This window comes from Leptinotarsa decemlineata, unplaced genomic scaffold, assembly GCF_025532065.1.
Source record: "Leptinotarsa decemlineata unplaced genomic scaffold, Ldec_3_MD MMD2_tig00003798_RagTag_RagTag, whole genome shotgun sequence".
Taxonomy (NCBI): domain Eukaryota; kingdom Metazoa; phylum Arthropoda; class Insecta; order Coleoptera; family Chrysomelidae; genus Leptinotarsa; species Leptinotarsa decemlineata.
The window spans coordinates 3,517,947-3,622,095 of NW_027412596.1; the positions used below are offsets into that span (position 1 = coordinate 3,517,947).

Consider the following 104,149-nt stretch of genomic DNA (forward strand, 5'->3'; position numbering starts at 1 on the left):
CGCATATCATCCTGCGGCCATTCAGCTATCGGCACGATTCCTTACACTTTCGCTTAGGTGAGCTCGTCCATGGTTGCATGTTTCGTAAAGGCTTTTGGAGAATTTCGGTTCCCCTCACCCTACTTATTTCTGCCACTGACCAGAAGTCCTGCGACCCCGTCCGTGAGGCCAACATTGGCTTCCCGGACAGGGCTCCTAGTCCACTGGCCATTCCCCTATCCGCCACCTGAGGAGGCGCCAGATAGGTTACCCAACCCATGGGGAGACAGGTGAATATTACACCCCATATTTTTTCTATTCTGCGTTCTACTTCAACCAATAATGGCCCGAAGTGTTTAATTGCTGAGTAGATGAATGGTTTCACATTTGGACTGATCTGACTAGTGATAGTTGTCCCATTACTGGTCTCATATATAGGGTACTTCAAGAAATGCAAAACTGAAACTATTTTTCCACTCCAGAAATTCAACTCCACAAAAAATGTACTTATCCCCGATGTAAAAAAAACTGAAATTATTTGTCTACTCTAGAAATTCAATTTAAAAAAAAATAAGTACTGGTCTTCGTAAAATTATACCACTTCTAGTCTTCACGTCAACGATTCTAATTTTTCCTTATTTGATAGGAATCACATTGTTGACAATGTGACACAAAGAAATGTGTGACACATGTCACACATTTCTTTGTTCTCATTAGGCTTGATATTTGGATCCATCTTCTCCAGAAAAGGCAATTCTTTGAGCAACTCGCCATTTTGTCTGCAACAACGAGTTCAGTCTCAATCAAAAGTCGAATACATGAAATTGTAGAATATGGTAATGCAGGTGATTAGAAGTCAATGGTTCCAAATCATGGTAAACCAATAAAACGTGTGTCAAAAGCTTGGAATTCAGAACTATTTCACATTCACTGGGAAAGGTTCAAAGAATCGCGATTTCGAAACTTCCTTGAGAACATTTCAAATTTTGTAAGATGCGTTTCTAATAGCCTTTCATATGAGGGGCAAGTAATGTGTTTGAAAAATCATTCGTTTTTTTTATGCAATAAAACATTATTAGCTCATCCCGATTGATATTATTCAAATAACTTCTTTTCCTCTTTCGCTTTTTATGTTTTATTAGGAAAACCTAGAAATTGTCGAAAATAGTTCATAATACAATTGAAACTCTATATGACTTTCAATTTCGAAATATCCGATTGTGATACATATATGTAAATACATATCCTTCTTTGGACTTTTCTCCACATTCACTTCTTGGAGGCCCGAAATACTCTATTCCCGTTTATGTCAGAGGATATGTGGTTACTTTTATCCTACAATTCGATAGTTGTCTCATTGATTCTACAGTTCTGCATGGCAACTATTCCAGGATCCAAAAATTCTGCTTTAGAATATTCACGAGTATTTCTTGTTCGTGACAATCAATTATGATGTTATTTGGTATTGTCGAGAATAATGGAACTTTTCGTGGCATCAATCAGGCTATTTGAATGATCAAATCTACTTATGTAACGTAGGAATCCATCTGCGTCTCAATATCTGCATGAAAGAGAGTGAAGTCGTTTGTTCGATATTGAATTTTATTTCTTCTCAGATTTAGTCCATCTGAATTTTTGGAATGACAATATTTCAGCTTATCGTCCTAAGACTTTCGATGAATCGTTACAAAATTGCTGTTGTACATGAAAACTTGACCACTTGGAAAATCTACTTGAATGAGAAACTTCTATTAATAAAAACACAAATTTTGTTAAATGTTCCTTCCAGAATATCAGTGTTCAAAATTATGAATGTTTTTTTGTTGATTACTTGTCTTTGAGCATCATCAAAAATTTTGGTATTGTGATCGATCTATCATCACAAAATCTAAAATTTCTGCCCCTCTTCGTTGCTTCATCGTCCACGTTTTTTTCAGAACTGAAATATTCTAAGTCAAAAACATTGGCCAAGGTTTGTATTGTCCCAATATGTTGGGCCACAAAAATTTTAAAACTTCTATTTTTAGACAGTATTCAGTATAAGATGGATTCTGGAACATTTCAGTGAAAAACTGAGTATATTTTCAATGCAAAATTTTCCTTAAAATGATGTTCTAATCTGACACCCATGAGAGCACATTGAAATCGACCAATTCCATCAGTTCATTGTTATGTTTCACTTGAGTCTAATATTGCAACATCACCACTCTTACTTTATTTTAGATAGGTTGATAATAGTTCAGCACTGTTCAAACGTGTACGTAAATCGCACGTACAAAAGTAACACCTACCTTCCTTCCAACTCATATAAATCTAAAGAAGATTTCGGAAAGTTGATTATCATGAATTCAATCCAACAAACAACTAGAGTAACCGAAAAAATTCAATCACTCACTATTTCCAAGAATGTAGGTATGTTCGGCATTTAAACTTTTTCAAAAATATTCTCCTTATATCAAGAATAATTCGGTATTGAGCTATTGCATTGTTTTTATTGGTAAGTCTGCCAAAAATATATTAATTTTCGGCTGCAGATTATGATTCTATTGATGATCCGATGATGATTCAAATTGATGTTAATGAAGTCAATTTTCAAGTTATTTTCTAAAGTTTATGTTTTAGCAAACATTTCATCCGAGAAGCTGGAATTACTTAATAAAAAAAACAATATATATTTATCTCTAGGAAAGTTTGGAAATAAAAAACTAATTTACCTTGAAATCATAAGTATGAGTCCACTAAAGTCTGGTTGGAAATAACTGAATTGATAAAATAATAATCCGACAATTAGTTGAAATGACTGTTATTTTCCAAATGATGAAATTATTTCCAAAAGCCAATTTGCGTATCATAAAGGTTCATCTTTTATCCGTGTGATTTGAACTCTAATATGAAGACAAAATCATTCGTAGGTATGAGCGCGAAAGAATGGTTCATTGAGCGAGGTTTGAGTGAATTTCTATGAAATTTTCGGCTATACGAATTGATGTTCTTCTTCATGAGGATGAGGACTGAAAACTGGTTTTTCTCTCCCTCATATTGAACTTAAATTCTTTGCTGTCATCCTTTAAGAGCTAGTGAAAAATTCAGGACAGGTATCTATTTCAAGCCAATTAACATGAAAATATTACTTTTTTGATAAGCCCAGAATCTAGAGGGTAAATGGATATAAAAAATGTTTTCAGATACCTTGAAATCATTTTCATCATTCAATCATTTTCAAACATAAAATTCAGAAATGAAAATCTCAGACAGTGTGGACAATATTTCGAAATATTCGCAAGAAATATATCCATATATTAAAGTAATTTTTTACCAATTCTGAAGACAAATTTCAGCCTTGTAAACATTAAGATAAATATCTGTATAATCTGTAATATTTTTATTCGTGAATAATACTTCGAATTTGAGCTTTTGAAAATTATTCATCATAAATTTAAATTTTATCAGATATTAGTGAAAGGTGAAAATACCCAAAAAAGTTCGATGAGAAATATCAGTTGGACTGAAAAGTTCGTAGGCTAACATAGAAAAAAAATTTTATCATTTAATATAGTTACCTCCGAAGTCAACACAATGATTTTAGCGGTCATACAATTTTTCGATACCATTTTTATAACACGATTTGTCTTTAGCCTCATATTAAGCCTCAGTTTCGACGATAACCTCTTCATCGGCGCTAAATTTCTTTCTAGCAAGCATTCTCTTGAGGTCTGAGAACAGGAATGAATCGCTGGGTGCCAAATCTGGAGAATATGGGGGATGCGGAAACAATTCGAAGTCCAATTCATGCAATTTTGCCATCGTTTTCATTGATTTGTGACACGGTGCACTGTCTTGAGGGATAGTACTTTCTTTTTCTTCAAGACAGTCGATGAATATTATACCATGCGCATTCTAAAATACGGATACCTTTACAATACCAGCCGACTCTTGTGTCTTTGCACGCTTTGGAGTCGGTTCACCACGTGCAGTCTACTCAGATGGAAATCGTTTTGATTCTGGTGTGGAATGATGAAGCCATGTTTCATCCATTGTCACATATCGACATATGAATTTGGGTTTATTAATGGTGGAACAGCTTAAAACACTGCTCAAAATAATCAATTTTTTGTTGTTTTTGGTCGATTGTGAGGGCGCGCATCACCCACTGTGAATAGAGCATTCGCATACCCAAATATTCATGCAGGATATGTCCATATTCCTTTGATACCTTCAGAGCCTCAGCTAACTCGTTCAACTTTAGTTTTTGATCTTTCAAAATTATTTTGTGGATTTTTTAAATGTTTTCGTCGGTAACAGTCTCTTTGAAGTGTCCACTGCTTGTATCGTCCTCGGTACTCACTTCACCCCGTTCAAACTCAGCGAACTACTTCTCAACGATTGATTTTCCTCGTACAAAGTCCGAATAATGTTTATGACATTAAGCCTTGGCTTCAACAGTATTTTTTTTTTCGAAAAAAAACAATATTTTATTAACACACGAAATTCCTTTTTTTCATGAAAAATGAGAAATGAAACTTCTTATGTTTTGAAACCACTTTATATTCGTAACTAGCGTTACTGCAGTTTCGTCCTACAAGGATATTTTCGAACAAAACTGCTGTGATGTTAGTTACAAATACAATGCGGTACCTATAAAAACATAAAAAAAAATTAATTCTTATATTTCGTGATGAACTCCTAGCACATAATAACGGCTTGATCCATCGATTAATTCTTTTTTATCTATTTTCTTCAAACTAACAGAAGTTGGTTCACTCAAAATGTACTAAAGAAACTAATCAATACAGTTTATTGAATGATTTTCACTATGAAGGGTTCTACAAAAACCCTTTATAGTGAAAACCATATTTATAATAAACTGTATTGATTAGTTTTTTAATATGGATTTTCAGCAAGTATCGCCCAGTTATATTCAACTACAAAATGTTCTATCCCACAAACTTAAAGTCCTACAACTTTTAAATTTATACAAGTGTCTCTTGAAGGTTAGGGTTAACTGAAAATCATGTTGCGCCATCTGTGTGTTAGCTTTCGAACTTCTCAGGGCACCTAATATATCCACTTTTGGCATTCGAACTATTTTTGATAGGTTTATTGATTGATAACTGAAAATATGTGCAGAAAACCTGACGATTACTAGTGTTTCCAAGTCGCTATCAATCACTGATTACTGTTTCGAAAGAATTAAGGCTTCGATGCCCTTCTTGTTGTGCATTTTGTTCTCAACTTTTTCATTTGTATTTGTATTATTTTTTTTATTGAGCTAATTTTCTTCTTGATTCCATTCCTTGGCTGGTGAAATGAATCTCTAGTGCCCTTCAAATATTGGCACTTATTAGGCATAATCCTCGAAAATATTTTTCATCTGCAAAAAAAACATTCATGCTTGATTATTATTGCTTAGGCAAATTATTTTTCCTACACTGAACCAAATAGGTACGTAATAAAAATGAAAAAAACATTGTATTCATGACTGCTGAACATTGATTTTCATCCGATGAAAGGTTTCATAAATATAATGTTACTTTTTTCATTACTTCATATCTTAGTTCATTAAAAAATAATCGATTATTGTACTAACAAACAAGAATCTTTGGCTCAACGAACATGATTACATTGACTCATTGATCTTCTTCATGGAAGCACTGAACATTTTTCACAAATCTCCTAGTCTATTTCATTGCATCAATGAAACAGTACATCATTTTAACGAACATGAGTGCGTTAATTCATTATGATTCGATGAAAAATCCATGGACTGGATTCGTCGTAGTGATGAATATATTGATTGAATGAATGAACATTTTGATCGTAATATCAGTGTACTTTGTTCATAAAACTGATGAATGTGTTTATACAGTAATTAACGTGTTCACTGAATAGATGAACTTTGAACTAAGTCTTAACGTAATACCTAGTATATTGTACTGATGAAAGTATTCATTAAATCAAGGATTGTGTTCAATGGATCTATATACTTTCCCATATTATTTTCTTAATTAGCTCCACTGGAACCTTTATTTCATACCACTATGTAATATAGATATTTTTGACTTGTTAGAAGGGTTGAAATTATCACTTCATAAGCTTTCTGCAAAAAATTGGAAGGTGACATAAGATCTGTTTCTTCCGACCCTGATCGATTTAATTGCTGCTATCAGTATTGAAACGCCGTCACCGACGTTTGTTCGTTTTCCACTAAATTTTGATATTTTTAGTTGGAAATAAAATAATATACATTTTTCTTTGATTTTTTTCTATAATGGGCTTGGGGTTGTCTTCGGCGCTTCGCCCTCATCAATCATCCTTTCTCTTGCAGTTTCTTACAGTTTCCTCCTCAATACGTAATAAATATACCATTAAACTAAGGTAAGGTGATGTGATATTTTAAGTAAAACTGTAAAAATCAAAGAAGTACGAATTTATTGATAATTCATTATTGTTGGTAACAATACTATGATTTTTATAATTATTGATGTTCATAAAATACTTAAGCCTGATTAATCCTTATCAGTTTCCTGATTTTCCTTCAAATATATATATATATATATATATATATATATATATATATATATATATATATATATATATATATATATAAATGGATAAGTACTCTTTGATCATTCCCATATTGATTTCAATTTAAGAGCCACCGGTATACAACTGTTTCAGCCTATTGGGCATCGTCAGTACCGGGCAGGCGGTCCTCGATTGAAGACAAAATGAGAAAAAACCAAGAAAGTACTTGATAAAAATAGCTGCGTAAACGCAAGCGAAACATAAGTGGAACCACCTATTGGTGTGACACCCAAGTCAACTTGCCAAGTTTTTATGTCAGTGTTGGTGGTTTGACCAATCAACCGACAACTGCGGTAGCAGAAATTTGGGAAGCTAACCTGAAATGCCATCGGAAAACGAATCCACATGTTTCTAGAAATGATATGAAATCTAGAAAGGTTAATGCAGTCAAGCTGCTGGAAAATAATTCCATGAAAATCAAAAAATAAATGGATAAGTACTCTTTGATCATTCCCATATTGATTTCAATTTAAGAGCCACCGGTATACAACTGTTTCAGCCTATTGGGCATCGTCAGTACCGTCAGTAATAGGCTGAAACAGTTGTATACCGGTGGCTCTTAAATTGGAATCAATATGGGAATGATCAAAGAGTACTTATCCATTTATTTTTTGATTTTCATGGAATTATTTTCCAGCAGCTTGACTGCATTAACCTTTCTAGATTTCATATCATTTCTAGAAACATGTGGATTCGTTTTCCGATGGCATTTCAGGTTAGCTTCCCAAATTTCTGCTACCGCAGTTGTCGGTTGATTGGTCAAACCACCAACACTGACATAAAAACTTGGCAAGTTGACTTGGGTGTCACACCAATAGGTGGTTCCACTTATGTTTCGCTTGCGTTTACGCAGCTATTTTTATCAAGTACTTTCTTGGTTTTTTCTCATTTTGTCTTCAATCGAGGACCGCCTGCCCGGTACTGACGATGCCCAATAGGCTGAAACAGTTGTATACCGGTGGCTCTTAAATTGAAATCAATATGGGAATGATCAAAGAGTACTTATCCATTTATTTTTTGATTTTCATGGAATTATTTTCCAGCAGCTTGACTGCATTAACCTTTCTAGATTTTATATATATATATATATATATATATATATATATATATATATATATATATATATATATATATATATATATATATATATATATATGCGAGACACTTTATTTCCTTATTGTATTGCAGTAAGTAGATTATACTCACTTTCATTGACTTTGTCATCCTGTAATTTTTCTAATAACATTTTGACAGACTTATCCTTTACATTTGCTTGTAGAAATGTCACAATCCTTGGGAAATAATGTTTCCAGTTTCTCAGCAAAGCATTATGTTCCTGGTGAGGAAAGGCGACATTGAAGTCTATATCACTCTGAAAAGTATAGGTAGTCAGTCCTATAGTTTTTATAGTCGAAAATATCAAGGTATTTGCATATACCAAACGATATCCAGAAAGTTGCTTGTAAAAATTCCATTTCACAAATATTTCTGTTGGATTTTGTGCATTCTTGATATAGCTCAACCGATATTGCGTGCAGATGTGGTCAAATTGATCTGTTGTTACATTATTGTACTTCAAAGATGTCAAACAATCTACGGCGTCTTCTTCAGGGCCTAAAAATGATATGAGATGTATTCTTTTACCGAATTATATTAGCCTTCCAATTCTATACTGTTTGACACAAAATCATGATACGCCCCACTTTTCTCCTTTGTGTCTCTAGTTGTACCTATTTATGAAATTTGGAACGTGGAATATGTTCTCTAGGCGTAAATTTTCTATTCATGTGTTTTTTGAAACTACTAATATTTTGAAAAACTTGACTACAATCATTCTCACAACATCTAATGACAGAATTTGTCTCCAAATTGTGTCTTCGTTTGAAATGTTTAATTAATAACGAAAAGGCACCGATATTTTGACTGCAGATAAAACACTTCATTGTCTTACGTAAATGAAAATAAGTAATAACGAATAAAACAAAATGAGCATATCTAATACGTACCTTTAATAAACTGTAGATTCAAATTCCTAGGTACTTATTCAACTTGTGTGCCGATCTCGTGAATATTCCTGATAACTGCACACTGTATCAATAGGTACCAACGAAATCACGAACTACAATAGCACCTTCGCGTCTTGTTTTGGTTATTGAGATCTTTATGATGTCAATAACGTCCTTTTAGCCAATAAGATTATGGAATTTCAACGTAGGAATTTGCGCTGTAACGAACTTTGTGCATCGATGCTAGGGATGATCATTGTTTTATGACTGAATTTCTGAATACGTACGTGGAAACCATGTATTATTTCATCATTCTACGAATATTGTACAGTAAACAAACGTAAGGGTTCATGATTTCGGGCATGCTTTGATGTATTTTCTTACGCATTTAATATTAATAACGAAGACCTTTCGCTGAAACAAAGTATACATATGGTTATTTATTTTATGTATCAGTTCATTGATTTATTGACCTGGGTTAACGATTCATGAATTCTTTCGTTCAATCGAAAAAACCATACATGGATTTAGGTTACTTATTTATTGTTTGAATACTAATGAACATTGAAATAATGTTCAGTATTCCTCAACTGCATTTTCGTGAGCTGAAGTAAATATTCCTTGAAACAGTGTAACAATAATCAAATTAATGAAATATTTTCATCTGAAGGGTGAATACGTTTATTGAATTATGGAAATTGTTCCTAGCTTTTCAATGAAAATGATTTTATTGATGATACGAACGCGTATATCGAATGATGACTAACTATTCCTGATACTGAAGAATTTTTCAGTGAATTGACGTAAACAATTGTGATGAACGGGGTTTATTGATAATATGTATAGGAGTTTTTTCAGTGTAAATGACAGTTTTGAAGGTGACAAAAATTCAATTGCGAATGGTTGTAATGGTTCATCTCCACTGAGTGGTGACATATTGTGACAGTATAAACATATATATGGTGTTGTCTAAATGTAATGATCGAAAGTACTTTCCGAAACAGCACAGCAAGGTCACAAAGAGTTATTATCTACAATGACTACTTGTTTCATTTGAAACCATTTCAAAAAAAGTTAAATTAATAATAGTTCTGTTTTTTTCTCGCTTACACAAAATATAACACAATCTACCTAGTGATTTCTTTCACACAATTCATCCCGAAAAACTGAAGTCGTTATGGCGACTAAGGAAGCTGATACTCGGAATTTAAAATGAAAAATAATTAGAATAGATTTTCAGATATGAGCGAAGTACTTATTATATTGTCTACTCACCTTTGAGCTAGAAACTACAACTAACGTGAGGCCGTTATTGAACTTTCCTACGAATTATTTTATCTTAACATTAAGGCGAAAAGCTGGATTTATAGATTAGTAACACAAGGTGTTCAGTAAAACCATAAAGTATCAAATTAATATGCATTTATTTATAAATATCAATCCTAAAATTAAACAGTAACGTAAGAGATGGTTATGTTTCATCTCTTGTGAAATTTTCCTTAAGGACAACCAAAATTGAAATAATATTAAAAGTTATCTTGTTTTGATTATTCGTTACGGAGCATGATCTATGAAATAAAATCTGATTTTTTTGCGTATATGCCACTGTTATTGTATGTCTCACATTGTATTACGTAATTTATAAATCTAGCTTTAGACTTTTAGACCTTTTTCGGACACTGTCAAGATCACTAGACACCTATTCATTTTTTCAACTAGAGGTCTGTTTCACTTTTACTTTTGATTTTATAAAATTGTACTATTCTTCATAGATGTGTTTCTCTAGATAGGTGGTATTACCCCCAAGCTGATGCTGTCCAATTTGGTTGATATTCAAAATGTATTTCACATAGAGAATGTTACAATGCTCAAAATATGTGAACAACTTACGATAGAGTAATATTGAGAAGGAAAGAAAGTTCTGATTCTCAAACTAATACAATAAACTAAACATTTTAGTTTAGTTTATTGTATTAGTTTGAGAATGTTTGGCTGCTGCATAATGTTCTTGAGAAAAACGGTTGATTGGTTATCATTGTTCAGCATTGGGGATACCCTTACATCGTTGTTTTACAAATGGAATAGGCGAGGCCAAGTTTCGGTACAATTTAATTTCGTCATTTACAGACAATTTCTTCATTTCAGAAAGAGAATTAAAAAAAAATTGAGAGATAATCAGAAAACCCAACTGAGGATTCCAATATATTCATTTAATTGGCTGGGTTTTCGAAGAAAACACATAGTTTCAACATAAAATATATTTGTTTCAATAACATTTAACTGCATAAAAATATCAAATAAAATATGGTTATATATAAATAATGAAAAAATACATATGGATGTATTGTTTTTCATGATTATTGTTACCACTTTGGTGATGATCTTCCAAGAAAAATGGAAGGTTAAGAAAGTGGGTGCGGAGTAAGTAGTACTTGAGAGTCAGCACATCATTTTTACTATTATTGAACACACATTCTGTCAACACTGGTATCATCATTCGTTTAAGTTGTTTTCTTTCTTTCAATATAAATTTTTTTTATTCAATACCTTCTGATTTTAGGGATATATATGAAAAATAATCTTTCTTTTCGAAAATCCAAAACTGACTGGCCAAATATTGGATTGAATCGAAATTCGTTAGAGTATCATGGGAGAATATGAACTAAAAATTGAATTTTTTGATTCACTATCATTGTTGATTCAGATTTTGATGAAACAAAATATGAAAATGAATATTCACAAAATAAAATTCAATAGTTTTGAATGATGTTTCTGTCGCATATGAATATTTTCTCTTGTTGAATGGAATAATACTATTTGCGATAAAACATAAAGTATCTTTCTGCCTATATGGGTTTTGTGTCCCATTTTGAAATTGCACCTAGAAGAAATCAGACGATATTACTTATTTATGGTTGGTACACAAAAATGTGTCCTATTATTCAAGATGAAAGCAAGATATTCAAACACATTAATGTAATAATCACATAGGTATGTCTTGAGAAATTCATCCGAAGTAAGAAAGCTTAAGATTGATGCCATATAATGAAACCATCGGAGTGTTATTATAGTCCAATCCAAATTGTCGGAATATGTACCTACCAGATTGAGATTGCGCCAAAAAAGTATCCTTCTCACATAATAATCTATCAAACAATTTTGGACAAGATTAACAGCCATGATAACGCTATTATTAATTTCACTAATGATAAAAATTAAATTATAAAGTAGTACCAAATATGTGCTTCTATTAATACCAAGAAACAATTTTGTTTTCATTTTTAATGTCACGTGAAAAACATGCTGTTTGATTGATTAATAAAATACGTTGACAATGATCTCAGAAAGTATCTAGAACAGTAGAATATCAACGATACTACTATTTCATCGGAAAATAAGTGTTTTGGCTTCCTACTTCACCATCTTCAAACAAAAAATGCAGGGAATATCCGAAAAAAAAATGATTTTAAAACATAGTCTCTGTATGTATAGAGCATTTACAGATATATCGTTCATTTGAATACTGTGAAAAAGAACCCGTTTGGAACAAGTACTTTCACAAGAATATTCGAATACAAGAAATTAAAGTATTTTCGACACACCTGTTTTCATATAAACATTTTGAATCACACGTTTGCCCATTCAGTTTTTACTCCAAACATTCGTTGTGGAATCTAAACAGATAGCATTCCACGATATACCTATAAGAAATAAACAGTTGAAAGTAACTGAGCAAACCATATTATATGTTTGAAATATTGTCTAAGGATTCCCATTGAATTTCTTGGAATTCAATTCGGACACAGCAGAATAAATATTTCTGAAGTATTCTTTAACAGATTCTCCCTTATTACTGAGCTGAAGAGCGATTGGAAAATAGCTCATGATAATCATACATATTTTGGCATTCAACAACGAGAGCTTTCTTCTTCTTCTTCAATTCATACAAGTGGATGAAACAGAAAAACAATATCTGTACAATATTATATTTCCAACTTTTTTACCTAAAAGCTAATGTGAAACTCAAATGCTTGATTGAAACATTTAGCTGGTGAGAATGTATCAAACAGTTAGGTTTCTGTTCAAATAGTACTTCATTGTGAGATTTCAACCTTTTGCTCCAACGCGGAGCAAAATATCAAGTAGTACCCTTTTTCGCGGGATGATATTTATATATGTATTAAATATATACATAGATATAGGTATACATAGATATAATCATAATTTCAACATAACTTCAGTTTAAAATTTTTGTTTATTTTTAATATAGTTCAAAGTGTAATATGGACAGTTTATCTTAAAATAATTCACCTCAGGATTTCAATCTAGATTCTTGGTCCAATAACCAATACTCGTACAGCAAACAATTTATCCTCAAATAGAAAATTTGATGATAATATGGAAGTATCGATTTTTTGTCACATGGCAAGAAACAAAATTCACTCATTGTATATAAGAATTGTCATTCAATAGACGAAAATTATGATAGAATTGAATTCTCATTTATATAATCTATGTTATGACCACTAATTGTACCAGTTTTGAAATGAGAGCATCAAGAAATGAACCGTGTTGAAATTATCGCTTGCATGATAATGTGAATGATAGGAACATCGGCGTTTTATTATGAAGTTCCAATCTATGATTTGCATAACATGCATGCATGCCCCATGCTTTAAATTTATGTAGATGAGAAGTAATTTTTGTGCACATGAGAATTTCAATGAAAAACCATGTTTGAATGATTGATAATTGAATGAAACTCAGTTTTCTTTTCGTAACTGTATTCTTAAGAAGATTTGCATTGAAGTAATAATATTTTCATCAGAATCAGGAATTATTGTTTGTGTTGACAGGCCAAGGCCCCCTGTCTTTGGTATACTGAACCAAATATGAAGTTGAACGAAGTAGCATTATTCGAAAAGACCTCGTTTGAACAGAATGGGAAAACTCCACATTTACCACATAATTGAGGAAAAAGTATGGAAACTCCGGAAAATTTCTCGAATTTGCTAATATCATAAAAAACAAAAGATTACATCCTAGGTCAATTTCAACGAGGAATCTAAGGGTTCAATTGGATTTGACCGTAAACCTCAAGGTCAACTTTTTATTTAAAAATGAAAACAATTTTTTTATTACTTAGAACTGAAGGTCCAAGATTAAAGGAGCCCAAAATAGAAATTACGTTGTAGTGAATGATCCATAAAGTGTTTTTCAAGTTATCACTACACTCACGAAATTTCTAGGTATTTCCTAATTGATAGATTAGCTACAACTCTCAAATGGAAAGGTGGGAAGTGCAGTGGCATTTTCAAGGTCTCCCAATTTTCTTTCCGATGATATCTCCATTAATTATTCTTCGATAAGAAGATTCTCAAAGTAGCTGATTCAATTTCAATTGTCGTTTACTTCTGCCTGTGAGAGAGGTAGTCAACTGCATATCCAAAATTTGAAGGAATTTGATTTTCAATTATCGGAAATCATCGACTTTATGTTGATGATAGACACTACTTTGCACTGACGAGTGGCCTAACAGCCCGAAAACGGTCTGCAAGTGTGTTCCAATAATTGAAAATCTATTGCGGCAGTCGTATCGCTAACAGCATATGCAGGAATAACTTCAGTGAAAAATCCTGCACTGACACCTGACGGATATAATCCAACGCCCTTCGCGGTGTTAGCCAGGGAAGTAGTTTCTGATAGGTGTCAGTCCATTAACCCACAGTGTAGGGAGTTGAAACTGGCCTGAATAATTGTTCCTTCAGATGATTTGGTAACTTGACATGTTTCAAAATATCGATCTTCTGATACCCCGTGCTAGGAATCACACGTTAAAAGGTAAGACCTCGTTAGTCCTCAGTTCACACAAATCTCAACTCCTGAGAGTTGTCATTCGTAGGGGGCGATAGCTGGTTAACGGAAAACATATTTAAACACATATACAAACTCAAATCAGTGCAAATAGTAATTTAGTTTCGCAAAAAGATGTCTTACATTATTAGCAAGACCTAACTCCACTTCATCATTTACTTAACTTCAATATTTTCGAATTACATGAAGTAGTGAGTAAAATTATTCTGAACCATAATAAAATATCATTCAACAGTTGAGAAATGTTGTCATTACTCTTTAGGCGAACATCATAAATTATTCGAGTAAGTGATGATAATTTGATATCATACTCTTTCTATAACTTATATCCGGAATATTACGAAAAATAATATTCATTTCGGGGGAATATCTCAAGAGAGATGTCATTATGTATCAAAAAAGACACCCCAGTGGAATTTGAAACCAGACACTCCACTCCACAAGTCCCGTGTTCTACCAACTGCGCCACAATCTTTAACACAAGTCAGTGCTACATAAAATTATTTGATGAACTTTCGAAATATATCATTTTCAACACATTACAAATTTCTGGTGGTGTCATTTTCATTTCTCAAGTTTATTTTTTATTCTTGTTTTCGGTTAGGAACTAGATATTTCAATACTTGTGTTTGATGTTCGTGGGCAAATTTTGAATTGGGGAATTTTTTTAAATGCGACTGAAATAAGACTGTCAAGTTATGAATTTGCTCATCTGTGATTAGCCTCGAAGGTAGTGAATTATGAATCTGGTCAGCTAGAATCGGTGAATATGAGTTATAAGATTATCGTCTACTCACCCTACAAAAAACGGTCATATAATTGATGTTTTTTTTTCAAAAGTCCTAGAAAAAGTAAGATATCAGAGTGACCAACAAGGAGAAAATAAAGCGACTTTCTTTCTATTATTACTACTGGAACAATCAACTCGAACCAAGGAAATTCTGAACAATAATTTGTAACAACCTGAATTAATTATGGAAATCCAAGTTATTTCTAATCAGGTACCACTTCTTATTCAAGATTCTGGAGTTGACACTAACCCTTTGTGGGATACACAAATAAAGTTCTAGAAATGAAGAATATAGCAGGCAAAATTGATTCTGTATAAACTCAAGTTCCAAAGGCTTCATTACGTTGCAGTTCAATTATTATTATACTTATTTTCCACAAACTATGATGAAAAACGAGGATCATGAGCAGAAGATTTTTACCATAATCCAACGACTCTCATGAAGTTTTTCTCATTCCTTACTCTTGTCAATAGTGGTATTCAACTTCCAGTTATCACATATTTGAAATGATGAAAATAGACATAGTGTTCTCATATTCTCATGAATGTTAACTCTGAAGTTCGGCACTGCTGAGTAACATAACATTTACTTCTATGGAAAAATTAACCATTTTGTTGATATTGGAGTATCAAAAGTGTTATTAATGAATAGTATTTCTTTCCACCAAGGACACCAATGAATAATGCAAAGCTGAATCTAAATATGGACACCGTGAATGAAATGACCTGGAATGTATCACTTCTTCTATCAGTTTCAGTCGTAGATAAAATTATCAATGGCAGACGGTTTTATTTCATCCAGTTAAAAAATTGTTCAATCGTCTAAATTTTTCCTTTGTTATTCTCCAAATACTTTTTTCAACCGACTTCACCATTTTTACCTGAAAGAAGAAGTTTTCGAGACATTAATGAATATGATGAACAATGCTAAAATAAAAATCTATGGCTATTCAATGAGTTTCTCAAAAATTAATTGATTATCGCTGTGGAGTTGAGCAGGAACTATCATGTGAAATTGTGTTTTCAAACTCAATAATGATTTTGAAATAGTTTCACCTTGAAGAAATATAAAACTTCTTATAAATGACTATAGAAAATGATTATTATTGATTCGGTTGTGGTTTGCTATTTTCTCAAAAAAACATCTCATTATTCAGTGATTTAGACAATATAATAATGTACATCAGAAGTTATCCAACTCTCATTTCATGTCATAATGGGATATTTCACTTATGAATACCTCATAATGAATTGACCTGTTTCACACAATATATCAAAATATCTTTCATAGTCAAAAATATCCCAACATTTGAGTGTCACAGGCAAAATAAGTAGAAATAAATGTAAGAGAGATGATGAATATATTTTTTTTTCGATTTCGGTTCCTGCAATGCAGAATGTGTGAAAATCGAGTGATTTTTTAGGTTGTCGAAATCAAACCCTACATATCAATTCATTATGAACATGAAACAACATGTGGCTATTATATTTATCGTTTCTTTTATCAGCTAAAAAACAAACAAAAACCATTCATTCGCACTCGATACAATGCACACTTTCTCTGTATATTGTTTGGTTCAAAAGGCGAATTCACCTCGGGCGTAAATCATATTACATAATACCAAGTACGAGGTATTATGATTTACGCCTGATGCTATCTATATATCTATCAAAATTCTTAAAAAATTCACAATATTCTTCGAACACTCAAAGGTATCAAGAAATTATTTGAAAGATGTGTTGATGACCGAAAGCTACGGAAACTATCTTTCATATTGCTATGTTTAAATTGACCCATTTCAAACTAATCGTTCATTTCCAGATGACTATCAGATTGTTTTAGTCCTTCATGATTAGTTTATCAGTTCCAAAACTTTGGATCGGTTACATTTCTGAGAATCAATTTTGTTTTAAAACACTAAAAAATAATTATGACCAGGATGAGCAATTCAGTAGTAGCTACAGTTTTTTGACATATGTTCTGAGCGGTGTATGATCTCTGTTTCTTGAAAATGACAAGTGATGATATTTTTATTGATTTGCGAAAGCAGAAAGATCAAGTGAATCACAGGTTTCGTTCAGAAAATCTTCTCCAATTGAATTATGCTCCACCCCATTATGACCTACAAACTAGATGGTATTTAGGTCGATACATCAATAAAAATTGCTTGATCTTAGAGAAGCAGTTGAATTGCCACCGCGATTACCGAATTTGATACCACTGGATCTCACCATATTGGACCATATCAAGGCAGTCGTTTGTGAAAAGAAACCGATGAATGTACAAGAATAATAGTAACAAATGACCAATCAAAGTGAGACTACAACTTTAATTAATCAAATGAAAATATTTCACCACATTTTATTTTTTAAGTTGAACTGAATGGAAGTATAAATCATAGAAGTTGTGTTTTCAGATTCTGAGGTTGAAATAGTGAACACACTGAACTGTTTTTTTCCTTGATTTTACGGAAATGATTGTTATTTTTTTTCTACAAAACAAATTTCAATTCTCAGAGCTATAACCACTACCAACAGTTATGAAAATTGACACACTCTTTATATACAATTTAGTATGTGGGCCGAAAACATCATTATTACATATCAAAAACTGAACCTGCATTAGATTTCATTCATGGTTGTTGTCATCGTTATTCTAAAAGCTTAATGACAAGCTAAAAACCAATCTCTACATATTATTACCAATACATGATCATCTAAAGCGATATTTATGTATATGCCCAACTACAATAATTATAAAATAATGCCACCCAAGCAAATGATGAAAAAGTAAAAATGGGTTATAAACAAATAAACAAAATCATTGTACCTACAAGTGACTGGCAAGTTCAAATTTTGACCAGAAAAAAATATTCTGAGGCTTCTTACGACTCAGTTATCAAAGAGGCCTAGCGATATTTCTGAGTACAACTTCAGCAATTTCCGCCCCTGTCTCTACAACCCTATCTCCCAAAGCTCCAATACCCCTAACCAGATTTCCAACAATATTAGTACCTAAACTTACCGTAGCTTCTATACCAGCTCCGATGTTAGCCAGAGGCCTGAAACGATTTGGAGAGCTATGAAAATTAGTGAATGTATTGCTTGCTATGGGAGCGTTAGTAGTGACCTTATTGACCAAGGTGACTGATTTTGTGGAAGTGATGATCTTTTTGGTAGATGAAGTGGGTTTTGCACTTTTATTATTGATTTTTTTTTGGGACACAATAGTTTTTCCAGTGGTAACAGAAGCGAATGTACTTGTGCCGCTTGTACTAGTACTAGTACTTGTTTTTTTCATCGAAAGTGTGTTATTGTCTATTGTTTCTTCAATAATGCCACCAAGTTTGTTCAACATTTTCAGGGAAACCACTGGTGCTGGTATCGATTCTCGGCTACCATAAGTCGCAATAAATTTTGCTGTTAGACTGCCATCTGGATCCCATTCTTTCTGTAGTTGTGCCCATATCTTGGGGTACTCTTTCATAAGGCGCTTTATACTTCTCAGTGTGACTGTCTTTTGTTTTTCCGTGCACTTCTTACAGTTAGTTCTAATGGCCTCGGGTAGGATCCCTGCAAAAAATTATGAAATGATTAACTGCTAATTGAAGAACTCGGTACAATTATTATGGTTATAATTCATGAATATTCAAATTGTTCAATTTCATTTTATCGCATAATCGATAACTAGGTCTGAATCATTCTCTGTGTGGATTTTAAACAGAGAATGGAATGTTAATAGCTATATAGGTTGTTTACTATTTGCCAATATGGCCTTCATTCAATCAATGTCCCACTATTAGTTTTGTAATATTCTTTCAAAAAAATACGTGTATTTGTTCACAATGATTACTCTCATAAAGTATGTTGAATTAATTACATTGAAAGTTTCACCGGTTGAACGTGAGGGATTTTTTGAAATATGCAACCGGCTTGTGTTTGATTCGAATATATTTTACAATTTCTGTGAATGGTCAACAATGTGTCACAAAAAAATATTCTGCTATTCTGCTATTCGGATGGATAATAGTTGAAATTTGAACCAAGATATATCTAGTTTATTGATATTCATATCAATGAAACATGTTGTGATATATTTTTCAAAATAATGTTTGTGAAGATCAAATCGTGATGTGTAGTTTTTGAAATTTCTATGGATCTTCATCATGTAACGGCCGAATCAATCAGAAAATTCGATTTTTTGTTCGCAAAAACATCAACCACATAAATCAGCCATATCGTAGAAAAATACTTTGACTTTTCTTTGGTTTCCATTTCGAATTTGCTCATGAATAGGTTTGTTAGGTAGGAGGATAAGTCGTTACCCATAGCCGTTTCCTCCTGTTGTTCATAAAAGCAATCTACTACCTGGAAACGGTTTTGTTTCATACAAAAATTAGTGAGAGAAACGAATTTATCAATCAAAGGAAACCAAAAGCTCACCTTCTTGTTTTTTGTATGTTATATGAACCCTAAGGAGTTTTTGATACAGAAACCTGGTTCCGCTATAGGCAAGATTTCAAACTTCCCAGTGATCCATTTTTCTCAGTAGGGTGTTTGTAGGTAGGTGATTCAATAGCTGACACGATGGGGCGCGCTTATTTTTCCGGTTTGTGGATTTTTGGGAGGCAATATAGTTTTGACACCTTTGGGTTAGAAACCTCAAATTCCGTTTCAGTTGAGGGGTAAGTATGTTGTCGCATTTCTTGAGGACGTCTTCTACTTCGGCAATCATCTTTGGTAACGGGTTCCTGGACAATTTCGCATACGGCCCATTAGTGATGAGAGTATTGACACTCTCGTAGTAGTCCAATTCATTTAGAATTACTATTTTGTTACTTTTGTCTTTGTCTTTCAATCGCTTGATAAGTTTTTTCGGATTTTATCGTCGTTTATCAAATGTTCCGGTTTATTTGTTATCATGTTCCTGGAAACTAGATTCCTGACTTTTTCTCGAACTTGTCCCTTCGATGAATCAGGCATATATTGAATCAAACTTTCAACACTAGCAACCATTCCATAGACTGTAGTTCATTAAGATTAGTTAGACAAGCTGACAACAACAAGCATCTAGATACCAAAGAGGGTGTAGAAATGAGAAAACATAATAATATTTTGAATAACAATGATGAACCAATACCTATTAGTATACTATATAGCTTGTTGATATAATATTTTGATCATGAGATTTATCTGACTATTACGTAAGGCCACATTGTAAAGTTAATTTAAGACTACTAGATAAGGCAATATTGTACAATTAATTCAAGACAATTGAGATAGCAGAGGTATCTATGGCATATATCAGGATTACTGTATGTATATTTAGTTACAATTTCCTCTTGAAGATGATCACTTGGTGATCGAAACACGTGTCGAGGTGTTGAAATAACGGTTTGGTTTTGGGATGAAACTCCATATCATCATATCAAGTTGAATTTAGTTGGTAACTATTATGAAATGAATTCACAAAAATTCAGCATCCTGTCCGTTTATATGACTGAGTAAGGTCGATGACATCTCGCCTTACGAAGACGCCATCTATGGGATCGACAGAGAACTCAATCTTCGAATAACAAAGTTGAACGAGGCTCCCCAAGGCGATCAGTTGCAAAGCCAAGTTTCGACATCGACAAGCCTGAGTAAGTCCTCGTTTAGCTTTCATATTCGAAGATTCAGTTGTCTGTCGATCCCATGGGAGAGATGTCATTGACCTCACATAATCAGGTTTGTCCTTTGAGGGCAGTTGAGTTGAGCATCGCAATTGTGGTTCAGCCTCGCTTGACTTTGCAAGCTATCGCCTTGGGGAGCCTCATTGGTATTTAATATTCGAGGATTGAGTTCATCAAATAGCCTTCAAATAGATGGCATCTTCGAAAGATGAGATGTCATTGATTTTACTTACTCAGGCTTGTCTTTGAAGAACAGTTGAGTCCAGCAGCACATTCGTGGGGAGTCAGCTTGCCACCACTAATGAGAACTATGGCGGGTCGATAAAGCGCTGTCTGATTTTTAGTTCTGTTAGGGCTCTGGTTTCTCACGTTATATGTTTATTTGAATTTTTTAAAGAATTGTGTGGAATATGACGTTGTTATCTTGGAGAAATCGTGGCGTTGGTGCTACTCTGCGAGCTGAACCACTGCCTAATATCTTAAAAAAATAACAAAACAATTCACTATATATTGTTTCCCTTTCGAATGTCTACAAAAAAGTTCACGATACAATGAGTATATTTTTTGAAAATTATTTGCTATGCTAATTTTAATGTTCGAAATGATGGTCACATAATAATTTGAAAAATATTTAGATAAATGCGAGATCGATATCAATTTAAAAAAAATCGTTTTGCTTATGGTAGCTTCATCAGTACTTGGTACATCAAACTACATGGTCAAAAGACATTGCAGAATAGTTTATTATGGATAATGTTATTGTGTTTTATCAAGTTACTGACCAGGGTATTAATAATCCGAATAGATACTTACTCATTTCAAAATTATAACTGATAGTTATGAACGTACTTTTGTTTAGGTGAATTGTATCTGATGTCATTACTATTATTTACCAGAATATTGTTAGGTAGTTATACAATACAATACAATTTATTCACCAAATATACAAGTAGAGTTTGAATACAACTATTGCTAACAGTAAATGGTGGTAAATAAATATGAAGCGCCCAAAAGAAGGTTTCCCTTGTGCATGGGCGAAAGTATTTCACGTTCTTAGCAGTTTATAGAACTATAGTTTCTAAATTATACAATATATACATAGATATTACAAGAAGATAGATAACAAAAAAAAACATAACATAGATATTACAAACAAGAAAGCATATAAATATAGTTATGTTCGTGTACAGTATAGATACAAGTTTGCATATGAACAAATAGGCAAGACATAGTGTATCTCACTTCAAGTTTTTCCTATCCAATTCTTTAGTTTTTTTTCAAGCCGAATGAACGTATTCTGCGGAGATCATCTGGTATATCAGCATATAAGACTGGACAGAGGTCAGTAAACGAACTTTGACATTTTCGTGTATTAACTCTTGGAATTGTTGTTGTTTTGGCTTTGAAGCGTGTTTCATGTTTGTGCTGCATAGGCTCGTATTTGTGCTTGTTTCTATGGTGGTGGAGAACTAGTGATTGAAAGTAAAGTTGACGGGCATCCAGAGCTTTTGCTTCTGTGAATAATTTTTTCGTTGGGTATCTATAGCTTTTACGGAGTATGATCTTTAAAATCCTTTTTTCTGATGTCTCTAGTGGTTTCAAGTAGGTGTCTGCGATACCACCCCAAACTTATACCGTATGTTATATGTGTCTGAATCAGTGTGTCATATAGAATTGACATATATTTCAAGTCAAATATTTCTCTGTAGACTTTAAACCTGTTGGCCATGCTCTTTGATTTTTTTGAAACATAGTCTGCGTGGTAGTTTCATCTGAGGTGACAGTCTATCATAATTCCCAAATATTTAATGTGGGAAGCTGAAGGGATTTTTGTGAGGTCGCTGTTGAATTAAAGTTTCCTATATATTGGGAGATCGCTGTAGCATGTAGAAGGTTTTTTGAAAATTGATGGTGAGTAGTCGAGTTTGAAAGAAATTTATCACATTTGTGAAGTCTTTTTCAGCTTTGTCTTCCAGAGATTGCCAGGATGAGTCTTCATAGAAGATCGCAGTATCATCGGCAAATCTAATAATGGAGCCTTGTTATAGATTGAATAGAATAGGGCCTAGTACCTTGTGGTACGCCGTATTTTAAAGTTTTTTCTGAGCTTATCGTGCCATCTATATTAACCACCTGCTTTCTTTCACTAAGGTAGCTCTCCATCATGGATTTCTGGTGTTACCCAGAAATCCATGGCTTCAAGTGTTTGAGGGAGTTACTGATGGCTGACCATGTCGAAGGCTTTGGCCAGATCGATGAAGATGCATAGACATGGATTACTTTTGTCCATGGAATTATAGATTTTTCCAATTAGGTCTGTCATTGCATCTTCAGTTGATTTGGACTCTTTGAAGCCATATTGTTTGTTGGATGTGATGTTATATTCACTGAAGAAAAAGTTGGGATGGAGGAATGAATCAAGTGGACGATAGACCTTGCTTCATGTACTTATGTCAATGAGTAGCCGCCTCCACACGAAACTGAAACACACACATAATATGAAATTGTTCCGAAATGTTTCCCAATGATCTGGGATGTTCCAGGATATCTCCGAATATTCTAGACTAGATCATGCTCGAACATGCCGCAATGTTCCAGAATGTTTTGGTATGTTGTGTGATTCTCTTCAATACTCCTGAAGCACAAACTAACTGTGAAGTCAAATTTTCCTTATATCTATTAATAAAAACATCTTCCATATGCCGCGAACTTTATGTGTGACATTGTATGTAACTTTTGCTGTACCGTATACTTTCACTTCGAAATATTGATGAAATAATTATTTATAATGAAAGTTAATTCAATTGTTAAATTTGTCAAAAACTTGTTTTCGGATGTTGTTTTTCAGAGCGGTGGTTATTTGAAGAATTATACTTTGAGATGAAAAAGTAATTTTGTCAATTTGTGTAATTGATGACTTGTATACTTTGTGGAAATTCATGAGAATTTCAATGAAACGAATGAAACACTTTTGCCTAATTTTCACTAGTTATCTTATTTTTACGATCTCGGGTTGAGTGATAAAGCAAATTGCATTAAATAATCAGGTACCAGTTTTTTTAATAGAGAAGATAATATCAGGTGAAACTCATAAAACGATTATAAGTGAATTATACCCAAATATCAGATAACACAATACAGAATAGAATCGAATAGAATATCCTTTATTCGCCATAAAAATTACAATAGTATTATAAGGTTTTGTCAAATATCATATACCATAAAAATACCATAAAAACACTAAATGAATAAATAAAAAATAAACAAATAAGGAAATGTGATGTGAACAATTTCAGTATGAATATCACTGTCTACGTAGATTGTAAATTCAAAATATTAGTTGGTGAAGTCAAATGATAAGAATTCGTCGATACTATAAATAGCGTTTTCCAGGCAGATATTCTCCATATAATTTGTAAAGGAGGCTGTATTTAAGTTTTTATATTTTCTGGTTGTTTATTGAATAAAATAGGACCATAATAATTTTTCCAAAAACGGCAGTGATTTAGTCTTGTGTGATTGTCTGGTGTTATGTGAATGAAAATTGTTTTGATTTAGATATAAGTGAGGATTTTTTTACATAATTTATACAAGAATAGACGTGAAGAGGAGGTAATGTAAATACTTCATTATTAATAAATGAGCTTTTAACGTCTTCTTGATAACCCAGTTTGGAGATAACTCGCAAAACTTTTCTTTGTAGTCCAAACACTCTTTTTGCATGATGCGAGTGCCCCCACAGTACTAGACCATAAGACATATGGGACATAAAAAGTGAATAATAAGCAGTGATAATGGTTTCAATAGATGAGATGCCCATTAAACTTCTTATAATATAAATGTTCGTTGCCAATTTTTTGCAAATAAAAACTACATGTTTTTCCCAAGAGAGCTTTGGATCCATTTGGACTCCAAGAAATTTAATCGATTCATTTTGGTCTATAGACAGTTGTTTGTATGTAAAAAAGTAATGTTGCGTTTAATTAGTATTCAATTCCAATTTAATATTTGTCAGCCATCTATTAGCATTCGACTCTGCTACTTTCATTTCTTTAACTATAGCCTCGTAGTTTGTATTTTGGATCGTTAATGATATGTCGTCAGCAAATTGCGTAATCTCAGAGTCATCTTCAGTTTTGGAATCAATGACATAAATCAAGTATAAAATTGGCCCCAAAACCGAACCTTGGTAGACTCCGTTTTCTATTTCTTTGGTATATCAGATGCCTTATTATTCAAAAAACGTATTGTTTATGTTCTGATAGATATGATCTAACAAGGTTAATTGAGTTTTCCTCAAATTTGAACCACTTCAATTTTTTAAGCAGGATTTCATGTGACACACAATCGAATGCTGCCTGAAGATTGCAGAATACTGTTTCTGTGTGGACACATTTCTGAAATCCTACGACGATTTCATCTACTAGCTGCATTACAACGTCGGTGGTTGATTTTCCGTTCCGGAAACCATATTGGTAATCTGGAATGATATTATGTATCTCAAGGTGTTCTACTAATCTACGATTTCAGAGCAACTTCAAATGTTTTGCCGATTACGGGAAGTATTGAGATGGGTCTCAGTTTACACAATCCTTCGGCTTTTTTTCTTTTGGTATTGGGATCACTTTAGTAATTTTAAGGCAATCAGGAATTTTATTGTTTCGTTTATCAACTTTGTTAAGGGTGTGATTATGGTTTTATTTTTCATTTTATTTATTATATTTCTAGTTTCGTTAAAGGTTACTTCCCTAAATTTGAAGTTGGAGAAACAGTTAAAATTTCCTGGCAATGGAGAAGTTACATGTGATTAGGTTTGTACTATACTGTGATATATATCGTCTGCTTTGTTGATAAAGAAGTCGTTTATGTCATTTTCGTTTAGTTTGATTTCTGGGTGTTCTTTTGTTTTGCCCCTCTCTTCATTTATTATATCCCAACACATTTTGTTAATATTATTCGTATCCTTTATTTTCCTGTTATTGAACTCTCTTTTTGTAATTTTCACTTTTGGTTTGTATAGATGTTGATATTCTTTTTTTACATTTTTTATATGCATATCATTAGAAATTTGGCATAGTTCTGATACTGTAATCGATTTTTCATGGTTTGGAGCTCATTTGTATACCAGGATTTTTTACTGCTTTGTTTGTTGTTATCATTATTTTTTGTTTGAGAAGAAAACAATTTTCCATACATGACTTGTGTATGTGAATAAATTTCAAATTTTTTTTGTTTATACTCAATTCATTACAATCAACGAAATCCCAATTTTGCATATCTGATTTCTGGAAGAAATTAAATTAATTTTTTTCCTTTTTGTAGGATCTGAAATATACATTGTTGCTATTATGTCCATTATCACTGCTTAGCATTAATTTCATATTTACAATGTTATGGTTGGATAAGCCCGGATCCCACACTCACGTGAGTGCATCCGTCTCAAAGTCTAAAAGAAAATTATCAAGGGTATTTTCATTTCTCGTTTTATGGTGGATTTTTTCTTGAAAGTCAAAAGAATTTACCAATTATGTGAATTTTCTAGTCTTAGTGTTTTTTTTATCATTAAAATGTACATTGAAATCTCCGTTCATGATTACTTTTTTGAAGATAAATATTTTTTCCAATAATAAGTTGAAATAGAAATAATTCAAAATCTCCGTTTGGGCTACGATATATTGTGATTATTAGGAGCTGAAAATCAACCAGCTGAATAGCCGTTATCTCACAATGTATCTCCACCAATAGATTTTGAAGATCAGTCCTGTTTTTGTACTTCATTCCTTCTTTACAGAGAATCATTACCCCACCCCTTTCGAAGTTACATCTAGCGTAAAACGAACAAACGTCATAATTTTTAATTGCAAAACTTTCGACCGCTTGTCTCATTCCACACAAACGCAGTTCTCCAAATGAAAGAGTTCTTAAACAGTGAAGTTCGGAGTGTACTGACTTGAACCTCAAAACGATGAGCAGTCACAGTCCGTCGGGGTTTTCTGATGTGTACCGCAGTTGGTAGAATCAAAAATGTGCCAAGTCACTTGAACACGTCCCGTGGAAATATCTATAGAAGAGAGACAAATTTCCAACCTTTCTTCGATGTTGCAGACTATAATAAAGGTTGCAGACTATAAAGGGGGCAGAGATCCCAAAAATACCCTGGTTTTCTGGTTCGGAAAAGTGTTCCAAGCTTTTGAAAACTCCAGCGACATGATTATTGTTACGTTGTTCAACGGGGGTGGAAGAGAAATTTGGTTTTGGAATGAAAGTTAAACCCCCTTCGGTATATTCCAAAACCGTATTGGTAACAAAAATATTTTTTTCGGCCACTGAAAAGTTTACTCAAATGACCACTCGGCTAGCTCAGCAATTTGGGGGTGAGTATGGAGAATAAATCCACCAAAGGGTGCTGTTCTTGATATTTTACAAAAACTTTATTGAATCTTTAACAGGTTTCAAATAACATACAATGACAAATATCAAGAGAGAATATGCAGTGTTTGTATCAACCCAAAGTGGTTTTGAGGGGTATTTCTCAAAGCAGATTAATGTATATATACATATATATATAACAGAAATGCTTCCGTGCCTGTGTGATCACACCTGATTCGAGCACGTTACTTAACAGGAAACAAGTTCAATAAATCTATCAATAATAATTCTAATCTAACACTGAATCATTTACAAAACTCAGTAATCACAAATTTGATACAGATCAAAGTTACACTGACTGATAAGGGCAAAATAACAGTTTGATGCAGCACTTCTTATGAAATAGAGGCAGCAAATCGTATTAAGGCAAGTCTCTAGTACTCGTAAAGCGTTGAGGATGCTAATGATTACGCAATGTATTGTTAAACAAACTGAATCGGTGTCAAGCACAGCTTCGGCAAGCTTTAGGCATTCATAAAGCTATAATAATTGATCAAGTGTGTTTATATGCCGCGGAATGCAGCAGGATCGGCGGAATGCAACAGGATGCAGCGTGCATGCAAGCTCACGATGGTATTTCCCAGGTTGTGACATGTATTGCATCAGTTAGGCCATAGCAAAAAGAAACGGACTCACCAGAATAAATCAAATGAATAATGCTACTGCTACTTATCATGTAGCTCCGTGATGTCCAACTTAAATGCAATATCTAACAATGGCGGCTGGTGGTCTGAAGCGGCCGTTTCGAGAGGCTAGGGCAAAACACCAAATCCGACCTCTTGTCGGGATCCCGTACCAGCAAACTCCTTGTACTCGTACTCGGGATTCTCGAGTCTTTCCCTTATGAAACCCAAAATACTTTGGAATGCAACAATTTCTCCAAATTGTTAACAAAATTAGGAAAAAGCCTCTTGTTTCTTCCTCGTCTCCTCGAACCAACTCCTCTTTGTCTTCTCCTCTCTTTTTCCCCTCCTCTCCTAACCTATTTCCGCCTTTCAATTCCTACTTATTGAAATTCCTCATATAACACTCTTTCTTGCCTTTAGACTTCCTATAATTGATCAAGGTGATTGTTTGAATGTTCATAACGGTCACCTTTTACGTAACACTGCTGCAGCTATTTTATAATTCGCCTGAATCAAATTTTACCGCCAGGAAGTAAACCTGACTAGTTCGGTAGTCGATCTTTCTCGACCGGCTTGCGAACTACGATGGCAGCAAATGACACCTATGACAAAGGCAACATCTAGGTTTTGTTTACTTTTCCAAATGCGTCAATTGAATATCAAAACAGGAATGCCAAGTAAGAATTGACAATTGTAACATATTGGCCTTCCCTCTACACTCATTATTTTCATCTCTTTATATCAATGATGAAGGTGTTTTTACTTTTCTTCCTTTTCTGGAGTACCAAGTTTGTTTATAATAATAAATTCCTTTGAAATGTTCCTAATCAAAGGTAGACAACCAACCCTACTTGGCAGTTGTAGTGTGGGCTGCCTATCTGAACTGATATTAGTGTATTTACATAGAATAAAATAGCCCAATGTTACTTGGCGGGAAACCGGCACGTAACATCCCCCCCCTTACGCGAAGAAAATTTCGCAGAAATTTTTCAGCTGGAAAATAGTCTATTGTTCATCATCTTCAGAAAGGACGCTAAATGTATCTTGAGCTCCATCCGGTTTCAAATCTTTAACGTTCCAGATCCCCTGAGATTTACCCTTAGCATCCTTCAGTTCATAGGCCCATGGCGATACCTTCTTGAGGATCGTGAACGGACCGATAAACCTGGGGGCTAGTTTCGCTGAGAAATATTGTGCAGCATTGGACTGGAAATGTCCCTTTCGCCACACCTTATCCCCCACGTCGTACTGAACGTTACGGTGACGCAAATTATAGTGATTTTCTCCCTTTTTGAAAGCCTTGTCCAGACGCGACCTCACCTCCTTAAATATCCTTTTGAAATGTTCTGACGAATTTTCCAAACTCAAACTAGGTTTGGCTTCAGGAAGGTTGTCTATCAAAACATGATCATTGCCATGAAGGCACATTTCTCTCCCGAAATTTACGTAATATGGAGTTTTACCTGTACTTTGGTGAAGGGAAGTACGAATGGCACATGCTACTTTCGGTAGTACCTGGTCCCAGTGTCGATGATTATGTTGAATATATCCACGAAGCATCACCTCAACGGTACGGTGTTGACGCTCACATGGATTACCCTGAGAATGATAAAAGGGGGTCCGAATAGACTTGACTCCATATGCTTCAAGCAGTTTTCCCATCTCGTGACTAATAAATGGCTTTCCGTTATCAGATACTATAGATCGCGGTACTCCAAATAAGAGAAACACATTTTCCTCCAAGAGTTTAACTATGGTTTTTGCATTTGCCAATCGCATCGGAAAGAATAAACAGAATTTTGAAAAATAGTCCGAAATACTCAAAATATAGCAATATCCCGATGTTGACTTCGGCAACGGTCCCACCACATCTACAGATATAGTTTCCCATGGTTTTCGAACAGATGGACGACCTGATAGAAAACCTGCCGGAGCCTTCTGTTCCGGTTTTTGGGCTAGACACACTACACAAGAGTTGATATATCGAACAATATCTGATTTCATTTTAGGCCAGTAATATTTGCAAAGGATTCGCCCATAAGTTTTATGAATGCCGCCGTGACCTGAAGTGGGGTTGTCATGATTTTCTTTCAAGATATTTTTGCGATGACTTTTGGGCACCACTATTTTCCACGAATCTTTGCACCGTTTGTAGACGTAATTATCATCGCATCGCCATAAAGGAAAATTGAGTGGATATTTCGATATTTTATCCCTCATTTTTGAAAGCCAGTTATCTTTTCCGCCTGGGAAAAGATGTGGGTTTTTAGTATCTATCGTATCCACGATAGGCACAGACCGGGACAGAGCATCTGGCACGACGTGGTCTTTGCCCTTTCGATGCTCGATATCAAAGCTGTATTGCTGAAGCTTCACGCTCCATCTGGCTAGTCGCCCTGTAGGATCCTTCAGATCATTAAGCCACTTAAGGGCAAAATGATCCGTGATAACTTTGAAATGTGTGGCTTCGATATAGGGACGGAATTTCTCTATCGCCCAGAGAACGCCAAGACACTCCTTTTCGGTCACACTGAATTTCCTTTCATTTGGAGATAACGAACGACTAATGTAACTTATGACTTTCTCATTTCCATCGGAGTCTTCCTGAGTTAAAACAGCTCCAAGTCCAAAGTCACTGGAATCTGTCTGCACACAAAACGGACGTTCAAAGTCGGGACAAGACATCACGGGGGCTGTAACTAACAGTTCCTTGATTCGGGTGAAAGCATTCTCACATACATCATTCCAGGCAAATTTAATACCTTTCCTCAGTAAATTAGTTAAAGGAGCCACAACCGCGGCAAAATTCGGTATGAAACGACGATACCAACTTGTCATTCCGAGGATTCTTCTGACCTCCTTCACATTCTTCGGTCTTGGAACATTGAGAATGGCTGACACCTTATCTGGATCAACATGGAGACCAAGTTTGTCCACCACATACCCCAGATATTTCAGTTCTGAACGACAGAAGTTACATTTCTCCCTTGATACTTTCAACCCCGCCTTCTTGAGTCTACTAAATACCTCCTCCAAAATTTGTAAATGTTTTTCGAATGTTTGAGTTACTATAACGATGTCGTCGAGGTAGACGAATACAAAGGGTTCCAAATCAGCACCTGAGACTCCATCTATCAACCTTTGCCATGTAGAACTTGAGTTATGCAGGCCCATTGGCATGCGTCTGAACTGGAATAGACCTCGACCCGGAACGGTAAATGCAGTTATTGGTTTGGATTCCTCAGCGAGCGGTACCTGCCAGAAAGCACTCTTTATATCAAGCGAGGTAAGGTAAGCCGCATCTCTGAGCTTATCCAAAGTGCTTGAAATTAAAGGCAGTGGGTAAGCGTCCCGTTCAGTAACCTTATTTACTTTGCGGAAATCTATGCAAAATCTATAAGAACCATCCTTCTTTTTGACCATCACGATAGGTGACGCCCATGGTGATGAAGAAGGCTCTACCACACCTTGCCGTAGCATTTCATCTAGCTCTTCATTTACGTGTGCCGGTGATATTGGATAAAATCTCTGCTTGATTGGCTCTGCCTTGGTTCGTATGACGTGACTGACCAGGGAAGTGCAACCAAGTTCCAATGACACATCCTTGAAAATGGATTCTATCAACTTTTCCAGCCGCGTTTTCTGAATATCTGACAGATGCTCGTTACTGGTTATACTAGCAACTCGAACTTCCATTGGACATTCAGAGAAAGTCCAATTGTTATTCCTGAGATCTGGAGCTAGACCAAGTTGACGCCAAAAATCCGCTCCCAATATCAATTGATGAGGAAAAGAAGGTACCACAAGTGTTTTCAGGATGATCACCCTATCCAATACTCGAAACGGAATATCATAAGAGCCACTCACCAAGCATTCACCACCGTTTGCCACCGTGCAAACTTGGACCGTAGATGTGTGCATGTTTAAATTCAAGCTTCGTATAACTTCCCAACCTCTCCGACCCAATATTGTACGGGATGATCCGGAATCGAGTAGTCCTACTAAATTGATTCCCAGAATGTTTACATTAAGGTAAGGTCTTTCATCTCCCTGAACATTAGCCAACACGTAATCTAAAATGCATTTAACGTGAGAGGGACTCTCTGAATTGACCGACTGATTGATTCGCGAGTCTACGACGCGGTCTGTTCGCGACCCGATTCCTCGTTTCCCGATTCCCTTTTACATTTGTCACACGTTCTGACAGTTTTGTCTAACGTTCCGCAACGATAACACCTCAGAATTTTAGGTGAATCGCAATCTTTTGCCATGTGACCAAAATGGCCACAATTGAAACACTTTACATTCTGGAATCGCGTACTATGGATTGCTGCCAGTGCTGCTGAACCACTCGCTTCTTCTTGAAACTCCCCGTAGTGGTGATCTCTGTCGTATTCTACATGCACAGCGTCTGTTCGGTACCTTCCAGGATTGTACATGAATTCGGTTTCAGTAACAAGGTTTCTGTTCGTTGGAGGAGGTCTCCAGCGTTGAGTTCGCACATACAACTCTTCTGCCCTTCTGCCTAACTCCAATAATTCAGAAAAATGTAAAATTGGATCCAATGGCAGCCTAGACTGAATGTGGGGCAGCATGCGTTCTCGCATTAACTTGACCCTCTCAGCCTCTCTCGGTTTGGCTGTGAGTTTCCCAAATAAACTTTCCATATTTATCAGGTAAGTTGAGACATCCTCACGTTGACCCTGGGTACGACTTCGTATGTCATTCCAGATATCCTCATCGTAACTGGAAGACCTATAAAGCCGATTCAAATAGTACGTAACATCATCCCAAGAATTCAGTACTTCAGATGTATTTCTGTACCAGTGTAACGGGGTACCCTTCAGAAGGATAGGTGTATATTTGAGTAATTGAGATTTTGGGATATTACAAGCCACTCTCAGTTCCTCTACCCGCTCTATGAAATTGGAAATACTCATATTTTGACCATCAAAACTGAGGTTCCATTTGGATATCGTGTTAAAATGTCGAGCTGACCCATCATCCCCATAAAAGCGGTCATGCTCCAGGTTTTCTTCCGAAAATCTGGGATGACGAAGATGACTCTCGTTTCCTATCCGAAAGTTGTTACCCCAGTCCCTATTGACTCTATTACCTAAATGAAGATTATCTGGCGTCGATCCAGATATATATGGGGGCTTGTTATTCTCGGTTCTGTTCAAAAACAGTTGAGGATTGATATCTCTTGTAGACGGATGATATGCTGAGAACGATACACGACGGTGTAGAGGAGATCGCAATAATGTATCAACCCTGTTGGCGATGTCTTCATCACTACGCTTTGATATAATATCCAACAATGACCGTTGCGACTTGTTAACAATGTTATCGCCTTCGCCCGCATCATTGTGTTCCTTGTGTTGCGGATTGGTTTCTATATTGATGATTTCCTGATCAATCGTATCTAACTTTTCACATAACTCCACGCATCGAGCTATAAGCTCATTTTTCCGCTCCTGAACACCCTCAGCGGCTATTCTACTAAGTCTACCCGAAACGTGTAACAGTCTTGATAGAATGCGCGAACGTTCATTTCTCGCGTTTTCATGATCAAAGTTATCAAGTTGTGTCTGTAGCTCATCTAATTTCTCAACACATTTCGCGATTTCCGTATCAGCATCTAAGTCATAGGAAAAAGAAGGCGTGTAACTGCCCCGTTTTTCTAGAAAAATTCGTTGCCTTAACCGCATACGCAATTGATCGACCGTTCCCGATTCTGGTAACGCCCCTCTAACGCGAAGCTCATAGGCTAGTTCATCTGCTCGAAGTCTATTCACTTCCATGTCGATAAAAAAAAGACGACTTAAAGTTATCCTCTTATTCGCTTTGCAAAAGCGACTCTCCCCCTTCCCGAAAGAGAGAAGACGAACAAAAAGAAAAAGAAAAGACAACTCGACGCGAAACACAATCGGAGTTTATCGCTTTCCGATTGAAGTAATATAAAGAATTCAAAAATGAGAAAAAAAAAATCTTTGCTTGGTATTTATATTACCTTCTAGATGACCTTGTATATAGTTTGAGTACTTACTTGTGGACCATCTGCAAGAGTCCGTACCCAAACAAAAAATAAATGCAATGTATAATGTAGAGGGATAGGTATACCAATATGAAATTCCACCCTGTATATTCACCTTATTACAAAGTAAACAAAATCTATCAACAAAAAAAAGTAAAAGACAAGTTATGATTCACAATAACCGACAAACCTGAAAAAAACGTAGAATAAAAAAAACATTCAAATTAAAAACAGACCACGATAAAAAAACAATCTTCGCAAAATGTAACGTAGAATGCTTGCCTACACACTGATTTATATAAATAAACACTTGCCAAATACCATTACCTAACCGCACTAACAAGTAAGAAAAAAAACACCCTTCCACTGCGGAGCTAGATGGGCGCCATTTGTTACGTTGTTCAACGGGGGTGGAAGAGAAATTTGGTTTTGGAATGAAAGTTAAACCCCCCTTCGGTATATTCCAAAACCGTATTGGTAACAAAAATATTTTTTTCGGCCACTGAAAAGTTTACTCAAATGACCACTCGGCTAGCTCAGCAATTTGGGGGTGAGTATGGAGAATAAATCCACCAAAGGGTGCTGTTCTTGATATTTTACAAAAACTTTATTGAATCTTTAACAGGTTTCAAATAACATACAATGACAAATATCAAGAGAGAATATGCAGTGTTTGTATCAACCCAAAGTGGTTTTGAGGGGTATTTCTCAAAGCAGATTAATGTATATATACATATATATATAACAGAAATGCTTCCGTGCCTGTGTGATCACACCTGATTCGAGCACGTTACTTAACAGGAAACAAGTTCAATAAATCTATCAATAATAATTCTAATCTAACACTGAATCATTTACAAAACTCAGTAATCACAAATTTGATACAGATCAAAGTTACACTGACTGATAAGGGCAAAATAACAGTTTGATGCAGCACTTCTTATGAAATAGAGGCAGCAAATCGTATTAAGGCAAGTCTCTAGTACTCGTAAAGCGTTGAGGATGCTAATGATTACGCAATGTATTGTTAAACAAACTGAATCGGTGTCAAGCACAGCTTCGGCAAGCTTTAGGCATTCATAAAGCTATAATAATTGATCAAGTGTGTTTATATGCCGCGGAATGCAGCAGGATCGGCGGAATGCAACAGGATGCAGCGTGCATGCAAGCTCACGATGGTATTTCCCAGGTTGTGACATGTATTGCATCAGTTAGGCCATAGCAAAAAGAAACGGACTCACCAGAATAAATCAAATGAATAATGCTACTGCTACTTATCATGTAGCTCCGTGATGTCCAACTTAAATGCAATATCTAACAATGGCGGCTGGTGGTCTGAAGCGGCCGTTTCGAGAGGCTAGGGCAAAACACCAAATCCGACCTCTTGTCGGGATCCCGTACCAGCAAACTCCTTGTACTCGTACTCGGGATTCTCGAGTCTTTCCCTTATGAAACCCAAAATACTTTGGAATGCAACAATTTCTCCAAATTGTTAACAAAATTAGGAAAAAGCCTCTTGTTTCTTCCTCGTCTCCTCGAACCAACTCCTCTTTGTCTTCTCCTCTCTTTTTCCCCTCCTCTCCTAACCTATTTCCGCCTTTCAATTCCTACTTATTGAAATTCCTCATATAACACTCTTTCTTGCCTTTAGACTTCCTATAATTGATCAAGGTGATTGTTTGAATGTTCATAACGGTCACCTTTTACGTAACACTGCTGCAGCTATTTTATAATTCGCCTGAATCAAATTTTACCGCCAGGAAGTAAACCTGACTAGTTCGGTAGTCGATCTTTCTCGACCGGCTTGCGAACTACGATGGCAGCAAATGACACCTATGACAAAGGCAACATCTAGGTTTTGTTTACTTTTCCAAATGCGTCAATTGAATATCAAAACAGGAATGCCAAGTAAGAATTGACAATTGTAACATATTGGCCTTCCCTCTACACTCATTATTTTCATCTCTTTATATCAATGATGAAGGTGTTTTTACTTTTCTTCCTTTTCTGGAGTACCAAGTTTGTTTATAATAATAAATTCCTTTGAAATGTTCCTAATCAAAGGTAGACAACCAACCCTACTTGGCAGTTGTAGTGTGGGCTGCCTATCTGAACTGATATTAGTGTATTTACATAGAATAAAATAGCCCAATGTTACTTGGCGGGAAACCGGCACGTAACATTATGCCAAGACATACTGGTGTTCATTTTAACCCCCAACAAATTTATCGAAGCAGAAAGCGGAATTGTCTGACCTGACATCATAATATCCGGTTCGGAGACATTTATCTTCTTGGAGAAAATCGATGTCTGGGTTTTGTGACTTCGAATTGAACCTGGTTACTTTCACCCCAATTCGAAATCACTTCTAGATTCTCATTAAGATATGCAACCTCCTGCTGCCGTTGCAGATGTGCCTCCGTGGCCGATGTCCTGAAATGATGAGACAAGTGTGATGTCGTGAGCAAAGCAATATATTGAATTCCTGGTTTTTTCCAATAAGTCGTTGATATACAATAAAAAGAGGGTTGGAGACAATATGGATGCCTAAGGAACACCAGCGTTGATGGTGGAAGATTAGAGAGATATCCATCGACGGCCACTTGCAGGAAAAGTTCTTTCAGGAAACTGGAGAGCCATACACAGAAATGATACGACAAGCCATAACATCGAAGCTGTGGTTATTTGAAAAATTATACTTTGAAACGAAAATGTAATTTTGTCAATTTGTGTAATTGATAACTTGTATATTTCGTAGAAATTCATGATCACTTCAATAAAGCATTATGTGCTTGAATGTTCTTGTAGTTATGTAGAAAGTTCGCTAATCCGAAATCGGTCGTAAAATTTCAAAAAATATTCCAAATTACTCTTCTAAATACAAAATAACAACAGCTTTCATGAGTAATAATAATTTAAGAGGCAGAATTCCGATCGATTCAAAACCTAAACAAGATAGATTGAATAGATTAGTTAAAATAGAGTGTGGAGAATGCTCTGCAGTATATACAGGCCAAACAGGTAGATATTTTGAGGTAGGGCTCTATGCTGTGTATGGACAAACAATCTACAATGTATGAAGATCTGCAAGAATCAAAACACAAGATAAGGAAAGATAATCTCAAAATCCTTCACATATGTTATGAAAAAAAGAAGATGAATATGCTGGAAGCCATGGTAATTAACAAATAAATTAAAAACCCGAAATATAAATTCCTAAACGAGCAACTCGATTTATGTAGGTCTCCACTTTGAATTTATGAGTTTGACAACCCCAGTAATTACTAGATATAACCTAAATGAACCAGTTAGTTTTTATATTCGGTGATGGGATAAAACCCGAAACCAGTCGTAAAAATAAAATAACTAATGGAAATTTTACAAAAGTGTTTTCATTGAGTGAATAGTATTTTTCACTTTCTGATCGCATCTGGTTTCACCGAACATCGCTCTGGTTTTGAATTTCTAAATAAAACATTCTCTTTCAGAGACAATTCTAGTTTAGAATGTGAAATTCTTATATATTTATACCAAATCTCATTTTGATGAACCCGATACACTATAAGTTGACACCCGGTAGGAGTAAAAATCACTTTCGAAAAACAAGGTCGATGTTGAATAATATCGTATAACTAGAACGCACCACACAGTGTATTACTTGCATTGTCACAGAATTGGGATTTTATATATTTCTCTAATTTCAAAAAACTATTCAGTTAATTCTATTTTGATGGGCCTATCCGTTGATAGTGAAAGTTCATTTTTGAATGAAGCATTATGTGCTTGAATGCTCTTGTAGTTATGTAGAAAGTTCGCTAATCCGACCTCGATATCGGACTGGTCGTAAATCTTTGCTAGTGTCTTGTTTACAATTCAGTTTCTACATAGAATTTCGACGTAAATAGTGACTGAATAAAATACTCGTATACGTAATGTATGGGGTCCATCATGTTTATATTTCATCATATCTGAATAAAAAATCATTGATGTTATGTAGGGGTAGGTATTTCCAATAACAATGATTAAATATGATAATTTGTAACAAACATTAAGGAAAATACGTAGAATATATTTTTCCAAATTATAGTTCCGATTGCAGTTGAATGAGGGAAAAATCAATTTATAAACCAAACCTAAACATACTTCTCAGATAGGTTTTTATTGAAGAGGGGGAAGTGAGGAAAGTACTTTCATGGCAGATTTCGAATATGTTCATGGCATTTCATTGAAAATAAAACTGACTGTGAAACCCATGCTTCTTATACTTTGGGTCTTTTTCACACTCCTTGAATGGTGTTCTCGAAATGAACCTGAAACGACAAAACAATTACTAATAACTTTCATCTTCGAATTCTTGTTTATTTACAATTTGTTATAGCACAAATTTTGAATGTTATATTTCTGTGGTTTTCAATTCATCAACCTAAATAAAAATTTTTCTTTGTTTAGATATGTGACATATTTATGAATTTCAAGTTTTTATCAGTATTACTTTTATTCCATATTTAGATAACAATTATAACTATAATGAAACATTATAAATTCAACTTATCAGGTACACAAATACATATTTGCATATAAATATCAAATATATTGGTACAGGAGCATGAAGAAATTTTCCCTCAGGTATCTCAAAGGTGTGATTTTGTTCCTCCTTTTCATAACAGAGGACGTATGCTCAGTGGCGTAGCTACCTTGGGTGTCACCTTGGGTGACACCCCATCGAAAGTGAAAAGCAATAAATTTTATATGATAAAGGTCATGGATCATTTATTATTATCATATTATCCAATATTATAATATTGAAGAAATAACAAAACACAATAATAACTAAGACAGAAAAGGAATTGTTATCCAATTAAAATTTCTTCTTTCTAGCTTTGACAGCTGCAAACTCAGCAATAACTTTATATTTTTTTTATTGTCTCGTGTTCGATGGCTAATATACCAAGATTGCTAAGCCGCGATTGGATCATTGTTGCCCGCAAATAGTTTTTCATTAATTTTAATTTACTGAAACTCCTCTCACCTGAAGCTACGGACACGCAAACCGTCATGAACAATTTCAGTGCAATCATAAGATTTGGAAGAGATTCTGTAAAATCCCATTCTACAATAAACTTAAAGAAATCTAGAGACACCCAATCAGTAACCGCAACATTAGTGGCTTTTAAGTGTCTTCGCAGTCTTGGTATCCCCAAAAGTGATTCGGTTTCTGAGACTTCATCATAAAAATCAGTAAATTCAGATGTAGCTAATTTCAGTTCTTCAGTAGTCGCCAAAAGCAAAGCATTAGTTTGTACGATCCCGAACAATGAAGCTACATCTTGGAGAGACTTCGATCTTGTTTGGAGTTCAACTCTGAATCGGTAAAAACATTCCAACATATCTTTTTGAAGTTCCTCTTTCAGTGTGAGTCTTGCATCGCTGGTCATCTCACCAACCATCCGGTTTTCACGCCGAAGTCGTTTTTCTATTGGGATATCGTAGTCTTCTGATTTTTTCGTTGCACTGTATATTGCCCCTTCCACAATGTGATCCCGTTTTTCTTCGATATAAAAACGAAGTGCCTCTATTTTTGTAGCAGTTTCGTCAACAGTCAAGCCTTTACTTTGCAATGCAATCTGTGTAGCATTTATTTCCCGAAGAACATCATACCAGGAGGAAAGATAGCATAAAAAGGTGTAATTGCACACAGCAGGCATGAGGTTTTGTGCAGCATCTCTGGTGTCTACATTTTCTCGTCCATCACACAATTCCTCAATTGCGTCTAAAAGTCCTTTAAAATTATCTGCTAGTGCTTTTACTGAACGGTAATGAGCACTCCAACGCGTTGTTGAGTGTCTTTTAACAGATGATTTGCTGTGTTTCATAAGCATTTCCCAACGGCTAGTGGAGGCGAAAAAAAAAAAGAAAAAATCGCTCTACTGTTCCAACAATTCTTTGACTTTCACTTTTCTATTTTCACATAACGTATCACTTCAGACATTTGGTCAACATGTGAAATGTCAGGTGTGCTATCAAACATAATACCAAAATATTTCGCTGATTCAATTTCGTTGACAAGCTTAGTTTTCACATGGTTTGATAGAACATTAATGAATTCATTCTGTGTATCTGGCGACAAATATGATACTTTTGAAGTTTTATCTTCCTCCAATTTCATCATGTGTTCTTTCAACACTACATCATACTTTGACAATAGTTTTACTTATTCAAAAAAATTGTCTTTATTTTTAGAGTCTTGTCCTTTATCATGTCCACAAAACGCCAAGTTTTGTTTACCCAAAAATAAAGTTATCTCCAGTAATCTAGTCAAAAGATGCTTCCACTTCTGTTTTTCTATATCCATCAATTGCAAAGCTGCATCATCTATTGTTTTATTCAATTTTAGTCTCATTTCAAAATTTTTCCATTTCTCAAGATTTTCTAAATGTTCATTTGAATATTCGTGGTCAGCTACTTTCGGATTTAATTTCCACCACTTATGATATCCAGTCGTAAATGTTCCCACATTGGTATTATTGGCCATAGCAAATAAACGTCAGCAAAAACAGTACAGGTTTTTAGAGGTGAGGAAATAAACCATTCATGACCGTAGGATTTTTTCACCATTAGGCATAATTTTATAAAACCAATCTTTTGAGAGATGACGAGCGTCACCTTTTATTTTGGTTCCGTGCCTAGAAACAGTGGCAAATGGTCCTTCTTTGTTTTGGAAGTATTCACTTCCTTTTTTTATTATTTCAATGCGAACATTTGTAAGGAACAGGAATACTACATTCTGACACATCATTAAACTGAGGAAATGGTTCGTTGGTAGTAATAATAGTACTGCTATTATTATTTTCAGCATCTTCTTCGTTTGTGTTAATTAATTCTGTACTGTCAATGTTGCTTCCTGAAGATGAGGTGATATTATTTAAATCATCTCTTGAATTTGCATCAAGGTGAAAATCAGTTTCTTTTGATGAGCTTGAGCTGTCATCAGTTTTTGTAACATACTTAAAAATCGATCCAGACATACTCTGAACTACATCCAATCTAGCCTGTTTGGCTTTCCTTTGCTGAAATCCACTTTTTCTTTTGGATGTATGCACTCCCCGGGGCATTTTTCACTCGATGTTTGTTTCTTACGCTGAAACGAAAAGCCAGTTGTTATGTTCTATAATGTAAAAATATTTTCTCATAAACTAGTTGAGCAATATGAAATGATTTTACTAAAAACTTTATTAGAAAAATTAAAAATTAATTAATTAGACTAATTAGTAAAATTATTCAAATAACAAGATTAGTAAATTCATTTATGGTGCCAATCCATAAGTACTCATGCAAAAATGACAGATATGACATTAGCCATTTTTACATAACCTTATATATATATATATATATATATATATATATATATATATATATATATATATATATATATATATATTATATCTTACCTGTAAAATATTCGATATGAATCAATACATCTTTTGAATCTTCACAAAACAGCATTTAAGTTTCTAAAATATATTTTTTTCTTTTTCTATCACTATAGAATAATACACGTTTAACAATTCACGCCAACCAAACACAACACACTTCACGAAACAAATGAGAAATGTTGCAACTGAGACGTCAAAGATCGCGATTATGGAATGGGAAATTCTTCGCGACAGCGTCAGGCTCTTTTGCGTTTTGCGGGAATCCCCGAATTCCGAATTATACATAGAGCTGAGCTAGTGCTAGTGGAGGAACCCCCGAAAGAAAAAGTTTTGTGCTACTGATTTTTTTGGTACATTGTTCTTAAAGTTGAATGACCGGGTGGGTGTAACCCCAAAAAAAGTGACACCCGGTGCGGCCCGCCCCCGCCACTCCCCCTTTGCTAAGCCACTGCGTATGCTTCTCCACTCACAATCGATTTTGGTGAAATTGGTGACACGTATGGATCTTTGTATTTGTGCTACGTGTCAGTATTCGGGTGTCTGCAGTCTGTAGTCCCACTCTGATTTGAAAGTGCATATAGATTATGACAACAACATTTTCTGCTGCAAAATTGTTCATATCTAATTCTTCTAGAGAAAATTCGATGACAACATTCAATTTTTCTCTAAATCTTTCCGTTGGAAAGAATCTTTTCAAATGAATACTAAAATACGGGGAAACTTGTGGATTTATACGAACATTGTTCATTTTCTCCTTTCCTTGCATTTCGAACACGTCGTTTTTTCATTTCCATCCAAAGTTTCTTCTCTTGTGAACGAATCCAAGCATTGCCACAAACTCAATTGGTTAGTTCTTTGTGGTATGGAGAGAGACAAATCCCAGAAAGCATCAAAGGTTACTGATGAGTGTCCACAGTGTGTACATTCCATCGTGGATTTCAATTGACCAACGAAATTATCTACAATCGTAGAGTGCATCCTCAAATATGTGAGTCATGACTCTTGTGCATTTCCGCTGTCGCTCAATTTTTTGTCAATCTCCGTTAAGATCGGTTTAGGTTTCTCATCAATTATATTAACGTCTTCATGTGAACCTTCTAAAAGACAACTAAGGAACTCCTGAGGGTCTTGATGTGCATAATCCATGAATCGAGGATCAAAACTTTGAATCTAGTTTAAGGAGACTATATTTGCTACTCTATCAAATGAATCTTCTGACCACAATTCCTTGATGACTTCTGCGAACGCTTTGATTGAAGCAACCTCCATAGTGAAAATACTAGTATTGATATCTTTCATGAATTCATCCTTTTTGAAATATTCCAATAAACATTTCAAACAAGAAAAATGAGGATCTACGAAAGACAATAATAAACGTGATGATGACGATCATCATGATGACTATTATCTATATATACATAATTCATCAAAATTCTCTATGGTAATCCCATAACAAACGTTATGCACTATTCTGATATATCCAACTATTCTGATATATCCGCAGATGTCTCACGAAAACAATCATATGATCGATTTTTTACAAATACAATGGTTACCAGGATATCATATTCAAACATCATTTATTATTTTGTTTATTTGACCATTTAAGATATTTTTGATCAATAAATGCTAGGAGAGATAATTTCTTGTTTTTCTTTAAATAATACCAATTCATAAAAAAATGCATTCGGATTTATTCAAACAACACTTTATTGTGGGACTTCCAATAAACAGTGTTTTGTTATACGATAGCTTCATCAAGCGTTTTCATAAGCGTTTTTATTACGATTATTGTACATAATAAGGAATTTTTTTCAATTTTGAATGTTCATTTTGTGACATTCTCAAAAATCAATTCTGTGTGGAAAAAATCTCATGTATTTCATTCTATCATTATCATCAATTATCTATAGAGAATAATTGTTGATTTTATCATCACTAAAATGAACATTTTATCATCACTAAAATCAACATCCCTTGAGATGTTATATCCAGATGCTTGCAACAGCTTTAAAATTTCGAAAAATCAAACCAAGAAAAGACGAAAATTGTAAAAAAGTGAATCATTCATCACTATTTTTCAGTTTTTTGTGTATTTTACTTCATGTTGAGATTTTTAATGTTTTTCATAGTTTAACACATTCCACATCTGAAGTTGTAGTCTATTGACTTAAGATTGAAATTTTGTATGAAATGGATGTTGAAGTTCAAATGTTCATTTCGATCAACGTCAACAAATTGTCAACTCCAAGTCTGTCAGTTGTCTGGAGATGAATATACCAGGTTATTATATATTTCATTGAGTATGAATTTTGATACTACTGCAATTGTGATTTTTTGGAAATATCCAAATTGGTTCCATTACACGACCAATTTACATTCAATTCACATCCATAGATGATTCAAACGGAAGGTCTGAATATGTTTAAGTGGAGTCCATTTAATTTCCATTGGAAGGTTCAGTCAAGATCAGTTGATTTTTTTTTACTCCATTGTTCGTTTTTATATTGTACAATGAATGTCCCAATTGTACTTATTGGGAACCCAAGTTGAAAGGATATCATAGGTGAAGTTAGTGACATATGGATATACATGTGATATCCAATAGACGTCTTCATTTATCGATGGACATCTATTGAATATCCTCGAAGTGCATGCATCGATGAGCATGGTGTTTTGGTTGGCTTTCGGGTTTTGCCGTGGTCTTCTTTGACAATAATCTCCAAACGTTTCAACCACAACTGCGACAGTCATCTTTAGTGGCGTGGTCAAACTACTCTTCTTGACGTATCAACAAAAACTCAGTCGACATGTCAAGAAGGAAGAAGTCACCACTATCAACAACTATTTCATCAATCACACCAATTTACAGAGAATCAATGAGATAAAAGATCTCGGGATCATTTTCACTGGCATCTTCAGTTTCTCTGGGTACATTGAATACTTAGTATCTGAATGTTATAGAAAACTGCGCTTTGTGCTAAGATCTAGCCGTGAATTCAATGACGATACTTGTTTGTTTCTCTTTTTCAACTCCACTGTTTGTTCTAAGCTGGAATATGGTTGTGTCATTTGGGATCCAAAGACCTTTTTGTATTCTGATACTATAGAAAAAGTCCAGAAACGATTTTTAAGAACACTCTCCTACAGAAAATACAATGCCTGGCCTTTATTTATACTGTATTCCAGCCAATTACAAGAACATGCAACCATTAAAAGACCGCCGTAAGTCCTCGGAAGCGATTTTTGTTTTTTAACATTCTTAGAGAACTGAAAGTACCTGAAATTCTCTATACCATTGATTTTATTGTACCAGACGTAAGACTGTGAAGAAGATATAATCTATTTCGGGTCTCAAACAATCTGTCTCCTCTTCAACAATATTTCGACATCGTTAACGAAATGGCGAGAAACTGTGAACTGGATATATTCAGTATTACAGAGGGACAACTCCTTCGAATGATCAAATGTGTCTGATTTTTTTTACGGTCATTTTATTATTTATTGTTTCAAACTGTTGAATTCTATATCGATTGCAACTGTATCAAGGGTACTCAATGAATGCTATGTGTAAGGAACTTTGAAAAAACTCTGCATCATGTAACTGGAAACCATCCTGTTTGCTGTTCAGTATAAATGAATTTCTATTTTATTCTAAAATTAATTTTCATTTCATCGTATAAATTCAGTAGTACTTGAAACAATTCGTACTTCATAATGACTCAGATTTGAATTGAAAATTTTCTTTTTTCTTTCAAATTTAATTTCTATTCCATTCCAGAAATGGTGTTTTCATAGTTTTGATTGAATAATGTTTTTATACTGGTTTCACTTCGACTCATGCGAGAGAACATTATTATTAATTGATCATTCAAAATTCAACAAAAAGTGACTTCATTGAGACGAAAGAGACTGATTCATTTTGCACGTGTGAGATAACCAAGAACACTAGAAAAAAAATTTCAGCTGAAAAAAAGGTTATGTTATGAATTACATCAAAAATACTAACTTGTCCGTAATGAAACTCTACTAGGTTATACATAAAGCATGCAAAAATATTCTGATAACGTCAATCAAATTCTCTTTTTACATATCAAAATATTTTATAAGGCCAACAGCGAATAATATAGACCCAAGTATTGTACTCTTGCATACACATCCTGTGCATTTTTGAATTCTAGTTGAAAAAAGTGACTAACCATGACAATGGATCTATTTACAAGAAACTGCATATTTTCTAAAGGTTTTGAGTGATTATTCATGTTCAATTGTTGAGAAAATTAGTATAGCCACCATAATGACATCTGATAATCGTTGATTTCATGTAGGTATTTGCAGGCGTGAGAAATAAAATAACGGATTTTGTGCACATTTGATCTTGAAGAAGGTCATATCAGTTTCTATGCAATAACTTTGAATGAATCTGGTAAACATTTCACACGGAGTGAAATTATGAAAGGAAAGTTGGTGTATTCACAAATGAGTTAATTTATCTCCTACTTTCATTATATCATGAAAAATTATCCTATCACCTTGTTATGAGTGATTAGAGGATCGGTTGATTTATTTGCAAACTGTTTAACTAATCCTAGATAATTTATTTGCGAAGTTTTTGACGCAATATCTCAGAAGTTGTATCGTCAGGATGGATTCAGGATTTGTCTCTGGGGGTCGTAACCACAAGCAGTTTCAGTTGATATAAGCATTGAAGAATTATTTATTTATTTATTAGTTTCATACACTATTCTACAAGATGAACACAATTACAGAATAGGGAGTAACAGTGGCATTCACAAATATGTACTTACATAATATAATTTGTGAATCTATGTAAAAAAAAAATTAAAACAGAACTGTCACTTAGCTAAAAAATGTCTTTTGATTTGTATAATCTGACTAACAGAATTAGAGGTATCGTTCAATATTTGAAATCATTTCACTATTTTATATTTCAGTATTACTTTTGTAGACATGTTTCATGTAATATGATGTCTGTCTGTTAAAAAAATATTTTTTCCATTAACCAGCTGTCGCCCTCCTACGAACGACAACTCTCAAAAACGAAACATTTGCGAGCTATGGGCTAACGAGGTCTTACGATTTAACGTGTGATCTCTTACACGGGTTGGACGATAGAAAGTAAAAATCTATCATTGGGCCTTGCGATTTGAACAATCGATTTAAACAGCGAATATATCTGTCAGTACTGCCACCTCCAATTTTTCATTGGTGTTAGAACTATACACTTTTCTGCATCAAAACTGAGTGAGTTTGTAAGATAATGATGTGAGTTCCTATTTTTATGGAACCGTGGAGCTTTTGATTGTGCCTTGTTTCGAGATTTGTAAACTACGAAACAGCACATTTTAGTTAGTGGTTGAAAATTGTTTCTATTTGCTAGTTTGAAAAAGGTGCATTTTCACTAATATTTCGATATCAATCCTTGACCCTCCGCATTCAGAAAGTATGCCCGAGTATCAATTTTTGAATTGATAACTTCTTATGGAAGGGTTAACCCCTTCGGTACCTGATGCGAAACGGCGCCAGTTTGACTGGATTTCCTTTCTCTCACGCATACATCATCGGAAGTCAGGCTATTCCTCTCTCGTCGGAGAGACGTGTGCGTTAGACATATACTGCTGAAGGTATTATATACAATTGACTTATGGTAGCTATAACATATGTATGTACACAAAATAATAAACGATTTTATTGAAAAATAATCTTTCCTCACATTATCATACATAAAATTCAGGTTATATCACAAGCTTCTCTCAAGTTAGACAATTTCAATATTGAATAGTTCAACTTATATCAATTTAAGTTATCCGCTTCTGTCGGGCATTTCGAGACACACATGTAATTTTTTAACGTCAGATCAGTTCTATCAGTAAACTTCTCGTAATGTGACAATAATCATCGATTTTAATGCAAAATAATGACCGATGATTATGAAAATGATGGAGCTGGAAGGGTTATGAAAATACTCAAGAATTTGAATTCGTAACATTTTCGATTTCACATTTCCATATTTCCAGAAGTATCAAATGTAGTAAAATGCAAGCAATAAAATCATCGATAAGATATCTACAAGAAACTGTAAACCAAATACCGTTCTGACATATTTTTCATCATTCCGTGTCAAAAAATGGATCATCTAGAGGAATATACGTTTTATCATAGATCAACACATATTTTTTCAACACAATTGAATACTGGAAGCAGATAGCTGTTGGTTCAGATATGGACAAAAACACACTTAGGTTCTTGGTTCTGTCCAAAAACTCTTCTCAATATGAAGATTTGACAAAATTATGGCCACACTGGACTAGTAGGTAATGAAGCTGCTGCTCTCTTTAGAAAGTAAGGGATGCTGGTCATCATACCAGGAACTTGCACTGGTAACGCTTTTGCTTTACCAGACAAACTCTCAATACCTAGACTGCAGAAAGATTTTCAAACTCCTGGCAGTATCTACCAGAATTGGCCAAATCAAAAGCACTCATATATCCTCTGAAGTGTGTTACTTAATCATTGCTGGACTACAGCTACTACGTTGTCTAACATACCTAATCAGGTTTTCAGTATTTCGTAGAGTTCAATTTTGCTCATCTGATCTAAGATCATTCATCAAATGACCTATTTGGCTTTGGACAAGTTTGAGTGAGTGCAAGCTACAATAAACGACCACAGGTTATTGTGGAGGCTCGAATAGATCCACTAACGTAGTTACACTACCGTAGTTAGAGTAATAGATATTATTCAGATTGTTTTTGAAAACACCTGGCATTGAATATTCTGATATTTGAATTCACTATACAATTCAATCTCGGGTTTAAATCAATTTTTTTTCACTAAAATTTCAAACTGTTTCAAATTGAATAAAATGAAAATACAAAATATGTTCGAATATTTATTGTAGTTTGCTTCTTTTTATGAAATTCAAAGGTTCTACTCTGTTTCGGGATAGAACATTTTCCGTGATGTATTTCATTACGGACGATGAACTTCGCCCTTTATTTCAATTATGAGTTGAGTAAATAAGTTATGTTGTGTTTTTTATTTTGGTTGATATTATTATTATTAATAACATAATTCTCAAATAGATCTAATTTTGAAATATTCCTGTTGTAAGTCATAAAAAGTATAGTGCTATAGTGCTATAGAAATGGCCATTACCATCTCGAAGGATTTACGATGCTCGCTCGCCTTTGGCTGGCGTCAACATTTCTCGTTCGTTAAATAATATACTAATTTTATTGAACTAAAACCTTAACAGATGGAATAGTTGATTTTATTTTCCTTAATATGGAGACACATAAATGCAGTTTACTAATGCAACTCGCAACTCGATTGTTGCCAAAGTATTTCCTCACAATGATCATGGTTTGTATGGGAATCAGGATAAATATTAAGAAATCATAATGAATGCAATCTGCAGCCTCACTGAATTACATAACATCAAGAAAATAACCTCCATCAACAATGCTAGATTTGAATTTTTGTTAAGAAATGAACAAGTGTTTCATTATTCATGACATTCTATTGCGGAAAGACTGAAAGAATGAATATATGCTAATTAGCCAGTATTCATTACGCCTAGGTTAATATTCATTCTATAACCCTGATATGGCGATAATGTGATTTGATTCATCAAATTTGTATGAAAGGGAGAGTGAATCTTTATCCAGTCTTAGCTCTCAAAACTCTCCAGTAGCTTTTTGAGGATTGATCTTTTCACATATTTGGAAAATAAATATCCTTTGTGTCTTTCCTAGAACCATTTTCAAACAATCGATTTCTCCGAACATAATTGAAAAATATTGGACAACTCCAGAAAATATAAAGAGAATAACATATATTTGTTTGTAATATAGCTTGAAGAAATGACAGAAATTGAATATCATTTTGAACAAATTAAATCGTAGAATGTTCCAGAGTGAAACAAAAAAATTGAAAACTAGTTTATTGTTTTCCATACCAAGAATCGAAAGAAATGAACACTGAAGAAATATGAAGATATCAAATTAATACTGCACAATATTTTAGCAGAATCTGATTTATGAGTAAAAAGTACTTAAATGTTTAGAGATTTGAAAGCTATAATATGGAAGGAGTAAGTGAAATAATAAAAATACCAGCACATAATTTTCGAATTGATTAGTTGAAAAAATTAGAAGAAATAAATGATGAGTATGAAATTATGACCTGATGTTGAAAATGAATTGACTGAACAGTTGGTGAAGTGTGAAGGAAAAAATAAAGAAGTTATGAGGTGTGATGAGAAGTGGAACCTCTATCGAGGAGTGAATTCTCTATGAGAGGAGTCGTTCAGGACAGTGTTTGGACACCAATGAAATACCAAGGCACTTCCCAAATGCGAAAACCCAACAAAAAATGGTTACTACATGGGGGTCAGCGACCCGAAGATGATTGTGGATACTAATAATCGAAACGTCGTGAAGTAACTTGGTTTGGAATCTTTTGATTTTATATTTTTCAATTTCCGTTAATTATTAATAATTTTTTAATTTTTCAGCTCGTGTTAACAGTTCAATTTTTTTGGTTGTTGCTTGTATGTTATATTAATATTGAAATACTGAAAATAAATATTTTTTTTTTTGCATCATATATATATATATATATATATATATAAAAACAGGAGTTAATATAGGACATAGCACTCAAGAAAGTGGCAAACCATAGACATGTGTTTCGGGCTTTCGGCCCATCATCAGTATGGTGCAGCCAAGTGTAAGGATAGGCAACACTTGGTTACCAAAAGATAGAGATACAAATGCACGGAGCCACCAGCGGTTGGCTCCTGCTGGTGGATATATATATATATATATATATATATATATATATATATATATATATATAATATCCTACATACATATATACATACATACATATAAATCGGTACAATTTGCGAGGTTGCAGTCAATAGTTGGACTGTTACAAAGAAAACTCTTTTTTATATAACGTATTCCAAAAACACTTTATTGTGAGATTTTCACTAAATTGTTTTACAAAAACGCAACACGTGTTTCGCCATACAATGGCTTCATCTGGCGTGCCTTTCAACTAATTCTACACATTCAATACTATATATATATATAGTTTATGGAGTACCTGAAATCAAAGTACCTGTAAACGAAGTACCTGAATTTTAAGTAGCTGATATTTCACCTGAGTTTCTAACGAATTAAATTACCTGCACTTATGTTCCATTTTCACATTTGAAAAAATATATTCAGTAACGGAGAGTTATTGAGTTCTAATTGAACATTCAGTAAATTACCCGAATTCCTGAATCTATTGATTTCTAAACATTCTAGAAGATTAAGTTTCAAACTCTTCTCTTCTAAATGTAACACCTCGTACTCATGTTTGAACTCATGTCCTTCTGCTAAAAGATGGTTTGCAAATGTGGAATTGGTCTTTCTATTTACAAAACTACTCCTATGTTCTTTAATTCGTTGGAAAAATGTTCTTCCTGTTTGGCCAATATACAGTTTTGGACAAGAGCCACAAGTCAGCTTATATACTCCTGATCTATCCGACACCAAAGTTTTGTCCTTATTGTTTTTAATAAATTTACTTAGGTTATTATTCGTTCTATAAGCTACGTTTACGCCTTCTTTCTTCAAAAAACGGGCAATATTCCTGTTTGGTTCCCCCACATATGTCAATGTCTTATAACTAACGTTATCGCATCTTGAATATGGGTAGACCAGATCCATGGCTTGCTTTTGTCGTTTTTTGGAAAGAATGGAGCTTACAATATCTACCTTATAACCGCAACACGTGTTGCGTTTTTGTAAAACAATTTAGTGAAAATCTCACAATAAAGTGTTTTTGGAATACGTTAGTTATGGATTTTCATCAAGTATCGGCCGATTCCATCATATATCTTTGTTATATGTCTATCTTTCGGTATATTTCACACCTTCGTCAGGACAACTATAATAATAAGAGTATATAACTTGTAAAGAATATATAAATATGGAGAATTTACTAACGTGAGAATAAAATATAAAATGGTTCAAACACAGATAGAAAAAACATGTCAAGTGGAAAAATTCTGAATAATACTCGAATTATTAGATCTTTTATTTCCTTTTATTGTATTCCAGTAGGTATGTGTAAATTTTGCTGTGACTTCCAATATCAGTTGTTTTATTCATTGAATGTTCTTCGTGATTGATAAGTATCATTTCCAAAAATATTCTTTTAGTTGTATTGATTTCTCTATCTGAAATATGTGGGTTTTCAAAATTCATTTTATGATCCTCCGAATTAACATGTTCTGTTAATGCACAAGAATTAACTTTTCGTCTACAGTCGCTCTAATGGAAAGTGATGCGACTACTTAGAGGTCTAGATGTTTGTAATATATGTTTCAGAACAATCCATACAAGGAATTTTGTATATTAAATTGAATTTATGTTTATTTGAAATTGGAGCTTTCAGTTTACTATATAATTTAGATATAGTGATGACATTTGTTTTGGATATTTTGAGGTTATTATTTCGGAATACATTAATTCATTTTGGTGTCAATTCTTGAATATATGGGAGCGATTTATATATGAATGAAGGTATAGCTTGTTCCTTCAAAATATTCAAATCTTATCGGTCATCTTTTGCAGACAAACAGTGTAGAAACACTCAAATATTAATTGAAATCGTTGAAAACTTAATTGTTCCAGACAGCATGGTTCAATTATAAAAATTAGTTTTCAAAAAAAATTCAATTATGAAAATTATTTTTCACGATATTAGTCCTGAAGAAGGAAGTAAACATTTCCGAAAGCCTGACGCAATACCAAAGAGTTTCTTTCTCACTCCCTGGCATGTTCTGACAAATAAACACATACGATAACAAATATGTTTGATTTGCTTTTTTTTGTTTCTTAGATCTCCATGAATGTAAAAAAAGTAATTATAGTTTGACATTTCAAACGGTATTGTATTTTCAATAAAGACAGTGGTGCTTAATTAATTTGGACCATCCTGTAAATTAGTAGATTATTGGTTGTGGAGTACTGAAATATATCATTAACAAAACCTGTGAGATCAAATACGAGTATTTGAAAAAAGTTTTGGTTTATTTGGGTCAAATATCTCGGTTGTTTCTCATTATAATGCATTCAGCTAACGACTTGATTGATTGTACGTGAAGGTTGAATGTATCTACCGCAAAGTTGTTTTTTCACTTTCACTAAAATACATAGGTGGAAGTTACTGAAATGACTCAAGTAGCACAGTATCTTTTTTTTTCAATTCATGAACATTGGAGTTAGTTGAGAAAATGAATTGAGAAACAATTCAGACTTTCTGTCATTGACAGAGAATAAAAGGAATTGATGAGTGAATCGAGAACAGTCTCAATAATGAATTACCAAGGAAGCCATTACCTAAGTTGATGGAAAAAAACTCACTCCAACAGTGTCAATGTTTGATCATAGTGGCTTCCAACAGGGTTTCCAATCCTACAGTTCCTAAATCGTACGTTATACCAAAAATTCACAAGTCTGGCAAGTCGGTGTAATCAACCCCTTGGGTAAATGAAAGTACGATGTTGGGAAAAATGTTGTTTGAAGTTGGTTGATAATGTTTCATGGTGAGATCGTTAGTTCGGACTTCCATTGTCTAATATGATATAAGATATGATTTGAAATCCCTGAAAGAACAAATATAATTGTAAAGTAAATTGAATAGCTGAAAATCACAATTATGTTGAGCAAAAACAACCCTGAAAAGAAATGACAATAAAATAGAAATTATGCAAAAAAAATGAAAATGAATCAATTGAAATGAATTGAAAAAATGAAGGGACTTCAAGCCGAGTTACTTCACGAAGTTTCGATTGTTAGTATTCACAATCTTCTTCGGGTGATGACCGGACTATTCCTCCAAGAGATGACAATCTTGTGCTCGGCAATGGATTTGGCTTGTTTGGACTCATCAACATAACATCAAGTGGTCAAGCTGAGATCATCCACAGGAAGAAACATTGGTTTGAGAGGATATTCAAAGAAGCTGCATATATGTTGTCCAACGACGCACTAAGCCAAGCTAGCGTAGAGACACGCAACATATGCAAACCTATAATCAAGCAGAAAATGGCCTCCTTCCGCTGAACCGGTGAAGTGGAGAGAGGAAAGAGGAGATAGGTGAAAGCACTGGAATGACCTATAAATAGCCGTCTTTCGAATGAAAAGTCCAGTCATCACCCGAAGACGATTGTAGACACTAAAAATCGAAACGTCGTGACGTAACTTGGCTTGGGATCCTTAAATTTTTTTATTTGATTTCATTTGTTCTATTTTCAATTTTTTTGCTGAAAATGTTTATTCTATATCAATTCAATTTCAGTTTTTTTTGTTAAATATAATTGTTATTTTCAGCTATTCATTAAATTTTCAATTTTAGTTGTTCTGTCAGGGATTTCAAATCATATTATATTATACTAGACAATGAAAGTTTGAACTAATGAAATTCACCGGGAAAAATGTTATCAGGACATAGGTGCAAATAACGGATAAAAAAAATCTGTTCAAAATCTGTTTTTCCGTTAACCAGCTGTCGCACCCCTACGAACGACAATCCTCAGAAGTCGAAACTTGTGCTAGCTAAGGATTAACGAGGTCTTACCTTTCAACGTGTGATTCCTAACACGTATTCTTCAAATACAATAGATAAGTTGATAAGAAAACGTAAATCTAGGGAGAATTTTGTAGATCTTCAACTTTTCAAAAAAGTATAGTTTCATAGATCATTGTTTTCACGGCTCGCCGATGTAGTTTTTTATGAACGCAAAATAAACGGTAAGTATTCTAATTATCGATCTACTAGTATGTAACGAGTAGTACGAGCATTGCTTATATGTATTTTGTATTTATTTTTTTATTCATAAAATGAAGTGGATAATGAAGATCGCGTGACCCCACGATTTTCCGCAATGTAAAGGCATAATATAATTTTGTTATTCTGCTTTCAGATATCGAAAGTCCGAGTTAAAACTATCACAAAAGCTTACTGGCCAACTGACACTTTGGATAAAGCATTGAAACTTATTGAATGGGTTTTCTATACGAAAAGTGCCTAAGGTTTTGAATGTTCCATTCTCGAGTTTACAGAAAAGATTCGATAAAATAAAATAACTTGGCCCCTTTAAGTGGCAGAAAAGATCACACCTTACGAAGTAGCATCCTTATCGCGGTAGGCATTTGATAACGTTGCATCTCTTAGTAATGGAGAGTCGGGATTTAGAGCTTCAGGTATTTATCTGATGAATGCTGACGTATTTTGTGATAAAAAAAATCTGACAGCCGAATTGCTCTGATCAGAAACTGCTGCCATTCAGTTGAGAAATCAGTTGCAGTCCAAGGATAGGCTAATAAAGCTCTTCAGTACCTGGCACATCAATGCAAGTTAGTTCACCGCTACCACCGACGCCACCAAGAACTTCTAGCGCCGTTGATTGTCTAGCTCCTGACCCATCAGTGGAAAGTGTTTCACTAGCAACTGGTCAGTCCCTGGCACATCGAAACAAGTTGCATCAGCAGTCTCATTGTGTCGAAATTGATTAAATTGCCAGAGAAGAGCAATACCCACAATACTAGATAAAGTCGCCATAAGCATCATGCCAAAATTTTAACATACACGCCAATAAAAGAAAACATAATAAAAAAACAAGAAAAGTGAAATCGTCTGCCCCACCAAGGATAAGGAAAAAGAAAAAATATAACTAAGGGCAAAGGTCAAGGAAATAAGACTAAAGTGCCGAAAAAAGGAACCAGGAATTAAATGATACCTCTGTTTCAAATGTTGCTACTGTTGATTTATGACAAGACGATGAGCTAGATGATGCTGATGATGCAAAGAATACGTGCTTAATCTGCAACGAATTCAACCGAAATAATGAGGTCTGGTACAGGTATACCTCTTGTGATTTATGGGCTCACGCAGATTATACGGGGTGGGAGTCGGGAGTCGGAGTCGGATCACTCACGAAAAATATATGCAATTAAAATTTGTCGGTTTCAATGTTATTCTATATTGAAGCAAGTTCACATGTTCAGTAATTAGTATTGAATGTATCACTTATTTTCAAATAACAAAAATGTAACAGAAACAAAATATCCCGGGCTCAACAAAGAAAACGTTCAAAATTGGCTTCATTCATCAACGTAATCTCCATCAAGAGCCACACAATCATTTCAGCGCCGCCGGTTTGTTATGTTTAAACATGACCAAACATTGCTCAGAATCTTCAAGACGTTCTTGTTTTTGGTCAACAGTTAGCTCGCGCGGCACCCACTTCAAACAGAGCTTTCTTATAGTCTAATGCCCATGCAATATAAAGCCAACACGTCCTTTTGATGATATCTTCACAATGTCAGCTAAATCACGCAACTTCACTTTCCGATCATTCGAAACGAATTTGTGGATTTTTTATGTTTTCTGGTGTTACTGCTTCATTTGGACGTTCACTGCGTTCTGCATCATCGGTGTCTCTACGATCACGTTAGAAGTCAGCAAACCAACGTTTAATTTTTGTTTCTGATGCAGCAGACTCCTTATAACACTCTTCAAACCATTACTTTGCTTGAACGGTATTTTCTATCATCAAGAAGCCGTTTAAAATGTAAACGAAATTGTTTTTGATACATTGTTTTGAAAATAACAAAAGTAGTACAACTCTTAGCAAAATAACTCACAAACTTATGAGAAGAATTCAACAGCTTCCTTTTGAGGGTTAGTACTAACTGAAAAAGTGTTGAAAGAAAAAATGTTAGGCCCGATATTTTCCAGCCCTTGTAATATTCCGACTTATTATGGTTTCAGTTTTTGGTATCACCTGAAAAACCTACAAATTCAAAACCATCATGGCATATTGAAATTAAGTGAACAAACTTATTGTAGTCCGAAACAAGTTTGAGATAATTTGATAGTCTTCATTATTATAATGCGAGAACACTGATTGATTGATGAATTAATCTAGTACTGAAAACCGTAACAGGTTGGAGACAAAAATAAACGCTTCAATCGGTCACGCAAATAGTGAATTATGTACTCTCAGAACAAACAACGATTAGATATGAATAAGGCTTGTCTTAATCTACCAGCACTCCTGAATAATTCCAAGGTTAGTTGTTATTCATACATCGACATGTGCAACATATCTTTGAATCAAATGGATAACATTTATCATGTTCATTGTATTATAATTCATATATGATAGGAATCGAAATAAAAAAGTCGACAAATTGTACATATTTCTTCGCAAACCAATGTCACCATCCTACGATAGTCGTGTTATATGATCTGAAACTATATGAAAGTTTTTTCGTATTCAAAATGGTTTCAATGATAATTTTTTTAATGGGAAAATTTGCGAATGAATATTCAAGAAATCTTGATATATGGAAAAATACTACTTAAACTATTGAAAGTTGAAGTTTCTGATAGAAGACAGATTCAGATCTGATTGAGTTTCATGACAAATTGAAGGATCTTGGTATTTCACAATTCAATATGGATTATCGCAATTATTGATATAATGTATTCTTAATAAATAATGTTTACATGGGAGAAAACAGATTTGGAAGTGTATTTCTCATTAATCAGCTGTCGTTTCCATATGTAGGATGGTCCTTTGAAGTTTAAAGTTGCGATAGCTATGGATTTTATTTTTCGAAGTGTGATTCCTACATGGATAAGATAATACGAAATGTGTATACTTATCGTCGCAGAGTAGGCATTGAGCTCGTATTTACGCTAGCATTTGATTCAATGATTCAACCAAACTATGATTTCCACTCCCGATTCAGACGTAACATTGAAATATTTTTTTTATCAGAAGCGATCCCTCCTGTCAACGAGAGATAATGCTGAAACCCCGAAACTTTGATGTTATGTGGTTCAAAATAATATCACAAATTCATATGTTGCGTTTATCGACCACCTAGCAATACACAATATAGAGAACTAGCCTCTTCACTTGCAAACACCATTGACTTTCTGTAAATCAATCATACCAGTGCCAAAATATACATATTCGATGAGTTCGATGTCCACGATATAGAATGACTCAAATTTTCAAATATCAACGACGAACAAGGTCGCGAATCTGGGGCTTTTGCAAAAAGCAGTGGACTTACTCAGTGAGTCAACCAGAATTCCTGACCATAATGGAGAATATGCTAGTCTTCTGGATCTATAGCACAAACTCATTTCAGTGTTTAGTGAATTACCAATGAATGTTAGAGAACAATCTAATCCGCACAAAGTTTGGCATTGAAGATCAGCTGAATGGGAGGATCTTCAAGACCATTTCCGAAATTTACCCTGGCTAGATGTTTGTTTCAGCTCTAAAAATCCATCAACTGCTTCTGAAGTCACGAAAATTATTCTATCATCTAGAAATGCATATATCACTTTTTCACTGAAACGACTTTCTAACAGCAAACTTTGGTTTAACAAAAATTGCCAGGTGGCGCATGAATCCCAGTGCCAATAACCGAACTAGGATTGTTAATGCTCGCAACAGCTGCAAACTTAGGATAAATGAAATAAAAGCCGTGAACCATTATATCCTCACATATTTAGAACAAAGATCAACAGGCGACTTTCTATCGTATGTCACCCATATTTGGAATATCGCAATCGAGAATATTGGAAAGTCAAGACCTGTTGCGCTTGATATTTTTAAGGCTTTTGACCGTGCGTGCCACAAAAACTCAGGCATTCCATCGCTGAAATTGCAAAGGCTGCTTCTCAAAAGCTTGGAACACTGTTCCTAACCAGAAAACTGTACACACCACAGCAACTTTTGAAGCTTCATAAAGCTCAGGTGATCCCTTTTTTTGGAGTATTGTTCTCATGTATGGAGCTCCGTCCCCCCAACATACCCTGAAGGTGCTGGATTCCATTCAGAAAAGAGCCATCTGCTTGATTGGAGACGCGAATATCAGGTGCAATCTTGATAGTCTGGAACATCGAACAAAGGTTGGAGATGTGTTTCTCTGCTTCAGATATTTCTACGGAAGTGTTCAAGTGACTTGGCACATTTGATTCCACCAAGAGCGGTACATATCAGAAATACGCAACGGACTGTGGCTGCTCACCTTTCCGAAGTTTAACTCAGTACATTTCAAACTTTACTGTACTTTTTCATTTGGAGAACGGCGTTTAAATGGAATAAACTTCCTGAAAACGTATTCTCAAATGGATTTGATCTCTAGCGATTCAAATTCAATGTGTTTGTGTTTTATCCTTCCCTAATATAAAAAAACGTTTTCCATATGATCACTACAGATTATTGAATTGTTTTCATAAATAAATCAAATTATGTCACTATAAAAAATCTTATTGTAAAAGTTACTCTGCTCAAGAGGTGTGAGTATTTCAATTTAGAAAATATTTCCCTTTTTCGTCGTTTTCCATAGGCACTTCTCATAGTCACCGTAACGGTGGCATAGTGGACCTGCCTGCTGATTCCATTTTTGACGAATTTACAAGACGAAAACAAAACCGAATGATAACTTGAGTGATTCATCTTTCTAAATTCTGGAAATATTTTGAAAGTATATCATATACTCATTAGTATAACGCATATGGATCACAGAAAAATCGAAAAAACAATTACTCAGCAACTTTTCGCGATAAAGTTGAGAACTTAGCAGTGTTTAGATTGCAGTCGAATAGTTTGTGAGTAGTTGTTTACAGCTGATTCTCGGCCTCCCCCCACCACTATGACGTATTAATTGCTTTTTTTATTGGTTGTTGTTTGGTGAAGTTTTTTTGTTGTGCAGTGAAGTCAAGGCGTTGTGACCTTGAAGTGTCTGGTGCATGGATCGTTCAGATTTTTTTTTCATATGAGATTTTGTGTGTTTATGTGTGTGTGTAGGAGAATGCACGGTACAGGGTTTCATCATGTGCTTGTTTGTCTATGTACAAACATACGTCTGCATACTTCGAAGATCCTCCAAGTAATAAATGCTCCATCGGTGTTAGGGCACCAAGTTAGTAGTGGAGTGACGTCACAGCAATAACCGTTCAACGGCTAGAGAGCGACATGTTCACTCCACGACGTGTGGCAGAGTAATGCGTATTCATCGGTCTGCCCTCACCTCTCCTGAAGCGATGAAGGTTCGCTCTAGCCCCGCTATCCATGGTGACACAACGGCAGCCGAGGACTGTTTGCCTAGCGTCTACCCTCTCCGAGACCGCAACGACCACTGCTTGCTCGTACCGGCAACTGTTATCGCATCAAGTTGGGAGATGGGCTTGGCTGTGACGTCAGGCATCTCTAGTGGATAGCAACTAGCAATGTGAATCTTTCACGGTTTCATGGTGGGGGTGACTCACACTGTTTAATATAAAAGAAATGCCTGGCACACTATGAAATCAGTAGACGAATATATCTGCAGCAGTTAGCAATTGGTAGAGTGTTATTCAGTTCGTAATAGAAGGAAGACGGTGAGTGTATTTGTCTGTTGGAAATTGTTTATATTTTCATATATATTTTCATCATGTCCGTTTCAAAAGTAGACTTGAATAAAATTAATAATTTGATTGTACAGGAGGTTGAAATACTAGAGCAAAAGGCCTTATCATCATTGCCAATTGATGAAGTGTACATAATTAAAAATATGTCAACTTATTCTACACGATTTGGTAAATCAATTTTATTAACTTTGCAAGATGTGAGCAATGATAAATTATTTAAAACATGGCTACCAAAACGTATTTCGTTGCAATTCAGTGATGACGATATATCTTGTATCAACTCATCAGGTGGTAAATATACGATGATGTATTTAGGACAGAGCCAACAAAGTTTTGCTGGCATGAAAACGCGATCTCTAGTCAAATTCAATATGATTGAATAATAGTAATAATTTATAGTGAATTTCTTTAGGTCATAGCTTACAAAGTTTTTTTTGGTGTGAAAACGATAACTCTAGTCAAATTCAATATGATTGAATAATAATAGTAATTATAATGAATTTCTTATTGTTTTATTAATATTCATATATTAGATGATAATTATATGGAAATATAAACATTACTAACTTAGTTGAATACACTCACTTTGTAACTACAAGTAAAATGGGAATGTGAGTATTATATCACTGAAAAATTGGAGGTTGCTTATTGTTTTTTTTTTTGTTCGATTTCAGTTCCACCATTTAAAGATGTGGATGCAGTACGCAAGTCAAGATTGGGTCGATATTGTAGATCTCAAATCATCGGTTCAACATTTGTCGTCTAAATTGAAGGTGTTGGGTGATGGAGCCGAACATGCAAGCGTTTATGATATGAGTGTATGCTATGATGAAAAACAAATCGAATTATGCCTTCGTGATGCTGAGAACTATTGGAGTGGTGCAGAAGTTTGCAACAAATTTTTGGATAATGAATTGGAATTGTGGCAACTTTGTGAGGTTATGATTGAACTGAACCTAAGAAGATTCCTGTATAGCCTCCAACCATACTTGCCAGAATGGATTATTCATCACTTTGAATTGAATGATGAAAATCGAGAGGAAATTGAAGATGGTCGCGAAAATGATGATTATGAGGAAGAAGTTATTTTAGATAGTCTGTATGTTCCTGTGAATCATAAATAATGTCAAATAAAAAACTTTGTATTATTTTCATGTTTTATTTATTTAAATCTGATGAAATACAATAGAAAATGATTACAAAACAATAAATATGATATAAAATACAATACATGATATAAGTCAGTTACAAATAAAAAAAAAAAAAGATCATAAAACAGTACATGATAGAGTGAAAAAAAAGTGTCAATATCTGCTATGAACTGAACCATCCAATGCATTGTATGTTAAAACTGTATCATGCAAAATTAATGCATATACTTTAGTGTTGTCTGGAAACTTGGTCTTCCTCGTCTCAAACTCAATCTTTATATCAATAGTTGATGATTTTGTTGCATTCGGTTGATGGGAACAATCGATGACGAATAGTGGATTCTCTCTAAATTGTCCAATGTCCATCAGAGGTTCACTCATATCTTTATCATAATAACTTCGCTGGAAACTCTCAAAAGCATAATAAGCAGGAGCATCAAGTTTTTTATCGAAATTCAAATTCCAACGCTCATATGGATAAACTTCAGAATTCAAGTATACTCGAATACTATTGATATCAGCAGTTGTGAATTTTGTAATATCTTGTGTTCTATCTTCAGATGTGGTAGTACTTTGGAATGCGATGATGACAAAACGAGGAGTTTCCAATGCGTTAGTTGTTTTGATGGCCCATATGTCTGAAGAAGTCCCACGTAATGATGGTAGTTCATAGAGGTCCCACATACGATACGCCAACTTGATTTTGGCATTCAGACCGCTTTTGTTTATTCTACTCAAAAGTTTGAGCTTGTGTTTATCATCTGGTACAATATGCCTTATTTTCCATTCGATTTTATTTATTTCCAAATCAGCATCAACCTCACCTATATATGAGTTTTTGAATGATCGAGCGATAATCAAAATCAATTCCTGTTTGGCATTCAAGATACTTTTGTTGTAATCTTCAGCAAAACCCATCAAATATTTCAGTGGTAGTTTTCCACTAAAAACATGACTGTTTGTATCCAAGATATCTTGCTTCAATTGTGAAAGTCCCCAACCAGATGTCAATAATGTGTTAGCATGAGATTGTCCAAATGATATCATGGTTTTCATTGTAGATGTTATCCCAGGTTTTCTAACAACAGCCACTTGTTCACCTCCCATTTCATAACGAATTTCGTCAAAGAGAAATGCAATTGCATTATTCGAGAGATAGCATGTTTTCGCTACATCTTTGGGGGTGAATTTACCTTCTATGTAAATGAAGCTCTCGGCAATATCTAGTATAACATCTTGATTATTGATTGCAATTCTGATTTCATCCGAATTCCTGAATAGCGGTGATCCATAGGGCTTATATGTGTGCTCATGTAAACTTATGAGAGAATGATCGAGCACTGGTTCATTGAATATATTCAACTTTTCATTGTTTGTTTCGAGCACCATTGTTATTTTCTCACTTTCAATCCAATCGATTTCAAAAATTTAAGATCACTCACAGACAGAGCGTTATGTGCTAACTGTTTAGCATACACTTGTGGAATGAGCTTCTTTTTATGCACACCTTTCTTTTTGATAGTGCAACTCGTTTGGGATTGTTCAATGCGATTTTGTCTATTATAAATGAAACCCATAACAACAGTTATTCGATTTTCTTCAATTCCAAAATAATGAAAATCTCTTCTTCACTTCCAAAATCGATAAGGTTATTTTTTTCATCCAAAATACGCACTGTAATGTTGTGAATCAATTGACGACCTTCTGGACTGACAGGCATATATATAATACTGTGTGGTTCTTTAGTAAGATTGTAGCCAGGTTCAACATCAATATCGAATGAGAAAAGAATGTGGGATTCTTCACCATTTATATATGAACCAGATATTATATTGCAATCTAAGCGGATAAGTCTCACAGTTGTAATGTTTATTGGTAATGATGATTCATGTATCTGATTTGGTGGAAATATTTCATGAGCGAACCCCATCATTTCTGCTATTGAATTTGGATGTGTCAGATCAATTTCATATTTGGATCGCATTTCACATTTGAATGTATTATTATTGGCGTGTAGATAGAAAATATCATCTGCAACGACATCATTTGGTTTTTTATCATGAAACAATCTGAACATGATATGTTTCTGTATGACGGCATTGATCTCTTCTATTTCATAAGCACCACATGGAATTTCAATTGTCAACTTTTGGGGTATCGATGAGTTGTCATTACTGATTCTAAAACTAACTAAGTTATTAGCTTCAGTTATATTATTGATTGTATTGCATCCATAGAATCCCAAAAGTCCTAATCCATAACGACTGTTCCTATCCAATTCAATTGGTGGAAAAAAATCCGCACTCAAGACACTTGTCCCGACAGCTTGTAGCTCGAACTTTCGTGACATGACTGATGAATATTTTGAAACACATTTCAATTTATTATTGTACACAGCAACAGCACATTTGAGACAATTTACACTTTTTGGAAGGTGTTGTATTGTAATAAGTATCATTTTTATTGATACCAATATTCACATCCTCTATATTACAAATACAACACATAGATTTCCGAGGTATAGGACCGTCATTAACATCCGATTCTGAATTTTGATCGTGGTGGTGGTGCTCATAACAATATCTATGTTTCATTATATCGATGTCATCTTGCAGATGCTTAGGCAACTTTTCCCAAACATATGCAATCTCATGTGCAACACATGCAAGTATCACTTCCTTAGGCATATTTGCAAGCATCACTTTATCCATTTTTTTCAAGGTACCATATTTTGAAAACATTCTAAGTGAAAACCCCATTCCCTTGATAGCCTCCCGATCCAGTTTTGGTGTTGAATCCATTTTTATTTGGAAAATTATTTAGAGAGAAACTGCAAGCACAAGTGACCACAGAGAACTGTATTAAATTTCTGTTGTCGATCATAGTTATATTTGATTTTTACATTCGAACATTTTCGAAAGAATCGAGTCAATTCCAATGGTGGGGGTAGATCTCCAAAACTATCGAAATATGTGACTTCTTTCCCACATTTTTTATATGCCACCCAATGTGTTCCTGGTCCACTTATTCCATCTAAATTAACAATAGCTGTCTCGTTTTGTTTTGGACCTGAAGATGGTAATCTATCACGCATAAAAACACCACGAAAATGTGGAATTTTCATTTTTTGTGCATAATAACTGAGATCGAGATCAGTAAGAGGCCTCTGAGGTAGGGGTTCAATTAGTTTTTTGTTTTGTTTGTGGCTTTGTATGGTTTTAAATATAGTCCTAAACCTTTACGGTATGGTTTGAGATATATTCCACTTCCGCGTTTGCCTAATGCTACAGCCTCCATGGTTTTATTGTGACGATTGGCTTCCATTAAAGCCGCTCTGCTGGCTTTTGCCGAATTCACGGCCTTGGTAATACCAGCAGCAGCTCCCGCCAAACTTCCTAGTGCGGATAGTCCAGCAAAAATTGGTATCAATGGTAAAAGTCCACCGATCTTGGGAACAGGAATTATGCGTGGTGTGCGGATTTTCTTCTTTCCACCGGCAGCTTTAAGGTATTTACGTGCCGCCTGCAATGCCACAGTGATAGCTTTTTTGCTATTATTCGTCACAAATTGATTCCCACCAGCTTTCTTCAATACATTTCGCACTTTATGGACTATCCCAGCACCAAATGCAACTTTTTTAATTTTATTTTTCTTCGTTTGTTTCCTCTTACATTTTTTCTTATTGGTACTACAACCCATGCCCATATGTCTTTTCGCTTTCATAATGTTGGTGACAAGTAATGCAGCTGCTCTTTCCCCAATACTCGCGTCCTTCGATTTAACCCTATCCCAAGCGCTGTATTCAAGTTCTTTGTCGGCTAAATGTCTTGCTGCAAGATCGGATGGATGCTTAGAATATTGAATATCGTGTTTTTTGCATTCAATATCTAATTTATTGATTCCAGGGTCGTTACGAGCTAAACGTTGTTTCAATTTTGTACCCGGTCCACAGTATTGATAACCTCCGGTAGATGTAATTCGAAAGGAAGTTTGTTTATTAAATCATTAACAAAACCACAACCTCTTTTAATTTTACGATCACTTTCAATACGTCCGTATCGTTTGATGGTACACATTGAAATGAATAAGCTAATAACATTTATATAGTCTCCAACCACGGCACGATGCGCATTGTAAAACAGAAAGAAAAGTTTGCTGTAGATAATCTAGATGAGAAATTTGGTTGTGGATTGAATGGACAAAGGGTATTCAGACATGGTCCACTACTTCCATCATCAGTTCGAGGACTCATTATAGGACCTTCAAATTGTGGAAAGACGAATGCAATGATATCACTATTAACACATCCACAAGGACTGAGATTTAGAAATGTGTATCTCTATTCGAAATCACTCAATCAACCTAAATATCAGTACTTGCGAAGTGTTTTGGAACCTATAAAAGGATTAGGTTTTTATACATTCAGCAATAATGCAGAAATAGTGGAACCCTCCGACGCTAAGCCTAATTCTGTTTTCATTTTCGATGATGTAATATGTGAAAAGCAAGATATTATTAGATCATATTTCTGTATGGGACGTCATAAGGATGTTGATTGTTTTTATCTAGCACAGACATATTCACGGGTACCCAAACAGTTAGTGCGTGACAATACCAATTTCATTATAATGTTCAAACAAGATGAGACGAATTTACATCACATTTATTCAGATCATGTTTCACCCGATGTAACATTCAAACAATTCCAATTGATGTGTGTTAAATGCTGGGAGGACCAATATGGATTTCTAGTCATTGATAAGGATAGAAAAATAGATGAAGGTAGATATCGCAAAGGATTCGATAGTTTTATATACCCATGATCTTGTTTTTGGAACTTATTCGATCACTGAATATTGTAGTGGTCACTTCACCAACGAATTAAGCTTTAATTCAAAAAAAAGGGCATTATGAATACAAAAAAAGATCCTGAAAATAAAAACAATGAAATAAATTTGAAACGTCAACTAGTAGAGACAACAGAAGCTGTCAGGCAGAAATTCAACTCTATCAAGAATGATAATATTGAAAATCGTACGACACTTGAAAGATTGTATGAGCCCATAATGAAACCATTGAATGTTTTATCATCAAACGCTACTTCTAAATCACCAGTGTTATCACCAAATCATGGAACTGTTCAATCTACTTCAAATTATCCCATGAGTACTCCAATAGGAAGAAAACAATCTTTTGGTAGTGTATCATCTGTGAATAGTGACACGAGCACACTTCAAGACGATATGAGAACAACTCTATTCGAAACACCATCATCGTCCCACATCGATTCCTCGGATCCTGACATCTCACCTGTTATGAATGAAAGTGGTGAAGATGTTTTGATGAAACATTTGAATAATATAAAATCTAGAAATCCAGCATATGATGGAACATTTGGCGTACGTATGGATCCAATTACACAAAAGCTGAAAATGGGAAGTCTAGTGGTAAATTTCAAAGATGGAAACATTTCATTTTGGGATGCTAATAAAGTGAAAAAATATGAATGCGCAGGTAGTCCAGAATTGTATGATATGATTTTTTTGAAGAATCCACAAGATGTTGATAATGAAGAAACTCGTCAAGTATATTCCAAAATATTGAAAATAACGAATGCTCCATATAAACAATATCATCTGAAGAATGGTTTTAAAAATACAAATTCTAAAAAATTTCGTGAAGTTATCAAACCTCTATTAGACTCACGACAATATCCAATAAGAAGTAGAAGTAAAATTGGTGGAGCACTCAAACGAGTGAAAATGGAGAAAATATATAATTCTAAACCTGTGAATTATGTGTACTGGAATTCACCGAAAGAGTTAGTTGCTCGCCTACGACTATTGGTAGCTTCAAAGTCAGCCGGACATACCGGACATGATAATGAAATAATTTCAATAATTGAAGAATTACGTGAAGAAGGTATAATATATTAACATATTCACATGTAATGATCACTGTCACATCATCATTCAATGCAGTAACATTATCACCTTTTCTCTTTAATCATATTGAAATAGAATGACTAATGAAATAAGTGATGTCAAACGACAAGTTGTTAATGAATTACATAAACCTGCAAGACGTAATTTTCGTAGAAGAATAACCACCATCAAAGGTTTTGCAGATCTATGGCAAATAGATTTAGCTGAACTGCAACCTTATGCAAAAAGTAATGAAGGATACCGATATATACTTGTAGTGATAGATTGTTACTCCAAATATCTGTGGACTGTAGCAGTTAAAGATAAAACAGGTAGTACAGTAACTAATGCAATGAAACATGTACTGAAAGAAGCCAAATACTCCCCCAAACACATACAAAGCGATCAAGGGAAAGAATTTTTCAATAAAAGCTTCTCATCTCTCATGCGAGAATATAATATCAATCATTATTCAACATTTAGCACAAAGAAGGCAGCTATAGCAGAAAGAGTGATTCGTACAATAAAGGCATGGCTCTACAAGGAATTTTCGATGAGAGGTCACCACAAATGGCTTGATATTCTTCCAATTATAACTAGTAGATATAATAATAAAGTTCATCGTACAATAGGTATGGCACCCATCAATGTTGATTCAACAACAAAATTAAAATTCAAGGGTATCAATGGAATTGGAGGAAGACAAAGTAAACCCAAATTCCAATTAAATGATATTGTACGTATAAGTAAATACAAACATATTTTTGAAAAGTCTTACACTGCGAATTTTACCACGGAGCTATTCAAGATTGTTAAAATTAATAAAACCATCCCAACGACTTATAATCTTGAAGATATGAATGAACAGCCGATTAGAGGATGTTTTTACGAAGAAGAGTTATTACGAACCGAGAATCCTGACGTATATCTGATTGAGAAGGTGTTGAAGAGAAGAAAAAATAAAGTATATGTAAAGTGGTTAGGCCTTCCTAGCGAACAAAATTCTTGGATTGATGAATCAAATATGGTTTAAATGTATATAATAGTGACTTTTATGAATAAAGTAATATTAAAGTTCATTATTGTTTTCATTTCAATTATAAGTATGTGAACTGAAAAATATTGCAGCGGTAAACATTGCCCCAGCCATTCGCAATGTTCTGTGTATACCAAACCAAATTAATTGTATACTCCATTCCCGCTTATATTTTTCAACTCACGATATTGAAAACACATTATCATTCCCAAAACTAATCGCCGTCACTTTGAAATGCAGTATCCAACTCTTTTTGCCAATTATCTCTCACTGATAATGCTGTCTCATAAAGCTTAGTCGACTCCTCAAGCTCAGCCTGAGCTTGCATTCTCGAACGTTGATGGAATTGCTTATCTTTACCAATTTTTGAACGGAGTTCATCAGCATCTTTAGACATTCTAGCCAATTCAACCTTCGCTAATGCAATCTTGGCATCTAATGCTTCAAGAGTTTCATTATTAGCATTAATAGCTCGCTCACTCTTTTCAAGTTCAGCAATAGTCATCTGTGCCTTTACAAGACGGCATTTTGCTTTCCTTTTCATTTCCCCAAACCGATGGAGGGGGCTGAAAGAAGATAGCGGTTCAGCTTTCAAATCACTCTTCATTTCTTTAGGAGTACCTTTTGGCTTCCTCTTCGATCTGTCACTTTTCGTTGCGGGTTTTTTCTGTCGCACAACACTTTTGGATTCTTTCTTTTCTTTAAAGTCAGTGACAATCGATGAAGATGCCTTAGTAACCTTCCTCTTGATTGTTCTAGATTTCTTATCAACACCAAGAGGAAGGGTAGATGAAGAGTGTTTGAGTGATGATAATTGCGAAACGATCGGATTTTCAATAATAATTTGCTCATTTGGTTCTGGCACATCTGCAAAGTTAACGAAGTCGTTAATATCAAAATCATTTATCGAATCTTGACTCGATAAATGTAATACTGGAATATTTTCAAAATCAGTCTGATCGATATCAACAAGTGGTGAACCATCTTCAGCAATCAATAGCGGCATAGAGCTCATGATTATTAAGGTCTGAGGAATGATATGTGATAGCAATAGAATGTGGATAGGAAAGGTGATGATGTTACTGAGACCTCACCATTTATAGAAGAAAATAAACTAGCGCATGCGCTCTTTCATCAACTGGCACATGCGCTCTCTCACTAAACTATTCACGCATGTAACAATCTTTGTCATTTAAGAGGAAAACTTTGTGTTGCATGCATGTATTTTTAAATGTTAGAAAATAATACAAATAAATTCAAAATATATATATATTTATTAATAATAGAGGACAATAACGATAATAAAAAATGAAAAATGTTAATATGTCTCTGTGGATGTGGAACGTTCTTTGACTCTATTCCTCAATAGTTGTTGCTCGTGCGTCAAACACCAACATTGAAAAAAATGGATTCTCCTATTGGGGTAGAGTTGACCAACCTTCTCACACAGATCCCAAGTACTTCTACATGCATTGCATACATGATTCCAACAATTCATGGAATATGTATCACAACGCAAACAACGTTGCAGTGGAGTTGGAACGGCAGCACAGATACCACAAATATTTCTACAGATACCTATATTGTTAAATATTATAGGTTCGGAACACTTCAGACACTGTAACTGTTGTTGACGATAATCCGATTTTGTTCGCTTCGGTGGATGAGAAGGAGGCGATAGTTGAATCCGCAACACGCAATCACTACACATACCAGTACATGGATTGATTGAATCCTTAGGTCTACTTATTTGACAAAAGTAGCACACAATAGCCCCTGCAATCATCATTGGGTAGACACACACTTTTGGTTTTTCATTCCACTCTTTTGGAAACGGCATTTTACTAATTCGATTAGAAATATAAAGAGATGACTTACAGAAACTCTGAATGCTCTCTCCTATACCTACGATCTCTATTTATACAAATCAACATCATGTGGAAGTATAGTGGGATAACTTCTCCTACTATTCCACTCTAAACGAGTCAAGTGGGAGTCGCATCACCTCCTATATAAGTTGACTTGCAAACCTAGAGTTCATTCATTCACTCTCTACAACTGTGAGCAAACAACAACAAGATGAATTCTGCAAAAATAAATGCTGCATTAAATAGAATAGCTGCTGTTGATGAAAACAATTGGATAGACGAATCAGATGATGAGGATGTCAATGTTCCGCTAGAGGAAGTAATAGTTGAAGCAGAAGATGTTGGAGTCGATGAAGATGAGATAGACGAAGTTGAAAACGAGGCCAACCAAAGCGACGAAGATGATGACGTGATGGAGTTTGAGAGGGTCATGGATGAAGAAGGAGATGATGAAGGGATAGAAGCTGACACAACTGAAGGTGATGGTGCTATGAGGATCGGTATGCGAACACTCAATGTCAGTGAGACACTGGAAGATCCCTTGGATTTGTATTGTGCATTGGATGCATACGTATTGATCAGCACAATAGATGGAGAGAACAAAAAACTATGTTGGTGCTGCTTTCGGTTTTATTCGCATAGAAACAATAATGGAGGGTGGTATGCCCATGTCAACACCCACAACACTGTCTCAATTATGGAAATGGGACAGAATTGGTGTGAAGCTTGCGAGAGGCCACTAACAAACTTCACCCGAGTATCTACATGTATTATATGTAATAATGTCCAACCTGTGGCACAATAACCGTGGACCTACTGGTCAAAAAAAAAACAACAGCCCTTTTCAGGGCTACATTATTCACACAAACAGTAGTTAGTTGTATTAGTATTCATAGATTATGTGACAAATGAATACTTTGATTAATAAAAGTCTAAGTTGGAAATTTGTTAGTCTTTGAATATCTATACATTATATGACAAATAAATTACTACTTTGACTGAAAAGTCGAAATTTGGAATTTGATAGTCATTGAATATCTATGCATATGATGAGTACTACTTTAAATGAAAGTTGAAGTTGGCATTTGTCAATCATTCATATGCATATAATGATGAATACTTTCACATACATATATTTCGTTTGAGATTATAATGTTAACATAATGTTAACAATGGTATGAATCTGTTTCTGTTTGAAAGTATAATGGTAGCTCTGAAAAGAGCTATTTTTTTTATTGTTTCAGTCTTTAATTGTAGCCCTGAAAAGGGCTGTTATTTTTTTATTAATCCATGCAATGATATGGACTAACGCTCCTCATCATCAGAAACAATAATTATGGTATCGTCATCTGAATCAGATGATATACTAATGATATCATCCTCATAGTAGTCATCTGAATCAGATGATATACTCATGATGTCGTCGTCGTCATAATCAGCTGAATCAGATGATATACTAATCACATCATCCGCATTATTATCGTCAACAGCATCTATGTCGTCCTGAATACCTTGTTCCACTCGTTCTGCGAAATCATCAGGAAGATCATAGATTCGCTGCAGAAATTGAGCGAAGGTTGTACTCAAATGATCAGACGTTGAATCTATTTCATGTACTTGGATGGGTCCTGTACTCGACATTGTGGAAGAATGATATAGAACTGGGATTGTTGCTATATTTATATTGGAAGAAATGAAATGGAGGGGGTGAAATGTAGAACAGTGTTTGAGATTCGAAAACATCAAGAATGAAACTCTGAGCGATTATTAGGAGAAATTCTAGTGATTATTATGGAAAAAAAACTAATAAGAGGGAGAGGAAGGGAGGAAGACACTGCCCCAGCCTCGCAGTGCCTCGTGTACACCAACCAAAAAGTGTGTACTCCGTGGAAGGAAAGGAAAGGAAATGATGGACGAGTAGATGATTATATGTCATCATCGGAATTGAGGACATCATCATCGATTAGGATTGGGGATGGCGGAGGACTATCCTCGATGAGGATAGGGGATGGTGGAGGACGTCTAACGTCAAGCTCGTCATCAGCATCATCACCAGAGTCGTCGTCGTCATCATCGTCGTCGTCGCTACTCATTGGGACAATGTCATCATAAGCAGGGTCCCACCATCCGTCAGGATCTGGATATTCCGAGTCATCCAAGTGTCCTTCGTCACTGCCAGTGACATGCTGAACTTGCATCCTGATGTCGTGATCCCGGTATTCGTATGGCGGACTGTGGGGTTCCGTGGTGGAAGAGACAACCTGTACCTGGCTGTTATCCCAGTAATTGAAGTTGTACCCCTGATCCGGGCAGCTATAGGGTTCGGAGGTTGAATCGGGTTCCATCTCGATGCTAGCTGATCAACTGAATGTTTCATCAGATGATTTCTACTTTTATACTTTCGAGAGGGAGTGGGAGAGGAGTGGAACATTGAGTAGGGGTAAATTGTAGTGTGACATAAGACATATTCAATGAGTAGGGGTAAATTGCAAAGTGACATAAGACATATTCAATGAAAGAGATACTTGAATGGATAAAATACAAATGAAATATACTTGTCGATTTCACTATGAAACATGTCTATTTTTTTATTTTTTAAATTTTCTTCACATGAAATTATTTACAAGTGATTAGAGAACACAAAAATTGATGTGAGGTATTTGTCTAGAAGAACTTGGAATTGAAATAAAAAAATAATAATGATAATAAGAGGAAGTGAAGAAAAATGCTCCAACCATCGCATTGTTCAATGTGTACCAAACCAAAAAACAGTGTACACCCTTTATTTCACTTCCTTTTCCTTTATTCAATATAAACTTAACAAATATAAACTTAAAACTACCATAATTAAATACTCCTAACTAACCTAAAACTAATCTTACATTTACACTTCATCTACAAAAAGAGTGTCCATAACTGTCACTACTTTTTTGTACAGCTCTATCGAAGAGGTCTTTGCTTTACACCTTTCCTGCAGAGATGCATAATTCCGATCTATTTCGGCCATTTCCTTTTGGAGTTCCCTCCGTCGGTTATCCATTTCAGCCATTTGTCGCTTCATGGTAACCAACTCGGCCTCGCTAGATCGGGCAGCTCGTTCTGCTTTCTTGCATCTCTGCAGAAAAACACTCATCTTTTCACTAACCTCTCCGATAGGCTGTGGCACCAACACCTCAGGATCCGCCGGTGTCGCTGGCAGCGGTGGTAGTCGCGTCACCAACGGCGACAATATCACCAACTCCGGAGAAGGACTCCTCGGAATTTCCACTGCTGCTGGTGCTGCTGCTGGTGTGGAGGCCCTCTTACGAGAGGTCGAAAAACTACCTGCATAAGGATTAGTCCTATTGCAAGTAGCTCGGTACTTTGAAATAGGACCAACCTTTGCTGCAGGTCGTTGGCAAACCTTCTTCACAGCCCTGACTTCCTCCTCCTCCTCGAATAAGTCAGGGCTAGAAGATCTGCACCTAACTCGCGAACGCGAAGTGGTTGGCTGGTCAACCGTCACCGCTCTCGAAGATGCTGCCTCCTCCTGGTCAGCGGACACCGGCAGAATAGACGCCACAGCATTATTCACCTCCTGTGTATTGGTTGCCATTCTGAAAAAGAAGAAATAATACAAAGTTAGTTGATATAAAAAATAACATTCCTAATTTACTTACTCAAATATCAAGTTGGTCGTTGGAACGTACTGCCTTGTTGTGGAGTGGACTGCTCTCGATGAGATGACTTCTCGAACTGAATGTTGTGGAGTGCTCTCCGGAGGGTATCGACTTCGATGCGTGAGCGGTGGGAAAATGGTGGGAGCGCACATGCGCGATGAGGGTAGGGGTGTACATGCGCAAATGTTGGGAGTCGGGGGGCGGGGCTTCGGGGAGGGGAGGGGCGGGGCTTCGGAAAGGGGGCGGGGCTTCGGAAAGGGGCGGGGTATCCGAAAAGTTGGTGGCGACGGGGGGGGGGGGGGGGGGGGGGGCCCTAACGGGCCCCGCCCACTGCCTGGGCTCCGCCCAGGTGGGTGGGGCCTCCGGCCCCAGGTAGGCGGGACATCTGGAGAGACATCTACGCCCTCTTCGCGCGCGCGTTCGTAACATAATATGCAACCGAACACCTAACCTAACGTATTAACGTATTAACGTAACCTAACCTAGTACGCTAACCTACCGCTATGCAACCGAACACCTAACCTATCGTATGTATTAACGTAACCTAACCTAGTACGCTAACCTACCGCTATGCAACCGAACACCTAACCTAACCTAACCTAACCTAACCTAACCTAACCTAACCTAACCTAACCTACAGTAACTATTAACCTAACCTAACGAGGGAATACTAACCTAACACCTAACCTAACGTAAGTATGCAGCTAACCTAACGTAGCTATTAACCTAACCTAACGAGGGAATACATTCACCATGTTGGTTCCATTAATACATCATCAGTTGGTTTTGGTTTTGGTTGTATTATTCTATGATTTGGATTAATGTTCAGTCCTGGATATCCCAGTCCACCTGATGATGATGGCCTGACTTTATAGTTTCTCTCCAAAACTTCTTTATGGTTTTTCTCCAATACTTCAACTCTCTGTTCCAGTACATCATACTTTTTCATTGTAGTCCCTGTTATGTTTGACATAGCATCAAATTTTTTATTTGTAGACGCTGTTATGTCAGACATTTTTATGTCTACATCACTTGTAAGTTTGTCAAATTTACGAGTGAAAGTTATCCGAGCCTCTGCAATTTTATCGTTAAATGCTTGCCGGGCGTCCCGAGCAATATTGCCTATTGTGGATTGTATTGCAGCTTGTAGGGCTAGAAGTATAACTTCCTTTGCTCCATTAATTTCCCCCTCAAGATATGATACAGTTACACAATCACTCTTGTCAATTGGTTCACTTGTATTTTTCAATATTTTCCTTTGCATGTCATAATGACCATCTTTTGTTAATTTAAAACCATTCCCAGGAGGACCTCGAATGACATTACCACCCCATTTTCTTTTTCTACCAAACTTATCGATTGTTTTAGACATTGTGCACTCTACGATGATTCTCTTCAAACTGATATTTCTGTCATTTACATTATACTATATATTGCAGTAATTGATTAGGGAAATAGAAATAATACAAATAAAATTTTAATCATTTTATATTCATTACAGTAATACATATACATACATACATAATACATTAATATCACATTACTTCTATCATATATTATTAATTATAAATGGCTACATAAATATCAATATTGAATTTTCCGGTTTTGAAGATATTGAATGATATTTCAATCATTGATCTCGGCAGATAATAAATTAATCAATTGATCCAATGGAGTCTCCTGAGATTGTGATTGTTGAATAATATTACTTATCCAACGAATGTTCTCATTTGGATCGTTTTCATAAAATTCAATATCATTATGACCCCAAGGAAGAGTGTGGGTAGTATTCGGAATGATAAATCGTTTATCGTCGTGATATGATAATGCAACTTTATTTTTTAATTCAGTATACATATCATGTAACACGCTTCTAAATGAATTCATCTTTCTGAATATCATACCACCTTGTTCGACGATTTTTTGATAATCTTCGCATGTCAATTCATTCTTTATTACAGATCGTTTAACCCCTTTGGCTTTCTTAAATTCACCATCAACAGATTTCACATAATATGCTTTAGCACCTGTACCATAAAAACTCATGATTGGATCATTTGGAAATTCATCTTTGAAGTTACCCAAGACTGAACTTGTTACTGGAATATTGAATTGGTTAACTATACTGTAATTGGATGTATCAAATCTACTTATGTTAGTTTTTATGAATTCATAAAAATTTTCTGTGTTTACTTTAAGAATGAGCGAGTCGGTATCTGTGTAAAGTAAAGAGACATTTTCATCAAAGTGTTGTTTGATGCATCCATAGAAAAAGTCATACATGACTGTTTTAGATAATTCTAATATGGAAAATCCCAAATATAATGGTTTATCGTAATGAACCTTCACTCTACCCAATTGAATGGCAACGAAATTATCAGTGAAAATTGAACAATTTTTGAAATTTGGTTTGGCTATGAGAGTGCTGGCACCTATATTTTTCTTTATATTTTCCCAATGTGTAACGAGTCTAACATCAATTCGATTATCTACATTCTCCATTGTCTTTCCATACACCGCATTATTCATTAGTTTATAGAAATCTTTAACAGATTTGTTGTTAGACCTATTACGCATTTCAGTATTAAGATCTATATAGGGTTTCATCCAGCATGATTGTTTGAATTTCAATACTCTATGTGTATTCATTACAATCAATCCATTTTTGACAGCTTGCTGTAGATTCCTATAATGAACAATATATTTTCTTTTATCATTCAAATTTGGAATTAATTTGGGAATTTTCGATTGTGTACGAGGTGGTATTATTTTTTCGACTAAAAATGGAAGGTCAGAATGTTTATCATGCAACTCTTGTGGATAATGAATGTCCACTTCAAATACATACCCATACGGACTATCAGTACTCACATCCATCACATCGAGATTAAGAATTTCATTTGGTGTCAACCATGTAAATTCACTTGTTGGTAGAGGTTGTGACATACTGTGACCGTATAGATTTGTTGCATCTAAATATGTAATGAATGTGGAAGGTTCGTTGGGATTATAATTGGGTAAAAATCTATTATTTGCTATATGTTTCCTCTCGCTACATTGACTAATTCCACCTCGTATACCTTTTTGAAAAAAGTGAATCATATCAATGTCAGTTAGTAATTCCAATTCAACATTAGTGAACTTCAACATGGCATCCCATGATAATCCAGGTGCAGTGTAATATTGTGCCGGATCTAAGTTATATATCTCTAAACTTGTGGTGCGGAAGTTTTCAAAAATATCACATAGTAGCAATACATCCGACTTCAAATACAAATCAGAGTATTCCCCCAAATTCTGACACTCGAATAAATTCCAAACTTTTCTAGCCCTATCATAATCAGTTTCCGATATATGTTCACAATTGAGTGTGTCATAAAACTGATTTTTTGTCGGAAGTAATGGATAATTCAATTTGTCAATGTCATCAACAAAACTATATGGAAATACACCTTTCTGTCTCATCAAATTGAATTTCTCAATTTGTGGGAAATGTTTGTGCATCTCCAAACATTGATCGGAGGTCAAGTTTGCACCCAACTTCTCCAACGAATTAGTCATAAATTTATAACTATCGATAAATCTCATTTTGAGATAATTCTTCCTAACCACACCATCTTTATCGGTATAGCTGTGTGTGAAGAGATGCTTCGTGAAAGATATATATTTCTCTTTAGTTTGCGGGATAACATCAACTTTCTCTTTATTCCTATACAATTCTTTTATGAATAAATGACAATCATAACCACTTAAATTATGAAAAATGATAGGTATGAAGTTTGGTATTTTGAAATTTAAATTACATTTCGAGTGAGCGGCATGTGATCTTTTCTTTCCTGTGACATGACAATGATCTCTTACTTTGACTTCACCATCAGTAAATGCTTTATTACATATACCACAAGTTCTGGCTGCAGCAAACTGTTCTTCTTCTTCGTCAGTTTGTGTATCCATCGGTTTAGGGTTTCTGAGATGATTTTCATGTATCTCTTTCAAATCATCTTCAATGCTACTCACAAATTTCTGAGCTGCATCTACACCCCTATATGTAACAAATTTTGACAAATCATCATTATATGAACACTTTATCAAATAAGCAAATGAATATGGGGCATGTTTGAATGTTTTAATCGTGTATGAACTTTCAGGATTTGGCTCATTCACATGAATCGGTTTAAGCACTGATTCAAAATCAGCATACACTACAAATGGCACCCTCATTTGCCTCTCAAAGTTTTCAAACATTAGTTTATTTTCCGCAACCATTCTACCATATTTATTGATCTTTAAATTAGTAGTTGGTGTTGTGGTACTAATGTGATTACAATCATACATATTATGACGTAAAAGCAATCTCTCATCAGAAAAATATATCAAACATCCGTCACAAAAATATTTTTTCTGTCTATGAGCTGATAGTTGATTAGAAACTAATCTTGAAAGATCTTTGATCCAACAATAGTGACCATTACCGGAGTCATCAGTTATAAACAACAAATTGACATGTCTCCGGAGTCTTCTCTGTGAGTATCGCAATGGACCAATCACTTCATACTTCATTTTACCCTTCTCAAATGTACTCTCTAAACCGTAAACATTAATTGAAATATCATTCCTATCTTCGAATATTTCGATACTCTTATTATTAACTTTAACCGGAAAATCCATACCTGTGACATCTAAAACAGTGGAAAAATGTGGATATGACGTAAGTTCGGACACTCGACTATCTGCAGGATATAATGCTGATGTTATAGCCCAAGCAAAACAATATTGATCTTCATTACGAACATTCACAACAGCTTTCTTCCATTGAATACATTGAGGCAGCTTCACATATGAACGTCCTTCCAGTGGACTGTATTTATTAATGTTGACCTCGAGAAACAATATTTTTTCACAAGTCCAACCTGAATTATAAAAAAAAAAATATTACTATTCAATCTTATTGAAATTTTTAAAAAATAAATACCTGAGTCGCGATCCTGGAACTCAGTCGTTTGAGCCACAATTACATCACGGAATCCATCAAAAACAGCATTCAAATCTGAAGATTGGTCCACTATTTTATTTTGGGAATTAAATGACTTCGTGTCCCTCGAATCATCAGTCTGAAGAATATAATTCCCAAAAACTTCCATATTCACCTTGATGCTTTTATGGATCCTGATGGCTGATTCCAGTAATTCAATGACCTTCTGCCTAATCTTATTGAAAAATGACATGTAGTCACTGGTTACAATCGAACTCTCCACCCTGTATGTAGCAATGCGGCAATTGAATGCATTCGTTATAATTTGAACACCGTCAGACAATTGAACACATGCATTATTTTTATGACTCATGGTTCTTCGGTGAGAATTCACTTGGCTCATAGGAATTGTCACATTACAACAATTGCACGTATACATAGGTGTTGCATTATCCACTCTCACCCGTTTCACTGCAGGCCCTCCTTGGCAACTCTGGAGCTGATGCCGACGAAGATTATCACTACGAGTGAAAGATTTACCACAGTCACAGGAATACATTTTATATAATAGTTCTCACTAACTCACTTGATGTAAACTGACATAGCCAACACTCGTACGCTTCTTAAATACACTCTGATAGGACCCGTCAAGACGTCATAGCCAACCCCACTTCTCAACTACATGCGCCAAGATTACCTCCCAACTGAATGCGATAACAGATGTCGATATACGAGCAAGCAGTGGTCGTTGCGGTCTCGGAGAGGGTAGACGCTAGGCAAACGGTCCTCGGCTGCCGTTGTGTCACCATCGATAGCGGGGCTAGAGCGACCTTCATCGCTTCGGGAGAGGTGAGGGCAGACCGATGAATACGCATTACTCTGCCACACGTCGTGGAGTGAACATGTCGCTCTCTAGCCGTTGAACGGTTATTGCTGTGACGTCACTCCACTACTAACTTGGTGCCCTAACACCGGCAAGCAGTGGTCGTTGCGGTCTCGGAGAGGGTAGACGCTAGGCAAACGGTCCTCGGCTGCCGTTGTGTCACCATCGATAGCGGGGCTAGAGCGACCTTCATCGCTTCGGGAGAGGTGAGGGCAGACCGATGAATACGCATTACTCTGCCACACGTCGTGGAGTGAACATGTCGCTCTCTAGCCGTTGAACGGTTATTGCTGTGACGTCACTCCACTACTAACTTGGTGCCCTAACACCGATGGAGCATTTACTACTTGGAGGATCTTCGAAGTATGCAGACGTATGTTTGTACATAGACAAACAAGCACATGATGAAACCCTGTACCGTGCATTCTCCTACACACACACACACACACATAAACACACAAAATCTCATATGAAAAAAAAATCTGAACGATCCATGCACCAGACACTTCAAGGTCACAACGCCTTGACTTCACTGCACAACAAAAAAACTTCACCAAACAACAACCAATAAAAAAAGCAATTAATACGTCATAGTGGTGGGGGGAGGCCGAGAATCAGCTGTAAACAACTACTTTTGTGATCAAATTCAGTCAATTACAAATTATTATAATCGAACTAACTCGATGAGTAATGAATTTTATATTTAAAACTTATCGTTGAAAAAAATATGACATTAAGTTAACTAATCCTCAATTGTATTTATTGCGATATTTATTGAAAGTCGCTATTTACCTTTATAGCAAGCTTTATGAAGAAAAATCAATTCATCATACCTTTCGTGAAGTCACGTATTACCTTAGAATTCTTAGGATATATTCTAAACATTATTCTGACAAGCATTTGATGCAATACAATTTTTATTATGACACAACCGTCACTGTACATTATTATTGTTTTGTTTTCATGTTTATGGAAAACTTCAGGTATTATAACAATTTATTATAAGTCGAGCTGAAATCAATATCTTCGGTACTCATGGGTTCAACTTTTACTTCATACCCAATAAAACGAAAGTCATTTTCATTAGGTTGATGAATGAAGCCGTTACTACGTGGTAGGAAATCATCATGAAAAATAAGAATTGAAATTTCCTTTGTTTTTATACCACTGTTATTTGTAACTAACGTTACTGCAGTTTCTTCCTACAAAGGTATTTGTTTGAAAATGTAATTGTACGACGAAACTTTAGTAACTTTAGTTACCAATAAAGATGGTATGAAAACATAGGAAGTTTCAATTCTCATTTTTCATGGTCATCTTCATTCCTAATATGAAAAAAGGGATGCGAACTTGAAACTTTGTTATAATAGACTTAAAAGACAGTCAATTTGTATGTAATTTTTATTGATTAATAATGCCTGGAAATTAAATGTTGATAAGAAAGCAGTATTCTGAGCATGTTACGTCTCATCTTTTGAAGACTAACATATTCTTCATTTCTTTACCACAATACTGATAATTGCTAGAACATATCAATTGATCTAAAGAAATGAACTTTAAACGTTCAAGCCATTCTCAAATATACCTACACAGTAGGTTGAATGGACTGACGCCTATCAGAAAACAACTACTCCCCTGGCTAATACCACGAAGGACATTGGATTATATCCGATAGGCGTCAGTGCAGGAATCTTCACAGAAAATTTCCTGAATATGCAATTGGCAATACAACTGAAAGAGTCGACCTTCAATTTTGGAATGGGCACACTTGCAGATCGGTTTCGGGCTCATTAGCCACTCATCAGTGCAAGATAGTGGCCATCAGTTGTATTGCCAATTGCATATGCAGGAAATTTTCGGTAAAGATTCATGCACTGACGCCTGTCGGATATAATCCAATGATCTTCGTGGTATTAGCCAGGGAAGTAGTTGTTTTCTGATAGGCGTGAGTCTATTCAACATACTGTGTAGGTATATTCCAGAGTGGCTTGAACGTTTAAAGTTCATTTCTTTAGATTTGTTTAGAGTTGTTTACTGCCATATCCCACTGACTAATAAGAAAGCCTATCAATTGGTATAGAAAATGAATTTTCTAAACACTTGATTCTGCAGGTTAACAAATTAGACTAAAGATATTTATTCTGTTACATTTCCTGAAATTTAAGAAAGTTACCATATACTTCTTGTCAGTAAAAAAATCAGGCCTAAAATGAATTAAGAATACAATATGTTTACACACACCAGACCTTGTGATGCACTGCCGACCCAACGGTCGGCAATTCACAAACCGGGAAAATCAATGCATCCCATCGTGTCAGATATTGGATCTCCAACGTACCAAATAGCAAAGCGGCTCACTAGTAGATTTGAAAGCTTGCCTATTGCGAAACAAGGTTTTTAGTAACAAAAACTCCTTAAAGTTCATACGATATACAAAAAACATCGTTCTGCAAGAAGGTAACATTTTGATTTCCTTTGATGTTAGTTCTTTATTTCCTAGCGTCCCAATTAAAGAGACCTCACAATATATGAGGGAATTACTAGAGAAAAAACATTTCTATAGTAACGAAAGTAATAAATTTCTTTCTCACTCATTTTTTGTATGAAATCAAACTGTTTTCAGGTAGAAGGTTGCTTTTATGAACAACAGTACGGAACGGCTATGGGTAACCCTTTGTCCCCCTAGCTGGCAAACCTCTTCATGAGCACATTCGAAATGGAAACCAAAATCAGAGTATTCCCCTAAGATACGACTGACGTATGTGAATGCCTTTTTTGGGATATTCGATAACAAAAAATTGAATATTGACGACTTTGTTTCCTTTTTGAATAACAGATTTCCATCAATAAAATTCACTAATGAGTTAGAAAATAAGGGACAACTTCCATTTCTTGACGTTTTGGTAATGAGGGGCCGAAGTGAAACGCTAAAATACGATGTATTTAGGAAGGAAACAAGCGTTGAATTTTCTAGTACATCATCTTTCGACATTTCCTCTTACACATGAGAGGTTCTCGAAAGGAAAACGAAAAATACAGAAAATTGCTGTCAGTAACGGTTTCTTGAGGGGTATTGTAGATGATATTATAAGGAAGAAAAAGTTTAGGTTAGGATTGAACGAAATTTCAACTTCAAGAAAATACGAAAACCAAGGCAAATATATCTCAGTTCTATACCATCAATATACGAAGAACTTTAGAAATATTTTCAAGGAATTAGGTATGAAGGTGGTATTTAAAAGCCATACACTACCGAGCCTTCTAGGAAATCCAAAGGACAAAGTAGAGCATTCGAAAAAGTCTGGAATTTATGAAATTAAATGTAAGGACTGCGATGCAAAATATTCTGTTCAGACTAAAAGATCTATAAAAATATATAAAGAACACTTAGGACACCTGAAGTATAATAATAGTAATAATAATAAACGACTTTATTGCTTACATACATAGAACAAAAAAAAATACACATATGATATGAATTTGGCCCAAAGCAAAAGGCGAAGTTCAGTTTATAATATGATATAAAATCAGCTCATAAACTGTTCTTCCACTTAACCTTAAGTACATCGCTAGGTGTGTTGAACTTAACAATATAACAGAATTGAAAAAGAAAAAAAAAGAAAGTTAAATAATTAAAGCTATTTCTAATATAATTTCCATCGTACGAAATCAGGACTGCATTGAAAACAAGTGTTTCTTGTAGGCCTTCTTGAATCTTTGCAAACTGTAAGATTTGAACATGGTAGGGACCTGATTGTATATTGAACATATTTGATAAGTATAACTACGCCTGAGTTTTTCTAATCTGAATATTGGCTGTGAAAGGGTTCCTTTATATCGGATATTTAGATTATGTGTATCGGATCGATTGATATTGGGTGGACAAGAATGGACCATAGAGTACATCTGCATAATTAAATACGGACAGTATTAATGACTCACACAAACACAAATATGGAAGATAAGAAAAATCAGCAATCGCCAATCATATTTTGAAAAAAAACCATTTCATAGACATCAGTTCATTAAGATTAGTTAGACAAGTTAAAACAACAGGCATCTAGATGCCTATGAGAGTGTAGAAATAAGTAAACATTTTATGAATATTGATAGTAGAACAATACCTAATAGTACACTATATAGCTTGTTGAAATAATACTTCATATCAGATTTACCTCTCTGTTGGATAAGGCAATATTGTAAAATTCATTTAAGAGTGGTAGGTAGGGAAACATGTAAAATTAATTTAAGACAATCAAGATGCAGGTACCTAGTAGAGATATCTATGGTATAAATGAGAACAATACTGTATCTAATTTAGTTTTTTTTTTCTCTTGAAGATGATCACTTGGTGATTGAAACACGTGTCGAGGTGTTAAAAATAACGGTGTGGTGTTGGAATTAAACTCCAGTAATATTCAATATTATATTTATCTACACCAATGACGCGACATATAATTATTTTAATGATTCAGATTTTGCGTAACCAAACATTATACTCCGTCAACTCACAATATAAAAACTGTATACTAGCGTTTCAACTAAAAAAATTTTACTCGTATGGTAGCTTGGTAGCTTTGGAGGTTGACAAAAAGCCACACATATTTTCAAAATATTAGAGGAGTTTGATTCTCATTTTCCAAACATCCATTAACATTTTTTACAGAAAAATATTCTTCAATATTTCATTGGATATTGATGTCTTCTAGACACGGACATAAATAAAATGATTCAGACTTTTAATTATCCAGAATTTTCGATGACGTAACTGAATACAAATGTCTGACCGGAAGCACCGGATCACGTATTCATTAATGCATGAATGTCAGTAGATGACCCGAATTTGTGAATATTCATTGAAAGTGAAACTAATGAGAGAATTGACAATCGCCAATAATTTTTTTTTTGTGTACGTGCTTAATTTCAATATAAATTTTGCCCCTTGCCATAAGATGACAATCCAAAATTTAGCATGTCATAGCATAAATATGCGTTACGGAACCGTTATTTTCAGTCATCAGATACTAATCCAGAATGTACAAACCTCTGGAGAAGCTAGCGCCAGCGAAATGTCAGGAAGATATTTCAAAAATCCACGGCCTTCGAACCCGAAAAATAATGACACTAATGTCTTAGTTGATAATTTTGGTATTCGATGATGATTCTTTCGAATTTTCATCAAATTGCTACATTAGCTTCGTCCTCATTTTGAGATAAAACAAAACCACTGTTTTTTGACGCGCGTTGTTTGTTAATTGACATGAACTAGTTTCAGTCATCTTTTAACGTTAATAATAACATTGATTTTACGATGATCATGTATTATGATCAAGATTGTTGATAAATATGGAGAAATCGATGGAAGCAACGAGTGCTTGTACGTGGTAGAAAAAATATCTGTGGAATATGAAATATTGAGACCGGCCATAATTCAATAAATAGGCATAAAATATTTTTTCTGAATATTTGAATTCATGATGTGACAAAAGAGGTAGTTTTCAACACTGGAGGAAGTGATTTTCTCTCCTTGTTCATTTATTAAAAATTACTTTTGCAAAAAATAAGTTATTTGGACGAAATTTGGTACCCTAGTTTTTTTTGACGTGGGAAATCATAATTTCGTATCTATTTCCATCTAACATCTAGAGGGCACTGCATACGCTATCAATATTCATTTCAAATTTCCCTAACATTTTTGACAGTGAAATTTTGGTACTTTTCATAAAAAACAAATTCATACACCTTTTCCAAGAAAAAGAGATTCACTTATTTACAATTTTCCATATCGATGCATATTATTCATCTCCTAGGGCGATACGTGAAGTTGCTGAGAACATTACAGAAACCAAGTATGTGGTGGATCTCGTCAGAATAAACAACTTTTTCCTATAAAATGTTTTTCGAAAAAACATTCGTTTTCATCATACAAATATCTACAATTGCAAAAAAAAATTAATTTTCGTATGAACTTTCAAATTGGGAAAAATCTTTCCAAGACACAATTTTCCAGATTTGATACTCACTCTTAAATTCCAACCCTTCTGGTGGACAAGGTCCTTTATTCAGCATGCACGCTGTATAGTAGTTGACCATCCTGCGGTTGTTCAGGATCATCTCGATATCGATGTGATCGTACTTAGTAGCATAGTACTCTGCAGGAACTGTCACTACTAACCCAAACAAACCGGCGACATAAATAGGAACTAACGGCACCATCTCAGTACCCGCGGTACGGCACGGTATGCTTGCACGGTCAGTGAATGGGTACAAACTAAGTCGCAGAACCATTCAAAGATCGAGGACAAAGAAGTGGAGGAACAACTGGCTCTCTGAGTTTTTGAATTATTATCCCAAATTTGGCACCCGGGATATTTGTATAGTCTTACTTTTCTGTTTTTTCGTGTTAGGATTTTTCCATCAAGTAATATTCGACGTATCAGAAGAAATGGATCCAAAGTTGCATTGGACTGAATGTTTTTTCGGATGAAATATTTCCGATTTGTTCATGGACTATATTTTGAAATTAACGAAAAACCAATTCGCAATTGAAAAAAACGAATATCGAAAAACATATTTGACATAAAATTAATGTTGGAAAAAAGTTTAACACTTTTTTACAAAAAGTGTAGTGGCAAACTGAATCGCAGAATTTTTCACAGATTGAGGACGAAGAAATGGAGGAACAACTGGCTTTTCAGGTTTTCAAGTTATTGTCGAATATTTGGTAACCGGAATATTTGTGTGGATTAATTTTTTTGATATTGTATGTTGATATTTTTTTAATGGAATAATATTTGATATTACTACTCAATTATTTGGCGAAATCAATCTACAAATACATGAAAGAAATGTTTTCTCGAATAAATAGAGTATTTCCGATTCAATTGTAGTCTGCCTGTTTTTCCGTTTGACATTGTATATTATTAACAAACAAAAAATCGAATCAAAATTTGAAAAGCCGATCATTCCAAAGTATATTCGAAACAAATAGAGGTTATTTTCTGAAATAAAAGTTTACAAAAAAGTGTAACTGCCAGTAAATGGTACAAACTGAGTCTTAAACAAATAAGGAGAAAAAACACATGGAGAAAAAACACGGTACTCGGGATATTTTCATCAATTAACTTATTTTAATTTTGGTGCTACGATTTTTTTTTCTATTGAATATTGTTTCATTCAATTTCTCATTTGTTAAACTGATATACAGGTTCTTCCGATGAAAACGTTTTCTCAATAACATGATATATATAAATGAGATATTGAAAAATTTCGTACCTTTTTTTACTTATACTATTTTACAGAAAACTCATTTCAAATTTTTCACTTACCATTGTAGTAAAATATAATTTTTCATTTTTAGAAGTTTTTAAAATAACTGATGAGAGAAGACAAACCAAAATTTCCTCAACAAAGACTTTTCGAACAAAGATTGTGAAAAAGTGAATTCCAAAAATTTCTGATTCTCAAATTTTCAGAAATTATTGCACACATCTTCTTTGAAACCCAATTTTTCATAACTCCTATAGTACAATAAAATCCAAAAATATCAGGTTGACTACATAAAAATGATCTGAAAACGTCAGTTTTCGCTCTTATTGGCGACTTTTACAGAATTGTAGGGAATCTCCTTCCACATTTCTGAGACCATCTTTTGTTTTATTGAATCTAAATATGCTTCTAAATCGGAACATTTTCGAAAGAAAAATAATATTGTTCGTTCAAGTGATGGAATGTTTGAAGAATGCATAACCTCTCACGACTTCCTATGATCGGAAATTATCAGGAGAAAATAGAAAATTTTATGATATCTTATGATTATCATATTTGCTAGGGCTCCTTATTATTATTTTTAAATTTTTTCGCAAAAAATACATCATCATCACAATAACAATGTCCAATTATATCTATTCCTGACGGTGCTTTTGATTTAAAAAAATAATGAGTCAATTAAAAGTTGCAGAGTAATTAAAGTTATGTTTCAATTAAAGAAACTGCCACAAACGAAAATTGAATTAATTATAATGAATGTGAAGCATGCGATGAATAATTTTGAAGACTAATTACAAATCTCATAATTGGTTGAAATTTTGTTGAATGCAAAGTTTATCAAAGGTTACGTGTGTTTTGATCAGCTGTACAAAAACAAAGGTCTAGGAAGATTGTATTTACACGATGTGATAAAGACTACCAAAGAAAACAGTGGAATATTTTGAGTTTGGAATGTATACTCACGTGGAATAATAATAGCTGTTCTGAAATATTGAACAAGAGAAAATATGATATAACTAAATTTAGGTTAAAGAAATATTTCGGATTATAAATAAGTGAAAAACGTAGCCTCTATGAGTGAAATGGAAACTGTTTTTTATCGATTTTTTTGGGTGTTTTCACCCTCCACAATCTGAAAAATATAAAAATCATAATGGAGAACTTTATGCTAGTGTAGAAAGGGCAAACTTTTCAGTTCACCCCGATAAGTTACTTACTGCGTAAAAATCAAAGTATTTTTACAATGAGAAATGTTCTATATATTAGTAACTTGTCGTATACAACAATTTTGCCTATCAAAACAGTTGCTAAGAAAGAAAACAATACTTATCTTAACGTTTCAGAGGCCAAAATCTGCCTCCGTCTTCAAAAATGAACAAAAAATTCAAAGATATTTGCAGTTACTCCTTTCTTGATTATTTCTCAACTTTTTCGATAGATGTCAAAGGAGTTTTGAAATGTGAAATTATGTCAATGTTGTTGATTAACAACTGAAACATTCGATGTAATACAAGGTGCTCTCCGATATCAGTCTGTTGCCATTTCACCACTATCCAAATATTTTTTTCCAGATGGGTAGCCAAGTACGGTCTATTTCTGAGGAGCTGTTCAAAATACAATTATCTCCAGATATGAAAATATACGCTGATTCTTTTAGTTTGCGTCTCTTAGAGTGAGGTTCATTGATAATCATTCTTGTCTTGTTCCATTCAACTCGATGTTTACCGTCTGATTTTAAAATGTGTTCTGACAATTTAGATCCTGTCAATTGTCGATTTTTATGTAATCTCGATGTTCATTCTCACGCTCTTTCAATGGTCTCGAAGTTTCATCAATATAACTTTCACCAATGTATCTCGTAAATGCAATTTTTTGTTTTTTATTCAGTGTTGTTGGGTTTTATGTGTTAGTATAGATCTCAGTGTATTTTTTGTTTTGAAAGTAGTTCTAACATCATACCTATTTCCAATTCGTCTTATTTTTTCAGATAGTCCTGGAATGCAAGGTATAACTTTAGTTATACGTGGTGCGTACTGGTGCGTACTGAATAGACGTGTACAGGTGTGCTCCTAGTAAAGTCTCAAATAAAACAGTGGAAATATTGACAAAAACTCTCTTGTATAGCAAAACTGTTGGTTTTATCTTTGTGGGAAAATAGTCATAAACACAACAACAATGGTTATCACGAGAGAAGTCCGAGAAAAAATTGAGACGGCAGTGAATTCTTTGTTGATCCGATGTCTAAAGGACCCGAATTTCATAAAAACGATGGTAGACAATGTAGCAAGCACAGTGATGAAAAGCATCGAAAAGAAGTTAGCTGAATTGAACAAAAAATTGCCCACCTACAGGATGATCTGAATAGTATGAATAAAGAAATGGAAAACATGGGAATCAAAAGTGAAAATGATATTGCGAATCTTATACAACAAAATGAATTGCTGAAGAAAAAAGTTGATAACATAGATCAAGGAAAACGAGGGAAGAATTCGAGAATTTTCGATGTTGAAGAAAGTAACAAAGAAAATACAAGAGAATAAATCATCAAACTATTGGAAACCAAAATGGCAATCAACATTTCCACAAACGGTATAGTTATGTGCTATAGGGTGGGGAAAAAATAAGATGGAGGCAAACGAAGAGAAATATTTCTGAAATTGAAAGATTTTGAAATGAAGCAGGTGATATATAGAAAAAAAAATTACTGAAAGGTACTAGAATAGTAATTCGAGAAGATCTAACAAGCAATACAGTCGATTTACTGGTTCGTACAGTTGAAAAAACATCTGCAAAATGTATGGACAAATGCTGTTGTAATTTATGTTAATGTTCAAAACAAAGTTACCATAATAAGAACCAGAGGAGACATTGATCAACTCTTCTCTATGAAGTCCTAATTGAAAAGCTGTGAAATATTTGCATCCACAAGTTGTTACTACATGGTTATAATTCCACAAATCAGATATTCGATATATTTTCTGTAAACTTAAATTGTATAAAAAAAATATATGTCTCATAAACCTGGTGATAATTCATACGATCACTATTACTATCGATTTTATTTCTACATATTTACTAGGTATACGCACCTTAATATTATGCATACAGGAATGAACTGTAATGATAGATTTCTTAGAGATTTTAGATGAGGAGGGGGAAATCAAAACGGAAATTGTAGGGAGTTTTTTGGAGTGTTTTGAGGCTGAAGGAGGAGAAGTGACAGGTATTGAAATGATCCATTTTGATATAAGGAGTATCAAAAAACATTATAATGAATCACTAGTTTACTTAGAGTCTGGAAAACGCATTTTCGATGTAGTAGTCTTGTCGGAAACATGGAATATTGAAGATGTGAGTACATTTAACAATTGGAGTTGTGAAAGGTGTCGGTGGATGTTGAGTCAATAATTGTTGAGTTGGATGTTGTTGAATTTGCGAAGCTGTTTGTAGGGTCGTTTAGTTATTTATCGACTCTTTATTTTCTAATGCTTTTATCGTTGAATTCATGACCGAATCTGGATTAGTATTATCTTTCAGAACAGATTTAATTAATGATATTTCTTCATTGCAATTTTCAGTTGAATTATACATATCGTGTTTGCTCTGTTGCATGATGATTCGATGTGTAGTGAAGATATCTATTTGTATGTGTTTTTTTTTCCGATAAATATTTGTATCAAATTGATCTGATGATCTCTTCAATGTCACGTCAAGGAAAGGGAGTTGACCATCTTGTTCAGTCTCTATTGTGAACTTTATTTTCAGCTCCCGCTCATTGATATAACTCAAGAAAGTATTCAATTCATCATGGTTTGTATTCCAAAGAGCAAAGATATCGTCAACGTATCTCCACCATATTTTTCAGATTTATGAAGGTGACAATACCAAAGAAAATTGATAAAAAACTGATATTCCTCCACAAAAAATTACTTTCGTTGAATCATTGTATCATTACACTAACTGAACAATAAGCAGTATCACTGATGAAACGTAAAACTTAAACTGTTGTGATGAAATAAATCCACAACAGACACATTTCCGAATCAACAGAAATGCAATACTCTTTTCGACGTGAGTTTCACCAACAATTGGCGTCTTTAGGAGTTGAAGACAACTCTCAATGTACATCCAATATGACACACTTGCGGAAAATGTTCTCGTGAATATCCCCAAATTAAAACAGAGTGATTCATAAAAAGAAATAGGTACAATTGGAATACGAATGAATACGTATTGTGACAAAGATGATATTGTTTGATGAAGTACGTTGAAAATGAAAACTTTTTTCAAGTGGAAATCTCACATTAAAGTATGTTTTTTGAATACGAAATATAGTAGACTGTCTAAAATCAGACCTTTGTCACTGTTCACTGTTCACACTTTGTTATTTCCAGACTTTCAAAAGCATCCAAAATTGTAAGGGCATATACCGTTCTCAACATTTTCAGGCAGTTTTCATTCATTCTATGGCCGTTCTTCAAGGCGTATTGAGGGAATTGGTAGTAGGAATCGAATATATGATGCGTTTTCTTTGGAACGAGTTTTTTGCCATAGTCTTCACAGCTCATTTCATACAGGTATTCCCGACTTTTCACTCTCCATCATTTTGTCTTTAGTTTTCAATAAGGTTAAAAATTTCTTTTATCACGTGTAAATTGTTAACAAGTTGAATTATCAAGTAGGTAGCAGATCAAATTTATACTTATAAATGGGAAAGACACTCACTTACCACTCACACCACACTCACACCACTTCGTAGTGGTGAGTCCAGAAAAAATGGCATGAGACTAAGCTCACAGGTATCAAGTATCTGTATAATCTCAAAAAAAGAGATAATCGATTATCGTCGCGGATTCCAGAGGGTTCCAGTTTGAGCAGAGCAATGTGTTTCAATCGTCATGATGTTGGTTTGTTCTGCTCATATACGATAACCAGGAGTCGCACATTTGCGAAGAGGCCTTGAATTCAGCAAAAGAAAATGGTGTAACAGTTTCAACAACGCCGCCGCATTCAACAGGAAAACTAGAGCCATTGGATGTCGGAATTTTTGGGCCATTCAAAACTGCGTATAACAGAGCTGTAGATAGTTGGATGTTGCGAAACCCAGGCAAAACTTTCTCAATATATGAAGTGGCTGAATGTGTCAGGAAAGCGCATATGAAAGCTATGACATCCGGGAATATTTGCGCAGCTTTCAAAGCTACTGGAATATTCCTATACGACAGAAATGTTTTTACTCATCTAGATTTTGCTCACTATTCAAGAAACCCATCACCATCAATATGAGAGCTGTCCTGTCTTGGTTTTCCTCAACTTGTTCAACTTATAGAAACTGCTCCTCCAGACACTCGCAGCGATGGAACAACAATCTCATCGGCATGTGAACTACAACCCCCTAGAACTTCACAAAAATTAAGTCAAGCTGATGTTACATTACACAACGCTGTATCGGCAATCTCGAAAGACCAGGTGCACAATAAATCACCTGAAACCAGGGTTAGTGCTTTTCGCTCAATCAAATCTCCTACAATTTTGGATCCGACTGCAACTGCATCTGCTGGCTCTTCCTCAAATGTGAAAAAAGCATTTTCAAGTCCATTACAATTTTGAGGGCTACCTAAAGCAGGTCCGTCTCAATGTAGAAGAGCTCCAAGAGGAAAAGGAAAATCAATGATTGCACACCAAGAGAAGAGAGAAGGTAAGAAACGAAAACAGAGGAAGGCAATTGCAGAAACAAATGGAAAAAAAGTTTCATAAAACAGTTCCAATGAAAATGAAGTATATATTCTGAAGAAGAACCAATATTGGAAGATGATTATGCAGTGGTGGATCCTGACTGCTTGCGTTCATTTCAAAGTTTGCCTAAAAAATGTGATTTTATTATTGAATTTCACTAGTTCGGACTTCCATTGTCAACATATATGAAATGATTTGAAATTCCTGAAACAACTAAAAATATATTAGACAATGGAAGTCCGAACTGGTGAAATTCATCATGAAACATTGTCAATTACCTTCAAACAAATGATTTTATTATTGTTACATTCCACGTTGAAGGGAAAGAAATTTATTATACAGCCAAATTTATAGGAGAACTGGAAAATGAGAGTGAGTTTTCTTAGAAAATCTAACAAAATACCAAATAATTTTCACGTGCCAATCGTGCCAGATATTGCGCTTGCCTTACATTGAGATGATGTTACCAAAAACGAAGTGTTCTGGTAAAGGTGCGTATTCACCAAAAAAGCGAGCACGAGCGAACAAGAGTGAACTTACACGAATGCTCGCTCATGCTCGCTCGTGCTGTATGTATAACTTTGACCTAGATTTTTCTAAAATTGATTAATGGCAATTGTATGTGTGTTCTTGAGTTAATAGGTACAGTTGAAAAAACGATTTCATGTTTGTTGATTGTTAGATCTGAGAAATACTATTTTTATTTTCATCAAAATGTGATTGATATTTTTTTATAGGACTAGTAATACAAAAATAAAAAAGCACTTATATGTTTTGTTTGCAATTATTTTTTCTGAAGCGGATTTATTTTAATTTCATGTTTCGTTTTGAATTCAATCACATATTACTGGTAAAAAACGAATTTATATTTGGTAATTTTAGGTCTAGGAAAAATATTTTTATGTTCATTGAAAAGTGATTGCTACTTTTGCATAATATTATTTTGACATTAAAAACTGTCTTGTAGTACGAAGAAAAATATTATAATATGAAAACTGAAGTTTTTTAATATTTTTTTGCAATTGGTCCTGTTTGCCCCAGTCGACTCACTGTCATCGCATTGATCCAAAGTAACCCGTTTCCGTGTCACAGTGGATCATTTCTCAATTTTATTACATTACATCACATTACACGCTTTATATTAGCTTCACCTGTATATATGTATGTTTGTTTGTAACTCTCATTTTCATTTTATATCGGGATTTGAATTTGACAGAAGTATCGACATTATTGCTTCATCTATTCGCGGGCAGATGGCGCTATACGTAACATCCTTGATATAATTTGAACTCACTTCATATGTATTTTTCTCATTTGAAAAGAGTATTTTTTAAACACGCTTTTATTAGCTTCACCTGTATGTATGTATGTTTGTTTGTTTGTAACTCTCAAGCTCGGGATCAGTATTTGACAGAATTATCGACATTATTGCTTGATATATTTGCGGGAAGATGGCGCTGTACATAACCTCCTTGATATATCGACAGTATTGCTCGATCTATGATCTATTCGCGGGCAGATAGCGCTGTACGTAATATAATCCAAACTCACTTCACATGTATTTCTTCATTTGAAAATTTTTTTTTCATTAACACGCGCGTCTGCTGCCTTATTTGTAACCCTCCTTTGCGCTTGCTGCCTTAGGCTTGGTAGCTGAATTTCAGGTTCCCTCTCTGGAATCGGAAAATATCAATGGTCATTTTTCTAAACAATATACGGCTAATTGATCCCGAAGTTTAGATAAAATAGATATAGTTTAAGAAGACTGAAAAATACGCTTTTATTGCACACAAAACTGAAAAATGGAAAATAAATATTGTTGAAAAACTAAAAAAAAACACGCTTTTGAAGAACATCGAACTAAAAAGTTAAAAATATTTTCAAATAAGCTTGAAACAATAACGAACGAAAAATACTAGTATTATTGTGAAAAAAGCGTGGGCACTTTGTGCCATATTTTTTGTATATCGAGCGCCCGTCACTTTTTTCACAAAAGTGCTAGCATTTTTCTTTCGTTATTGTTTTAAGCTTATCAATAATTTTTTTTCAACTGTTTAGTTCGATGTTTTTTAAAAGCGTGTTTTTTAGTTTTTCAAAATATATTCATTTCAAAAGTGCTTTTACCTTGTGATTTTGTAGAACACACGCCATGAATTGATTTTTACTTCAGACCTCAGATATTCAAATTATCATTTAATTTCAGAGATGTATCATTTTGTCATAAACTTTAGAACAACATTTCTTTAAAAAAATTGATTCACTGTTACCCAATCTACCCTATAAGTGTTTTAGGTCTTAGATGTGCACCAGGAAAGGATTTTCAAATATTCCTACTGGAGCGCCCTCCGTGGTGGTGACAGGGGGCATTTACATATGAAAATTACCTTTTCGTCACTGTTTCTCCGTATCGCAATACTTTCGAAGGCTGAAATTTTTTACGTTATTTAGTTTTATGTTGAAGATGTGCAGTAAGGAAAGATTTTCAAATATTTCGACTGGTGCGCCAGCCGCACGCAGGGGCAAAAACGCGTTCATGAAATGAAGTTACTTTTTTATCACTGTTTCTTCATTTCCGGTGGGTGAATTCATATTCAATGTCAGCATTGCACCCGTGAGGAGCCGGGGCGGCTCCACTAGTGATATATAAAACTTCAAATAGTATGGAAACGCCTGAGAAAGGTTTTGTGTAAAAACACATATTGTGGTTTTGTAAACTGTTCAGTGAAAATCTCACGATACAGAATTACTCGAATACGTTTGGATTTTTACCAAGTATTGACCACTTCCATCATATACATTTGTGAGTTCATGCGATTTTTCGTCATTTTTATGCTCTGCCAAAATAGAAAATAGTCATGAACATAGAGAATATGCATGAATTTTTTTGAGGACCGCTGCCTTCATATGGAGTCTTTGGTGTTCTTTCATTCTGGTTTCCTTTTAGATGAAATTTTTTTAAACATTTATTATATAAGATTCTCCAGAGAGAAAAACCAATATTTATTCATTTCCATCGAATTTCAAGTGACTCGATAAGTAGAAAATACCTCTGCTACTAATAGGATCTTGGAAATGATGGTCAGTACTAAGATGTTTCAATACTCTAGACTTCTAGACAGTCTAGACTTTGATTTTCAGATTGATTTGGCCGTTACTTGATGAAGATAAATAGTAATTTCATAAAACACATCTCACGGTTTGATCTCCACCAACTTTATTTGAAAAAAATATATCACGACATGTTTCGTAGCTCTATCAACATTGATTTGAACAAATATGCTTTCAAATGATTCAGTTTCAAACCTTCATTTTCTATGTGTAAAATTCCAAATTCTTCGTTGAAGATATGATTATCTTCTAAAAGATGATTTGAATATGTTTTTAAAAAACATAGAAAGTTTCAATTCTCTTTTCTTCATTATGATTTCCTACCACGTAGTAACGGCTACATCCATCAAGGTATTGATTTGAATATGTTGAACTTATTTTCTTATTTACATAGCTCGAATGATGTTCCTGGATTCCAGTACTTTTTATGAATGATTTGATTGACTTGTTTTCTTACATTGAAATCTAAAATATCAAATTCTATATCATGACACCCATGAAGTAATTCCGTGTGTATTACCTAAAGGTATATGTTGGCGTTGTCTCACTTGTTATATTCCAGTTTTCGCAATTTTTTCATCCATTTCATTTTTCCCGTTTTTATTCCATCTTGCGCTGCGAGATGTTATGGCACATCGAAGAATTGAATTAAAGTACCACAAGGCCAAGAAACTAGCTTTATCAACAATGATTTTAATATTACAAGTTGATTCTTACACTAATATTCATATATATTAGTGAATTCACTATTGAAGTAGAAGCAGACAACTCAATAAATTTCTTGGACTCAACAATTAGTAGAATGAACAACAATTATTTTTCATATTATCACAAACCATCCTATACGGATATCACTATACATTAAAATTCTACTCATCCATATCAACACAAAGTAACAGCTTGTAAAAACATGATTCACAAATTAGTCAATGTTCCTCTTTCAATAGATAATTTCATTAAAGAACTTAATATCACCAAGCAAATTGCAGTGAACAATGGGTTTAAAGACGGATTAATAAACAAAATACTTTCCAAAAAAGTCTACGCAACAGAGATTCCAGACGTTTTTTCTATTGATAAATTAGATAATCAAAATTATAGAGCTTTAATGTATTTTTGACAAACAACGGAAAATGTAGCTTCATTTTTGAGGAAACGAGATATTAAAATTGCATATAGAACAAGTAATACATTGGGAAAGTTAGGTAAAAATAATAAAGATAGAATATAAAAATTCGAGAAATCAGGGGTATATAAAACAAAGTGTGGAACGTGTCGTAAGGTATATATTTGTCAAACTGGGAGAACATTTAGGAATCGAATCCAGGTACATAATATGAGCTAGAAAACAAGTTCAGCATATTCACGTCATCTTTCAGAAGAAAATCATATCTTTAACGGTGAATTCAAAATTTTACACATAGAAAGTAAAGGTTTGAAACGGAATCATTTGGAAGCAATGGAAATTATTAAACTTAAAAATTCAAAAATTCTAATGAATGACCAAGTGGATTTGAATAGATCACCATTATTGAACTTGTTTTCTTAGACGGAGAAAGAATTATTGATGATGTGAAAGTGAGGTAATATGATTCAGGTGATCATAATTGAAGAGGTACCTCAGGTAGAGGTTTGGGTAATTTGTTGGAGGTAGTCTCAATTATGGTTACCTGTAGTATATTGATATTACTGCAAGAAGCAACTTGTAGTATTCAAATCACTGTTGTTGAAGCTACTGTGTTAGCGAAACATGTCGTGATATATATTTTTCAAATGAAGTTTGTAGAGATCGAATCGTAAGGTGAAGTTTATGAAAATCTAGACTTCGGATGAATGTGTGGTCCAATATTTCTGATACAAATATGCAAACTGTTCTCTATAACAGAAATCACATAAGTCTTATGACTACATCGAGGAGAGATACAGAATTATGTGCTGAAAAAATGAATATTTCGAAATCGAATCAGAGAAATTCACCTTTCCCAACGTTCCTACACAAAAAATCTGGAGATTGATGATGTTAGTATGGGTATTATAATGAATGGGCAAGCTTTTTGCAAAAATAGCGAAACGTGCTATTAGTGAATTTCATTATTCCGGACTCTACGAAAAAAATATAAGTAACTTGGTTTGGATTTGTTTTATATAATTTTCTCAATTTCTTGCTTATTTCCAGTTTTATACATTTAATTTTCCAGTTCTTTTACACTCTGTGATTATTTTCATTTTGAATCATGAATATCTCATTCGTTTTATTGTATCCCCATTTCACGTTTCATTGTTTTCAACATAATTGATATGTTAGTTATTCATTCTAATTTTATTTATCCTATCACACATTTTGAATCATAGTAGAATCATATTAGACACTGGAAGTCCGAACTGACAAAATTCACTAGAGAATAAAGAAAATAACTTTCTACTGAGTTTATTATTTGTTACGACCGGTTTCGGTTTATCAGACCATTTTCAAGTAACTAATACATCAAGTCAGGACAAATACTTGAATATACACTGATAAGATCAGATATCTGTAATAGGTACCTGAAATAACAAATGGTACTTTCAACATAAGATACCGGGATTATCGGATGGAAAATTAGCTATATCTGGAAATCTACAAGAAACAAACCACACAATAAATAAATAAAACATGGAAATTCTTCATACGTGCAATAAAGGAAACAAGCTCGCCCCTTTTGAATTTGTGAATTTTGACATCTAGTTTAGGACCCATTCAATAGTGGGTAATCATGATATACGTATAGGACGAAACTGCAGTAACGTTAGTTACAAATACAAGTGGTGAAAACATAGAAGGTTTCATTTCTGTTTTCTTCAGAAGTTATTTCATTTATTCTATATTCAATATGGATTTCTGAAAAATAAATAGGTCACTAATCAAATAAGATAAAATTCACCATGAAACATTGTCACCACTTTCAAAAAAACTGTTAGTAGTATTATAATCATAAGTGAAATTATCTGAAAATTGTTCAAATACATTAATGTGAGCACTCTCACCGTCTAGATTCATTTTAAATCAATGATAGCAATCTACAATCTGCTGTTATCTACGTGTTTTTTCGGTTGCTACCTGAATCTTAGAACACACATACTCGTGCATTTTGAGGCTGAACTTTGAGAGAAGTATTTTTAATAATAATCTCGTTATTCCATTATGGAAACTGCTACATGCCTCTGGATTATTCAGATTCAGAAACATGAAAAATATTCAAAATATAAATGAAAGAATTTCAAATAAGTTTCAAGACAAGACTATTCGTAAAACATTTGACCTATTAAATGACGTACTCATTGATGTTATAATAGCATTTCCTAACTAGAAGTTCTATCAATTTACTCTTGAATACATTCAAAACTTTTTCATCAGGCAGTTTGTTGTAAAGTTGTATATCTGTATATGAAGTAACTTTTTCATAAAAGTCGGTTTAATGATATAGGATTTGCTGTTGGTTATCCACATTCTTTGTGAAATAATTCAGTTTCGGTCCTATTAACGAAATGCATTTTATGATATAAATATAAAGGTCAGTAACCTACTTTCTATGAAGTACGTTTCAAACGGGTCATTGAGCTTGATTCCAAATATTAGATGAATAACTGGTTTTTGTAATAATACTGACTATTGAGCTGAAAAAGCGTTTCCTCTTTCCGGAACTTTTGTATCAATATCCGTTTGAATTTTAGTTCAGTGTAGTTTACAACGATTTTCAATGAAATCAAATGAAGTTTGCATATCATTTAATAACTAGCGGACCATAAATGGTATTGGTATATAATAAAATGAATAGGAATTGATAGAAAAAATCATAAAAATTGGTCTAGGTGTTCTTGAGTTCTTTCAATATTTTCATTATTACTACTTTCATTATTATTATTTTCATTGATGAAATATCATTTTCAATACTTATCATTTCATTTCCGACGAAGACAAATCTAAAAAGACAAAAATCATTGAAATTGGTCCAGCTGTTCTTGAGTTTTTTTATTATTATTATTATATAATATTCCAACACTCATTATCCTATATTATCCTATTCCGATCAAGAAAAATCCATAGCACAAAAATCATAAAAAATGGTCTAGCTGTTCTTGAATTTTGTAATTATTATTATTACTATTATTATCATTTTCATTGACAAAAAAATCATTTTTCGTAACTTATTATTTTATTTTCGTTGAAGACAAATCCAAAAAGACAAAAATCATAAAAATTGGTCCGGTCTTTTCATTGTTATCATTATCATTTTCATTGGTGAAATATCATATTTCAATACTCATCATCCTATTTCTGATGAAAACAAATCCAAAAAATCATAAAAGATGGTCCAGCCGTTCCTGAGTTTTTTCATTATTATTATTATATCATATTTCAATACCTATTATTCTATTCCCTATGAAGACAAATCCGAAAACACAAAAATCATTAAAATTGGTCTTGACGTTCTTGAGTTCTTTCATTATTATTATCATTATTTTTATTGATGAATTATCATATTTCAATATTTATCGATGAAGACGAATCAAATACACAAAAATCATAAAAATTGGTCCGGTCTTTTCATTGTTATTATTATTATTATTTTCATAGGTGAAATATCATATTTCAATACTCATCATCCTATTTCTGATGAAAACAAATCCAAAAAATCATAAAAGATGGTCCAGCCGTTCCTGAGTTCTTTCATTATTATTATTATATCATATTTCAATACTTATTATCCTATTCCCTATGAAGACAAATCCGAAAACACAAAAATCATTAAAATTGGTCCAGACGTTCTTGAGTTCTTTTATTATTATTATCATCATTTTTATTGATGAATTATCATATTTCAATATTTATCGATGAAGACCAATCAAATACACAAAAATCATAAAAATTGGTCCAGCTGTTCGTGAGTTCTTTTATTTTCATTATCAGCTTTATTATAACCTCAATTTTTATTGACAAAATATTATTTTTCAATACTTATTATTCTTTTCCCGACGGAGACAAATCCAAAAATCATAAAATCTGTTCTTGAATTATTTTATTATTATTGTTATATATATTTCAATACCTAACGATGAAGGTCCTAACGATCCTATTCCCGATGAAGGCAAATCCGAAAACACAAAAATCATTAAAATTGGCCCAGCCGGTCTTGAGTTCTTTTATTATCATCATCCTAATTTCTATTGACAAATCCTAAAAGACAAAAATCATAAGAATTGGTCCAGCCGTTCTTGAATTCTTGCATTATTATTAGTATTATTATTTTTATTGATAAATTACAATATTTCAATACTTTTTATCCTATTCCCGATGAAGAAAAAATCATAAAAATTGGTCCATTCGTTATCGAGTTTTCTAGAGTCTGTACTCCAGCTTCTATTTTTTCCCACCAATGCTCTTCGTTTGAGAAAGTTCTCATCCCAATTTTTGTGTTATAATATCTGTCTTACTTTTTTCCATCTTTTTCTCACTGCCCCACATGCCTTTTGGAAAGAAGGCATTATAATATAATTAATAAAAATATTTGCTGTTCGTGGGTCTCGCTAAAACTCGAGAGCAGCTGCACCGATTTCGATAATTTTGGATTTGAATTATTTGTGGAAGTCCGGAAAAGGTTCAAAAGGTCAGTAAATATGAAGAAAGGAAAAATAAAGAATGATAATGATAAAAAATAACTCGATAACGACTAGACCAATTTTTATGATTTTTTCTTCATCGGGAATAGGATAAAAAATATTGAAATATCATAATTTATCAATAAAAATAATGAAACCAATAATAATGCAATGATTCAAGAACGGCTGGACTAATTCTCATCATTTTTGTCTTTTTGGATTTGTTTTCATCGGGAATAGGATAATAAGTATTGAAAAATTATAATTTATCAATAAAAATGATAATAATAATAAAAAAATCAAAAAACAAAGAAATGAACAACTCTGTTCATTCCTCTGAAGTTTGGATAACCACTTCAGTGATCTCAAGCATCTGCACTGGAATAAAACTACTGCCACATTGTAATTGGGAGCCACGAAGTATAACAAGATGTTGCAGCGTCATAGAATAGAATAGAATAATTAATTTATTAACTACGTTACATTTTTATGTTTGTAGCAAATCAAGTGTATAAGCTTTCTTAAATAAACATATAAAACAAGGAAGTAAATTGTGAAATGTAAAAATATTAAGCAACGCAGGGGTTGCCTACGTACATATATAAATAAATAAATATTCATCTATGATAATAGGGGTATTTACAAACTACCACAGTACAATCGATGCCGGCGAGTATGTTTCATCTCGAGTAGACATAGCTGACGTGAACTGTCCTAAAATAATTGTAGTATTCCGAGACTGAGTAAAAACATTGACTGAGTAGCATTTCCTTGATGGCTCTTTTGAATTTGGTGATACTAAGCTCTTTAAAGTTATTTGGCAGAGAGTTGAAAATATTGTAATCAACAGAATTCATTTTTGATCTGGTCAAACAATAACGGCATGTTCTTACCTTGTCCGCATTCCTCGTGAAGTGTTGGTGTATGTCAGACTGTTGCTCTAGCAAATGAGCATTTTTTCTGATTTCCAGTAGCGACTGATAAATATATAATGTTGGCAACGGCATGATACGTAATTTTTTGAATAATGGTCTACAGTGCTTCCGGAAACCTGCACTTGCCAGTATTCTTACAGTTTTTCTCTGTAGTTTGAAAATTCTCATCGAACCAGAAGAGTTCCGCCAAAGAACAACACCGTAGCTAATGTGTGAGTGGAATAATGAAAGGTACGTCATTTTTAGAATCTCACCGCTTGTGATGTTTTGACGAAGGCTAAATATTGCACTAGATAATTTATTTGCGCGAAGATCTGTATGTTGGTACCAAGATAAAGTACTGTCGAGAGTAATGCCAAGTAATTTTACACTTTTGTTAGCTGAACCTACAGTGGTGAACTCAAGATTTTGAGTTTTGTCACTATTCAACTTCAATTTATTTGCTAGAAACCAACTGTTGGCTTGATTTTCAACTTCTTTCATCACTAGTGGAATATTAGATGATGATTGATCGCTATATATTAAAGTTGTATCATCTGCATAGAGAATGGACTTATAGAGAGACATAAAATTACATATGTCATTAACATAAATAACAAAGAGCAGGGGCCCAAGTATCGAACCTTGTGGAACACCGTGCTCAATAGGTTCAAAATTTGATATAACCCCATTAAACGAAACCGCCTGATACCCATTTGAAACGTATGAATCTATGAGTGACAGAGATATCCCTCTAACTCCATAATAATAAATTTTTTTCAGAAGTATACTGTGTGATACACAATCAAAAGCCTTAGCAAAAAGCAATATGGCAGTGTGCACACCCGTATCGAATCCTTCAACATTGGATCCAACAATATCAAAGACAGCTAGAGAAGTAGAACGATTTTTGCGAAACCCATATTGACCCTGAGAAAAGAAGTTGTTGCTCTCCGTTGGTCAGATTTATGACCTCATAATTCAAGTTCAAATGAAAATACTATACAGAGTTGAGTTCCTCTGCTGAATAAAAAAGTTTGAGAGCAGAATACGATATTTTCTGATACCATAGCGATAGCTCTGAGCAGTAAGGACAGACAATAACCCAAAACTTGATGTTTGCATCTGTTGCTATTCTTCCTTCTCATTGAACATAATTTCTGAACTTTTTGAGAAATTTAAAAGTCTTTCGTCTTGTAGATATGTCAACAATTCCAAGCAACTTCTGTTGACATTTTTAGGGCATGTTAAACGACTCTGACGTTACTTGCAACAGCTATTACAGTTCACTTGGTATGACAAATTTTTTTTTTGAAATTCCTACAGCTCGATTAGTGAATTTCATAATCTTATACTTACGTCATCCTGTTTTTAGGGTTGTTCAATATTCGAAGTATGCAAGTGATTGTTGAAGTCATCTTCAATTCGAATTGTGCATGAAAGATTTGAATACTTTAAGTAATTCTCTCTGTATTCCTAATTACCTTTTCATTGGAATCTGAAGCAGACTCGTTACTTTCAGCTGTTTCCTTGAAATTGTGTTGTTCAAACTGAGCGGACTATAATAACACTTACAAGGACCATTCGGATCCATTTTTTCTTCGATACTTTCCTGTGCAGTTCATCCTACCGCTGCCTCTTGGTCAACTCGCGAATTTGATCGTTTGGTTCCGCACTATTAATTAGTCACAGCACATGCGCCTTGTTACGAGAATTAACAATGCATACACCAGTTCATCCTAACGCTGTCTCTTGCAAATTTGATCTTTTGGTTCCGCACTATTAGTCACAGAATCTGCGACTTGATATGAGAATTGACAATGTTTACAACATAGATGTCTACGATTGATGAGTTGGAATATTCTGATACCTTCACCTTTATCTGATTTTGTAGTGGGTCTGCAAATTTTAAGGTAAGTGTATATGTTTTACATTTTCAGCCTTTCCTTACGAAACATTATTTTTTATTATCATTCAGTATTCATGGATTTCCTAAACACCCACTAATTAGTGAAATAGACATTTGTTCTGATTAT

At 34.4% G+C, this 104,149-nt stretch overlaps 1 protein-coding gene across 3 annotated transcripts; it reads right to left on the bottom strand.

Annotated features, from left to right (window-relative positions):
- Positions 1-5,305: 5,305 nt before the first annotated feature.
- Positions 5,306-85,850, bottom strand: Csp6 (chemosensory protein 6). 3 transcript variants are annotated; one of them, XM_074178485.1, is made up of 3 exons: positions 85,473-85,850; positions 18,260-18,807; positions 5,306-5,350 (listed from the first exon to the last, which is right to left on the bottom strand). In XM_074178485.1, exons 1-3 carry the CDS (start codon positions 85,735-85,737, stop codon positions 5,321-5,323), a joined length of 843 nt encoding a protein of 280 aa, XP_074034586.1. In that variant the 5' UTR covers positions 85,738-85,850; the 3' UTR covers positions 5,306-5,320. The 3 variants fall into 3 exon arrangements, with proteins under 3 accessions (XP_074034586.1, XP_074034583.1, XP_074034585.1); XM_074178484.1 differs by lacking the exon at positions 5,306-5,350 and adding an exon at positions 10,886-16,115 and having other exon boundaries at positions 85,473-85,849; XM_074178482.1 differs by lacking the exon at positions 5,306-5,350 and having other exon boundaries at positions 10,873-18,807; positions 85,473-85,848.
- Between the last annotated feature and the right edge of the window lie 18,299 nt (positions 85,851-104,149).

Coding starts and splice junctions, on each gene's coding strand:
- Csp6 (XM_074178482.1), bottom strand. CDS start 85,737: ATGGTTCTGCGACTTAGTTTGTACCCATTCACTGACCGTGCAAGCATA. Junction 18,808..85,472: donor AGAAGGGTTGGAATTTAAGA/GTGAGTATCAAA, acceptor AATTTTTTGCAG/GGATCCTACCCGAGGCCATT.